Here is a 144,179-nt window from a genome sequence, read left to right as displayed (position 1 = left end):
CAAATTATTATATTGAATTATTTCTTTTCAGGTTAACTATAGTACAAAAAGGCTGGTTTTTAAGGAAACATTAATTTTGGTTGCTTATTCCACACTATAGTGATTTAAATTCTTTTTCTCTACGAAACCCACAGGTGCTGTAGTCCAAAATACTTTTTATATAAAATCTGCATAACAAATTGATTTATTGATAGGAAAAATATGCTAAAATTTGGGGTCTGGTTGAATTTCAAATTTCAATAAAATGTACTTGTAAATTGTGCCAGTAGGTGGCAATTGACAAAAGGTATTTATCTTTTAGTTTGGAAAATGATGAGTTCTAGTTGATTTAATATAAAAATATCAACATACAGTATGTTTTACATTGTAAAATTAATTTAGGATATAGATAACACTATTCCAATAAATATATGGATATTTGTTAAGAATTTTACATGACTTAAAAGACAAATCTAAAGAAAAGGAAAGAAAAGCATGAAAAAAGAAAAAGATGCAAGAAAATAAATAAATGACTTCTCTACAACACATAAGGACAGCATTTTAATCATGTTTTAATTGAAGAGGATTTAGAATTGATAGAAAATATATAGATCAAGAAGAATGGCATTCACCACAAAATGTTTTTGTATCCTTGCTAACGTTGAAAAATTCAGCTGACTGAGAAATCATCCAAGTAAAATCATACTCTTCAAAAGAGACAGAACAATGCAAATATAGTCATGACAAAAGTCTCCTTGATTCTGTTCCTTACAGAAAGTGAAAATGAATAGATAGTTTGCTCAAATCCTTACCCCAGCCCTATTTTCCTCCTATTGCACACACCATTTTGCAAAAAAAAACCTGAACTATTGATATGATGGAAACCCCACCAAGCTGCCAAAATATAAATATATCCTGCTTGTATATTTCCACTGAAAGCTGTGATTTCTAGTTGATGGCATAATAGTTTTGTAGCCAGGCAACTTTTGCAGCAGGAACCGTGATTGCAGGTTGCAGTACAGAGTCTGTTTGTGTAAGTACCGTATGATGGGTGGTGGGAAGGGAAGCTGCTTAGAATGCAGAGGCTGGGAAGTAGGATGAGACAGTAGGATGTTTCCACCAATAGGAAACTTCCTAAAATTCAGCCCCAGAGAAGACACTACAAAACTTTACAGGCCCAGAGGCAGGTGGTGACACAGGGGAACAGCTCTGATCTCAAACTGGCCCAGCAGCCCCATGTGGAGTGGGTCTGGCTAGTGCAGTGCTTCTTAATTATTTTCTGTCATGCCCCCCCTAGGAAGAAGAAAACATTTCGCGCCCCCGCGCGATTGTAAATAGTATCATTTGTCTATAAAATTGTTATAAGTACACCTCTGCATAACACTGTATACTTATTAACATATAAGAGAATAAAAAAAGAAAGAAATGTGGATCAATTTACAAAAAAGAATAGCTTTATTAACTAGCAGAAAAGATTTAAAGGAGCACAGGATTTAAAGGAACACAATATTAAAAAAAACTTTAACCTGCAAAACAAAAATATATAAAATAATTTGAGCTGAGCCCCCCTTTACGGAGCCTCGCGCCCCCCCTGGGCCCCCCGCCCCACTATTTGAGGAGCACTGGGCTAGTGGGATTAAGATCAGGTTTACCTACGAAATCTACTACTAAAGGGATTTCAACAGCAGGAAAAAACAGAGTTCCTACAATAGGGAAAATGGCCAATCCCAAGTCCAGTGGAATTCCAGAAAAAATGACTTGGCACCTTAAGGACAGTGACCTTAAGAGACCATAACAGATGCCACGTGAAGACTAGCCATAATGGAAACAACAAAGAGAAAATAGAAGTATGATATCTTCACTCTCAACGTCTTTTACAGGTACTGAAGGATACCATAGCTAATGTTTTCAAAAGCTGCTGAGACATCCAGAACAGCTAGGATGAATATATCACCCCAAGGTAAGTCCTTACTAAGGCTCTAACCTGTGTTTGATTAGCTTCGCTCCTGGCTTTCCTCCAGCTACACCCTTGGGACTAGGCATTTCTTGCATTGTTTCATTTCCCAAAGCTGCTCTGTAAATCAGGGAGCTCTACAGGAACTGCAGTCACAGAGACCACATAGGCACAATCTGGTCCAAGGCCCTCATCACATGCTTATCCCCAGCTGCAGCCAAGATCTCAGCGAGACCATGCACCAAAGCCTTTTTTATAAAAAAGTTTATTTATTTATTGCTTTTAAAATAATGACAAAAAGGAAACATAAAATATGAAGATAATTGTGAGAAAAATACATACATTGTCAAAGAAAAGAAAAGAAAATACATAGAAAGTGTTTTTAATGGAAAAATGCAATAAAGGAAAAGTATCCTTTTAACAGTTTTACAATTCTATAAAATCTAATGCAATTATTACTTAATTATATATACATTTCCAAAACATACAACTTTCATGTTTTTACTTTACTATATTTTGATTAATTGTGTCAAGTATTTAATTATATTTGTCCGTACAAAGTCTATGTCTACAGGAAATCCACTCATAGATGGCAAGTGCAATCAGGTTTTCAATCCACTGAATAAATGGAACCATACATTTCTCTTTCCAGTGCTGCAATATCAGTCTTCTACATAGTAAGGACCTGGAGAATCAATTTAGATTGTCCTGTTGTCAAATTCCAAGTACTAGGGATAAACTATGCGCCAGAATCTTGGGAGTAACCCCAAACCCTATTGATTCTATTAGTTGCTTGGATAGGCTGAGTGAACAGAGGCCCCTCCCTCCAGTGGGAGTCATTTCAGTAAACTTGTGCCAAGTGGGATATTAATATGCCCCAACTCTAGATAACAATGCTACTGCCTCAAGACTAAAGCCAGACCTAATGTGTGACACACACATACTCTGCTCTTTTATTGTTGTCTTTATCCAACTTATAAAGTTTATGGTTGCTATGGTGTTCATGAACTCCTAGCTCTGACTCTGGCCACAAAGAAGGCAGATGGAAGTCTCCCAAGACCATGAACCAGGGAAATTCCATACCAATTCAGTTACACAATGTCCAGGAGTTCAGGCAGGGCTTCTACATCACGGGAAGGAAAGTAATTGAGCAGCAAACTAATTGATCCTTATGACTCAATTTCACAAACTGGGTGGGAAGTGCCCTTAAAGACCCACCCATCCCCAACAAAAAAGGCCATATCCAAGCTGCCATATCCCTCCATTCTCAGTGTGAAATGCTACCCCATTTCAAGTACCCAACATTTCAGCTTTACATTCAGTATTGGTTGGTAGTAATTGATAATTGATTGGTTCATTAAATTCACTGGAAGGTTTTGGGTTTTGGGGTTTTTTTGCTAGTAAAGGAAGGAACAGCCATTTTCTCAGAGATTAATTAATAATACTATAATTCTAAACAGGTAAGACCATTTTCTGAAATAATATTGGCTCCTCTATTTTGATGAGGCTTATTCCTAATTATTGACACTCTTCAGTAGCAATATAATTATTAAATCCTTTCAGCCAAGCTTCTCTGTCACCCAATTAAATCATTTTCAAATGCCAATCTGCTACCTCATTTACAGTATATCCAAATTGAATTTGAAGATTTCAGTTTACTCTTGTTCTCATGACCACATCCACTATTTCACCCATGGGCTGACCAAAGAAGACCAAGTTGTCTAATTTCAGGTATGCTATGAAGTTAGAGTTGCTAGCAGCATCCAAAACTTTGTTAAACCAAACAGTGCCATACGAAAGTTTAAAATAAAATTTATATATATTACACACACACACACACACACACACACACAGAATGAGACAACAAAGGTAATCTTAGGTACCTTATTACTTTCAATATGAAAATAATCTGCTGCTTAAATTCTGTTTAAATCAATTTTTAAAATATTTAAAACATTTTAATAATTGATCAAGGTTGAAGCTTACTAAATATCAAAAGCAGAATGATTAAGGCTATAATTCTGTCCAATACATGGTTAGAGTGGAAAAGTCTGACTGAGATTTACTTTTAGGTAGAAGAGAATGTGAGCATATTTCAGAAGCCTAGATGCAGTATGGAAATTATCTGAATACATCACATCGTGGATGGAAATTCATCATTCATTGTTTTCCTCAGTCTTTCATTCTTTTTAATTTCAGGTTCCTTGAATTTTCCCTCTGGGTCCCATGGATAAGTTAGATTTCAAGGTGGTACCTGAGTGATTTGCATCTAACCTGATGGTTACATGGAAGGTGGTTGGACTCATGCTATCTAAATGATTCAGCAAGGAGGTAAGTAAGAGAAGACAAGACAGGGACAAAGTCATCTGATCATTTGGAGAACTACAGCCTTGCTTTGGAATACTATATTTCTTGTTGGAACTGAGCTTTCTCCTTGAGTGCGAGCAGTTACAGAATCAGAGTGGTTCATTTTTCTGTGGAGGGGATTGAATCCAAATGCAGCGTCATAGATCACGGGTCTCCAATTCTGAATTCTGGGAGTTGAAGTCCACAAGTCTTAAAGTTGCCAAGGTTAGATGCAGGTTTTGTCCCACAAGGCAAGTTAAGGTTTTGAAAGAAATATATATTTAAAAAAATCTACAGTATAAAAAAATATATTCCTGTTTTTGTTCAAGTCCTCCAACCTGACTAGATACCTATAGAGGAGTAGCCTCCCACTTTTCAGGCACCAGGGACCAGTTCCAGGGTGAGAGGTTTTCCCACGGAGCAGAGGGGATGTGGTTTGTCATGCTGCCTTCATCCCTTGGATGGGGCTTCGCTTGTTTGCGCAGCCCAGTTACTGTCATGCCACTGGTGCCGTTCCATGGAACGGATGTTGGGGACCCCTGCTATAGAGAACTTATATTTAAAAAAAAATAAAAAGCCCATAGATGCTTTTTGCAATCAGATGCTGTCATGTGTGTTGTCTGCAGGTCCCATAATTATAAATCAGAATGGGAAGATAGAAGACAATAATGAGAATTTTAGTTTAGCTGCCATAAAATACTATACTGATATCCTGACACATGTATACTTCATTCCTGAGTCACCAAGCCAGTGAAGATCAAAGAAAACCTTACAATCCTTGATGGAAGATGGTATTCATAAATATTGGATCTGCATATAAATATCAGATTCTCTTCTGTGGGAGAGACAATAATTCATAATGTATTTCAGGTTTACTCTGAACTATCTTTTAGGAACTTTGAAAAAAGAACTTGTTTTATTGTTTTCCTAAACCAACCGATCATCTAGTGCAGTGGTTCTCAACCTTCCCAATGCCGCGACTCTTTAATACAGTTCCTCATGTTGTGGTGACCCCCAACCATAAAATTGGTGTCTTGGTTCCTAAGACCATCGAAAATACGTGTTTTCCGATGGTCTTAGGCGATCCCTGTGAAAGGGTTGTTTGACCCCCAAAGGGGTCCCGACCCACAGGTTGAGAACCACTGATCTAGTGCTTGATTTTCATTTGTTTTCAGGGCACCGAGAGATATGAACCATCACCTCACTAGCACTTCTGTCTCGTGTGTTCTGCTAGCTTCACCAGTTTTCCAATGTTTTTCACAGCCCGCTTCAACTCTCAAAGTTGATTAATATTTTCCCAGGAAACTAAGTCAGTTGTATTCCTTATCTTAAGCTCTCATTTGTTCGTGTTGTTTTTCCTGGAAATCATTGTCCATCAAATGCCATAAGGACCTGAGTAAATTACTTACACTGTGCCCTGGAAAACATGAATTGCAATTAGAAATGTCTATGTTTTGAAAAAAGGTGAAGACACTCACCCTTTTGGCACATATTTTAGTACAAATCTAAAAGGATTTTGTTTGCACGTTAACTACTCTACTGTACTGTAAAGATAAATTGCAGAAGTGGAGACAGAAAAATCCTAGCAGGCATAAATATGTATCAGAGAAGTAACTGCATTGTAAGAAGAAGCCAATTCTTACTTCCCTCCAGATGGACCATTTTTCCTGCTCCCTTAATTGTTTGCCCTTTGAACTCTCCATCTCAATATTTCAGATGCCTTCTGTTCTGTGTTCTTCAGGATGAGTTAGGCATACTTGGAAATATCACTGCCAAATTCTCTTTCCACTACATCAAAGTGCAGGCTCTCTACTTATAATATAATATAATGGATAGGATAGGATAGAATATGGAAGCAAAGATAGGCAAAAGGTTATAGATACTTTACCTCATAACGAATTAAAACACTTTTTAATGCATAGATGCCATGGATATACTGGATTTTCCAGATATGATTATGGCTGTGGAATCTTACATGGTCATCCACATCTTCCCCAGAATTTCATACAGTCTCCAAAGTTTTGCAAAAGCCACTGTATCTCTCAATTATATCACCTTCTCTTTGATTTCTACAATGAGCAACTCATTAGTAAAATAAATGAGTCCAGGTGAGAATGAGTCCTGCAGCAAGATCCTTTGTGGGATTGGTGGATCATTGCCAATGGAAGGTTAACCTGATGCATATCAATCTCTCTCAAAGTGGTTTGCTAGCTGCTTTCTGCAGTTTTGAGGAACTTGCTGGAAATTAAGGAATGCAGTCAAGTGGAGATGCAATGGATAGAGCAATACAGCAGAAAGAACTTTCCTCCTCCCACTGCAGAAGGAAAAGAACCTAACTTCCAGCAGTCAGCAGCTGGTAGATGTGGGTGTTTGCAGTAAATTGACAAACTGACAAATGAATATGTTTATGTCATGGAGATGCTGGCATGGAGTTATATCTCAACCATGACAATAGGAATGATATGTGCTGTACACTGGCCTTGTTTCAAAAGGGATTGACATTTTGTTGAGGAAATATTTGGAGAGTGTAACCACATGAATAAATCAGAAGAGGGCCTTCTTTGTCAGGTGCTCTACCTGAGGCAGAATGTGTGTGTGTGTGTGTGTGTATGTGTGTGCGCGCTGCCTTTCTCAGTGGTGGCACACCAGCCAGTAAGGGGATTCTCTTCTGGAAAAAATCCACAGGACCAAGTTTTATTTTAAATATCCAAGATTAAGATTTAATGTTACAGATAGTTTTTATCTTTTAGATCTTGGTATCTGTTAATCTTTGTGTTTTATGAAAATTCTCTTTTTATACTATTTCTTTGTGTATCTTTTGTTGCCTTTAGAAAGGCAGCATGTGCGTTATGACTGACTTCATTTACATTCCTTCTTCAGTAACATAAAGATTAATGTCTTCATTTCTTGCCATTTCCCATTTTTCTTGCCGTCTTCGGGCCTTAGCTCTCCTGCTAACAGAGTTAATCCTCTTGCAGAAGAAAGACTTGGAGATCATCTGAATCTGCAATATTTGGCAAGGTTTTGCTCATGGGGGCTCATCTGAATTCTCATACTGTTCTGGAAGAAAATCATTCAAGATGTTCTGTTCTTGGAAACTGGTTCAAGTATATTAGGGTGCACAAAACGCCTCTTGTACTTTTTAATAGTGGAGAAACAGTGTGAAAGGAAGTAATTAAACAAAGTGGCTGTGTATGTTGAAAATATATCCTATTAACAAAATTGTAAAAAAAAGTAGAGATGGTCTCTTCTGCTGTACATCTAATGCAACAGAATGGCTGGACATTTCTCTGCCTGGGCAAAAGCCACAGTTTGACTTGCCCTTACCTCTTTTCTATACCACCTTTGAGAACATAGAATCATAGGGCTGGTAGGGACCTTGGAGGTCTTCTAGTCTAACCTACTGCTGAAGGTAGGAGATCCTATGCTATCCTGGTCAAATGGTGGTCCAGTCTATTTTTGAAAACTTCCAGTGATGGAGCACCCACAACTCTGGGAGGCAAGCTATTCCAATGAGTAATAGTTCTGACTATCAGAAAAACATATCCTTGTTTCTAGGTTGGACATCTCTCTAACAAGCTTTCACTCATCACTTATTTTTTTGTATCTTTTTTGTATTGTGCTGACCAGGACTGTACGCAGTATTTCAAGTGTGCTGCTCCTGCTCCTGCTTTGCTTTGCTTTAAGAGCTGGTCTGAATTATGGCCTAACGTATCTGGTTTGAGACCCATCTTGAGATTTTGCTGTACCCCAACTAACCCAATCTACCTGCTGGTCCTTCCCTTTTCTTGGATCTGTTTAGCAATTTACAAGAGCAGAATATAAAAGAGTGCTCAAGATAGAGAACCCCTCCATCATACTTGTTACATAAATACTATGAAAATATTCCAGTTCCATAGCTACAAATGCTGTCTTGTGATTCTGGAGAAAATAAGGGATACAAGTATAATGAACAAATGAATGAATACATAAACAGCTTAGAAAAGTGGAGTGGCTTTTTTTGTGGGAGGCGGGGGGATATGGGAAGAGATTTCATGTCTCTCCGTTGTCAGTGCAGCATTGCACTGTGTCCAAATGTGTAAGTTGTGAACTGGAAAGCCCTTGGTTCAGATATTACCATGATCGTGGAGGAATATGAACTTTATATGCTGCTCTTTCCTAGCCACAGACTTCCAATTTTAGTGAAGGTTACCGGAATAATAATGCAGGTACTAAGCAGTATTATTTTACTGTTATATTTCTTTTGTACGCCTTGAGAATAACACAGGTTAAAAGCAGAAAAATGTTAGAGGTGTATGTATTGCAATCAATATTAAGGCTGCTACCCTAAATGAACCTACTCAGAAATAAGGTCTCTACAGTAGTAATAGAGCTTATTTGCAACCAAAATATATTGGAGCAATACTTTAATTGGCCAATAGCTACTTCTTTTCAGATGAATGTAGCTTTATGTTTTGCTAACTTGATGTTTCTTAGATTCTCTTTCTTTCTCTCTCTTTCTCCTTCCTCTTCTGTTTTTAAGCCTGAATAGTCCTTTGCAGAAGGAGCCATGTTCGCTCAGTGGAATCGTTACTGAACTGTCAGCAGAATCCTAGGCTGGGACACAGGGTCACTTCTGAGAAGGGATAGGAAGAGCTAAATATAGCAGAAGAGTACGGAAGAGCTTAGGCTCAGGTCTCCAGGAGAACCTTTAAATCTCTCCAAGGGACCAATTGTCCCCACCTTAGGACACGAAGCCACAGTGAGGGATAAGAATAACTTTCCATTTCCCTACAAGCTTTGTCTTTTTTTCTAACCCACAGCTGCACAAAGTGAACGCTGGCCTTTAAATGTAGAGATGCCTTTTGAGAATAGCTGGGTGGACAGACAAGAAGAAAATTGCTCATCAAACAGATTTTAGGGCACATGAGACAGTAATTGGCCAAGTATCTGTAATAGTACACAGACTGATATTGGATCATAAGGACCATTTGTAGTAACGGTAAAAAACAATGCCTTAAACTTATCCAAGTTTAGTGGACATCCATATTTGATTAAACCTGAACATAACAGTATTATAATGCCTATGCATTACAAATACTAATTACAAATCCTAAAGCAGCTAATGTTTTATGGTGTGTATCACATAATTCTCATTCAAAGAGGCAACACTTGAAAAGAGAAAGGGAGGGAGAATAAAACAGAACCCCAACGCAATCTGCAATACCTAGAAACCATTTTATGATAACACTTTCTGAATTTACTTTATTGTAGCGTCTTCTAATATTTCCCCTTTTTTGTTGCTTAAATCTGAATGGTAACTTTAAGCAAGTCAAAACTTACTCATCACATTAAAGCATTAATAGATTTAGATGTCTTCTTCCAGAGCAACAAAGTTGCCTGCACTTTTTGGACTATTACATTGGACAAGATACAATAGTTAGACTTTAATAAGGGAAATAGTTCAGGGTTTCACGTGCCACTCTCTTTAATTAAAAAAAAAGAGCTTATTCTTTTTGCATTGAATCCTTCCTCTACACCGCTAGGTACAACATACAAGCCCCTTGCATCGGTTTGGCTGAAAGATATCTTGTTGAAATTCTCTTAGAGCACTTCCTGGCTGAACAGTGATGGGAATACCGGTGTCCACAGAATAATTACCCATTTATCTAGGGGAAACACATTGAAAGCAAAGCAATAAGACCCTTGACTGGTCTCTATTGCATCTTCTGTCTGAAAAAGCAATCGCCTACCAGCTACTGCAATGTATTTCACTGTTTATCTGTGAACTTGAATAGCTTTTTCTAAATACAAATACTCCTCAGGCTTTCATTGAAGAGTGGTAAGAAAAACAGGGTCAGATCCTTCTTATTCTACTTGTATGTTTCCTTATTCCTAAACTGGGAATTTATTTGATATCACATTATCCTCCTTTACGCTTCCTTTTATTGGATCTGATAACAGATAAAGACAAGTAAGGGTAGAGACATTAAGAAATTATTTTGGGTGTGTGATTCTTAACCTCATGTATGGTAGAAGGGCTTTTGGACATATGCAAAGGATACTCACTAATTGAAATGACTGTCTTCTGGACTGAAACAAAATGAACAATATCAGGAGGATATATATATATATATATAATACCTAACCTAAACTCCTCCACTATTAATTCATTCAACAACTGATTTTTCCCCCTCTTGAGGGAGGCCTTTTTGTGAGCTCCATGCTAAACAACTGAAAACAGAAAAGGAAAAATATGGAAAAATGGAAGATTAATAGAGGACTTGGAATTCCATATAATCTTTGGGCAGGTAGTAATTGATCACCGTGGTGACTTCCTATAAAACTGGATTAACCATCTCTTTCCATAAAGGATGAAAAAAAATATCCATATCTATTTTCCGCCCTGTAACTCTTCTTTCAAAAACCCCTCTCTCCAAAAGAATGAGAACACAAAATATACTGTGCAGGTGTGTCTACAATTTCTTATTTGATGGATACGCTCAAGGCACATGTACTAAAGATTTTGTGATGGGAACCAAGTTCCTATATATCCGAGTTGTGATCATTTCTGCCTTGAAGAGCATTGATCTATCGGCCTCTGAGATCCTGCTTTATGCTGGAAGTGTATTTCCTGCACACCAGTACATACGGATGGAAAAACATCTATAACATCACTTTACTAGAGTCTTTAATTTACAGCCTTAATGGCTCAGGAAATTGGTTCATGATTGAAAATTGAAGCATCAGCTTTAAAAAGGCATATTTCCCCATCCACAATCTCTATAGTTTTGAAGTTAGCATGTGAAGGGGCCCTGAGAAAGACCACGATTCTAATGAAATGGCCTATCGTTAATCTTCTCAAGTTAAGTTTTTCTTTTCAGGCAGATATCCAGTAGCCTTTTTTTTACACATTCCAAGGCAGATACTCAGGAACCTTATTTGCACTCCAAGTCAGAAAGAGAAGCCAAAGAATACAACAAAAGCACCAATTCTCAAGAACATAGAGAAAAGAGAGCATCACAGCAGTCTTACCGTAATCTAAGGGGTGGCTTCTTGGAAGAGGGGGAAAGCAGATCCCTCTGGGCAGGAGACCCAGGCTACACCGCTAGTTCCCTTCAGCTGTTCCTGCACTAGCCGTCAGTCTACACACTTGATGTCTCTCGCTCACTCTCAGTGTCTCATCCTCATCCTGGACAGATCTCCCTGGGGGAGCTGGGACGCTGTAGGGCAAGGGGTGGGAACAACTCCATGAGCAGCATCAGGCAAATTAAATCAGACACCAGTGAGTTGGGTAAATCGGATTGAGACTTAATGCAAAGCAGGTGGATAGGGAGAGGATAGATGATAATGTGCTTTGTTTAAAAGGAAAAAGAAAACAAGAGAGGCTGATATAATTGATTTCTGTTGCATTAATATTGCACTGATACAGCTAAGATAATCCAGAGAGGAGAACATATATACAGTTTTGAACGGGTCTAGAAAAGGATTGAGAAAGCAAATGCAGGCAGCCAGGAGGCTTCCTCTCATGCACCTGGTAGGGGTTAAAGTGGGATCTCACTTTCTTGGGTAACGATTCTGACAATTTTTTTTTGTCTGTTACCAGAAGAAGAAGGTGGGCTGGCAAAAGCATTTTGGCAGTGGTATGCTCTGGGATGCTGCTGTAGGATTATCTTGGCCTCAATCTCTTTTAATCTCACCCACAGCTTTGGCCCAAGCCTGAGATAAATACCTTTTAACGGATTGCATCTGACGTCAGGAAGCCATCAATCTAATCAGCTGGGCCACTTTTGGGCCAGAGGTAGCCACCACAATGCTACAAGGCCAGATTCTCTCACATGTACCTATATCCTGACAAAGAAACTGACCATTTGCCTTCCTGTTAGAAGGAGTATCCACATCGGGTTCTATAAGTGGCCCAGAAAGGACAAGAATTACAGTAGACAATGCTGCAAATGGAATGGGAATCTCATTTTGTTGTCCTTCCTTCTCTGTCCTTCTCCCAAGTTAGGATCACAATAACATCAAGGATTTATAGAGCTCATTTCAAGTGTTCCAGAATCTCATCGCCTTCATTTCAGCAATATCAAGTCCTTTAGAAAAAGTCAGACAAATAAATCTTCTTCTTGACTCACTCTCAACATGAGGGGGCCTTGGTGTTCTCTGAGGTTGGTTGCTTTCTTGCAGATGTTTCATTACCCAAACTAGGTAACATCATTGCTATCACTCCCAGCAACAACTGTATGTAAGAAAAGTCATACATTCCCAGTAAGTCCACCTGGGGAAAAGAGCTAAAGCCTATTACATAAAAAGCATCTGTTTAACATTCCCACTCAAGAAATATGTTGCTGCCTAGCACCTGGTGGACCAGTCATGAAGCACTTGGAAAAGATATTCAAATGTCGTGATATGTGTATATCTACACAGATCAAAATTGTGTAAGCCACGGAATTCCCAGTGATACTTTATGGAAGTGGAAGTTCGGCTTTGAATAAAAAAGATAGGAAGAATATTGATGATTTTGAACTTGGGAGGGGGGGTTGGAAATATCATAGACAGCTAAGAAAGCAAACTAAAGGATCACTGAACCAATCAACCCGAACTCTCACTCAAGCCACAAATGACCAGGCTCTATTTATGTGTTGATTTATCTGGTTTATCAAATTATCCTCTTTCAGAGACTGTGATGACAGCAAAAATAATAGCACTCCTCCGATGAAACAAACAGAATTGCATGATGGGAAAACCAGCCTTATTCCCTCTGTTTAAATAATTTTATTAAACAACGTCTTCTTTCTAGTGTTATTCCTGCACTATGATAGGGTCTGCTTGTCGACAAAGCCATCTCCACTTGGCTCAGTTCGGGGCATCTTCAGGGGTGATGCCCATGCATTTCATGTGCTACTTGATGCGATCCATCCACCATTTCTTGGGTCTGCCATGGGATCTCCGGCAGTGGTGGGATTCAAACTTTTTTACTACCGCTTCTGCAGGTGTACTTTGATGGGTGTGGCGTGGCTTGGTGGGTGTGGCAGGGGAAGGATACTGTAAAATCTCCATTCCCTTCCGAACAGCTGGGACTCAGGAGGCAGAGAATAGATGGAGGCGAGACCAGCCAGAGATGGTATTTAACGGTTCTTCGAACTACTCAAAATTTCCGCTACCGTTTCTCCAGAACGGGTCAGAACCTGCTGAATATCACCTTTGATCACCGGCCATCAGGGTCCAGACGCATGGCTGTCTTCACAACCGAGCCTTCCTGTCTACGAGGTGTCCATACCATCTAAGTCTTCCTTCCCATGGCTTTGCTATGGTTGGTGTGACCCCCAGACAACATTAGATGTTGTCGTTCATGGTATGGTCGAATTGCATTAGTCCAAGACACCATCCGAGCGTTCACATTTTCATCATGTGTAGGGACTGTTCATGCTTTGCCATCATGTTTAATTTTAATTAAATTAAATTAAGCTTATTAAAATATAAAAGAAAATGAAAATAGTAGAAGAATGGAGGAGGGGAAAAAAGGAAAGGAAGACGTGTAAGGTAAAGGGGGAAAAAGAAAGAAAAAAACTTGACTTCCAACTCTTTTTAACACAGTAGAATAATAACACTAAAGCCTCGACCTTTTACTTTTACATAATATGCACCAGCCATTTCTATAACAGAAAAAATTATCTAATTAGCAAAACCCAATGTCAATATTTCATTTTTTCACCATCTCAAGCACAACATCCAGAAGCAGTTCCTCAACAGAAAAAAGTTAGATGAATTATTTTCTTGATAAGAGCAATTCATTTATCTCTGCTAGTTCCATCAATTTTTCCAGCCATTCATCCATCATGGGAATTAAAGTATCTTTCCATTTTTTTTGTACACAAAGCATTCTTGCTTCTGTCAATATATATAAAAGCAAGGTTCCAGACTAAACCCCCCCCCCCCAAAGATCTTTCTCCATTAAGCCTAGAGAAAAGTCTCTGGTTTAATTTTTATATTCACTGTAAGAATATTCTATATTAAAATATGAATCCTATCTCAGTGTTTCTTTTGGTGGCGCAATGGTTACAATGCAGTACTGCAGGCTACTTCTGCTGACTGCTGATTGCCTGCAGTTTGGCAGTTCAAATCTCACCAGGTTCAAGGCTGACTCAACCTTCCATCCGTCTAAGGTCAATAAAATGAGGGCCCAGATTGTTGGGGACAATATGCTGACTCTGCAAACTGCTGAGTGGGCTGTAAAGTACTGTAAAGCGGTATATAAGTCTAAATGCTATGCTATCACGTTCATCAAAGATGGCAAAATTTCCTTCTTTATATTTACTTTTCCAACATAGATTTGAAATACCTTTGTATATGTCTGACAATTTATCAGGTGTTAAATACCAATGGTACGTCATTTTATATAACATTATTTTAGATTATAATTTAATATAAATTTTAAATCCTTCATCTATGGGCTTATTCTCATGCACCCTACTCTATCATGCTCTCTCTGGCTTGGTTCCACCACCAGCTTAAGTGTTCAAAGGGAAATCTGAAGTGAGCAATCTGCTTGGTTTCCTTAAGCTTTACATGCCATTTAGAATTGCACTTCTTTAGACTAAAATAAGAATATTTCCTTCTAAGAATTAAAGGATATATAACCACCAGGAATATATTATTTATGATCCTCCTTCAGACTTCTAATTTCCTATAGAACATGGCGTTCTAAAGTTACTTTAAAAGTTACACAACTGGGCATATATAATCAAATGGTTTCATACACATTTCCAAAAATTGTTTCCTTCTTTTTTTAAAAATAGGATATTAAGATTATCATCTCCTCATTGCTCTCCCCCCCCCACCTGCCCAATCACTGTTACTAATTTTTCAGGGTAAATAAGAAGACACATATTTACAAACTAGCATATTTTCCTAAGAGTGGAAAGTCTTTTATGGAGTAAGCAGAATCACCTTCCCTTCACCTAGATCTAAGTCTTCCAAGGACCGGGTCAAATGCTATCTTTGATACAGTTTCCTCTGTCCCTCTTGGCTTCTATTGGGTTACAATATAATCCCATCATTAGATGCTAATCCTGACCCCGCCCGCGGGAACAGTAGATTCTGTTTATCCCACTCTGGAATCAGTCCACAAGTTCTTGTCTTTCCTGTTTAAGTAGCTGATCCAATGTAGGTACAGACTATGAAAGCCTGAATAATTAGTGGCAAGAGTTTTTGTTTGTTTTACTAAAAAGCAAATGTGCTTATCTGCAACTCTCTTTCTATTCTCACTTAGTTTGTACTAATTTTACAGGGAAGGGAAAGGCTATTTGTTGGTTTATCCTTCTTCAGGCTGATGATAATGATGATGATGTTGATGATGATATACTTTATTCATTAAACATGAAACCCAGTCAACTGAACATTCAAAAACGCATCGCAAATACCATTGACTGGTGCTAATGGTTGATTCTGGTTGCTGCCAGCATCCTAGATATCAATCTAGTACCTTCTTAAGATGTACGATGTTCCAAGTAGCAGAGTTTTTTGCAGTTCCACTGGTATTATTGCAGGAAGCTGCAATTTCTTGATGTGTTTTATAAAATTCTTGGACATGGAGTAGGAGGAGGAGCTTCCGGCGATGGCGGTCGCCTCTTGAGCTCCGGAAAAAACGCCATGGAGCTCCCGACGGGATAAGGACTGCTACCGGGCCTCATGTCATCGGAGGCCCGAGAGTTTGATGGCTCGTCCACCCTGGCTTGTTTTGAGCTCGTTTCGGGCTGCCAGGGTGGTCGGGGGAGTTTGAAGTCCGGTGGAAAGGAAGGAAGGCTGTAAGCGAGGAGAAGGCTGGGCAGCAATGGCGGCAATAACGGCGCGTAGCGGCGCGCAGCGCAGCGCATTGTGGATTGCGCTGGCGCTAGCGCTAACGGCGAAAAGACACTGGCATGAAGAATAAGGCACCGGGGAAGAGAACAGCAGAACAGGACAGGACTGATGGGTGTGAGGCGCGAGGCGCGAGGCGCGAGGCGCGAGGCGCGAGGATTGTATTGATGCTGACGGCGAAAGACTCTGTTAGTAAGAACAAAAGACCGGGGAGGAGAACAAGACATGGCTAGGAGGCGGTGAGTCAGCCGGGAGAGACTAACTGGAGACGGTTATGGCGGCGGGTGAGGGGAAAGAAAGGTCGCCACTGCCAGGGACTCCTGTCGTTTTCCCATCGTATCCTGGCTGCTCCCATGCCCCTATGCCCCCCCCCGGGCCTTGTCAACACCAGCAGGGGGGCGCCAAATGCCTACTATGAGTCTCTGTGGACCTTTGTGAAGTCTGGTGAATTTCTGGAGAGCTCCACCCCAAACTTTACTTTACCCTGAACTTTGGTGAACCCTGGAGTGCCGGGTGGGAGCCTCTGGAACCATCTTGAACTATCTTAAATAGTCTCCCACCTTTTGGTCATCTTTGCCATGGAACCATCTTGAATAATCTTCCATCTTTTGGCCATCTTTGCCATTCCATACAACCAAGGGATATTCGATCATTCCCCCCCCCCCTTTTTCATCCAAGTACATTAACATCTCCTTCCTCCCACTGAGACCCCAACTCATCGTCTATCAACTTTTTATTAGCACCCTGATCCCACTGGGCTTTTAACTAATTATCTATTCAAGGTCAGACCTGCTCCGCCTGCGGGAGGCCCCTCTCTCGCAGGTATGGCCCTTGGCTCTCTCAAGGGCCTGCCTTGATGACGGGTTTGCGAACCCCGAGAGGTGGAAGAAACGGAGGCTGAGGGGCTTTTTATCTAAATGTTTTTTATTGTTATTAAGGGGTTCCAGGGAGGGGGGGGGTTACCCAGGCCGGGAGAGGAGCCAGTGCCAGACGAACAGGTGAGTCCGAGAAGGAAGTGAGCGGGGTGGGGGGGGAGAAGGAACAAGTTATTCCAACAGAGGGTTGTTTGATTACAACGGTCGCGGGGAGGGGGGGATGCGAGGACAAGAGAAGATCACAAGGTCGGTTGGGAGACCGTGGCTGCTGGCTACGCCCGGTCGTTTGTACCAACCCCCGCAACCTAGGTGGCCAGGAACTACAGAGCCGGGGCCTGCGGCTGATGCTTTGCAATGCAAGGTCCGTGACCAACAAGGCCCCCCTCATTAATGAGTTGATCTCTGAGGGGGAGCTGGACCTTGCAGGGATAACGGAGACCTGGTTGGGCCACGAGGGTGGTTTACCCCTCGTGGAAATGTGCCCACCAGGTTTCCGTGCATTCCATCAGCCTCGGGCCCTGGGTAAGGGTGGTGGGGTGGCGGTAGTCATACGGGAAGGTCTAGAGCCGAGAGAGTTCACTGTTCCTCAGATACCCGGGTGTGAGTCCCTTGGTGTGAAATGGGGCCCAGGGAGGCAGTGGGGTTTGCTGATTGTATACTTGGCTCCTCGCTATACATCAGCAGCCCTGCCCGAGCTCCTCGAGCTGATCTCGGAGACGGCGGTTGAGATCCCCAAGCTTGTGGTTATGGGGGATTTCAACCTGCCGTCAACGGGAGCAGCATCTGAGGTGGCTCGGGAGTTCATGGCTTCCATGACAGCCATGGACCTGACCCAATTAATTCAGGGCCCCACACACGAAGGTGGCCACACACTGGACCTTGTTTTTGTATCTGAGCAGTGGACGAGTGATCTGGGAATAGGGGACATAGCTGTTACACCCCTGTCATGGTCAGATCACTCATGTCTCCGGCTGGACTTCCCTGGCGCTACCCCCCACCGCGAGGAGGCGGGACCAGACGGTCCAAGCTGGTACCGCCCCAAGCACCTGATGGAGCCGGATAGGTTCCAGACGGAGCTTGGGCCATTACCTGTAGCCCTGACCCGCGCTCGGTCGGAGGACCTAGCGGCCGCCTGGAATAGGGCGGCGGCTGGGGCCCTAGACCAGGTTGCGCCTTTGCGACCTCTCCTGCGGCAGCGACCCACCCGAGCTCCTTGGTATACCGAGGAGTTGAGGGTGATGAAGCGCCATAGGAGACGTCTAGAGAGCAGGTGGAGGTCCTCACGCGCCGAATCTGATCGAACACAGGTAAGAGCCTATTTACGGACCTACCTTGTGGCATTGAGAGCGGCCAAACGTAGATATTGTGCCGCTCTTATTGCATCCGCAGATAACCGCCCTGCCGCCCTGTTTAGGGTGACCCGCTCCCTCTTATCACAGAGGACGCAGGGGGCGCCCTTGCAGGGCAGAGCAGAGGAGTTTGGGGAATATCTGCAGGACAAAGTCGCTCAGATCCGGAGCGGATGGGCCCCCTTCAGTTGTCCGGACGGGCCGCCAACAGTGAGTCTTGTGAGACCATTCTGGGAGGAGTTTGATTCTGTTGCCCCCGAGGATTTGGACAGGTTGCGTGGACGGCTGCGACCCACCACATGTTTAATGGACCCGTGTCCCTCCTGGTTGGTACTGGCATCTTGGGAGGTGACCCGAGGCTGGCTTCTGGGCCTGGTGAATGCCTCATTGGGTGAGGGATCCTTACCAACCGCCTTGAAGGAGGCGGTGGTGAGGCCCTTACTTAAGAGGCCTTCACTCGACCCATCGGAGCTAGCTAATTATCGTCCAGTCTCCAACCTTCCCTTTCTAGCGAAGGTTGTTGAGAATGTGGTGGCGCAGCAGTTTCCACGACACCTTGACGAATCCGATTATCTAGACTCATGCCAGTCCGGCTTCCGACCCGGGCACAGCACGGAGACAGCCTTGGTCGCGTTGGTCGATGATCTCTGGAGGGCCAGAGATAGAGGTTGTTCCTCTATCCTGGTCCTATTAGACCTCTCGGCGGCTTTTGATACCATCGACCATGGTATCCTATTGCACCGGTTGGAGGGGATAGGAGTCGGAGGTACCGTTTTGCGGTGGTTCGGCTCCTACCTCTCCGACCGGAAGCAATGTGTGTTGACAGGGGGGCAGAGGTCGATCCTGAGGCCACTCACTTGTGGGGTGCCACAGGGGTCGGTCCTCTCGCCTCTCCTGTTCAACACATATGTGAAGCCGCTGGGCGAGATCATCCGTAGTTTGGGGTTGAGTACCACCTGTACGCTGATGATACTCAGCTGTACATTTCAACCCCAAACCACCCCAACGAGGCTGTCGAAGTGATGTCCCGGTGTTTGGAAGCCGTCGGAGTCTGGATGGGGGACAACAGACTCAAACTCAACCCCTCCAAGACTGAGTGGCTGTGGCTTCCGGCACCTCGATTCAGCCAGCTTATTCCATCGCTGGCCATAGGGGGCAAACAATTGCCCCCTGTGGATCGGGCACGCAATTTGGGCGTCCTCCTTGATGCCCGGCTGTCAATGGATAACCATGTGGCAGCCGTGGCAAGGGGGGCGTTCCACCAGGTTCGCCTGGTGCGCCAATTGCGCCCCCTACTGGACCGGGATGCCCTACGCACGGTCACTCATGCGCTGGTGACGTCCCGCCTGGACTACTGCAACGCTCTCTACATGGGGCTGCCCTTGGGACGCGCCCAGAGACTGCAGTTAGTTCAGAATGCAGCCGCGCGGGCTGTGATGGGGAGTACTAGGTACTCCCACATAACACCTCTCCTGTGTGAGCTGCACTGGCTACCTGTGGTTTTTCGGGTGCGTTTCAAGGTCTTGATTGAAACCCCCCGACATTAGAACCACCACCGACTTCCGCTCCTTCCGGCAGAAACTAAAGACTCACCTGTTTCGACTGGCTGGCCTGGCATAATTTCAACACCTATCTCCTGGCATTTATATTTTACTGGTTTTTAAAGGTATTATTCTACAGTCTTAATTTTATTGGGTATTGGGATCTTAATGTCTGTTTATTTTAATTATTTATTAGCAATACAGTCCTGCACATCTTTTATCCTCCTCTTATCCATCCATGCATTTTATATTTGTATATATATATTCCCCATGTAGTAATTTTAACTGTTTTAATTGTGTTCTTTGACATGGACTGTACACCGCCCCGAGTCCCTTTTGGGAGAGGGGGCGGTCTATAAGCGCTAATAAATTGAAATTGAAATTGAAATTGAATTGATTACCATCTTTAAAGCGCTCCATGGCACAGGACCTAGTTACTTGCGGGATCGCATTCTCCCATATACATCCCTGCGGCCAATTCGCTCACACAGGGAGGGGCTTCTCCTGGTGCCGTCCACTAGGCAATGCCAGCGGGCGACACCAAGGAGTAGGGCCTTCTCTGTGATGGGCCCAACCCTCTGGAATGACCTCCCCCCCGACATCAGAACCACCACTGACCTCCGCTCCTTCCGGCAAAAAGTGAAGACTCACCTGTTCCGATTAGCGGGCCTGGCATAATTACAACTGTTCCTCCTGGTAAACGTACTATTAACTGGTTATTTTAGGGGTATTGTTTTTAATTTAATTTGTTGTGTGTCTTAGGGGTTTTAAAATTATATTTATATATACTGGCTAACTGTACAGTTCTTTTAATTCTATTTTAACTCCTCCCTATTTAACTGTACATATTTAATTCTTCTATTTATTGTATTTTGATATATTCTTTGCATGGACTGTACACCGCCCCGAGTCCCTTTTGGGAGAGGGGGCGGTCTAGAAGCACAGTAAATAAATAAATAAATAAATAAATGGTACCAAGTGCCCCGACGACAATGGGTATCACTGTATTTATTTATTTATTTATTTATTTATTTATTTATTTATTTATTTATTTATTTATTTATTTATTTATGCAACAGCAATGCATCTGTCTCACCCTCTTTTTTACAGTATTCTGTTGTTCAGAATGGCAAGACAATCATCAGTTTGGATTTGCTGGCTTCACCCTGGCCCAAAAATACCATATGCATAAAGTAGTTGCAATATATGAAGGTGTAATGTATGTAATTCCGTGAGTTTATTTGGGAAGGAAATTGTCAGTAAAAATGCTAATTTCATTAGTAATAATAATGTGTGAGGTTGGGAGAAAGGAGCTGATGTTGCGATGGTACGACGTGCGATCTCGGAGCTCCGAGATCACAGTCGACACTTTTGCCGCTGGACGGTCCATTTGGACCTAAACCATCCCGAAGAGACAGTGACAGGGAAGAGTACGTCTTGCTGATCTCAGGAACACCGCAAAGTCCCTGATTGATCCAAGAGAATCTCTTCTTGCCAGCGACAATAAGCACAGCCTCAAGTTGCTGAAGTTGGGACAGCTCCGCAACGGGAGGAAAGCGGAAAGAGAAAGTGTGTCCATCTGGTGAGGAAATCTTATTTTTATAAAAGACTGTCCAAAAAAGATTGGAGTTAAATTAAACTAGTAAAGAAAAGAAAATAAGTGGCGAAATTAAGCATTATTGGACAGTGTGTTATCTTTTTTATTTTATTTTTTCTATGGATGGAAGTTTTGTAAACATTTTTTACTTTTTAAAGTGAAAGTATTGGATTTTCTTCTTCTATTACTTTTTTTTAACCTATGGATTAAATCTTTTCCTTTACTTCTACAATACTGGTTGGAATGGATTTTTTCTTTTTCTTTTGTTTCATTTAAGAATTTTGTTTCTTCTAAGCCTGAAACATAAAGAAGATATAAAAGGAATATAAAGAGGGTAGTAATCTTAGAGGGAAAAGAAGTTACACTGCCACTTGGAGGTTGGAGGTTGAGACCTGGAAACATTGCTTTTTCTTTTTTCCCTTTGATCATTTTGACCTTGCACTTCAAAGGCTTCAGCTTATTTATAGAAGAAATAAGGAGAAGAGCATGGGTTGTTTACACAGGTGCTCTTTGGATGCTTATTGGTAGCTGGAAAGAAGTGAAAACAAAGTTTTTTTTTTTAAACCAGAGTGACAGTGTTTACTAATTGGAAGGATGGCACGACATCAAAAAGAAACCATAACATTACAACAGATTATGTTTGGAATTCAAAAATTATTAGAAACAACAGAGAGAATTGAGAAGAGATGGGAAAATATTGAAAATATAAATTGTAATATGGTAAAACCTGATGGAAAAATGGAAGATATCCAGCAAATGGAAAAAGTGGAGGCTAGAGTCCTGAAAACCCAAGGGAAAAATGAACAGGGGCAAGATAATCGTGGATATTGACAGTGAACTGAGTGTGTTAGAGATGGAAAGAGTGGAACAAGGAAAGGGAAGATAGATGGGAAGGTGCTTTACTCCAGATTTCAAGGTATAGAAGAAGAAAAAAGAGAAGAATTGATGGACCTAAGGAGAGAAACTTTGACAAAAACACTATTGATAACCAAAGATAAGCTGATTAAAGAAGCTGATGGAGGGTTTCGAGATTTTACAAGATATGTAACAAGCAACAAGTTACAAAGAGAAGTCCAAACAAATTTGATTAAGGAAATAACCAGAAGACTAATTCCACAAATGGCAAAAGAAATAGGACTATACTATTACTGGAAAGACACAGGTTGAAATATGAAAATTAATAATAAAACACTAGTTAAATTTAGTTAAAATTACAGCATTATGTTAAAAATGTAGTGATAATGGATAAAGTTAGATAAATAATTGATAATAACAATGTATACATATGTATTGGTTTGATAAGAGAAAATTTGTTATAAATTTTAAATGGTGAAAAAAGAGGAAAAAGTAAGTTAAACTTAGTCAAACTATTGTTAAATAAATGACTGATAATGATAATGTAATAATATGTATTTTGTTATTAAACATAATAAATTTTTATTTTGAATGTGTTATATTTAATGTGGCTGGATGATATTGAAAATAGATAAAGGAATGCCATTATGTGGTTTTGTTTTAAATTTTGGAATGTTTGTTATAAAGGGACGTTAAAGCAACTAGTCATATGAAGTATGAGGTATGATGATAGCAATAAATATAAATATGTTTGATGTGAAATATATAACTTGATATGAATCATAGGTGATGACTGTGGAAGGGATTCATGAAAGTTCTTTGTAACCAATTGACACACTTTCTACAATTTGTAATGGAAGATGATTTTAAGGTGTTTATTTGTGTTTATTCAAAAAATTAAAAAAATATATAAAAAATAATGTGTGGGATCAACTACATTACCAGTCATTTTCATTTATTTGAGAAATAATTTGAATAACTACATCTGCAGCTCATATTCAGTCTAATCTCCCTATCCCGAGTGGTGGTGGGGGATTATTCTAGAAAAGCATTTTATTTAATCTGTTATTATACATTCAATGCAGGACATTGTTATGTGCTGTATGAAAACTTGCCATAAAGAGGAAGATAAGGATTTGATTGCCACAGCAGGAGCCTAAATTCTTTTAAGTAAAAATGCTCTTTTCTTTTGATTGTGTTAATGTTGCCTTTGCAGTGAAATTTCCTCAAGCACCAGAAACTCCTGCATAAGCCTCTACGGCAGTAATGGCTAACCTTTTTGTTGTTGCGTTCTGAAGGTGCGCATGCCTGCACCCATAATGCAATATGCACATGACACCTCACATACACATTCCACCGTGCATGCCCCCGCACATGCGCATGCAACCCTCCCACACTCCTGCACTCCCCTGCGCATGTAAACCACCACTCTATGCCCATTTTTGCCTTCCAGGTTCATGCAGGAGGCTTTTCAGGCCCAAAATGGGGTGCGGGGAAGGCTGCGTTCCCCCCCGTTTTGGGCCTGGAAGGACTGCACCAATTTGGAAGCCAAAACAGGGTGTGTGGTGCGTGCGAGGCTCCAAAATGCAATGCGAGTACCCCTCCATGCATGCCCCCTTCCCCCCATGCATGTGCAAGCACGTCCCCCGAATACATCCCGCCCCCTACGCATGAGTGGCAGAGACCTGAAGACCAGCTGGCCAGTGGGAGGCGCATGCGTACGTGTGATGGAGCTGGGCTGGGGCAACAGTTGGCATGCCCGCAGAGGGCTCCACCTGTGGCACACATGCCATAGATTCACTATCACAGCTCTATGATGCCCACCAGTTTATTCACCTGACATCTGTATTCCTACTTTGGAGCCTGATAGTTTACCCTTGTAGGGTTTTCGTATGACTTAGGGTCTTTCTCCATTTGTATCTAAAAATGGCATAAACCAGCCCTGGCAACATCCTTTGATGTTGCCTTCTTCTTGTCCCAACCCTTTGAGTGAGTCTTAAGTCACCTTTACCTCTTCTGGGTTTGCCACACTATTTTCCACCTTATTTTGACACATTCCAAGGATAGCTTTGAAAGTGGATTAAATCTTTGAGGCTTGGGTATGTTTAAGTCAAGAGAGATGGCCACATGTGGAACAGAAGCAATAGAAGCAAAATAGGCTACAGAGATAGCCAATCCAGTATGGTCCAGTTTTGCTGCCATTCAAGCATGGGTGGAGATAACTTCAAATAAACAATGGGGAAAATTCCTTTGTATATTATGTGTTCAGTATATTTTCTGAACTTAGAAAACATGTCAGTTCAATAACTAAGCACATTACAGAAACATACCCATTATCTCTACTGTCAGAGACCTATACAGGTAGTCCTTGACTTATGATCAATTGCTTAGCAACTGTTCCAGGTTATAATGGACCTCTCTGGGGAGTACTGTTACAACCCATATTCAAAGTTCCCTCCTTTCACACCCATGGTCATGTGACCACACTTCAAGAGCTAGGCAACAGGCCTACATTAACCTTGTTTTATGATGGTTTTGCTGAAAATCGGCATTTACTTCTGGTTTTTGGCAAAAAAACCAGTCTGTAACGAACTATTGATTCACTTAACAACCACCGCAAAAAAAGGTCACAAAATTGGGTTGGCGATGCGGGTGACCTGATTTATGACCGTCATGATCTACAACTGCAATGGGCAGACTCTATTATGGTCATAACTCAAAGACTACCTATAGTAGTTTTTCAGTGTAAAAATAGTTTGCAGGAGATCTGTATATTTATATTGTTTTTGCAATCTTTAAATGCTTTTGTGGTGTTTCAAAAAACATACATTGTAGCAAGGAAAAAAATTCAAACCACTTCAGTTCAATACAAATGACAGAACTATTCATTGTTCTATATCTACTAGATGTTTTATACTACATTTTAATTAATTTTATATTTGATTATTATTACTCTGATGTCCCTACCTTACAGGTATTGTTGTTTAGGGATTCTGTTCCGGGGTTATTAATACCCCACAGTAAGATTGGTGGCAAATAAATTAACAAATAAAGAGTGGGTTTGCTTCCCCAACCCTTTCTGCCCCTCACTCTTATTACTACAGATCTTTTCCTTTTAAAACTTAGTGAGATCAGCTGTTGAGAAGCAAGCCTGGATCCGGGAACTGGTTCACCAGTCACCTGAAATGGCAGGCTAGAGAATATTATCATAGAAAAATGGCAGGAATGGTGTGAGGTCCTTAACTCCCTTCTTCCCAACCTTCCTCTCACCTCCACCACCAATCTTCACAATTCCTCACTCTCTGCTGTGTTGCCAGCCACATGTTTTTCATCACATAAGTCAATTAGTTTCAATGGAAAATGCAAAGAAAAAATAGCTGGAAAAGATAAAGTATCATCTCCAACCTGCCGTACCTCTCATCCAGACCACTACTTCCCAGAGTTACACTGCTGTTCTTTTCAAAATATTTACTTTGACCTCGGTTTCACTTGCATCCTACTTACTTTTTGACTTAAAAAAACATTATTTCAAAAAAAAAAATCCCCCCTCTACTTCCAACATCAAAATTGAACAATGCAAATACATCCAAATTTCTGGAGTCTCTGTTTCTGTTACTTTCTACTAACCCAAGCAATTGCAGGAAAAAAAGAATATAGTACTGGGTCCTGAATACTACCTTCTGAGAAAAAAGATTTTTAAAAGCACATTATTAGACTATCTAGAAGTGGGGTTTCAAACTCAAAGCCCAGGGGCCAGATCCAACCTGCAGGATGCTTAGATCTGGCCCAAGGGGCCACTCTAGAAACAGCAAAAGACCGGCCCATGGTGCCTCTTTTTGTGTTCCAAGGCAAGGAGTAAAAGACGGCTGCTAGACGTTAATCTTTATTTAAAAACAACTGTAACTGACTAAGCCAAGATACACAATCCCCGGCTGACAGCAATTTATGCAAACGCCGTCAGTCGGGGAACCAATAGGGGACTTAGTCCCGTAAATACCCGGGACGCTGGCGCACGCGCAGAGATCTTCGCAGGGGAGGAGTGGCTGTGGTTGACGTTGAAGGATGGCTCGGTCCGGAAGGCAGGTGGAGCTGTTCCAGAGGCCCCACCCCGGGAGGTGCACCAAAGTTACGAGATAAGTCTGCAGATCTAAATGTGGTGGGGGACCCGGGTTCGGAACTAGCTGCGTTGTTGTCATTAGGCCGGCAGGCGGCTTCACTAGGGCCTAGTCTACTCGAAGTTGATGGTCTATCCGGAGACCCATCGTCAGTTCGCCGCCGCAGCTGATCTATGTGGCGCCGCCACATTCGTCCGTCGCCGAGTAGGACCCTGTAAGAGCAGGGCCCCGTTATGTCCGCAATACTTCTGGGTATCCACTTCGGATCACCCGCGAAGTTCCGTGCAAAAACCCTCTCACCCACCCGAAAAGCCCTAGGAGGGGGAGAGGTAGGAAGAGGGGAAGAGGAATACAGAGGGTGTAGACGGTCCAGGGTGGTCCGGATTTTTCTGCCCAAGAGGAGTTCAGCAGGACTTTTGCCTGTGAGGGGGCACGGGGTGGAATGCTGGGAACGCAGATAGGTAGTAATCCGGGAGGATAAAGGAAGATTAACCATGCGGGCAAGTGATTCCTTGGCGGAACGCACAGCACGTTCAGCCAGGCCATTCCCCGCAGGGTGAAAGGGAGTGACTGGGGCATGGCGAATACCCAAAACTGCAAGGAATTGTTGGAATTCCTGGGAAGTGAACTGGGGGCCATTGTCCGAGACAATGTCGTCCGGCAACCCATGGGTGTTGAACAGTGAATTAAGGATGCGGATAGTGGCCACGGAGGTGGTAGAGGGCATAGGAAAAAGTTCCACCCACTTAGACCAGGCATCTATAACAAGAAAGAAGGAAGTGCCTGCGAGGGGGCCCATGAAATCTATATGGAGGCTGCTCCACGGAGCCCTAGGATGTTCCCACTCGCGAGCAGGGGCGGAGGGAGGGGTGGGACAGACCTGTTGGCATGGGGTGCAGCGCTGCACCCAAGCCGTAATGTCTGCATTCATGGAGGGCCACCAGACATACCCCCTGCCCAGGGATTTCATCCAGACTATGCCTGGGTGCCCTTCATGGAGGCGTGCAAGCACAGACTGGCGCAAACGGTCAGGAATGACCACGCGATGGCCCCATAGGAGGCAACCCTGAAGCGCGGAGAGCTCTGTGCGGCGCCGGTAAAAGGGGAGAAAATGGGGTTCGACAGAGGAGGGAGGCCATCCCCTGCGAACATAGTTAAGGACAGCAGAAATAGTGGAATCAGAGAGAGAGGACAGGGCTATATCGGAGGCGGTAATGGGCAGATGGAGTTCGTCCAGGAGGTGGTTGGACTCGATGGGAGCTGGGTCGGAAAGAAGCAGGGGAAGCCGGCAGCGGCTAAGAGCGTCCGCGTGGCCCATGTGGCGGCCGGGCTTATGAATGAGGGAGTAATTGTAAGCAGAGAGGAATTCCGCCCAGTGCGACATGCGAGGGGAGAGGATGGGAGGAGTAGGGCGATCCCCTGCGACGATGCCCAAAAGAGGCTTGTGATCCATAAGGAGGGAGAAAGGACGGCCATAGAGATAGTGGTGAAAACGTTTAACTCCCGCAACGGCGGCCAGCGCCTCTTTGTCCAGCTGGCTGTAATTTCACTCAGGCTTGGACAAAGTGCGGGAGTAAAAAGCAATAGGGGCTTCCGAGCCATCAGGGTAAACGTGGCTCAGAACAGCCCCGACGCCGAAGGGGGAGGCGTCGCAAGCAAGGAGCAGAGGAAGGGACTGATCGTATTGTGCCAGGACAGGTGGGCGCGTGAGGGATTCCTTGACAGCTGCGAGCACCTGCGCTTCGCGGCTAGTCCATGTCCAGGCGGCGGAGCTATCTAAAAGCCTATGGAGAGGCTCTGTGAGGGAAGCTTTATGAGGAATGAAAGAGGAATAGAAGTTGAGGAGGCCAAGAAAGGCCTGCAGCTCAACCTTGTTAGAAGGAGTGGGGGCAGAGAGAATGGCGTCCATTTTGGAGGGGGAGGGATGGACGCCATGCTGGTCAATGAGGAAACCTAAGAATTCAACAGAGGGAACGCCAAGCTGGCATTTGGAGGGTTTAAGGCGGAGGCCAGCTTTACGGAAACGCTGTAGGACGGAGCGAAGAACTTTGGCGAGTCCTGATCGATCCTGAGCAGCGATCAGGACATCGTCGAAGTAGGGAGTAACGCCAGGGATCCCATGGAGCAAATTTAATTTAACAGAATTAAATCATTGTCCAAGGCAAAGTAGTCCTTAAAACTCCAATTTAATAAGACAGGCATGTTAGCATTAAGCTGGTGAATTTCAACTCTAATGTACATCCGGTGAATTCACCCAGTTAAAAGTTCATCATTTTTCCCCACACCCCATAATTCATCACATGGTCCAATCTTCATCTTCCACGCTGGCATGTACACCCCTCTTCTTCCGGCCAGGTGTCGAGGTGCGGAGACAAAAGACGACCTTGAGCTTCTAAGAAATTCATAACAATACATTCCACAATCCTACTCCTTTCTATTCCCCCCTCCCAACTACTATACCAATGAAACAGCATAATATATATATGTTTTAATTATGTGGCAGGCCAAAGATCCTAAAAGGAACAGAATTACAGGCCTGACATAATGCCAAACTGGAGCCTTTTGCATTTAAAAGCGCCGCGGTGGGTCACGATTGTTTGCGCAAGCGCTGTGGCGTCGTCAACAGGGAGCTGCTGATACGCTTGCGCAAGGTCCAATTTAGCAAAAATCTTGCCCTGGCCGAGTGTGTGTAGGACGTGTTGCACAACTGGAACAGGATAGGGATAGGCTTGAAGGGCCTTATTGACAGTTGACTTAAAGTCCGCGCAGATCCTTACGGATCCGTCGGACTTCAAGGGGACTACTATAGGAGTCTCCCACGAAGAAAAGTCCACAGGTTGAAGCACCCCCTGGGCAAGAAGCTTATCAATTTCAGCGTCTACCTTTGCCCTTAAGGCAAAAGGCAGACGTCGGGCTTTGAGACGGCTAGGAGCAACAGTAGGATCAAGGTTGAGGGAAATAGGAGAGCCCGTATAGCAGCCCAGAGAAGAAGAGAAAACATCAGAAAATTCAGAAAGAAGGGAAGAAAGGTCATCCCCAAGGGAAGAAGAACACCGGGTGGAGTGGATCCCCGAAACAAATAGACCGAGAGCACAGAACCAGTCCATCCCTAGTAGAGAAGCTAGGTTTTTTTTTACAATTAGTAATGGCAGACGCCCACTGAAAGAACCGTAGGTAACAGTAGGCGTCGCGCAACCCAGCAGCGAAATTGGGTTGTCCTGGTAGTCTCGAAGATGGCAGCAGGCAGGAGTTAGGTCACGTGTTCGGAAGTTAGGCAGAAGAGAAGAGAAGGTGCTCCAGGACATGATAGAATGGGCAGATCCGGTGTCCAGCTCCATGGAGCACGGGCTGCCTTCGATCTGAAGCGAGAGATGGATCTTACTACGATCTCCCTGGGAGGAGGAGGAAGCGTCGACGACCCATTCCGGACAAGAGTCGTCGATGTCACCTAGGGAGAGAAAATTTTGGCGCCTGGCAGGGAGAGGCGGCGGGGCTGGCCGGTAGATAGAAGGCACCGTAGCAGAACGGGAAACAGGAACGGTAGAGCGGCAAACATTTGCTAAATGGCCCCGTTTACCGCACTTTCGGCACACAGCAGTGCGGAAACGGCAGGCTGAGCGCAAATGGCGGCCGCCGCAGCTGAGGCAATTCCGTGTATCTTTATGGCTCAAGGATTGCAGGCGGTCGATCGCCAAATCTAAGTCAGTTTGAAAAGAGTTAGAGGCGACAAGCTGGTTGGTGGCTGAAGAAATAGCTGGAGGAAAACGCCTCTGGTCAGGAGTGGATTGACCTGCCATTTCGTAAGCGCGAGCCTCATCGACAGCATTCTTCAACGTGAGGTCCGAGCGGGAGAGAATGCGCCGATGGAGATTAACATCCTTTAAACCATAGATGAATTGCTCGAGGAGTGCTTCGTCTAGGTCGGCGAATTCACAAGTAATAGCGGCAGCTCTAAGCGCGGCTACGTACTGACTTATAGATTGTCCATCTCGTTGAACGCAGTGGCAGAAATCCTGGCGCCTGGCAAAACGTGAGGGCGCTGGCTCATAATGCGTTTTAAGTTTTGCCATGAGGAGCTCCCATGGCATGGTATGAACAGGGGTGGGGGCACATAGTGCCCTTGCCGTGGCAAACATTTCTGGGCCACAGTAATTCAAGAAAATACCCCTCTTGCGTTCAAGCGAGAGATTCAGCAGGTCATGGGCTTGAAGAAAACATTCAAACCGTTCCATGAACGCCTCCCAGGATTCGGCCTCAATGCGGAATGAAGCGAAGAAAGCTGTATTAGCCATAGTTCTTTTGGTGTGAGGTTCAGGTTCGCTCACCTTCGTCGCCAGTTTTGTGTTCCAAGGCAAGGAGTAAAAGACGGCTGCTAGATGTTAATCTTTATTTAAAAACAACTGTAACTGACTAAGCCAAGATACACAATCCCCGGCTGACAGCAATTTATGCAAACGCCGTCAGTCGGGGAACCAATAGGGTAATCAAGATTCTCCCGCCGGATGTATGGGCCAATGAAAGGAAGGTCTACGCGCGCCACCTACTGGTGGACCAGCTCAGTACACAACACCTCTCCCAATGCAAATGGAACTCGGGAGGGCCAGGCAGCCCTCCCTGGCTCTCTTTTTGGCTGTGATGTCCTCCTGCCATCCTCTGCCAGTGAAAACGGAACTCAGGGGGGTGCCCCCGAGCTCTGTGTTCACTGGCAGAGGGCGGCAGGAGGCCATTGCAGCTGAAAACGGCGCTCGGGAGCCCATTTTTGCTGGCAGAGCACTAGGGCCAGCACAGACGGCCCCGACACAAGTGATGTCAAGCTGGCCACACCCACCCTGGCCAAACACAACCCTGATGCGGCCCCCAATAAAATCGAGTTTGATACCCCTGATCTAGAACCTGACTATCAATCTGTTTTGGAATACATAGCTTGAACAAAGAACTCCTAGTAATTCTGCTTCTTAACATTTCACCTGTTTTTCTGTGCTTTTTTGGATAATAATTCTGATTACCCTGGGTTCTTTAACTGTACATTTCCCTTTCTGTAATCCAGCTGTCTAGCACGGATTGTCTGTTTTCATGCATTCCATCCCAAAGCTCACACAAATGAATTTTATTATTTTCCCACTTTCGATTCCTTCAAAAATGGAGGTGGAGGAAAGCTGGAAGGAAGACATTTAAAATTAATATAACACTTTAAAAGTAATACAAGTACATTTTATATTATCCCTGTTCCCCTCAGAAGAGCCCTGTAATGGTCGATCTGTATTAACGTGTTTATATTGCAGATGAAGGCTTCTGAATGAGAGGAACTGGTGCCCTCTGTCAATATGACTGATCCGAACAGAAGATTTGTGTCTCAGTCTGTTTTAGCTATAATGTTACATTAGTTTACAAGCTTGGCATCTTTGCTGGGACATCACGATATTTGGGTTTAAATAGTAGATGAAGTCCAGGAGTACCACTCTCTGATTCATACTTTGTGTGCCATAAAGAAGCAACTCTTTAACTCAGGAGTTGCAAAACTTCTCAGGCTGCCCACTTGTTACAAGTCACTCAAGAGCAGCTGCAAAAGACCCGGTTGCACTGAATGTGATCAGAACTCATCTTTGACTCTCAGCCTCCTGGACTTCACTCCAGACTTAGAGTCCAATTTAACATTTCGGCTTGTGGATCTAGCTCTTCCCTTCGGGGCAGGAGGCTCTGGTGAATCCCCACTTTTAGGTACAAAATGGTTGTCCTTTGTGTCTTCTTGATGTGACTGTTCCTGCCCTGCTTCTTTCTGTCTCATCAGCTTTTCTGCTTGACCCCGTTCCTACAACCAGAAAGAACATAGGAAGTGAAAAAAGAAAGGAGGAGCCTGTTAGAAAAGCCCTTTACCATTTGATGGTCTCCTTCTTACTATCCCCTATTCTCAATATTTGTATGGGGATTAATGTAATTTCAAATCAAGACAGTTGGAAATGTATCCAGTGATTCTGTTCTTACATTTCCTCACTGTAGCCTTATTGGCAGCTATTACTTTTCGTTTTGCCTATGGACCTGGGTCCATTTCCACCCCTTCACCCTCTTCTTTGCTTGGTTACCTGCTCCTCATGCTCCTGAGATAGGGTATACCAGAGGGCGATAGCGCAGCGCCTCCCACGGGTCACAGCCCACACGCCATGGGGATTCTCTTCACCAGAGCTGAAGGCCACCAGCCTCCCGCATTTAGGGCGCACTTGAGCCTGCCAAAAAGAGGGGGAGATGATAAATCAACAGTTCTCCCCTTCCTTGCCATAGAATTCTCCCAAGGTCATACAATGACTGTCAGTTATACTATAGATGAGAAAACATTTTCTTGTTTTGGTGACAAGAAGAGAATTGCTCAAGGCCAGCACAGAGGAAGGTAATGTATTTTCCAGCAAAAAAAAATTGGCTGAATTTGCCTGATTGCTCAGTTTGACTTCAAACGCTGTGAATTCAGTTCCCCTTGTCCTTCCTTCTCTCCTAATCTCATATCCAAGGCTTGAGGCAGACTCACTGTAAGGGTGACAGCATCCATCTCAGTGAAGAAGAGATTTCCCCCTTGGAAGTCTTCATTCAGGTAAAGGATTGCACTGTAGAGAAATGAGAAAATAAAGAAAGCTAAAGGGTACCTGAGCAGTTTCCCATGAAACTTCCTTCGCCTTAAATAATCAAGCTTTGTATTTAAATTGCCAGACATTCTTTTTAAGAGAGAGTTTCCACAAAGGATGTTGCTAGAGCAGATTCAAAGGCTCACCTGGGAAAACATTGTGTTTCTAATAAGGATCAAACAAATTATTCAGGGAAATGTACGGGATCTGATGCAGCCTTCTTCAAACAGTTCCCCTACAAATGTGTTGCACTACAACAACCAGCAATGTAGCCTGGATGCCAACACATTAGAAAACGTTCATCTATATTCAGAGCCAGTGGCAACTGTCAACTTTCTCTTTCTGTTCTATGGGCGCGTTCTTGTGTGCTCTTCATTTATTGTCAGCAGTTAGATGAAAGCAAAGCTGGTCTATCTGTGAGCTCTCTTTGACATTCCATGTTTACTATTCTGCTTGTTTGTTATTTGGAGAACTGCAGCATGGATATTTTCCATACCACCCACTCCTGTTACATGCTTTATTGCAAAAAAAAAAATCCATTATATCTTGGATATAATACCTGTACCAGCAGGCATTAATACGGGGGACTAATTTAAATTTGCATGCCTAAAAAGAAAGCATACGTAATGAAATACCTTGCATGGGAAGAAGAAAATATATACTGTTCTCCAGTGGTGGGTTTCAAAATTTTTTAGAACCTCTTCTGTAGCTGTGGCCTGCTTTGTGGGAGTGGCTTGCTGGCCATGTGACTGGGTGGGAGTGGCTTGCCAGCCATGTGATAGGGTGGGCGTGGCCAACTTGTAAAATGTGGTGAAACCCACTTAACAACACTCTTGCTTAGCAATCAAAATGTTGGCTCAGAAACTTTGGCATTAGAAGCACGCAACTTAAAGCTGTCAAGTTACAAGACCCTTGCACCCCTAACCCTTTAGAAAAAAAAACCCCAGGGGTGTTCAACCTTGACAGCTTTAAGACTTGTGGACTTCAACTCCCAGAATTCCTCCTCCAATCATGTTGGCTCAGGAACTCCGGCACTGAAGCACGCAAGTCTTAAAGCTGTGAAGTTACAGGACCCTTGCACCCCTAACCCTTTAGAAAAAAAAACCAGGGATGTTCAAACTTGACAGCTTTAAGACTTTAAGGTTTAGATAGGACTCTTAAAGGTGGGCGAGGCGATTGGTGAGCCAGCCAATCAGTGAGCGGCAGGCGGGGCAAGCGTGGTGCGGACGGGCGGGGGGAGGGAGCTGGAACCGGTTCTATAGAAGAGGTTAGAACTGGCAGGAACCCACCCCTGCTGTTCTCCCTATCTTCCTACCATGTCTCATTTCTCCAATGATTTTCCTTTTATTCTTCTAAGCTTTCACAAGGAGCTACCCAATCTGTCTCATTCTCTCCATCAAATCATAGTGAGCAAGTGAGCATAGGTTCATTTTGAACATGTCTGAAGTTCGTCATTAATTTGCAGTAACAGCTTTAAAAAAAATTAAAACCAGAATTCCAAAATTCAAAATATTCCAACCATATGAGCTTCTGGAAGAGAGCCAACAGCAATGTGGAACTGATCTACTCTGCAGGGATCATTTCCCTGCCATGTCTTACATTGTTCTCTTCCTCAGCAGCAGCAGCGCACATTAATTAAAGCATGGATCAGCTTGACATGAAAATCAGTTTCATTCCCAGACCCCCTCCACGCAGCCAATGGCTTCCGTTCCACCCACATATTTTCATGCCGCGGTGTGGCATGGAAATAAGAGAATTGCTCAAGCCCTCAAGGCTGTGTGGCATTTGGCAGTGATTCCCAACTTCTCCTTTAGCTATCCAATTAGATAGAGAGCACCAGAAACATGAGGCAGTCCCAGCTGTGTTCTTCACTTTGGTGTATTAGCTCCTTACATTGAGAAAAGAAGGGAGGGAAAAAAGAAATCAGCCATTATTATGGGAGGAACAGAGCTACGTTTGATGAGGAAGAAGAGGAAGAATGAACCCACAAGTCAATAAGAATCCCAGAACAGGGCTAGGCAGAAGTTACAACAGGGTGCATCTCTTGCCCAGCAGCTCTAGAGGAAGAACGCTAAAACAATAATCACAGCCGTTTCTTCTTACACAGAAGCCAAATTAACATGCAGAGTTAATCGGCTCAGTTTCCAATGAGCAGAGAGTTTGATTAAGAATACACAAGGGTGACACCAATCTTAAACTTGTTGCTCTCTTGAGCATGGAAAAAGCATCACTGTACACTTCTACTCTAACCATAAAACTGTGAATGGCAAGCAAGAGGTCTCTTTGTAGTTTCAGACTAAGAAGCAAAATACATGGCAGTGATTCAGTTCTTTTCTTTTGCTAGTTTAATGAATTCCATGATAAAAGAATTGTTTGCCAGGCAGACTGTCAACTGATACATGCACAAAGCAGTGTTTCTTTTAGCTTAGATGAGTAAGATAGAAACTATGAGGAGAACAATGCTACTATATGCAGTGGTGGGATCCTGCCGGTTTAGCCACCAATTCGGTGATTGTATGCTTCGCTCTGCGCGCATGCACGGTTTTAACAAAACGTACCTTCCGTATTACTTCTGGGGAGTAACACAGCTGAGGCATGGCAATCCACTCTGCCGCGCAAATCAGCTGAGAGGATATAGTAAGCAGGGGCAGGTGGGTGGGCCTGCCTGATTGTCAGAGCAAACCGGTTCGCTCCCCACCTATTGTCAGAGCTACCAGTTCGCCTGAACCAGTTCGAACCGGCTGAATCCCACCCCTGACTATATGCCTCCTCAGAATAACTAAATTTGGAGAAAGGGGTGAAGACTATCACTCCAGTCCCATATATGACTAAAGCCTGCAAGAGCAAACCAATAGGAAATACCCACACATTTGCCAATTAGAATCATTATGACTAACTATGTAAAATTCTCCTACCACTTCATTTACTGAAAATATTTCTATATACAAAACTGCAGGTAGTCCCCAAATTTCGACCACAATTGGGACCAAAATTCCCATTGCTGAGCAAGGTAGTTGTTAAGTGAGCAATATATACAGCTAGTAATTGGCTCAGAATTGAATTTAAAAATACTAAAATCGTCCTTAGATAGTGAAATAGTCACCTTTCCATCCCATGGCTCCAAATTAAGAATTGTCAATGAACCTCAGTTGAATTTATCCTTTCTATTCTGGTAGAAAGAAAGAGGACGAGAGCAGGTAGTGAATTCTTTCTATTAATAGCCAGAAATAATATGGAATAGAAAATACCTCTTCTTGGATAAATCATACTATTGGATAATTTTTTTTCACTATTGGATTATAATGTAGAGTTAAAACACATAATTTTTGTGACGCAAAGCTATTATAATATGAATTTATCCAACAAAAATTTGGTAAGCCTTTTAAACATCCACAAAATTATTTTTGTCAAAACACCTATTTTTTTTTTTTACTAAAAATGGTTATCGTTTTAAAAAATATGCACAGAGAGAGATACATTAAATACCATAAGCCAGAAAAAAATGCTCCAAATCTGTTGTTATCATGTTATATTATAACTTTATAAAATTGCCCACAATCTGTGAAATTGTGCACCCTTTGAAGGAAAAACTGTTTTTGGTTTTCAATTTTATTGTGGTCCGAGTGTTCGGTCTAACTGTTTCAGGACTATAAGTCCCAATATGCGCCACCATTCCTACAAGGTTAGAGGGCAAAGGTTTATGCAAGGCTAGTGTAGAGTAACATACAAGGCATACCTCTCAGTTCTGTAAAAGTTTGGCTTAATTTTGGTGTAAATCCTGCTCAAGGGGGCTCTTCTTTCTGCAAATTGCTTGATATGGAAAAATCTCTATGGAACAGTTTCTATATAAAAAAAAGTCAAACCTTTTCTTTTGCTGGATTTGCAATAAATTAATTTGCACTCATTATTTAATTAATTGATAAGAGCAGGAGCAATGTAAATAATCTACATATTAGCTTCATGTATAAAATAAACAGTAAGGTGTGAATAATATCAGAAGGCTTCCTCTTTTCAAAGCTGTGTGGGAATGGTCAGAGTAAGAATTCACGGATCAACTTTCTCTATAGCAGGGGTGTCCAAACTTGGGAACTTTAAGACTTGTGGACTTCAACTCCCAGAATTCCCCAGCCAGCTGGCTGGGGAATTCTGGGAGTTGAAGTCCACAAGTCTTAAAGTTCCCAAGTTTGGACACCCCTGCTCTATAGAGAAGCCGATTAGATAGATGATTTGTTATAGAAATGGCTAGTTACTACGTATTATTATGAAAAAGTAAAAAGTTGAGGGTAGCTATGCTTTATTTTACTGCACCAAAGGAGTTGGAAGTCAATACCTTTTTTCCTTTTTTCCTTGCTTTCCCCCACTATCCATTTCCCTTTTTCCTTTCCTAATTTCCCTAATATTTGCTTTTGTATTCTCTTTGCACGTCATATTATTAATTTTATGAAACTATTTAACGATAAAGAGAAGGCAAAAGAAGAGGACAAAGGTGCTCTATTGCCTTTGGACAATAGATGGCAGCACAAAGAATTGGCAATAGCAGTTGGAACCAAAGCACTAGCACTGCCCAGCACAAAGCAGAATGACAGAATAACAGAGTTGGAAGGGACCTTGGAGGTCTTCTAGCCCAACCCCTGCTCAAGCAGGAGACCCTGTACCATTCTGGACAAATGGCTGTCCAATCTCTTCTTAAAAACCTCCAGTGATGGAGCACCCACAACATTTTGAAATGTTTCTATCTTTCTTTAACAGTTTTATTATGGTAAATAAAAAGACAGAAACAGCAGTGAAGAACAAGGGTTATAAATAGACAGGCATGTCAGTAAAACCCTTTGTATGGTCAAGCCAGGTTTTCAACGCTGCAATGTCTCCTGCCCAGCTCTTCTAGATGCTAACAAGGAAAGGGAGAATCTTCTCATGGGAGAAGAAACTGTGTAGAACAGTAGCAAGTAGATTCTTGACTATAATGATAAGTGACATCATACCAATGTCTGCAATGGAAGAGGCAATTGTGATGGAAGGTGTACTTGGAGGAGGAGAAGTGGGGAGTCTCAGCAAGAGCATTGGTGTTTTCCAGGGAGAAGACAATACATTCCAGAGAGAGGCCCAAAATAAAATAAAAAACCTGTGTGGTCCTCAATTGGGTGCAGGATGGAGAAAGAGGTTCAGGGTAGCCACACTCTAGAACAGTGTTTCTCAACCTTGCCCATTTTAAGTTGTACAGACTTCTAGAATTCCCCTGTCTGGGGAATTCTGGGAGATGATGTTTACAGAGCTTGAAGTTGCCAAAATAGAGAAACACTGCCCTAGTATCTACCAGTATATATATTCAATAGGTTAGAAGGTTATAGCTTTAGTCAGGCAAGATTCTGTCTAATAGATGCAAGCAAATACTTTAAACTTGTAAGGGTTTGGCTGAAGAATTCTGAAAGTTTAAATTCAGAAGTTTAAAGTTGCCCAGGTTAGAGTTCCCTGCATTAAAGAATTGGATTTGGTTGGATTTCACTGTGTTATCTTTGGGTATACTTGTAAGGTCAAGATGTTTGTGTTACCTTATAAGCATACCTACAATATTTCCATCCCAAGACAAGTTCCTTTTAAAAGCAACAGCATATAATATTGATATTTGTTTATTAAACAAATTTATATGGCCACCTAACTCACACATGGTGAATTCAAAACAATAAAAAGCCACAATTTAAAAAAACCCAAACCCGCTGACAGAACCTTCCAGGCCTTTCGGAAATGTAACAAGGATGGGGACAATCCTATCTCCACAGAAGGGAGCCAGTATGGAGAAGGCCCTTTTTCTTGGTACCACCAGATGTATTTTCTTAATAGATGAGACATGCCCTGCCCATTTTTGTGGACCAGGTAGATGTAACTGAAGAAATAGGGTCTTTAAAATGAATTTCAAATAAAAGAAATTCAAAATTCTTACTTTAGTATCCAAGCAACCACCAATGACTACATTATTATAAACTGCCAGAAGCTTAAACAGGTTCAGTGGTATATTAGTCCCATCAACCAATCAGCATAAACTCCCTTCCTCCTTCCAAATGGTTGAATGCGGTTTGCAAGTCTATTTAAAATTTATCATCTTTAATTATAAATCAATGAATGAAATGTGTATCTAAATAATTTACCTACGACAGGCTCAGCATGAGATATAATGTATATCAGTTTTCACTCTGAAACTATTACCTAAAGTCTCTGTGTATGTAGGCAGGGGGTTCTCTCCAGCAAGTGTTTCCTTCTGGATCCAAGAGACAATTATCAGCATGGACTGGATGGCTGAGATCCATGCGGCCTTCCTGTTCGCCTAAGGAAGAACAACAAAAGTCATAACTGGTTTGTTCCCTTGACCAGCATTTTATTGCCTAATAGGCAAAAGAAACCCAAAGGCTGATTCCTTGTTTTCTTCTACAACTGCAGAATTTACAGTATATAGTACTGGTAATCCTTGACTTACAGCCATTCATTTAGTGACTGTTCAAAGTTACTAAAGCATTGAAAAAAGTGCCTAAGGACCGGCCTGCACACTTATAACCATTGCAGCATCCTCACAGTCAGGTGATCAAAATTCAAGCACTTGACAACCAGCATGTGTCTGAAGAAACACACCCGGGTATACCTGGTATACCATATTTTTTTGGAGTATAAGACACACCTTAGTTTTTGGGAAGGAAAATAATAAGAAGAAAAAATCTGCCTTTGCCTACCAGCATTTATGTTATTCAGCTGACACATGGTAACAAGGTCAGCCAATGAGGGCTATTTGGACTCTGAAATTTGCTGTGTTCCAGGCTCCTTCCTGTCTCCTCATTGCCAGAAGCTTAAACTGTTTAAGCTTCTGGCAATGAGGAGACAGGAAGGAGCCTGGCTTAGCCGAGAACTGAAAGTGAAACGGCTTCTGTTTTGCTTGTATTTACTGCTACCTTGGAAAACCTGCTTTTGGTAATGTATTGTATATTATTATTATTTTGAATCTTGCTGAATCAGTTACGGTGCTTTCTGAATGTGATTGCTGCTGCAAACTCTGACCAGCCAGGTCAGCTTCAGCACTTATTGCAGCCTGATTCAGTACAGCTGATTGGCGGGTGGATCAGACTGCCGAAATACCTCCCATCAGCTGTTCCAAGCTGCAGGGATTGCCACAGACCATCGCTGCTTCCATGCCTCGTGTTTTTGGCCTCTGGTGGGGGTAGGTGGGGCTACATTCGGTGTATGAGATGCACCCAAATTTCCACCCTCTTTTTGGGGGGGAAAAGGTGTGTCTTATACTCTGAAAAGTACGGTAATTCTAGTAGGATGGAAGTGGCTTGTGATTTTTTAAAAATGTATATTGCTGTCCATTTCTCCTCCAACAAAATTCCTCTCAATGTATCAGCTTAGGAGAGATAGCAAAAATCCCAGTTTCAAGCAGAGACCCAGCTTATCATACAACTGCTTTATCTGACTTACACATATAGCAGTCAAAACTTCTAGAGTGAGCAGTGCTTGCAGTACTTCATTCTAACCACCACACCACTGTGTCACCATGGCTCTTTATATGTTTTAAGATCAAATCTTAATATCATAAAACAGTGGATTTTTAATTTTCAGCTCTAAAACATAATTTATATTTGAAATTTTGCTCATAAACTAAAGAATAAGAAAGTGGCATATTTTAAATATCCCTAGAAGTGTTTTGAGTTCTGATATTTACTGCTTTATTAATAAACATGAGATGCATTTGCCAAAGTTATATAACCAAACCTATGTTCGCGACTCATTCCAACATAAATAGGCTGCATTATTTTCTTTTCCTATTTCTTCAATTGATTGATAATTTTGCAATACATTTACCAGAAATACCACGTTACATGTTAGAATGAGATGTATTACAAATTGTCATCATAAACATGAAACTCTTACATTGCAGGTCTCAAGAAAGTACTTAAGAGCTCCTTACCGTCTGTAGCTGTGCGACACACAAGATGTGTGAAAGAAAAATAGAGATTTTTCCCAGGGGTAAAATAGGATTCCACAATTTTCCGGGATTTCTCACTGGCTTGCAGGAGAAGTTTAATATCTTTCCAGTTCATACTACTCTCTTCAGCCAACTATAAGAGAAAAACAAATCAGTGCAATACTTAATTTCTATTAAATCTCAGGAAGATCCAGGGATATCTATGAAAAAGAAAACTGATAAAGACCCATTATGAATATTTTTAACAAAATAGGATGGAAGAGATGGCTTCTCTTATATCAAGTCAGAGAAGAAATTCAGATGGTGACAATTTTCTTATGGCCCTAGACAAGGGGTGTCAAACTGGCGGCCCATGGGCCAGATGCGTCATACACAGGCCATGCCCACCTGAGCTCTGCGAAGGGAAAAGGTGTCACAAAACATCATGTGATGACAACATGGCGCCACGTTTGACACCCATGCCCTAGACCAGTGATGACAAACCTTTTTTGGCTTGCGTGCCATAAGCGGGGGGAACGCAGGGGGGTCATGCATGGGCGTGCCGCACCCATAATGCAACGCACGACCTCCCACCCCAGTGCGCATGCGCAAAAGACAGGCACAACCCAGGCTCCCCAGGCTACAGAGGCTTTATAGGAGCCTGGGGAAGGCGAAAACAGCCTCCCCCCGCCCCCCGGAGGTCCTCTGTAGGCTTCAGGAACTTCCCTGAAGCCTCCAGAGCGCAAAAAACTGACCCTACGGGCAAACCAGAAGTTCGGGAATGGACTTCTGGTTTGCTCTTAGGGACGGTTTAAGCCCTCCGGAGCCTTCAGGGACCTTCAGGAGGCTTCCCTGAAGACTTTGGAGGACTAAAAACAGACCTACGAGCAAACTGGAAGTGACTTCCGGTTTGTCCGTTGGATCGTTTTTCATCCTCTGGAGTTTCAGGGAAGCCTCCTGAAGGTCCCTGAAGGTTCCGGAGGGCTTAAACCAGCCCTAAGAGCAAACCGGAAGTCCACTCCTGAACTTCCAGTTTGTCCGTAGGGCTGGTTTTTTGCGCTCTGGAGGCTTCAGGGAAGCTCCTGAAGCCTCCGGGGGGGGGGAGGTATTTTCACCCTCCCCAGGCTCCTATAAAGCCTCTGGAGCCTGGGGAAGGCAAAAAATGGCTTTAAAAAAGGCTGAACTCAGCTGGCCAGCGCGCACATGCTCCGCGTGCCACCTGTGGCACGCATGCCATAGGTTCATCATCCCAGCCCGAGACTGTCATTTAATTATGCATTTTTTAAAATAAGGTATCAATAAAGTGAGAAATCCAAAAAAATATAGCTCCTTTCCTGGCTCTACTTTCTGCTTTTTATTTACCTTGATAAGTGATATTAAGTACAAATGTTCAATTTTCCCCTCCCAAAAAATGAGAATTGAGCAAAGATTCCACCACTGGTCATAAAATGCCTTAAAATTCTTTCATCTCATCATCGCTAAGTTGTGTCTGCCTCTTTGTGACCAGCCCCCACCTTCCATTGTCACCCAAAGTTTGCTGAAATTCATATTCATTGCATCGATTACACCAGGGGTGTCCAAACTTGAGAACTTTAAGACTTGTGGACTTCAATTCCCAGAATTCCCCAGCCAGCATGGCTGGCTGGGGAATTCTGGGAGTTGAAGTCCACAAGTCTTAAAGTTCTCTTGGACACCCCTGGATTACACTATCTAACTATCACACCCTCTCCCGTTCCCCTTCTTCTTTTGCCTTCAACCTTTCCCAACATCAGGGTCTTTTCCAAATGCATTCAGACTTAGAGATACATAATAATTCACTCATGGGAGCAAAGGTAGTAATTGTTCTTCAGGTTTCTCTTGTAGGCAAACCAGGACCGCAAAATAGGCAGAAAACCCAGAGGCTAGATAGAAAAAGGTGGTTTCTTCAAAAAAAACCCTCCTCCTCCTCCTCCTTCCTGCACCTTGCATTGTCCAGATGGAAAATCTTGAGCTGGGATTAGAGAGAAAATACATCTTCTGGAGGGAAGGACCAGAAAGCCTGTTCAGGCTGCAGGCTGATCTTGAGATATTCTTAGGTTGGGTGTCAGCAACCCACGGCTCCAGAGCTGCATCTTTCATCCCCCTGCTGTGGTTCCCTGTCGGCTGAACCCACCATTGGCTGGCCCCACCCCTCGCACTCCCCTTCCAGTCACTCCTTGCCTGGCCTGAGAGAAATGAGAGAGAGAGAGACAGACAGACAAGAGAGGGGGGGGGAGAGAAAGAGAGAGAGAGACACACAGAGATACCCGTTTCCCATAGAAAACACCGGGAGCCACAAAACCTGGGTAGGTATGGCTGGGAGGGGGATGTCATGTGACTGGGTGGGAGTGAATGATGTCGAGTTGGCCACACCCACCACGGTTTTGTGGCTTCCGGACCGGTGTTTTCTTTTCTGTGGGAAATAGGTCCAAATGGTTCTTTGAATGTTTAAGTTTGCAGACCCCTGTCTTAGGTAAAGGATGAACGATATGGACTCTGGAAACAAGTGCTAAGGTGTGTTTGCTGTATGGGTATGGCCATACACAGAGCAGAACCATGACCCAAAGGTTTTAATTTAATTTACTTTTTATTTGCTTTTTTATTATTACGTTATTTCCCCTTTTAATTTTATATTTCTTAGTTTTTACCATATTTTGTTTGGTCAACAAAAGAAAAGCAAAAATAGAAAATGAAACATGTTTTGTATTGTTTTACACACTCCTTCCTGATCTCTTTTTCATCCTTATTCTAATCCTATCTCCCATTCTACTTTCTCTATGAAGTGCTCCAAATTTTTATATATCTTTATATAAAAAGATTCCAAATATAATTCATAGAGTCTTTTTGCTTTGTTTCAGAAAAAAAGAAAAGTTAAACATTTGTTTATTTCTCAGTTGAGACTTGCACTATCCTTTCCCCCCCAAAAACAGCAATTGGAAATCTTTTCACATTTATTTGCATAATACATACATTGTATGTAAATTTTAGGAAAAGGATGAGGAAGATGTGCATGTGTCCTACTCATCTTTAATATTAACTTTGTAATGTATATTTATGTCTAAAGCAGTGGTTCCCAACGTGGGGCCCACGCCCCACAGGGCGTCAATTTGATTTTTAATGTGGGCAATTTGAACCTTGTTTAAACCAAGATAATGGCCTTTTAGGCTTCCTCCACGTGAGTAGAGTTCACTTTTTGAGTAAAGTAAGAATTATATGTAACCGAAGTAAGAATTATATGTCACCGGGGGGAGGGGGGGGAATCAGGATTTTAGAGATGCTTTGGTGGGCCAAAAAAGGTTGGGAACCAATGGTCTATAGCCACGATGGTGAACCTATGGCCATTTGTCAAGGCACGTGACACGTTTTTAGTCCTCCGGAGCCTTCAGGGAAGCCTCTGGAAGGCTCCTGAAGGCTCCGGAGGGCTTAAACTGGCTCTACGAGCAAACCGGAAGTCCATTCCTGAACTTCCGGTTTGCCTGTAAGGCCGTTTTTTTGCGCTCTGGAGGTGGCGGGGGAGGCTGTTTTCGCCCTCCCCAGGCTCCTATAAAGAGCCTGGGGAGGGTGAAAAAAGCATGCAAAAAATGGAGGGTCATGCCTGTCATGGCACATGCATGCTGGGGGGCTGCGCATTGCATTATGGGTGCAACACGCCTGTGCACGACCCCCCTGCGCTCCCCCCACTTATGACACACGAGCCAAAAAAGGTTCGCCATCGCTGGTCTATAGAGTCTGTGAAACAGGAGAGGGGGGGAAATCCTGCAGGATCAGGAACGTAACTCATTCTAAAATCACTAAGGCTTTTACCTGCAAAGCTTTTGTCACTGTTAAGCCTTCAAATCGCTCATGTGGAGTATGAGGGGAACGTCTGCCACGATAGCCATCTCCTGTTCCTCCAGCTGCCTGAAACACGCACAAACTTATGAAAGATTTGGCATTGTCCTTCACCAGTGAAAAGCTTCTCTTTCTGTCAGACAGGTTTACGCAGGGCATTTGCCGGCTCCTATCCTCACCATGGACAGACGAAGGATGTCTTTGCATTCCGATTCAGTGATGACTCTATCAAAGACTACCCTCTGGGTACCATTGAGTTGGTGAGAATCCATGCTGATGGCGATGTCTTCAAAAGGTAGTGGTTCTGGGAAGAAATAAGCAGGGCAGAAGTGTATATAGAGATGCCATCAAATATTAATGTTCATCATAAGGACAAAAGAAGAAATAGGCCTCAACCTAAGACCACAATTGAGCCCAAAATTGTTATTGATAAGTGAAACATTTGTTAAGTGAATTTTTCCCTGTTTTACAACCTTTTGTGCCACAACTGTTAAGTGAATCACTGCAGTTGCTAAGTTAGTAACACAGTTGTTTAGCGAATCTAGCTCTCCCATTAACTTTGCTTGTCCGAGGGTCGCAAAAGGTGATCACATGACCTTGGGACACTAAAATCGTCATAAATATGAGTCAGTTGCCAAGCGGCTGAATTTTGATCACGTGACCATGGGGAGGCTACAACAGTCATAAAGTGTGAAAAATGGTCGTGTCACTTTTTCAGTGCTCTTGTCGCTAAACGAACTGTTGTAAGTCGAGGACTACCTGTATGCTCTAGTTTGCAATCTCGGAACATGCTGTATATGTGCCCTTCTTATAAGTTATAATTGGTATCTGCATAAAGGATTTTGAAAGATTCCATGCCACTAAACTATCCTCGCTTGCAGATTATTCTTTGGAAGTTGATGCCAGCTAGGCTGTCATTATCCTTCAATTTCAGAATTTGGATGCAAGATTACTGAAACAGTCGGATACAAAGCTTATAGCTGTGTTACTGACATAACTGTTATCACAGGTACCTTGATATGTGTGGACTTATTATTATACTGTATTATTCATTTAAAATGTTGTTTCTTCAACGCTCAATGCGATTTCCAGTGGAAAATAAAAAGTAATATCTGAATTAAATTAAAAACAGATATCCATTTAATAGAATTAGCAGCAGCTATTACCCAGGGCCACTTAGCAATTATTGAAATTTCAAAATAGTTAGATTTTACATTTTAAAAATCACTGTAAAAATACAGTCTCATTAGTAATACAATTCCAAAGTCTTGGAAAAACAGAGGTAAAGGTTCTTACAGCACTCATCGTCCTTGACTCATGCACCATTACAGTCATAAATCAAGGACTACCTATAGCCAAATAGAGAATCCATCTCTGTCTGTTTGTCTGTCCTTCCCCTTATCTTTTTGTCTATCAGCCTTTCTGCCTGTCACACACACACGCAAACACACACACACACACCGCACACCAAAACATAAAGAGTTGACCAATGAACCTTTTGAATAGATACAATTTAGGAATCACTGAACTTATTTAAACAGAAATATAATGCATCTTATCATAGTGGGGTAGATTGTGACCCAGTGATATCCGACTGTTGTCCAGCTTCAAAGTTATTCTCTTTGCCTACCCAAGCCAATACTTCCAAATATGGTGGATTAAAGCACCTACCATCTTTAAAAAAAAAATAGTTTTTTAAAAGAAAAAGAACAAACTTTGACAGTTTCCTTCTATACAACATTTCCATATCGATATACATCCATTATATGTGTATTTCACCCCCTCCAATATGTCATTGTCTATACATGCAATTCCAGTATTTTTATACATACAAATATATTCATTTCTTGAGTTACAGTCATTCATTGTTCGTTGTTTCCATTTATACGTATTTGTTATTAATTGCTAACTCCTATATCTTCTTCGTTTAATCTTTCCTTAAGTTTTACACTTTTCTTCTAACCATTTATACCAACCATTCCATACCATATAATAATCTGTATCTCCTTTAACTTTAATCTCTTTTGTGAATCTATCCATCTCTGCAAACTCCAAAACTTCCCTTATCACATCTTCCTCTAATGCAGCGGTTCTCAAATAGTGGGGTGCGCCCCCCTGGGGAGGCACGAGGCTCCGTAAAGGGGGGCGCAAAGGCTCCCTTTCCATCTGGGTGCAACGGCGGCGTCGGCGTGGGCGAGGCATAATATATCCCGCCTGGAAGTGGCAGCACTTCGGACTGTGGATTTTCATTGGAGCCGCGGGCTGGAGCTGTGCAAGAAGCCTGCTCGGGCGGGGGTGGGAGGGAGGGAAGCATGGCTGTCCCAGGCTTCCCTCCCTTCCCCCCCCGCCCCCCCAGCCCAAGCAGGCTTTTTGCACAGCTCCAGCCCGCGGCTCTGATGAGTCTCTGAGCAGTCCCCAGCGCTGCCACTTCAAGCCGGGATATATTCTGCCATGCCCTCGGCGGCGTCTTTATGCAGGTAGCTCGCCTCCCCGCCAGCAGCTCCACCGCCAGCATTCCGTCTGGAAGCGGAAGCGCAACAGCCGCTGTTGGGGAAGGGACAAAGGGGCGGCGGTCGCCCGATCTTGCCACCGCCACCCCTTCGCCCCTGGTAACGGCGACTGTTGTGCTGCTGCTTCCAGCTGGGATGCTGGAGGAGCTGCTGGCAGGGAGGGAGGGAAGAAAGGGAGGAGGGAGTAAGGATAGACAAGCAAGAGGGAAAGAGGAAAGAAGGCAAGCAGGCAGGAAGGAGGCAGAAGGAAGGAGGGAAGAATGGAACTGGAAGGGAGGCAGGGAAGGAGGGAGGGAAAAAGGAAGGATAGGAGGATAGGGAAAGAGGAAAGAAGGCAGGCAGGCAGGGGGAAAGAGGAAGGAGGGAACTGGAAGGGAGGCAGGAAGGAAGGGAAGGAGGAAGGGAGGGTGGAAGGAAGGATAGACAAGCAAGAGGGAAAGAGGAAAGAAAGCATGTGACTACGGTGGGAGACGAGGAAAGACCGGTGTGCTATGTTATGCAGAGGTGTACTTATAACAATTTTATAGACAAATTATACTATTTACAGTCGCGCGGGGGGGGGGGAAATGTTTTCTTCTTCCTAGGGGGGGCATGACAGAAAATAATTGAGAAGCACTGCTCTAATGGAAGAATATTATTCTTCCACTTTTGTGCATACATAATTCTTGCTGCTATTGTGATATGTAAAATTAGATACTGTGTTTTTTTAAATCATACTTCCCTGTGAATATTCCCACTATAAATAATTCCAGTTTCATATTTGCTGCTTAGTTATCTCTTTGAGTCATTTTCTTAATCTATTCCAATATTGTTTTGCTTTTGGGCACGTCCACCACATATGATAGAATGTTCCCCGATTTTGTCTGCATTTCCAGCAGTCTGGTGATATGTTTGGGTAGTAGGGTAGTAAGGGTAGTAAGATGGGTGTAAGACTACACTTTATTTGAACTAGGATTCATTGGCTGACATCCAAACTGAGGACTGTCCTCTGTGGAGAAGCAGCTGTGGCCATCCTGTTGTTGATATGCCTCTATACCCAATAGGCACTCTGAATACATCTTTGGTGCTGAGATAGGTTCTATAGCTCAGCAATATCCCTTTGGGGCCATGTGGCAGCTAGTAATCTGGAATTCCAAACAATGCCAGGCTTCAGTAGGTGAATTTCAGTACTGGTAAGGAGATTTACTCTCCATCTCCATCTCAAGACCCACCTATTCCAAGTAGCTGGCCTGGCTCAACTTTGATCTAACTATATCGCTCCTGACGGGTTTTTATTTGGGTATTTTAATTGTATTCAATTATTTAGGGGTTTCTAAACATTGTATTTTATTGTTTTTATTCACTAGCCGACCTCCTCCTTGTACATGTCTTGGTATATGTTTTTGTAATATGTATGTCTTGTCTATATATTTATTTCATATGTTTTATTGTATGCCGCCCCGAGTCCTTCGGGAGAGGGTGCGGCTAAGAAATAAATATTTATTATTATTATTATTATTTAGGAGAAACTGTGAAGTCATCCTGCTGGAGTCTCCCTCTGCTTTCGTTATGATAAGATGAAGAAACATGATAATCTTTCTTCCCATTTATCAATTCTTTTTCTGGTACTCACCACTTTGATCCCGTTGTTGCATATGTGAGGCCTTCAAACTTCGTTTCTCCTGATCTTCTCTTGGGATTAATAAACAAATATAGAAAAGGCCATAACTAAAGAGCATGAGACTGCCTCTTCAATTAAATAGCTGAGCAATAAATCAAATCTGTTATAATTTCTATTCCGTTACACTTGAGGACTCTTCAAAAAGTCTTTCCTAACGGAGCTGAATCATTGCCTTTCATTACGGTGTCCTAGAATTGCATCCATACCTTACGTTTCTGCTCTGAACACTTACTTGTGTTTCTCCTTCATGCTTTCAGGGATCAGTTCCTTGGGAGTCCATAAATCCTAAAGAAACACATCCAGGACTTAGCACTACAAAATTAAGTTTATTGGCCCATTTTCTTTTTTCACAGGACTGCATTAGAGCAGACACTTCCTCACCACAGCAGGCACATGTGTCCTACTTTCTGACTATTCCACACAACAGAAATATTTGTGAAAGTTCAGCAGACTGGTGGGGGAGGAGGAATCCTCTGTCCTGTTTCCTGTAGTTCTACAAGCAACGTGCTTCTTCCCACACAGTCAGTAACAGCTTTTTAGAAACACTTCCATCTATAATTAGCACCTTTACTGTGGTGGCACACAACCTTTGAATCATTTTTTCTATTGATACTTGACCAGCATTAAAATGCTGTTGTTTTAAAGGCCTCTATTTGACATATATTTTAAAAATGTATGCTGCTTTATGTTTACTTTGGTATATGATTAGCATTCTTTTGATTTATTTTACTCTGGTATTGTTTTAGAATTTTGTTGTGTTGTAAGATAGCAAATCTGGGATGTTATGCTTCTTACATATTGCCTTGATAGTCTTAGATGACATTGGCTGAAAAAGGCTTATAATAAATGAATATATATCCTTAAAGCATAACTTCTTTCAGTTCATTTCAGGCATCAGAAAAGGAGGACAGAAAGAGGATCCTATGTACTATTTTATCAAGCAGTATTTGATAAATGAGATCAATGAATAGCTTTGTTGCAAGGAGGCCATGAAGAATCTACCTTTGAAGAAAGACAACCACTTACTGGATCCTTAAAAGTTTCATCAAGGTGCTGTACTGCATAATAGATCAGTTTCTTTTCCATACGGGATCGTTGCACATAACGGCGGATATTCTGTAGATTGAAAGCCGACGTTACAATGTGGTAATATAAAATAATGTACAGAAATCATAAATGATTTGAGTGTTTCTTGTTCAAGAAAACAAGACATAAAATACACACAACCATCTCTGCTGCAGGCAAACAACCCTGCCTTCAGGTCAAATTAGATGCTATATTCAATATGAGCTTCACGTTTCTGTCTTGTGGTCCCAGTCATGGTAGAGACAGGAATTTATGCCACCCCATGCTGCAACCACTCTTGCAGTTGTTACTTTCCCCTGAAGGAAGCTGAGAGCCAACAGCAACTTAGGGCAAACAGCAGTGCTAGAACCTCTAAAGGACAAGAGAGAAAAATTATCCACAACTTTCATCTTAGACTTCTGAAAAATGCAATGTCCTAACACCAGGTTTTGCACCTCAGGGAATCAAAGAGGTGGGCTGCAATGGATTGAAACAACTAAGAGCTCACTTTCTTCCTAAGCAAAAGCAGCTGCTTGCCAGCTAAACAAATCTTAGTTCATTCATGGTCATCAAATTGTGTGAGCATCAGAAAAAGAAGAAAGAGACAGTAAGGGCACGCAGATTCCTTGCCAAAGGGATTATGGGTGATGGGCTAAGGATGAGCTGGAAACATTTTAATCTGATGCCTATCCTTCTCTTTGCTTTCCCAATTCATTCCTTGGGGAATGAATGATCTTAATTTCTTGCCATTCAGTCTGAGGAACCTATTGCAGTCCCAGACCAATATTTAAGAGAAGACAATATTATAACACATTAAACATTATATATTCTGTATAACAAGACTTACACAGAAAGTAATAATGTAGAGGATGATCTTTGCAAACTAGAACTGTTGTTAAAATTCAGCAACCTTACTGGAAATAACTAAACGTTATTTAGTTAACATTTGGGGTAGAATAATTAGCTCCTGCTCAGAAGAGCAATTAAGATTTTTAATGATTGGTGTCATGAGTTCTATTGTTCATTTATTTCAAAGTGTAGCAGTGCATATGGAACAGATTCAACTTCTATATCTACCGCTAAACATATACCAGTGTGATTTTCATAGTGGATATTGATATATCTACCCGTTTTTGCTCTTATAGGCAATTTGTCAATTTGTAAGCTAATGCTGGAAATGAAAGAAAATAAAAGAAAGGATCCTGGGGTATAGTTTTAAAAATTGGTATTGGATAGCTTCCAACCTAGAAGCATCCTTATAAATATATAACTGAATGCCATATATTGAGCCCAGTACTTTAGCCTTGAATGTAATTGTTACTATGCTGACATGCATATTTAATAATTACAAAGGATGCTTTGGGGGCTCATATGAAAAGGTCCTTTGCTTGATTGATCCGGCAAGTAGATGATTGAAAGTGGATGCCTAAGTATTTAAAAGTCATGATTTGTTCAATACAGTAGGTCTATCATTAATAATCCGCTTAATTGAGTGCTTGAAACACTGGAGAATATTAAAGCCTTTCTTTTAGAGTAATTGATCTCAAGGTATTCCCTATAGTAATAGGAAGATAATGCTTTAAGGCGTCTACATAAACCCACTTGGATAATGAAAGAATAGCTTTATTATTGGCACAGAGAGGAATGGATACAGAGCAATGAGTAAGAGTTGGTAGACAACATTCTAACCATATTATTGTTTAATTTATATATTAATAGATGTTTTATAGCAAAGACTACTTCTAGTACTAATACTAAATGGATTCATAGTTGAGTGACTGTGAGGACCTATTAGTGGCTTGCTTCAATTTATAGAAAGAAATATGGAGAGGAGTGCCACAGGGTCCAATCCTGCAGTGTTCAATATTTTTATCAGAGACTTGGATGAGTAACTGACGAGACACTAACGAAGTGCGGAGATGTGAAGTATGGTTAATATTTCAGATGAAAGTGTGAAGATGTTAATAGAACTAGACAGGCTTAAAGAGTGGGTTGAAATGAATAGGATTGAATTTAGTAGGGAGACATATCAGATTCTGTATCTTGGTAAGAAAAATGCAAAGCACTAGAGTGGAAGAAAGTTTGATTGGCACTAGTACATGTGGAAGTGACCTGGCTGTCCCTTTTGAACACATCTTAAATATGGTGCAGCTGCTAAAAGGCAAATGCTACTTTGGGATGTATTAACAGTAGCACAGAGTCCAGATGATGGGAAGCAATTGTTTCACTCTATTGGTAAGTCTCCCTTTGGAAAGCTCTATCCAGTTCTGGGTCCCACAATTCAAAAAGTAGTGACAAATCAAAGTAAATACGGAGTATATTTATCAAGATGGTGAATAGTCCAGAAACCAAACTCTATGAGGAACATTTAAAGGATTGGAGAACTTTTAAAGGATTGGATCTATAGAAAAATATAGATAAATTTAAGGGAAGATACAATAACATTCTTCAAACATCTGAAGGGTTATCACATAGATGAGAGTGTGGACCTATTCTCTATTGCCCAGAGGGCTGGACCAGAACCAGTGAATGAAAATTATAGATGCCAACTAGACATCAGGAGGAACTCATGATTGCATGGACTGTCAGCAATGAAACAGGTTACAGGCGAGTTCTCCTTTCTAAAAACAAAATTCTTCAAACAAAGGTGAGATAGTCATCTATCAGGGATCTTCTAGTGGAACCTCCAAGGCCCCTTCTAACTCTATGATGCTATCACTGAAACCTTATTAATTTGTCAAAACTGAGAACTGAGAAAGATTTCAGATAAGAGAATTGCTGCTGGCTACCTCTCTGGCTGGAATAGCTATTTCTTTTCCCAGATCTGCTTGGTACTCTTTCAACCTCTCCAGCATTTTTTCATCTGATGGATAGAACAGCAGGAAGGTAGCTGCACATTCAGCAGCAACAGTCCGATTTCCAACTAAAAGAAAGAAAATGATCTTCAACATCATGTTTTTTCGGTCTGCCATTCTGGCAAAGCTTGACCCCAGAGTCTTACATGAACTTCTCAGCTGTTCATTTCCTGCTTACCTCTGTCATAGGCAAATTGCAATAAATCAAAATGAGATGGGATGAAATCTTCTGTGGAAGACACCCTGCCTGGTTTGGTGGCAATATCAAGGACACACTGTTGCCTGCATTTCAAGATCTGGACATAATGAGCTGGAAAGCAGAGAGAAACACAAGGGGCTTTGGCATCTCAACTTTCAGAAACACTGAAACAAGTATTGCTAAGATTCCTACATTTTCTGTGTTTCTTATTTCACCATTCAAGTAATGCATGTTAAATTTAAAATACATTGTTTGAATGTCACATTTTATTTCAAAATCTAATTCTTGTTGGCCTATCTACATTGTTTTGGCTTTTGTCAGTAGGACAACTTGTGCAGTGCTGATTGTCTATAATTAAATCCAGAATGTTATTTATTATTATTTTTAAAAAAGACTTAGGTGAGCAAAGACTGGAGAAAAATGGTTTCAAATTTAGTGAATCAAGGGAGGTGTTAAAATTTCCATGTCATGCAAAATAGAAAAAGATAGAGAGTGTGGATCAGAGATTGGAAACTGAAAAGATCCCCAAGGAAATATACGCAGTGCTTGAATTAGTTAGCAGTTAGCTGGGCATCATTTTTCAGTGGTAGCATTTACAACCATGTTTTTCATCCAGTCAGACCAGATTTTTTGTATGAAAGGATTTTGTGCTGGGCTCTGATATTGACTAATAACCCTCTTCTAATTTTCCCTAGGAGAGTGGAGACCTTTTTGATTATTGTTATTGGTACAAATTAGAAAACGTTCCAAATTGACTGCATCTTATTCTGAGACCTATTATTTAATTTCCTCATCTCAAAACGCCTTTTAAAATCCTCAGGATTTTAAAAGGCATTTTGAGATGAGGAAATTAAATAATACATTCATTTGAGATGCATCCCTTCTCATTGGCCACTTTTAAAACTGAGATAATTTCTAATTTGTAAGATTGACCAGGAATGCATTTGTAAGATTGACCAGGAATGCTTGGAGGATGTAGGATACTAGTAATGAGATACTCTTGCAGTTTTACAAATTCAGTCAAGCAATCAATCCTTACTGACATTTCCTAATTTTGGGGGGTGGGAGAGACTGGCACATTGAATATTGAGAACATGGTCATAGACCTCCCCATAAATTTCAGCACAGATTTCCAATTTTTCAATGTTTTTTTTAAGTAACCAATAACTTAATTTTCTCCCATATCTGATTCCAAATTTCAGGATTCTCCCCCCCCCCCCCATTTTTTTTTGCAAAAGGTATAGCTATTGTGAGAACATGAAAAAATGGCAATTGCTTCTCTTTACAGGACACTTTTTCTAATCAGTGTTAATAGGTCCACAATAAGATCCATTGCTATCTTACCATGAATATTTAATCATACCAATTAATACTTAATCATACCGATTAAGAGCTATACCTCACCTAATTGTTCCTATTTGTTTTTTTAAAAAAACACCTTTTTCAATTGATCTCCCATATCATGCTCAAGTATGCTGTGCTATGCAGTAAATCATTTTCCTCACTGAGATAAACAGGCTATATAGGATTTCCTCAATGAAGCATTTTGCATCACCTCGAAGCTTTGCACAGTAGTTCCAATACTCAGTTCTCTTTGGCTATTCTTCCTGAAAAGGAAGCCTTAGAAGCAAAAGGCTATGCTGCTTTGCAAAAGGGCTTCAAAAGGATATTTTGCTCAATCTTTTGTCAAAGTAACATATTCCTTTGAAGATCTGAAAATCTCTTTTTTAAAAAGATGTTTCTTTCAGACAGTGCCTTATGGTTTTCACGTACTTGCTAGCTCACACAATTCATCATACTTTACTAAACCTTTGATGATACCTGCAATGCTTTCATAGAGGCCTAGTTGCATCTCTTCCTTGTTATCCTCATCTTCCCGGGGCCCGTCACAAAGAGCTCTGCAATTCTCCAGTGCCAGCAGCCCCTCTCTGAGCGATTCTTCCAGCTTTGCTGCTGCCTGCTGATAGTCATCCATTCCATAATGATACATCCCAGCTTCATAAGCTACCTGCAGAGTCAGAGAACCAAACCACCTTTGTTAAAGTCTAAGGATTGTGCACGTGCTGATCCAAAGAATAGTACAATTATGTACTCAAAAGTACAAGTAGTCCTCAACTTACAACCAATACTTTAGCGACCATTCAAAGTTACTGCAGCATTGAAAAATGACTTACGACTGATCCTCGCACTTATGGCCTTTGCAACATTCCCACACTCACGACAAGTGACCACACTGTGATGTTTTGTCTACTGCTGTGATGGTTCAGCAGAGCGTATTATCTCCAAAAAAATTCACATCATTTTTTTAAAAAAATATTTTTGGATTTGCCTTATAAAGCATTTGTATAATTTAAATCCTGCTCTACAACAATAATTTAAAAACACATTGTAAAACTTTTTTAAAAGAGAAAAATTGGATACAAAGAAAAACATCACTTCTAGAGATCAATGACCACTCAACCTAAAGAGGCAGTTTGTGTTTTTAAAACCAATTGTTAGATTTCTGCTAAATAATTGTTCCATTTGGGGCTATTGCATAATAATAAAAATAATAATTGAAGTGACATCGACAGGTTGAACCTGCCAAGAAAAATAGGGGGCAGGGGGCTATTTCAAATCCATCAAACTGCAGAAGAAGAAAAACGAAGTTTGAATGATTATGTGAACCAAAGTACAGAAAAATTGCTGCAGGCTGTGAAAATGGAGAACAGCATAAAAACAACAGAAACAAAGGCAGAATATAAGGAAAAACAGCTGGATGACCGATTAAATAGATGGAAAACCAAAGCTTTGCACGGACAGCATTTGAAAAACATTGAAGGAAAATGTGATGACAACTTGACATGGACATGGCTTAAGATGGGAACTATCAAGAAAGAAACGGAAGGTTTAATACTGGCTGCTCAAGAACAAGCACTACAAACTAATGCCATGAAAGTGAAGATACAAAAATCCACTGACAACCCAAATTGCCAACTTTGCAATAACAAAGTCGAAACTGTTTCACATTTAATATGTGAATGCAGCAAAATTGCACAAACTGATTACAAAGCTAGACATGACTGAGTTACTAAATTAATCCACTGGTCATTTTGTAAAAAATATGATTTACCCGTATCCAGAAGGTCATGGGAACATAAAATGGAAAAAGTTATAGAAAATGAGAAGGTGAAGATCTTTTGGGACTTTCAAATACAAATGGATCATCATTTGGAGCACAACATGCCAGATATCACGGTTGTAGAGGGCCGAAGTGTACAGTTTATTGATGTCGCTGTTCCTGGAGATGCCAGAGTCGAAGAAAAAGAACTAGAAATAATAATGAAATATCGCGACCTGGCCATTGAAACTGCGCGGCTATGGATGAAGCATGTAACAGTGATACCCATTCTCATCGGGGCACTTGGCACCATGTCCAAGAATTTTACAAGATACATCAACAAATTGCAGCTTCCTGCAATAACACCAGCGGAACTGCAAAAAACTGCGCTACTTGGAACATCTTATATTTTAAGAAGGTACTTGGTTGATACCTAGGACACTGGCAGCAAACCATATTAACCATTAGCACCAGTCACTGGTATTTGTAATGCATTTTTGAATGTTCAGTTGGCTGAGTTTCATGTTTAATGAATAAAGTAAATAATAATAATAATAATAATAATAATAATAATAATAATAATAATAATAATAACAACAACAACAACAACAACAACAACTGAGATGGTCAAAAATCGAGTAAAAAAAGTAAAGAATTGGACATCACCTGGAAATGACCAATTACATGGTTTCTGGCTCAAATATCTGACCAGTTTACATGCAATGTTGGCCAGGCAACTGAATGAAATTTTACAAAATGGTCAAATTGATGAATGGTTGACAACTGGAAAAACATACTTGATTCAGAAAGATGCAACTAAAGGAACAATACCTGAAAACTACAGACCAATAACATGCTTGCCAACAACCTTTAAATTACTCACAGGCATTACTGCAGATAACATTATGGATTATTTGGAAACAAACAACATCTTGCCAGTAGAGCAAAAAGGCAACAAAAGAAGGAGTAGGGGCACAAAAGATCAGCTCCTAATTGATAAAATGATATTAGAAAATTGTAAGAAAAGAAAAACGAACTTGAATATGGTCTGGATTGATTATAAAAAAGCATTCGACTCATTGCCACATAGTTGGATCATAAAATGCTTAGAAACAACTGGCATTAGTAAAAATATTACATCCTTCACTGAAAAGGCGATGAAACAATGGAGAACTGAGTTGGCAGTAGGGAATGAGAACTATGGAATGGTTAATATCAAGCGAGGAATTTTCCAGGGTGATTCACTTTCACCTCTTCTCTTCATCATCGCGATGATCCCACTATCAGTAATCTTAAAAAAAATGAAATTAGGCTACCAAATAGCCAAAGAAGCTGAAAAAAATTCACATTTATTATATATGGATGATTTGAAACTCTATGGAAAGTCAGAAATAGAAATCCAATCACTGACAAACACAGTCTGAGTATTCAGCAATGATATTTCAATGCAGTTTGGCATGGAAAAATGCGCCACTGTATCCATAAAAAGGGGCAAAATCACTACATGTGAGGGAATTGAAATGCCCAATGGCCAACTAATTAAATGCAACGAAAATGAAGCCTACAAATACTTAGGCATTTTGCAGTTGGATAACATCAAACATGGAGAAGTAAAAACTATTGTCAGGAGAGAGTACACCAACAGAGTTAGGAAAATTTTGAAATCTAAATTAAATGGTGGAAATACAATCAAGGCCATAAATACCTGGGCAATACCAGTTATAAGATACACAGCTGGTATAGTTAACTGGACACAAGCTGATTTGGACATTTTGGACCGAAAAACAAGGAAACTAATGACAATGCACTACAGTTTACATCCACGTGGTGACACTGATAGACTATATCTGCCCCGAAAATCAGGTGGCAGAGGATTATTACAAGTGAAGCAAATAGTTGAAGAAGAAAAACATGCACTGGCTGATTATTTAAAAGAAAGTCAAGAACATCTATTAATCGAAGTAAAGAACAAAAATCTACTGAAGGCCCAACAGACGAAACAAGAATACAGAAAAGATGTGATAAAATCAAGAATGGAGAGTTGGCAGAACAAAGCCTTACATGGTCAATTTCTGGAAAAAATAAAAGATAAAGTGGACAGTGAAAAAACTTGGTTATGGTTAACAACAGGTACATTAAAGAAAGAAACAGAGTCACTAATCCTGGCTGCGCAAGAACAAGCTATCCGAACAAATGCCATTAAGGCCAAAATCGAAAAATCCTCTGATGATGCCAAATGCAGACTCTGCAAAGAAGTTGATGAAACTGTTGACCACATACTCAGCTGCTGTAAAAAAATCGCGCAGACTGATTATAAATTGCGGCACAATTCAGTGGCACAAATGATCCACTGGAATTTGTGCAAAAATTATAATATTAAAACAACAACAAACTGGTGGGAACATAAGCCTGAAAAAGTCACCGAAAATCAGATGGTCAAGATCCTGTGGGATTTTCGTATACAAACAGACAAAGTACTAGCGCATAACACACCAGACATCACACTGATTGAGAAAAATAAGGTTACAATCATAGACATCGCAATACCAGGTGATAGCAGGGTTGAGGAGAAGGAACATGAAAAAGTCGCAAAATACCAGGACTTAAAAATTGAAATCCAACGATTATGGCACAAACCAGCAGTGGTAATTCCAATGGTAATCGGCACACTGGGTGCTATTCCAAAAGCACTGGAATTACATTTAAAACAGTTAAAACTTGACAAAATCACCATCAGTCAAATGCAAAAAGCTGCACTGCTTGGATCTGCACGTATATTACGAAAATACGTTACGACGTCCTAGGCCCCTGGGTGGGGCCCGACTAGTAATCAATGCCAAATCCGGCGAATCAACTGGCCGCTGTGATACAATCGTATAATAATAATAATAATAATAATAATAATAATAATAATAATAATAATAATAATAATAGTAATAGTAATAGTAGTAGTAGTAGTAGTAGTAGTAGTAGTTTCAGGAAGATTAAGGCAAATTTAAAATTAAAAAAGAGGAGACCACAATGAAGCAAACTGGAAAGAAACAGGTACTGATAGTAACGATATAACACATTTAAACACCAGCAAGTTTTTCTAATTTTGCAGGCTGGTTTCTATTATTCTTCTTGTTTAAATTTACAGGGGAAGTTTTATGCTGTAGTTCTGTTCTGAGAACTTGCAAGAAGAAATATGAGGAAAACACAGGAGGACAATGTTTTCTTATCCCTTAGAAAGCAAGGGCTAACAGCACAATTACCCATAAGAGTCGACATACTCTTAGGCCTTTAGAATCATGACTCCCAATCTCTACACAGCAGCCCTTCTGATCTGTTCTATAATAACCAGTTTTCCAAAAATATCTCACCCAATGTGGTTGAGCCTCCAGATCCCGAAAGCTTTCAGATTTTACCCCTGCCATGCGCTGGTATTTATCTATGTCCTCACGCATTTGTAGGTGTTGTGGATTGGCTATGAAGTATGTATGAGCTGAAGCGACAGCTTCCTCCAGTTTTTTTAACTGTTGAAAAGAGAAAATAAAATCCTTTTTGACTGAATGTAGAATACAAGAGAATCATCTCAGTCTGGGAGCAGGGAGGTTAAAAAGGAATACAGCAATCCCTCTGGTTGGATCCATTTGCTCCCAGATAGTACTATTAACTAAAGTATCTGTGAAATAATGTTTATTATATCATAATTATATCATAATTCACATGCTAATTGTAATTAGCTGACACATAGACATACAGGCACACACACACACCACACACATATGTAAATATACTATACCGCCTCATTTGATTTTTAAAATCTTTTTTCTGTGTAGTCAATCTTCAGGAAACCTCATTCCACTGACAGCTATGTGGCATCTGGGTTGAATTCACATGATTAACACTCACACGTACAGCAGCCAGTTTTATTTATTTTATTAGAATAAAAAACCTAATCATCATAGCCCTTCCCACTTAGGGTGGAAAAAAATTGCTCTTTTTTAAAAACTAGATGAAGAACTCTAAGGAAACAGAGGACCAAGAAGTCACCTCAAACTTGAGAAATGGAAAGAAGTCTTCTCAGCTACTGATTAAAAAAAATAAACTAGCTACAAAAACCTAGCTCATCAACAACAACCACAATCAAATAAACCAAGCTGAGGAGTATTATTCTGGAAATCAGGTTATTTCAATAGAAATAGGTAAAATCTAAACAGCGTTACACTTAGAATCATATTTTTACATTCTATGTGTTTAAGTCATTTTTCTTCTTTTTCGCCCTTCTTTTTAATTTGTCAAGAAAAACAACACTGACTGTTGAACGCCCTCTCAGTCTTAGATAGCGATGGATGCCAACTGATCCTCCCCAACCCCTCGAAGGAAGGAAGTGGTCTAACAAGCTTCAAGGGCAAGACAAAATGAATAAATAAATGCAGTTATGACGTATAAACCTAAGTGAAAAAAGTTCAAGATCTCCAACCTTTCACCCTGTAGGATCAGCTTTGCTAACACGATCCCCAATGAGAATGCCAACAGCAGGTCAGCCCGAGACATTTTGCTGATTGAGCAATATAGTGTTTTCTCACAAATTAACTTCATTACACCACCCAACTAAGTTGTCATCACAAACAGACGAAACAGAAAAGCAGTATAAATGTAACATCAGTAGCAACAGCAATGTTAAACCAACATTTTATTGCTCATTCATTGACTATCAAATTATTGTTCATTCCACATTGTGCATCTCAAGAACTCTGAATTAGGATCCTGTGAGATTAGTTCTTTCATTTTGAAGTAGCCTGCAAACAATGCTCTTTAAAAGGTGGCCCAAGCCCAACATTTGAAATCAATAGATTGATCAACATTTCATACAAGGCAGCAGTACAAAATACCGTGTTTCCCCGAAAATAAGACAGGGTCTTATTTTCTTTTGACCCCTGAAATAATCGCTTGGTCTTATTTTCGGTTAGGTCTTATTATTTTTGAGTTTCAGGAGATGGCGAGCGTGGTCACCTCATGGCTGCTGCTGTGTTGCAATATTTTCAGGGAGGGAGGGCTTATTTTCAGGGGAGGGCTTATTTTAGTGCATGCGCTCAAAAATCTGATTGAGCTTATTATTCGGGGAAGTCTTATTTTCAGGGAAACAGGGTAATTAATATCTGATGTCAGGAATTTGCTCAGATTTTATCAAAGAAACTCAATGACCTGACTACTGGTTTCAATGAAAACAAAAAAAAAGAAAAATACAGATGCAAGAAAAATAAAGTTGGGTGGTAGGACTGAGATTAAAGTCCTGCCCTCTATCTCTGAAGAGGCTGCAATAGAGAGTTTGCCCCCAACAGATGACTTCAGTACTTTAAACCTGCCCCCCAGAAGCCATCTCTAAGAATGTCTCAAAGAACAGAAATGCAATGTTAATGCAAAGAATGCATTGAAAACTGTATGGCTAAGGAACTAGTTTAGTGTTTCTCAACCTTGGCGACTTTAAGTCCTGTGGACTTCAACTCCCAGAATCTGGGACTTAAAGTCGCCAAGGTTGAGAAACACTGGACTAGTTGAAATTCAAAGCCACGAGAGTCTCTGCAGGAAAATTTAAGAGCTTCCCCGGACTTTAGGAAGGTATTCGATGTATGCTAATACTTTGATGAGGGTTGGACGTCTGGGGGAAACTGTTGCGCTGCGGGCGGGGAAGAGGATGGCCGAGGACGGGCAGCCACATCAGCAGCTGCAGCACACAGAGGGTCCCGCCCTCCCCGCCGCTCACCTTGAAGAAGGCAATTTGCAAGTAATTGTAGGGCTCCCTCTCGTCAAAGTCCTGTTGGATGGCGCGGCTGGCTCGGTAGCGGGACGGCTGCCCGCCCAGCCTCCGTCCCAGACATTCCTCCAGGCACTCGGCTCGCTGCAGCACCAGGTCGAAGAAACTGGTCTCCCACGGCTCGAAAGGCGGCTGACTCCCAAAACAAGCTTCCCTCTGGCACCCGCCTCGGCACTTTCGGCGCGCCTCCTGCAGCTGCGAATAGCTGTGGAGAGAGCGCTGGAGCAGCTCGGAGGCCCGGGGCCAGTCCTGGGCGAAGTACGCACGCACCCCGTCAGCGTACAGCAAGTCGAAAGGGGCTATCTGGCTCGAGCCTGAAGAGAAGCAGCCGCAGCTTCCAGCCAGGAGGAGGATGAGGAGGAGAGAGAAGGGGAGCATGGCCGAGGCGAAGAGGGGACGCCGGGAAGCGGGATTCGAGGGAATGAAAGCTAGAAGAAAAGCTGCAAACGTAGCTGGTAGGAAGGGGGTGGGCGGAGAGCGAGCAAGATGCCTCGGCTGCTTTCCGCTCTTCTGCTTGGCTGGGATGGAAAGGGGGCCTGCTGGAAGGAAAGAAGAAGGCGGAGACCCAAAGAGGAGGAAAGAAAGGTACGGTGCTCCAGAGCCGCCCGTGGCTGGAAAGTCCTCCTGAAGCGGAGGGCTTGGCGAAGGAGCGAGAGAGCCCTGGCTGGCACTCTGGGTTCGAGTCATTGGGCGCGAGAGGAGAATCTCTCCAAAGGGAGGGAGGACTGGATGGACGCTTAAGCAGCCGTCTTCCCAGCTCAGAACACAATAGAGGTCTTCAAACTTGGCAACTTTAAGACTTGTGGACTACAACTCCCAGAATTCTCCAGCCAGCTCTTCTGGCTGGAGAATTCTGGGAGTTGAGGTCCACAAGTCTTAAAGTTGCCAAGTTTGGGGGACCCCTGCAAATAGAAGCTCCAGCCTTTGAAGTACTGTATATCCATAAATGCTCTGTTTAAATGGAAGTTCATCTTTTTTTGCAGATAAAACGTATGTACGGTTTATTACTTGTATTTTGCCACAGATGCTTTGGCTGTTGCTCTGTGTGAGCTGAAAGGGCCTTTAATAAGCAGCTATAGATGTGAAAAAAGAGCTTGAACCTTAATACACACCCCAATTTTTGATATAACAGGTGATTCAACTGAGACTGCTGTGGAAGGTGCCCATCAGTTATTTGAGAGACGATGGTATCACAGCAGGTGGCAGCACCCGGTTGACCCTGGCTGGAAGCTGAACAGGGATGCATGGAGAAAACCTGCAGGAAATTCCACTACAGTACTGTGCATTTGGCCTCTCTTTTTTTTCGTTTTACTATCTGCACACTTCTTAAAAACTCAGTCCTGCTATTGCTCAACCTACTGTTACATTTCTCTTAACCCACTCACTTCCTACTATATAACAGAGCAGACATATGTATGTTGCTCACTCCCTGCCCAGCCTAACATCATCCTGCACTTCCTAAATTTTGCTCACTGATTCTTCTTGTATTCTTTCAGTCAGAAGCCTGACAAACACTATTTCAGGTATATGTAACAAATGAATCCACCTTTAGTTTTTGCACTCATCTGCTTTGTATAGAGAAACAACCTTGGTTTTCCTTCTGATATCATGCCACATTGCCACAAGTTCAATCAAAGCTGAGTTTTACTTCATGTTCGATGCGAGTTAGAATTTCTTATGCAGAAGCTATCTTAAAAGCCAATGCATTGTTGCCCTTATTCTGCCACCTAATAAGTACACATAGCTGTTGTCAGACACAGATACTATAGTTGAGAATGAGTGGCTATTGAATGAATGTGGATTGAGCACAGGGGTGAGTGACCTGTAGAAGAGAGGCTGGTTGATATGCTTTAGTTGTGCAGAGAAAATGAAGAGGATTAAATTGCAAAATAGTTATCTGAGTGAAGAGTGCACAGATCAAGAAAAAGGGGAATGACTAGAAAGTCATCACATTAAGGCATTACTCAGAAAAACAATAACACAGACCAGAACACATACACCCCAGCAAACAGATACCCCAGATAAGTGGGGATTAACACCAAATGATGAAGCAGAACACAATTGCATAATCAAAGACCTATTAAGGAGGGCAATTGAACTGTATATAAACAAGGAGCAAACACCACAATCACCTGCACTGATGATGTTACCTAGTCAGGTAATGAAACAATTGCAAGCTAACAGTCAAGCTTAGAGAGACCAAGGACACCACAGTTCAGTCCTGAGCTACATCCCGGTACATTCTATTTTGTGTGTTCTCTTTTGTTTTTTTCTCTGTCAAAAAGCATTAATCTTTTTCATAGGAAAGTTCTTTCAATTCTTTAATGATTTTGATTGCCCCTTTCCGCAGTTTGTCCATCCTTAAAATGTCCTTTTTGAGGTTGTCGGAGAAAAACCTGCTTTAGTAAACATTACCACCACTATTCAAAACAGCAAAATTTCCACTATGTTCACCATCTTTACGATGCCTTTCTTATAGGAATTTTCTGAAATGTATTTCCTTATCTGACCTTTTTTCTCCTTTTCCCTCACTGTTGTGCACCTTCCATTTATTTAATGTCCATTCTGAATAATGGATGTAGCTACTTTCCTTTTGGAATGACAGATAATGATGTAGAATGCCATATTGGCCAAAGTCCAAGGGATGTTGGTCCTCTCTCCAAAAAGGTGACTCACTGTATATAGCAGGTCATCAGTTTTCTCTGACAAATTCCTAACTTTTGGCTTGTTTCAACCAAACCAGAGGTGCTCCCAAATAAGTTGAACCCAGCTGGGAGTTTAAATAGAGCCAGACTCCGCTATTATTTCCCAAAATATACCTCTGATTGATTATTGTTTGATCTAATGCTTTAATCAGTGAGACTTAATCAACTGCTTTATCATTTACCTATAAGACTGTCGGGAAAGTGGGTTTAACTAATAGATAATTTTTTGTTTCACCAGCTGGAACACTGAAGTTAGGATAACTTGGCTGTAGGAGACAGTAACTGATCGCTTCCTAAGAAGGTGGCTTTAGCACAGGAAGACATGTGCTTTACAGCAGAGAATAATGTTAACAACTTGCCATCCAACAGGAATCCCAGGTGTGGCTCTCAATCTTCTCTGTAATGTGTGTGTGTGTGTGTGTGTGTGTGTGTGTGTGTGTGTGTGTGTATTGGAACCTTAATTATTCATGCAAGTCTAACACATTTAAACTAACTTTATGAATTTTATTTGCAATCCTATATGTGTACTTATTACATTCCAGTGTTCTTCCTTTTTTCCCCAAATAAATTTCTTCTGTATACTCCAAAATTGTCATTGAAATCTTCCTTGGCCAGCACGTTCTACAGCTACCCCTAAAGCTTTTAGGGTATTCATAAGGTTTTCTAAGTTTGGCATTTCTGGGTTTGTGCAGGAAAATCTCATGCATTTTTTTCAAGTTTTGCCCTTTAGTGATAGAGGGTGGGAGAGCTCCTAGCAGAAGGATCTTCCCCGAATATGTCAGAAGATTCCGTTTGACTGGTGTCTATTAGCTGTCATTTTTTTAAATGAGACTTTATCAGTAGGCACGGTTGCTTCCCTTCCAATATATTACAGTTGAATTAACATAGTTTTTTTCTTACTACCCATAAGTGTCTAGATTGTTAATATAGAATATAAGGTTAAAAATATGACTCAGTTCATTACCATGTGAAAAACAGGCACCCAGGTCAATAGATTTGAGTTTTTTACATGCTGTGGGTGGAGGAAAGGAGACGATTTGTTCCTGATCTACCAGGGAAAATACTAAGAATAGAAATTAAGTAGGAGGTATCTAAGTGACATGGTCAAAAAAAGTCAAGATGGTGACTACAACAATGTGGTTGAAGTTCCGTCTTTTTTTTTTAATACATATCGCACTAATTCCTAAGACCAGTTGCAGGTGTTTTAAATTAAATACTCTCCAGAACTATTAAGAATGTGATCAGAACTTAGATATCTCTGTACAGTACTTAGCACATTCTGAGTGGCCATTGGTAAACTAAGTATCTCTAAGTTGATGTCATGTGAGTAATTGTAAGAGTTTGCTGACTTGCAAGATAGTCTTTCGTTTAAAAATCCATGGTATAGGTTTTTGGAATAGTGTCAATTCGAGTAAAATTGGCCTTTGATTATACTAGTAGCATATTATCCTAAATGAGTCTAAACTGACTGAAATACATTATTTTATTGGTAACAAACCATTATGTGAAAGCCACAATAGTAGATATCAGTAATTATGGCTTTATCTAGTGACAACTGTGGCATATGAAATATTGTGCTTTGTAGTGTAAATGATACGGTCCGTGCATTGTTGAATGAAATTGATAAAAGAAAAAAGACACATGATGTGCCTGTGAAACTAAGAGAAAGGGGAAGGATATAATAAATTTGAATGAAGGTAGCTTGATTGTGGGGAATTAATGAAAACAATTACAGAATTCACTGTGAATTGCAAATAAAATGTACATAAGAGAAAATGAACCCGTATCATTTACTTTGTTGTCCATATGACATAAGAATAAGAATTCATAGGTTAGTGATAGTGTAATGGTGGAATCGGGGGTTAGTTTGGGGAAAATTTTTGCAACTTTCTAAATAAATGCAGTCCTGAGGAAAAGGTATTAATGCTAGGTGACATGAATGGATGGCTGAGATGAAATAATGTAAAAGAAGTGTTTAGGTCATTTGGAGTTCTAAGAAAACATGAGAGGTGATTGGCTTAAAAAGGCCTATTTGTGATTTCCGAGGAGGAAACGACAGTCTGAAAGTGGCTTTGAAAAAAGTGGAGCCAACATTCACAGCAGCACGAACAACTGGTGAGTACACTGGCTCTTTGATATTTCCTCTTCAAAGAAAGAACTCAAGATCACCTGCAAGTGCTCCAGACATCTGCTCCCCTCAAGGAGACCAAGACAACAATGTCTGGTGGGTTGAGAACTCTGAAAAACAAGAAAAGAGTCACCTTGCTCAAGCCATAGTTGGCAGCTTTGCAAGGACACTAAGATTACATATTACCTTTCTAATCATTTTCAGAAATTGTTTAATTGTTTTTTAGCTATTAGGGACCTTTGGATCAAACAGATTTTACACATCAGATCAGTTTTCCTAAGATCCTTAGCAAAATAAGTTTTAACTACAAGTTCAAGAATGATATAAAATGGGAAGGGTGCATAATCAGCAAAAAAAGAATTAAACTTTAATTTTAGAAAGTTACAAATGAACTAAGCGGACTAAGCACAAATGAAATACTATTTTGGAATTAATTATAAATAATTCTTCCCATAGGAAAATGCTTTTGTTTAAAAAATTTTCAAAAGTAAATTTTCAGGATAAGTAAAACTTTAAAAATTGGATACTAGAGGGAACTAAAATTACAATTAAAGAAGAAATCTCAAATTCAACTTTCAATTACAGAATGAAACAAAATTAACATTGGAGACATTGCCAGATATTTTTAAACCATGTATGAGAAGTTAATTTTAGGAGTGTCGTTATAGACTGTGTTTAATAAGATATTATGGAAGGTTTTGCTTGAAAAAATTGAGGCTGATTTGAAAGTGGATTTAAAGATGACAGGCTACAAGAATGAGATGGTAAAAGATCTTACACTGGACATACAAAAGAACAATTGATTGTCGTAATTTGTTATTTGTATATCCATTTTAATTAAGAGAAACCCTGGATATTTTTCCTATGGATTTACAAAAGAGGTTTTTTAAAGTTTTACAGAACTTTGTGAGAAGGGACAAAGAAAAAAAATGAAATCAAGTTCCACAACATTATTCGAAGGGACTAAAGATCAAGATCATTAGAAGTAAAATGAAGGAAGAAGAATCAAATGGTTTACAAAAGCTGTCTTCTGGGATGTTTGATGAGTTCCTGGTTCAGCCTACTAGCACTTCCTGGTAAATTCTATCTAATTACTAACTAGATCCAACTCTGTTTAGCTTTGGGGGAATATCAGTCAAAATCAGGTAGTTGCTACCATCTGCTACAACATAGGTGGATCACATATATATGTTCCCCCATTACCAACAAAATGTGAGTGAACAAGGCATGATATATCCATATTCAATGCCCCCAAATGGTTGTCTCTTAGATCGTATCAGTCAAAAGACACCATGCCACTATTCCATCTTTCTTTCCTTAATGCATTTTCTTTGGTAAAAAATAGTTGTAGGAAACATGGAAAACTGAGTGATGGAAAATAACATTTTCACCTTCATAAAATTCTAATTGCACACTAAAAGCATCATCTGGAAATACTTCAACTGTGAATACAACACTAGACAAATCCCTTCTTCTCTTTCCCCTGAATAAACTACCACCCTCTGGGGATAGATCTGGCATAAAAATAAACTTTGAATATATGAACCCAGACAAGTTCAGCTGTTTATAGTGTCTTTCTTTCAGTTTTTGGCACTAACTCTGCTCACGTTTGCATCTATGATGGAATAATGATAAAAGATAACTGTCAAAGATCTAATGAAATCCTGCTTTCATCAGTCTCTGTTGATGGTGATGTCCATTTCTTTCTTAAACATTTTTATGTCTCCCGTTAGCCCTCCTCATCTGTAATTTTGGATGACAATGCTTTCCAAGAGACCCACTGTAAGAACTGTTGTGGTATTATGTGTGAGCTACTGGTCTCTAGAAGTCAACAATGACTTGATAGCCCATAATCAATCAATCAACATTGGAATGCATGATAAATACTTTCATGATCACTGCAAGTGATTCCTCTTTTCACATTTAATGCACTTCATTGGTAGGTAAGGTTAGCTGAGGGTGATTCTTCCCAGTTTGTCCTGCTAAGACTTACTAAGCACTTGATGGCAGCACTCTCTTATATACCTTTGTGGTGTGTCCTGTAGTTTTTAGGGGCACTAATTCCCAGCTAAGTACATATTGGTTTGTAGCCTGAATCACTTTAATAGCACAAAAACATGATTAATTAACATTAAAACAAAAACCAGACACATGTGACAATTCATATATATTTATATATATATATATGGAATATACCTTCCATATATAAATATATATTCCTTCTCACCGCACCCGATTTTCTCTCTCTTACAATGAGTGGAGCTAAGAAAGGTGTGAAATGGATAGTGCTAACAACGCTGCCAAAGATAGAGAGCAGAGAAAGAGTGCCATCAGTTAACTAAGGTGGTCTGGACTAAAGTTGTCCACTGAGAGCAGGATGCCATTGTGCTCTCCAGCTGTGACGTTTTTCTACCCTCTCACTACTATTCTCCCCTCCATATCAGGTTCCCTTATGGCATAACTCCTGTCCTCTTGGAGTATCAAGAAAAAACACGGGAGCCTAAATTTTGAGTTCTGGGATTTCCTTAGAAATCCACAGCAGAGCTATTGCCTTTGGTGCCATTGTATAGGCTGACTTCCTGCAAAGATTGTGCCCCATGAGTTCCCATGGTCCATTTGCTAGGCCCCTGTTCTCCAGCACAGAGGTATAGACTTTCGCCATCAGTCAATGAACACTGTTGATTCCTATCAGGGCCTTCTAGTTCGGCGCCATTAAGGGAATGGTGCCTCTGACTCTGTACTGTGAATGGGAGGCGTGAGTGGCGTGGGGTGCTGCGAGGGGAGGGCACCGGTGTTTCATCAATAAAGGTCGTAATCTCATCACGGAAGAAGCAAGCACTGGAGCCAGGTCCCCGAACTATTCCGGCTTCTAGAAACTGCCGAAGTGTAGTGAACTCATCCTCAGGAGCACGTCGACGGGGATGGTAGCTACGGAACTCTGGAGGCAGAAAACTGGATGGTCCTCCATGTTTGTGTAGAGGAGCCACCCGAATGTCATCAGATGAGGACCACTTGTGAAGGAAGGAAGGAGTCGAACGATGGGAGGAAAATATATTGGTTTCATCGTGAGACATCCTCCGGGAGATAGGAACCTGAAAGGAAAGTCAGTGGACAAACAGCAGCTGAAGAATATAGATTGTTCCCCACTGATAGAAATGTCCAATAGCTTAAACATTTTAGGAGTCTAAATGAAAGAAAGACATCTGAACCACTTAGCATATTCCTCTCTTCTCTTTATATAACAAGTCCCAGATGGTTCACGGGCAGATTTCAAAAGGGATACATGGTAAACTGATTCAAGTAATTAAGTTTGAATTGTCTTTAATCAAATGTTAATAGTGTGAAACTGAAAAGATTCTCAAGAATTTGTTAATCATTCCAATGCCTTACCACTAATTGGCTAGAATGCCTGATGCAAAGATCAGGTTTACTTTTTCCTGTGCAGTTAGACTGCTAGGATATCTCTTTTCTCAGCATGCAAAAGCCATCTCAAGATGGAGAAGATCAGAGACGGCTGCTGTCAGATATATTTGCTTTGAAATGTATGGTTATCTGAATTTCCTAATTGTTCTTTGTTTATGTGACAATCTGCTCATAATGCCGCTTTACAAAAAAATGTAATTCCCTTTCTCTTTCTTTCTTTTTTCTTTCTTTCTTTCTTTCTTTCTTTCTTTCTTTTTCTTTCTTCTTTTTCTATATGTGCTTTCTTATACTATGTATTTGTGGAAATGGGGGAAATTCTCGAATGGTATTTTTATTCAAAGGCTTCATTTTTCCATTTGTAATTTCAAGGAATTTTAGAAAAATCCAGATGGGGGTCCTTCGGTGTTTTCTCAGATACCTCTTTTCTCGGTATAAAATTCAATTATAAAAGGAAAGTTGGAATAGCCAGTATATCCACATTACTCTGGAATGTTAATCTTCCAATATGTTCAATAATTAGAGGAGCAGCTCCCCAGTTCAACTCGGCTTTACATTTTAAAATAGAGCGAATAAAGCTTCTACTGTATCTCCCTGCAGTGCTACACCAACCTCCAAATTGTTTCTCTCCCATGATGTTTTCTAAACACACAAACACGAATTATTGCATATAGCTCAGCTGCTTGGAGGAAAATTGTGCCATATTCCTACAAGAGATGTAGAAACAGATGGGAGGGTGTATGGATTACACAGTATGAATTTTAAAAAGCATTTAAATGCCCCCCTCCAGATGATTGTGAAAATACAGCCTAATTAGCAGTTTGGCATCAAACTGGGAATTCTCTTTGTTTGGTTAGTTACTAATGCCCCCTTATGAAAACAACTAGCTTAGAAAACAGGTGAACTATGTATATACTATGTACATTCATCAAACTAATAAGTTTAAATGCCTCTGTATTCTCAGAAATAATAAAGACCCATTTAGCTATTACCATGTCTCTAATTATGAAGTCAATTACAGAATAAGAATTGGAAGGGACCTCGGAGGTCATCCAGTCCAACTTCCTGCTCAAGCAGGAGATCCTATACCAGCGATGGCAAACCTTTTTTTGCTCACGTGCCATAAGTGGGGGGAGCGCAGGGGGGTCGTGTGCGGGCGTGCCCCACCCATAATGCAATGCGCTCCATCCCAGTACGCATGCGCACACTACAGGCGCTCCCCCCGCCATTTTTGCATGCTTTTTTCGCCCTCCCCAGGCTCCAGAGGCTTTATAGGAGCCTGGGGAGGGCGAAAACAGCCTCCACCGCCCACCCGAATGCCCTCTGGAGGCTTCAGGGACCGTCCAGAGGCTTCCCTGATGCCTTCGGAGCGCTCAAAACGACCCTCCGAGCACTTCCGGTTTGCTCGGAGGGTCGTTTTAAGCGTTCCGAAGGCTTCACGGAAGCTCATAAAGCTTCCGGAGGGCTTCAGGGGGGTGGGGGGCTCTTTTTATCCTCCCCAGGCTCCTATAAAGCCTCTGGAGCCTGGGGAGGGCGAAAAATGGCTTTTAAAAAGGGTGAACTCAGCTGGCCAGGGTGCGCATGCGCGCTGGCCAGCTAACAGGGCAGTGCCTCGCGTGCCCTGACAAATGGCTCCGCGTGCCACCTGTGGCATGCGTGCCATAGGTTCGCCATCACTGTTCTATACATTTCCATACAAATGGCTATCCATTGTCTCCCTAAAAAGCCTCCAGTAAATTGTAGAATCAAAAGCAGAATCCAGTTTTAGAGTTCAAGATCGTGTAATTTGAAATTCTACTTAGAAAAGAAGATCTTCAGTTCAACTCTAACTAGCCATAACATCTATTAAGTGCCTTTGGGCCAGTCTCTCAATCCAATTTACCATATTAGCTTACCGTACAAAGGACAGTGAGTTGTTGCAATACAGTACTTTGAATCTAAGAGAACATGGTTAGGTGACACTGGCCTGTTATACATGGACTGACTCAGTCTAATAGAAAACCATATGCATATATTTAGAAGTGTAATTTGTGTATCAGGTTTCTGATACACAATAGAGCCATGGTGGCAAGTGGTAAGAATGCAGTACTGCAGGCTAATTCACTGCTCACAGTTCAGTTCTGAGCGGCTCAAAGTTGACTCAGACTTCCATCTTTCTGAGGTCAGTAAAATGGGAACCCAGTTTGTTGGGGGCAACATGCTGAATCTGTAAACCCCTTAGAGAGGTAAAACACTGTGAAGCGGTATACAAGTGCTTTTGCTATTGCTATTCTATCCTGTTCTTTGTTTATGCACTCATGGTAGCATACAAAGCAATCCCTTTTCCTACTTTGCTTCACAATAGCAATTGTCAAGGAGACTGGGCTGAGACCACCTGTTCCAAAATCACTCAGTGACCTCCACAGTTGCAGGTGGACTAGAATCTGCAGTTCAGTATTTTTACTAACAACGCTGGTTCTTTATTCATATGGTAGTTGCAACCAATTATCACTCAGAGCAGGCAGCTTACCTGCAAATAATGTAAGCTGTCATGGGGCAACAGCATATGGTGCACTGGCAGCAGCTTAACATCCCTAGGATCCTGCTTCATGGCTGTAGCACCATTGGCATTGAATCTCACCTTGCAGATCCTCCCATCTCCATAATCATCACCAGGGCCATCTATAGAGGAGAACAGAAGAGCTTAAAAACCCCTTTCAGGCTCCCCTTCACACCTCAGTCCTCACCAGAGAGAAAGCACATCTGCACATTGGCATGATGGCAGGGTATCATTTGGAAGTCATTGTGGCCCACTTCTCTTCCCCCTCCCTCCTCAATGCTATTTTATTTACTTTTGTATTTTATATTTTATAAGTTCATAAAAATGTTTTTTTAAAGTCACTGAGGCTATGATATCTTGTTGGTTTCTAAAAATATTTTACCCACCTAGAGTTCTAAGTCTATATTGTGCTGTACTAGTCCTGCACTTCACAGTACAAACCTGCTTTTGTTAATAGCTTGCAATAAATAGCCCGTGATATATTCCTATCTCATTTTTAGTGCAGTTAAAAGGTATGCTATGTATGCAAGAGAGGTTGCTGAGAAACCTAAGCAATAAACAAGCTGGATTATGTTCAATTCCTTTATTTCCTGTTTAAATGGCCCTTCTTGGGTAGAACAGTTGGAGGCAATTCTTGTCTCATTTGGTGCAAATGTGAATTTATTTTTCCACTAGGATTAATGCTGCAATCTATTCTATAATTTTACTGGATGTCCAAATCTAGCCTTAGAGCTGGTTATGGAAGATGCCTATAGGGTCAGCATCATTCCTAACCTTTAATCAGCACATGCCACTCAGCAGTTTGGGGAAGGATCATGGGATGAAACTTCATACAAAGACATAGGCCTACAATGTCCTAATCTGGTAAAGTAAAGGTAAAGGTTCCCCTCGCACATATGTGCTAGCCGTTCCCGACTCTAGGGGGCGGTGGTCATCTCCATTTCAAAGCTGAAGAGCCAGCGCTGCCTGAAGACGTTTCCATGGTCATGTGGCCGGCATGACTAAATGCCAAAGGCGCATGAAACGCTGTTACCTTCCCACCAAAATAGTCCCTATTTTTCTACTTGTATTTTTACATGCTTTCGAACTGCTAGGTTGGCAGAAGCTGGGACAAGTAACGGGAGCTCACTCTGTTACGCGGTACTAGGGATTCAAATCGCCGAACTGCCAATCTTTCTGACCGACAAGCTGAGTGTTTTAGCCACCATGTCCCATCCTAATCTGGTACTGATCTATTAAGAACAGCAGAAATGGAGAGACAGCATTTCTGCCTCCAGACTTGTAGTAATCTAGTATTTGTTTAAGTATTTGTAGTAATCTAGTATTTGTCTAATAAATGGAGTTAAGAGCAAGATAGTTGCTCTTAAGATAGTTGACTCGGTATACAACTAACTGCATGGTATGTGCTGGGGGGGAAATGAAATAAGGGTTATGTGATTAGAATCACAATCTCAGAGTTTGTAGGTCTGCATATATTCTCCCCTTATTAGAGAGATTGTCAGGGAGGGCAGACAATTTTCTCCTCCAGGACACAAACCCAGCTACCACGTATGCAGTGGCAAAATTCTGTGTTGCAATGTCCACAAGAAAAAAATTCGTTATAGAAGTATAGTTGTCATCGTGTACCAATTATTTGGACATATCTCTAACAATTGCTGGACCATTGTATTTACTCCCATACGTATCGGCTTTTCACCAATGTAAACCAGAGAGTGACCCGAACAATTTGAGAACATGTATGTTATTATCCACTTTTAACATCAATACTTTTAAATTATATTTTAATGTCAGCACTTTTAAATATATTGTAAAAAGTAATGTGTGTTGCTGGTCTTTGACTGTAATAAAGATTTATACTATACTAGAATCACATTCTAGATTAGAACTCTTAATGTTAGTTATTGAAAAAGCACGTGTGTAAATTTGATCTTTCAGATATTTTACCTGAATATTAGCTGATGTCATCTGATCAATTGATTTTCTACAATTTTATTTCAGTAACATGTTGTCATATATTTTAACATTGAGAATGCCACAAATGGCAATACTGTCTTTTAAATTCCATCTTGGTACTTGACTTTATAATTGCAGAAACGGACTGGCTTCTAGGAATAAGGATTTACTCTTTAGACCTACTGCCTTCATTTCCCTGTCTTGGATATGGAAATGGCAGGATTGGATAGGAAATTGATTGTGCATATCGTGCTGAAGGGATTGAGTATAAAGATTCCAATAACTCTTGCAAACTGTTAATAACATGTTAATGTAGCCCTCATCTTAAAACTAAGGGAAAGTAAGGAACTGTTTTATTTTCCTCTGTGGAACACATTGCAATTTTAGGAATTATTTAAGGTGCCACTCTGTGAGAATTAATACAGACACATAAACACCATCTAAAATATGCAAATTTGCAACAGATAAAAAGATAGCTGCTCCTCTGATGAATCTCCTGACAGGATACCTAATTCTGGTTGCTGATCTCACACTTCACACCTTTGAAGCTTGTAATTATCCCCCCCTCCCCTCTCCACAGTATGAGGCTTCCTCAATATATCATACAAAGACTGAAGTATGTAGGTTGCTCACCGTCTTCCCCATCATCTTCTGACATTATTGCTACACATTGTTCCCAGACAGTCCGGACATCTGCCCGGTAACGTTCACAAGACCAGATGAATGATGGGAGTAGCAGCGTCTGCACCATGGAGCACCAGAGCACTGCCAGCACCATCCAGGTAGGAGCAATGTCATAGCGTAGGCTGAAGAAGCTGACCACCTAAAACGAGAGATAAAGAGTTGGCATGGGTAAAATTCCACAGTTGGCTCCCTCTTCATGGCAGAACACTCCGGAGACTATCAGAAAATTTCTCAGACAGCTAAAACAGGAATGCTACTCATGTTCTTTTAACTTTCAGAGTACTGATAGACTTTGCAAATGGAATATTCTCAAAAAAACCAATCAGTCGAATCAGTGAAAACATAGCTAAACATAAACATGTATTGTGGCAAATGCAACCGCCCTCAGCACACTTTTTAAATTATTGCCTGTTTTCTACTCCAGCATTACAAGGGACGGGAAACGCTCGCAAATACTTTTTGGCGAACAGCTTCCTAATGGCTAGTTCACCATATGCAGAAGCTGAAATTGTATGTCTGGAAAATAATTTCAGTATGTGCTGGCTATTGTCTTACAACACATTACAGCATTTTAATTATTTTTGTAAAGAAAATAATGCTAATTATTGCTATCATCAAGTAAACAGCTAGAGCTGATCAAGTGACATCAGCAAAGGGCCAGCATACTGTAATTGCCTTATAGAAAAGCCTAATAGCTCAGTTACTCTGGTGACTTTTTCTGCATTCTTTCTTTATGAAAGAAGTCTGCAATTTTGATTTGTTCTTCTGGATTTAATCATTATCTCTATGGAGAAAATACTGTTTCCCCCAAAGCATTTAAATAGCAATGTGTTGGTTATTGTGAAAATTAAACAAGTATGTGTTATTATCTCAAATGATGTCCGGCACATGATTGCACAGATGTTACAAGCACCAGGTAATATTTGTGACCTCACTAGATCAATGCCTAAAAATAATCTCCATGCATATCAGGGGTGTCCAAACTTGGGAACTTTAAGACTTGTGGACTTCAACTCCCAGAATTCCCCAGCCAGCCATGCTGGCTGGGGAATTCTAGGAGTTGAAGTCCACAAGTCTTAAAGTTCCCAAGTTTGGACACCCCTGATGTATATCTATACCCTAAAAAATGCTATTGATATTTTTAAGAAATATTTTATATTATTCTAAAATTCCAATTAACAGTAGATCCATTTAGTAATGTTTCCTGTAAAGTTTACTGGCATTTTTCTTTAATTATTGGCAGCTCTGTTTTGCTGGATGAGAAAAACAAAATCAGTAACTGTGCATTGTGAATGAAAATTCAAGAGATACATTGAAATTGACAATTGCAATATGTTTTATTCTTACCACCCTCTTAAGAAGGAAGACCTTAACTTATTTCCATTCACTGAAACATTGAGTGGTAAATGAATTCTGTGTTGTGTTTTCTTAAAAGTGATCTGTAAAACCATGGCATAAAAAAAACCAAAACAATTCAGGTTTGTCTTGAAATTGTGAGGGGGGGGGAGCAAAAAACCCATAGCTGTAAAGGGTTATCTTTGCTCTATCCTTTGACTGTCTGGAATTTCTGAAAAAAATGACAACAAGGAGTATTTGGAGATAATTGCAATTCTACCATGACTGAGACATACATGTAAAAAACAACTCCTGCATTTAAAAAAAGTTCAAAAAATAAAATTATAAAGCACTTATTAAAACATTTAATTTAGAATTCAGCCACACCTTAAAGCACCTTAAAGCAAATGATACTACACCCATGCAGTCTCCTTAGCAATAGAGCAGAAGTGGATTTCTATAGTTTTCTTCTGGGTTTTCTTTTACTTCTCCATCTAACCAACAATCCTGGCATCGCCAGGCGCTACCTCTGGCCAAATATTTATCTTCTGCCATCTGTCAAGGTTGGCTGAGTGCTGCCACCTGCTCAGATTTGTTTCACATTAACATTAGGATTTAGAATAGAGGAATTTCATTATTCCTATTGTTAAATAATTGCTGATCTAGCACATGTCAATCAGGTGGTCTAGCAATAAATATGGGCTTTTATCAAGCCCTGGTTTCTTGGACATACGTATAGAAATAAGTAGCTCTCAAGATTCAAACATTTTTGTCCAGCATGAATGAAACCATCAAAGGTGCAATAATAAATCTCAAAAGGGATATACATATACATACAGTGGATTATCAGGGCTTCCCATTAATTAATTAAGATATACTCAGTACTGCTGAGAGGAGATCAGAATGGCGTTAAGGACATTAAGACAGATTAAGTACTTACTCCCACCCCCACCCCAAATGTCCTAGAATACCTGTATTTCCTTTGTATGCACCCATGACATCTATTTACTTTTATAATGAAAAATAAATTACTACACTCAGAACACAATTTTGATTAGAGCAGCCATCCTTGATGCCAGATGATGTGTCTTCCATGGACAAGACACCTGGGTACCGCATGTAGTCCCAGAGTCCCCAAAGCCTTGAGTGAAATCCCCAGTTCTCTCCAGAGAGGGCCAATTATAATTTTTAACAAGACAGAAAAATGTATCAAAAATGTAATAACTATTTTATTAATCTGCAGTGTTACTCCTGGCATACTCCTCAAAGCCATCCATGTATTACATAGTCATCCACCACCACCACACCCTACTTGTTGTATAGGTTCCTTTTGAAATACTATTAAGGCGTTTGGTATTTCCTTAATGTAGTGCATGGTTAGGAACTAGACCTAAGGACACTATGACTGATATGCACAGTCCCAGAAGACTATAAATCAATCAATCAATCAATCAATCAATCAATCAATCAATCTATCTATCTATCATCTATCTATCATCTATATCTATCATCTATCTATCTATCATCATCTATCTATCATCTATCTATCTATCTATCATCTATATCTATCTATCATCTATCTATCTATCATCTATCTATCATCTATCTATCTATCATCTATCATCTATCTATCTATCTATCATCTATCTATCATCTATCTATCTATCTATCTATCTATCTATCTATCTATCTATCTATCTATCTATCTATCTATCTATCTATCTATCTACCTACCTACCTACCTACCTACCTACCTACCTACCTACCTTTCTTTTTCTTTCTTTTCTTCCCCATCTATCTCCCTCATCTAGGGGCTCTAGGAGGTATACACTTTTTGCCAGGGATGGCTAATTTTAAAGAGATAATGAAAAATGACAGATCTGAAATATGCTCCAAAAGCTTCTTGTTACCATTCTATTTGAGGATGTCAAGTGTCTTTATTTCAGGAAATGTCTTTGTATATGCAAGGTGGGGGAAACTGCTTTGTTAAAGTGATTTTGGTTGTGTCAGTCCTAGCAGAAATTAAGGATTCATAGCTGGATTTATGCCTTCTAGAGATCCTCCAAAACAACAGGTCAAAAATAGGAAGGGATATTTCTTACCAAAATGGGTACACCAGTCAGCGTGTCATACAAAAAAACAATTGCGCTGATGAGATTGGTCATCTGCATGGAAGTCTTAGCAGATTCAGATCCATCCAGTGAAGATCTTCTTTTGCCTCTGACATCCTCTACTACAATGGCTGGCACATTGAAAGTGTTGTGAACTGAAGAAGGACAAGAAGAGGAATCTTCTGTTCTTTGGTGATGGCATCTATGATGCCTTTGGTGTGCCCACAAGGTCTGGTAGAAGGTAATACCCACACACACCAAGCCCATGACTATGCCTCCAAGAAGCAGCAAGCTGAAGCACACACCAAACCCTAGGCCGATCTTACTGACAATAAACTGGCAACCACTGGCATAATAACGCTCTCCATTGTTATGCCACCCAATGGATGGCAAGGTAGAAAGGATGAAGGAGACCATCCAGATGCCCATCACAGCATGCAGAGCCTGCTTCTTGGCATTGCTCAGCCGATAGTTGACTGGCCACCTTACCATCCACATACGGTGATAAGATAAAGAGGCCACGGTGAAGCATGTAGCCAAGGCCAACGTATAATATGTAGAGACAAAGACCTTACAAATGCTTTCATTCCAGTCGTAGTCAGAAGATTCACGTCGCAGCTGCACCACTGCATAAGTTGTAAGTGGCACTGCAGCCATGAGAATGTGTGTCCCTGCCAGGAAGCAGAGCAGGAGCTCCAAGGGCTTGTGCTTCTGTTGCTTCGCTGTGATGCTCAAGATTATCCAGGAGTTGGCTAACAGCGCAAGAAGCCCACAAGCCAGCCACCAAAGTGAGTTAGTGTGCAGAGTAGCTTTGGATAGTTCCTCCATGGAGCTGCTGTCGCCTCCACGATTCATTGTGCAGCCTCCTTCCACACAGAAGAGAGAACCCAATGATTACTTCCTCCTTCCTACTATCTCCTAAACAGGAGAGGGGTGCAGAAAAAGTCTAGCTATTGCCATGAGTGCATACAATGTCTTTCTTCACTCCTTGTTGTTCTTTTCACTTACATCCCTTGCACTTTTAAAATTACTGTACATTGTTCTGATCCATATGTTTCTCGGACATGGTTCTGATTCATCTCTTTTTTCTTTTGATTATTTTCTCCTTTTTTAAGAAAAATATTTTATTCCAGAAAAAATGATTTGTATAGAGCAAAAGCTAGGCCGTGACAACACAAAGCTGAATTGCTCTTATTTGCTGTGAAGACACTGCTTTGTTTTCAAGGAAAGTTAGCATCTTCAGTGAGTTGTAGGATTCCTATATTTTCTTAAAAGAAAAGACCACTATTAATGAACAGCTTCTATATAAGGATATTAACTTATGTCTGTCCCACATGTTTTTTTGGGGGAAAAAATATAAGGTCCCTTGATGTTACATGTATTAAATTACTGATCTGTATAATTGCTGATTTACTGTAGGCTTGGATAATAGTTTTTGGGCGTGTTATATATTTGTACTATTCATTTTATCATTCAGATTACTGCTGAAATTTCCTTTAAAAATTAAGCTGCCACCAAATGTGTCAATCAACAGTGCATCTTAAGAAAACTAAGTAAATAAAGGATAAATAATTTTTTCCCTGTTGCCATCTTTTCTTCTGTTGCTGCCTTGCTTTCTCTGTCTTCAAAAATTAACTTCTGTCAGTAATCTCATTTGACATTGCCTCTCCAAGATGAATTAATGTTGTTAATTGTTAAATAAAAATTAAAGGGTTCTTGGAGGACAGGGTTGGAAGAGGTCACTTGGGAGCAGGATGAAAGTCTTGGATTTTACAAGGCATGACTGAGCTGTTGAATGACCACACATGACCAACTTCCTTTGCTTTTCTGCCAGGCACTTGGGCTGGCTATCCACCAAACCTTGTCCTCTGGTCTGGAATCCATAGATACCCAATCAACAACTGCAGGAAAGGTTTTCATTTCCCCAAGTTCTTTAGCCATTTAGAGTTTATAGAACCAGTTGTACTGTAAAAAGAAGAAAAAAGGGAAAATGTAAAAAAAGCACAAGAAGATACCTTTTTCCTGTCTATTCTCCTGTCCTCACGGAAACCATTCCAAGTCATCCACCCACACAAATGAGTAGGTAATGGAGAAGAAAAACTATTGTGCCACAACACTGGATCAATACAACACTGAAGCCTACAGACTGAATTCAGTCACATGTCATGGCATAAGGATCTATTGTAATCTGCTTTTTGCACCCCAGGAAAATTCAAACAAAAACAGTTTTGTGAAAGCTTCTAGTGAAGAGGAAAAGCATCCTAACTTCTATTTCTTAAGTAATTCTCTCAATCTTCTCCTGGAGTCTGATAAAGCCCAACTATTCTTCTGCCTACTGTAAGGCAAGGCAAGCTAGTAATAGAATAACAGAGTTGGAAGGGACCTTGGAGGTCTTCTAGTCCAACCCCCTGCTCAGGCAGGAAACCCTATACCATTTCAGACAAATGGTTGTCCAATCTCTTTTTAAAAACACCCGGTGTTGGAGCATTCACAACTTCTGGAGGCAAGTTGTTGCAGTGATTAATTGTTCTAACTGCCAGGAAATTTTTCCTTAGTTCTACCTTGCTTCTCTCCTTGATTAGTAGATTTTATGTGTAATGAAGAGTGGCAATATGCAGTTTTGGTCCATCTATTGCAGTGTTCTGGAAAGTCCTTGTGCAAGCCTCTTTAAAATGCCCAGAGTATAATAGATTAACAGGATTCAGCTAGGAGAACATTTTGGTCACTTGTGTCCCATTTCAATGCACATAAATGCAGAGAGGAAACTAAGCAATGTAACAATCTTGGATGAGGACAGCAATGTCTCCCATGGATTAACCAGTTAAACCAGGAGGAAGCAATAGAACTGAAGGGAGAAACATTTTTCCAAGGATCTATCTATCTGGTGATCAATATTTTTTTAAAAAAACATGCTTTAAATGATCAGGAATCAGGGAGGAGCAGTTAACTCAGAGGTCTCCAATCTTGGCAACTTTTAAGATTTTTGGACTTCAACTCCCAGAATTTCCCTCAGCACAACTGCCTGAGGAATTCTGGGAATTGAAGTTCAAAAGCCTTAAAGTTGCCAAATTTGGAGAGCCTTGAATTAACTGTCCATCTCTGACTCCTGGTCATTTAAATGATTAAAGTTGCTAACCATATAAAATGAAAGAGAGGTTTGGGGTTGCAAAAAGATTCAAAGGCCTCTTTCTAAAATTGAATGGGTTTTTAAGATGCATTCTGTGTATTGTAAATGCAAAGTGATAAACACTGAAGCAAAATATCTAAGTTTCACTTAAATATTAACAGAATCTAATCTTGCAATAAGAATTTTGAAGTCATGGTGGGTAAGTCAAATGAAAAGATCAATGAAATGTTAAAAGTGATTTCATGCTAACTAGGAAAAGCCAAATTATGAAATTGCCAACAGATAATGTAAATAATGAAAGTCTGCTTAGTATAGTTTTATTACTACGTCTCAAGTACAGCAATGATTGAATATGGTACAAAAAGGCAAGCAAACGAATTAAAGGGCTAGGATATCTCTGCTACAGAGAGAGATTTTGTTGATTTTGGTTTTCTAAAGAAATGTGACAGAAGTATATGATATTATGTATGATATAAAAATGTGCATAGATAAATATCTGTATCTTTCCAAATATTATTAGCTGGAGACAGTTAGGCTCAATAGTAGGAAACTCTTTTAAAAACCAATATCTGAATGTGATGATAGCCTCTGATCTAAACATTTTTTTAAAAAGTAGCTAGACAAATTGAATGAATATTTAATATTGTTTCTGTTCTGTCCCAAAGGCAGAATGCTTTAAATATTAGCTGCTGGGGAGTGACTGTGAAAAGAGAGCTATCACCTTCCTGCTTTTTTTAATGAGCATCCTGGAAGCATCTAGTTGACCTTTATTTTTCATCTTAAAACCTACTTACTGCCAGTAAAATTGGCCTGCAGAGCAGTTGGCAATAAAAAAAAAATTACAATTACAACGTTTGCTAAACCACAAAACACAATTTAAAATCCACAAATAGCAGGTAATATAACACCTTCAGGTATAACCTCCTTGTGTATGTTTCAGTGTATGTCTTTGTTATATGTTTGTTTTGTTCACATATTTATTTCGTATGTTTCATTGTACGCCTCCCCGAGTCCTTCGGGAGAGGGTGCGGCTAAGAAATAAATATATTATTATTATTATTATTATTATTATTATTATTATTATTATAACTATCTGATTAATAATTTGAAAAGCGAAGTCCTAAGAGGGAAGTTTCTTATAACAAACCAGGAAGGGAGTTGTCAAAACTTAGAGAGGGAAGAAATTCTAGAAATATGGCGCCCACCATTGAGGAGGTCTTGACTGTGGTTATTTTCAATCTGATTTTAATCTGGAAATTAATGGACAATCAATGGATTTTGCCAGAGCAAACTTCATACAGTATGCTTATGCTGTGAAACTCCTGACTAAAGTCTCGCCATCATATTCTGGATCTGCTACAATTTCTGAATTTCCTACAGTACATTATAATAATCTAACTGAAGAGAAACAATTAATGGATAGGAACCAGATGAGATCAGGAAGGGATAAAGATATTTAAGCCTGACGGACTTCAACTCCCAGAATTCCCCAGTCAGCAAAGACGGCTGGGGAATTCTGGAGGTTTAAAGTTGCCAAGGTTGGAGACCCTGGAAATAGAGAATAAATCAAACTTAGCTGCTATAGGTGCTCTTCATCACCGCACTGATGAAGGCAAGGAAGAACAATAGAAGTTCAAACAGCACTCCCTCAAATTACATACCGTGTTTCCTCGACCCCCGAAATAAGTGCTTGGCCTTATTTTCAGGGATCTCTTATTATTTTTGAGGTGCAGGAGTCGGCAAGCGTGGTCACCTCATGTCTGCTGCTGTGTTGCAACATTTTCGGGGAGGGCTTATTTTTGGAGGAGGGCTTTTTTTTAGTGCATGCGCTCAAAAGTCTGACTGGGCTTATTATCTGGGAAGGTCTTATTTTCAGGGAAACAGGGTACATGAAATAGCACTATATGCACAGACAGGCTTCCAGAAAGATCCAGTGGTGGTCTTCTCTCCCAAGGTCATTTGAATGCTCTGTCTTAAGCACTTGAATATCATTGTCATAGATTATCCCCATGCATTTGCTGGTAGAGAAGAACTTTAAACTACTGCAAAGCAACTCTTTCTTTCAATAAAAGAGAATATATGTAGCCCAGGGTTGAAATGAGGGGCCCTTGGTGCTCTCTAAGCTTGGTTGTTTTCTTGAAGACATTTCACTATGTAGTCTGCAATAAAACAACCAAACTCAGGGAGCACAAAGGACCCTTCAATTCTTCCTTCCTCCTTACTTTTGGAGCTAATGCAACCTGCCTCCCAATTGATGTTTGTGACCCTCACACAACTAGCAGCTCGTGGTTCTGCCAAGTCATTTATTCCCCAAGTAGCAGAAGCTACTTCAATTAAAACTTTCATTTCATAAATTCTCAGTGCCCACATGCTGTTCCTATCCTAAGCTCCCACCATGATGGTGCTACTATTTCTCAAGCCTGCTGATCGCTCTCATTCCAGCTCAGCTTTTGCAAGCTGCATTTTGTCTTAGGTATTGTCCACAATTACGTATTTGTCCTATTTATTTATTGGATGGAAAACATCCTTCAACTAAATGCTTTCCCTGACCTTAATGTTTTTCATTCAGGACATGGACTGGAATAAGAAAGAAGGGAATAGAGACACTTTCCTAGGGCTACAGTTTTGTTGGATCTCTCTCCCTCCCCCTCCTCTCTCTCTCCCTCTCCCCTCTCCAAATTTGTTTTCCCCAAAATAGATAGCAATCCATTTACAATCTATCATGCAAATAGACATGAATTTGAGAATTACAACATGAACTGCTCATAATAAAAACATCTTAAAGGTTAATTTTAAATGCTACCTTCAATCTACTTGCTGGTCTTCATTACTATTGCTACCAGTAATATTTGGTCAGGAGCTCTGCTGGATCAGGCCTAGTTCCTCTAGGAAGCATTCAGTCTTGCACAACGCCCCACCAAATGGATCTCAGGAGCCTGCAAACGGAAGATGGAAACAACCTCTCTTTGCATTGCTACTTGTGTGTCCCTAGTTAGTATCAAATAGGCAATAACTTCTCTCCTCTTATATTACCTGGATCGATAACTTTTCCAATTATTATGGGTCTCTAGCATCACACCATTTTCAAGTGTCATTAAGATCTATATTTAGCATGGGTAGCCCATGTATCTGCTATTCACATGTAATGCCAATAAAGATATGGGTTATCTTTAGTTCTAGGGTTATTTTGCACAGTCTTCCAAAACGACAAAGCTTTCATTAAATACAGATTTACAAGAGGAGCTATTACTTCTTTCGTGCTGATGTTTCCTACAGCTTGGGCAACATGCCCTAGTTCTCCTGCCTTTTCCACCTTCATGTATGGGATATATGGTTGCCGCCTAGTTTCCAGCAAGCCTTCTGCCAGCGATTACCCGCCCCATGCTTCCTGTTAAATGCCACCTCCCACTATCCTAGCTGTATTTCCAGATGGGAACTTTTTGTGACTAGGGAAGCAAGTCGCTCACAGGCTTCTGACTGAAAGGGAAGATGCAGGAAGATGAGGGGGAACAAATCACAGAGATGGGGAGGGTGGAGATGAACAAGGGAGCTTAATAAGGTTAGACTTGAGGCCCTGCTGCTCCTCTTCCTCCCCTAGTCTTAGGAAAAGGAAGGCAGCAAAAATGAAAAGGTTCCTTCCTCCCTTCAATTTCCCATTCCCCAATGCCTTCGCCTTTGATCTTGCCCTTAAGCAAAGTGCAACTGCCTCTGGCCTCCAAGAAGTTGCTATGGCACTAGGCCTGGGCAGAGGAAGGTCTGGGCTGAGAGAAAATTGAAGGGGGTTGAGCCTGGGAGTCCCCCCCCCCTTTTTTTTTTTTGCCCTTTCCCGCAGACCAGGAGCTCTGAGGTGGAGCAAAGAAGGGAGCCAGCCAGGGCAACAAGGAGGAAGGTTAAGTTAGGGACAGGGGAGGTTCGACTCCTTATGGCAGACAGTCGGTTTGCTCGGTAGGGCTAGAGAGGATCAGGTCAAGAGCTGCCCCATCTCCAGCTTGGCGTGGGCAGGCAGGGCAGAAGAAAAGGATCCACCAGCAGCCAAGAACGCCAAGGCGAACGGGAGGAGACAGTCGCCATGCACAGACCGCCGCGCCGGTCAAGGCCATCGTACCGCCACCACCAGCCGCTGCCCCTTCCCGCGCTTAGCCTGGCTCGGCGAGGCTGGAAGAAGGCAGACAGCCGAGCGAAGGGACCCATCTTACCTCTTGCCGCTGCTGCTGCCATGGCGACCGGAGCATCCTTTGCTTCTTCTGCTACCGCCGCCGGCAGCAGCTCTCTCGTTTGCTCTCCGCGCCGCCTGCCGCTGTCCGCCTTCCACCCCGAAGCGACGGCAGCCACGTCAGGGCAGGGCGGGCGGGCGGGCGAGAGGTAGCCCGCGGCAGCCGGCGGGAGGAGAGCGGCGGGCGAGCAAAGGCAGCTGGGACTCTCCCCCAGCGACGGAGACGAGAAAGGGCGCTCAGGCACCGGCGGCGGCAGCGGCTGCGGCTTTAATGGCTGCGGCCCGGCCCCACCGCCTCTGCCAGTGCGTGCGCGCCTGTCCCCTTCCTCCGCGTCCCTCCTCCCCGCCGTCTCCCCCAGGAGGTGGCAGCTTTCCTGCCGTTTTGGGCTGCTCGGGGATTTGGTCCCTTCGGGACGAAAGAAAGGGAAAACGGGGAAGGGAGCGTTCCAGGCTGGGCCTGCCTCCCCGTGTCCGAAGGCGAGGGGCTGGGGCTGGGGCTGGGGCTGGGCCGGGCGGCCGGGCCAACAGGTGGTTTGCAACCTGAAGGTGGAAGAGGAAGACGGGGAGGCTCGTGGGCAGGCGAGAGAGCCTAGTTAAGACTCGGCCTGTCTGCACCTTGCTGGAGTCTGCAGTAAAGAGCCGGGATAAAGTTGTGAGGCTCCACGTGCTCTCAGCATCGGGACCTCGGCTCAGGCTTTACCCCAGCGATCCAGGGGTGACAAAAGTAGCTTGGGGGAAACGAACGCTTTTGATTGGAAGGGCTGCTCCAAGAGATACTGCTTTCCAGCCTTCTCGCCCACCCTCCTACTTCTGCCCCAGTTGTTTTTCGGCTCTCCTGAGACTGTTCATAGTTCTCCTAGTAAGCAGGCCAGGAAGTGGCAAGCAAGAGACCTCTAGGACATAGGTACAGGTCGGGCAATCAAGATTGGCTGCAGCTTGTCTGGATGTAGAACCGGAAACGGATAAAAACTGGGTTTCCTGTAGTGTAATGCACAGAATGGATCTTGTGTGTATTTGTGTGTAAATGACTTTTGGGAAGTTCTAACTTTGTGGCCATCTACAGATAGAAAGAGACTTCGCTTTGTTATGATGAGCAGAGATGGGGGCTGAAAGGCAAGATTTTAAAGGAGATATGTAGTGTGTTTCTACAAGAGGAAGTGAGCATCTTCGATAGGATGGTGTTTATAGGAGTCTAAAATGTCATGCATACTTCGTAGGCTGCAATGAAATGTAGTCAGTGAGAAAAGCTGTAGGTGAATTATGATTTTCAAATCATTCCAATATTTATTTGCATGTGGAGTAGGTGGACACTTGTGACATCCTATGGATAACCTGTCGCTTACCCTTCAAGCCCTTTTATTGTGACTCTGATTCAGTTTACTATGTGATGGTAGGGTTGTGTTTAGGGCAAAAATAAACAGTAAAATACATGAGTGAAGCATCCAAAATGCTTCATATAATATTTTATTTAAAGGGAGGAGGTGGAGACAATGATAAAATATGGCCTTCTTTCTTCAGCTAGCTCACTCTATCATCTTCATTTTTCCTGAGGTTCTTGGATGTGAAATCGCCCCTAACCCATTTGGATGGGGACATCTCTGAAAATGTGACAACTTTTAAAAAGGATTTGTTAGCCGGTTATTACAGCGTTTCTGAACATTCTGGCATGTTACAGCTAAGATTTGATAGAGCAATGCCACTCCTCCTTTTTTCAGGACTTGAACTCTGGCCAGGCAGATTTCAGTTTGAACTATATAACCCTAATTTAGCCCTTAGTAATAAGCACAGGCAATGAACAGATTCCAGTATTTTTATTTCCACTACAACGAAGTGGTACCCATGTCAAATATTTGTACACGTAATTCAGCAAATACAGTACAATAGCTATTTATGATCTAATTCAGAATTAAATTTTAACCTAAACCTGTATTGATAACATTCAATTATTTGGCCAATATGTCAGTTTATAACTAGAAAATGAGGTAGAAAAATAGACAAAAGTACATACACAGATATGCACCTGTGCATGTACATAAGCAGCATGTAAGCTGCTTCTGTAGACAAAAGGCACATCTGTCTGAGACCAGCACTGTGCTTTCATCCTCCCCACAACACCGAAAGTTCTGATGATCTTCATATTTCAGTTGGCTCAGTTTCTGGTCCACAAGAAATATGACCATATTTTAACAGCACTTCTTATCTAGTGGCAGGGCTGGCAGAGAATTTTTGCCTCATTGCTATTCTTTTGATCATCTATCTTCCACTGGCAGCCAAGGTGATTTGGTCTCCTCTCTCCTTTGCTATTCCTGGCAGCTCTGTGCTGCAGCTTCACTATTAAACTCTTTAGATTTGTTTACATGTTGTCCATTCTACTTCCAGACTACAAATCCACCAAAATAAAGACCGAGGATGAGAATGGATGAGATTGGGTTGAGATGGGGCATTATCTGTCTATCTATTTTTTGAGCTTCCCTGTTGGCCTGCTCAAAGGGAGACCATTTAGGTACTAACGGTGTCTCAAAATAGGCGACTTGGGAGGATGAATTAGAGATGCTCGCTCCCTAATTACATCTACTTGTCCTATCAGGTTCAGCAGGAGGGGCATTTTGCCAATCCTCTCAGCCAGGGTGTTTGTCTTTTGGTGGAACTCAAGAAAGGAACCCTTTCTGCCATGACATTACACCTCTGGAAATCTGATTATCCAATTCCTGCTAGCTTTTTGCAAGGCCCTGAAGATACAGTTTTGCCAGTGAGGCCTGGAGACATGGAACTGATAAGTAACTTTACAGGTTATTTTGATTAATGGTATTATGGCCTGTGAGTTTCATGTTTTTATAATGCTTTCATATAATTTTCTTATTGTTTTTAAATTGTTTCATTGTCCTCTTTTTTGCTTTTATTTATATTTTGTATTGCCAGGACTTTAGTTCAAGGTCGACTCAGCCTTCCATCCTTCCGAGGTGGGTAAAATGAGGACTCAGATTGCTGGGGACAATATGCTGACTCTGTAAATGGCTTAGAGGGGGCTATAAAAGCACTGTAAAGCAGTATATAAGGCTAAGTGCTATTGTTATATTTGTTTTAATTGTTTGTAAGCTTCCCAGAATCATACATGTGAGATAGGCGATTATATTGATTTGAACTAATAAATAAATAGAGAGAGAGAGAGAGAGAGAGAGAGAGAGAGAGAGAGAGAGAGAGGAGAGAAAATTTCAGTTTGGGATGTGCCTGCAAGAATGAGAAAAAGGAAAACATCTTCAGTATTTTAATGTTAATGTTCTTTCTGGATTGTGAACCCAGTCTCCTATATTAATGCACCTGTTTGCATGTAATGCCACATCTAAATGGCAATGTTCTGTAACAAGGAAACCGTTTTTGTCAGTGACTCCAAATTTGTTTAGGGAACCTGGCCATTAGAAGGAGAGATCTATTTGTGCAGCAAAATGCAGTTCTGGTTCCTTATTGCATCCTGGAGAACACTTGACCCACAAGAACGTAGAAGTTGTCCATGGCTACTATATGGATTTATATCAATACTGAGCTGGAGTTGCCATTGCTGTGAGAAGTAAAGTTCTGCATCTGAAATTATTTAAAGAAATATACTGGCTTGGATCCAAGTAACAATTGAGCAGAATTGGCTTTTTCCTTTCCTTTTAAAGAAAGGATGGTAATGTCTTATCCCAAACTAACTTTGAAACTTTCCTCACTATTAAATATATGCCAAATTAAAAAAAAAACCACCTAGTAAACAAAAGTAAAAGTAATGGAATCGGATTGGAAGGAGCCATTCATGCCAAGAAAACTAAACACAGTTCAGTGCAGGAATCCCTGTTGAAGCCTCCAGATTATGAAGGCAGCCTGCCTAATCTTCCCTTGATCATTGTCTGAGAAAGTGAGCCTGCTGTCTCTCTGTATAATTCACTATTCTTTGGATATTGATTTGCCTCTGCATAAAAATTTCACTTAAATAATTTTGGAGGGGAATCTAGCTAATTCTGATTTCTTGCTATTGATTGAATATAAACAAATACTGCAAGAAGCTATTCATTCTCCTTCCACCAGTACAGGAAAAGCATTTCATATGAGAATGAAATGAGTTAGATTGAAAAGGAAGTCGCATCTCATGTTCACAACTCATTACTGCAAACAAGAGAAGCAAATAGCCTTAAATGAAAGATGAGAAATATAAATAGCTGTACATATGAGTCATTGGGGAAACAAGTATAAAAGGAGGAGCAAGATGGGCAGATGTCTCTTTTGCTGACAATTAGACAATCTCGTGTATGTAAAACGTATTTGCACTGTCTGCTGGAACTCCAAATAGCTCCCGGAATAAATGTTGCAATAAATGTGGGTTTATATCCCCAACACATTGCACAGTGGATCTATTCATCTAGGGACATTTAAATTTATTTCCTTGTTGATCTTGCTGCTTGGCCTTAAGCAAATCTTTCTCAGTCTCAATTCACTCTGCACTGAATAAGTTCTTCATGACTCATTTTGCAAGATTATTCTTGCAAAAGAGAGGAGCACTGCAAAGTACTGTTCACAAAAAAGGTGCAATTAAAATGAATAATAATAATATTCTAATTATGCTTCAAGATTTCTTCCTGAGTTTAAATGTTAAATGCATGTCACGAGCGGTTTTCACATTACTTGATTTAAACTCAAGAAACCAAGGGTAATAAAATCAAATGAATGTAAATAAGCATTAACACCAATATTGAACCAAGGAGGTGGAAGGTTGCTTGAGGTCATATTGAATTGGCTTCTTAGGCTGAATTAAGGCTTGGGAATGGAGGTTTCTTTGTTCTTATGTGAACGAGTCTTAAGTTTACTATAGGATTAGGCGTTTACTAAATCATTCCCTTGGTACAGCATCCATGAACATTTCTATCAATATTGAGGAATATCCTGCTAATATCTGTGTTTACTTTACTGTCTAAAATTTGATTTAGGAAATATGTTTCCAAAGGGATTTTGAAATGAAATACTGCTCCTTCCGGCCACCCACTATCTTAATTTAACAGATTTATCAGAAACAGAATAACATAGTTAGATGAGACCTTGGAGCTCTTCTAGTCCAATCTCTTACTCAACCGGGAGACTCTCTACCATTCCAGACAAGTGGCTGCCTACTCTCTTCTTCAAAGTCTCTAGTATAGAGCATCCACAACTTGAAGGCAAGCTGTTCCACTGGTTAATTGTTCCCACTTAGTCCTAGGTTGATTCTCTCATTGATTAGTTTCCATCCATTGTTTATTGTCTTGCCTTCTGGTGCTTTGGAAAATAGATTGATACACCCACCCAACCCTTTGCATGTAAATCCCATGTTGACCTAGAGGTGTCCTCAAGTTGAGCTCAAATTGTGATGACTCCATGGATACAACCATGAAGTTTATTTGGTTGAAGTGATTTGCAACCACTTTCTTCCGGGGTCCTTTTTCTTTTAGCTTCAAGCACATTCTTTGATGATTTCTCATTGATATTTACCAGACCTGAACCTGCTTGGTTTGGCATGAGGACATCCAAAATCTGAAAGGTGCTGAGACATAATTTTAATTATATATATAACTGAACTTTGACAGTCATACTAAAGTAAGCTTGTATATAGCTTGAGCTAGCAATGACGTATTGGAATACAGTACACTTTTCCATAAACCAGAGAAGTCTTATTATTTCAAGCAAAAAGGACATTCAGCTGAGGCAATAATGAGCAAGGTTTCGAAGCTTTAAGGTGACTATACCAAGCTTGAATCTGTCCCTGCTGAATTTGAAGAATGTATCAGACCTGTCTGGTTCTAGTCTATTCCTTGCTTGACTTGTAATGGCAACTTCCATGATGAATCAAATGAATCAAATCTGCGATGGTTAAGTTTCACTATCTATCCTAATAATTAGCTATGCAGCTTCTTTTTTTTTAAAAAAAAAGCTGTGATTGATTCTACTGCAGGTTCCAACCCACCAAGATTCTGTTAGTATCCCTCCCTGAGATGTCTCACACCTCACAAGGATTACTTCAACATTCAATTTTGATATTTGTTTGGACTGGAGACTTGCCATCTGCTTCTTGTATTCTTCCCTAAAATGTTGCCCATCATGAAAAGATCATCCTTGTTCTATTGATTTGAACAGGTTTACTTTATATGTCCTTATATTGCTTTTCCTATTCTTTTCACCATATGTGAGAGTGAAATCAGGAATTACATTTCTAGGGATGACATTTGTAAATAAAAGCCTAGCTGAGCTCCAGTCTTAGAACACTAGAGAAGTACAAACGGTTGATGCGGTGAGTGGCACAAGGTAGAATTTAATTTAATAGGAAATCATGGAAACGTTTGCAGAAGCACACAAATACAATAAGACCAGATGAAAGTAGAAGTGTGAACTGTGCATAATAGGCATTTGGGTACCAGTGAATGATCACAGAGGATTGATTTTCTACTTGATGCTTCTATAATACTCTACAAAGTAATGAGAAAAAAATTTCTTCACATACTCCCCACCCTTGGTTTCTTTGAGTTGGTGATCATGTGCTGATTGTTAAGAATCTCCCCATCATTTAGCTAATATATTATTCTATGTGGTTACATGCACATGATATATGCATTGAATTCGAGAAATTTTTGTTTACACTGCCATGCTCCCCCTTAGAAAAGGGTATACAGAATTGTTTTAAAATTAGTAAATGATATTATTGATTCTAACTATAATAGTCCTTGACATACAATCATAATAGACCCTGCCCTTTATGAGTGTGTCATGAAAGTCATATAATGGATGACTAACATTCTTTTACGATGTGTTTTGCAGTGGTAGTTAAGCCAATTATTATGGTTAGTAAGTGAACCAATAGTTTGCAAAGGCATGGTTTTGCTGAAAACCAGAAGTAGGTGCTAGTTTTTGGCAAAACTGTCATAAAATATGGTCACATGGCTTTAGGATACTGCACACAACTGTAAATATAGCTATGTTGCTGAGCTCCTGAAGTTTCATTACGTGTCCTGTTGGATCTTTGAATCACAGTCATAATTCCCCCCTTTTGGCATCAATTATAACTTTGAATAGTTGCTAAGCAGCTAGTCATAAGTTGAGGACTACCTTGTGGCTAGTATTAGTATTGTATTGTGATTCTGTCAACAGTTGGATACCAAAAATACATTTTAGAATAGTTTCATCTTCAGTCACGAAAAGGAAGACATATTCTTACTTCTTTCTACTTCGAGATTTTCTCTTATCATTATTTCCTACTCCACAACCCACATGCTGGCACAGAATCTCTGATACAGAAGCAGATGGAACAGAGAAGTATGAAAAGATTTGGGAAATGAGATAGGCCTGTTTTCGGGAAGTTTTGAGAGAGTAGAAATTGGGCACAGGGGGATTCGGTATTTTTCCCTGAGAATCAGTAGCCCCAGAGAACAAAAATAGGTATACTGAAGCCTGAAATTGCTGCACTGGCTACCTGTGGTCTTTCCGGTGCATTTCAAGGTGCTAATTACCATCTTTAAAGCGCTCCATGGCTCAGGACCTAGGTATTTGCGGGATCGCATCCTACCACACACTTCCCTGCGACCGATTCGCTCTCACAGGGAAGGACTCCTCCGGGTGCCGTCCACTAAGCAATGCCAACGGGCGGCACCTAGGAGTAGAGCCTTCTCTGTGATGGGCCCAACCCTCTGGAATGACCTCCCCCCTGATATCAGAACCACCACCGACTTTCCCTCCTTTCGACAAAAACTGAAGACTCACCTGTTCCGTTTAGCCGGCCTGGACCATTCATAATTCTTATTCTACCTCCTGGCAGATATATTTTAACTGGGTAATTTTAATTGGGTATTTTAGGATTGTTTAAATATTGTTTTTTATTCACTTTACTTTGTACAGTGTTTCATTGCCTCCTCTTCTATGTTTGTATGTTTGTATTTTTCATTTTATGTGTTTTATTTGACTGCACCGCCCCGAGTCCCTTTGGGGAGAGGGGGCGGTATAAAAATTTAAATAAAGTTAAGTTAAAGTTAATAAAAGTTATTTATTATTAAATTTATTTACCTGGGGAAAGGGGCATGGTAAGAAGGAAGGCTACCTAGAAGGGATGAGAAATGGACATCCAAAGATTCAAGTTAGCAAACTCCAAAAGGGGTTATGAAGAGCTCCATCTAATCCTCAACATGACAGATGAAAATCTGTGTAGATATCTGCAGATTATTGCCCTTTGAGACAATAATCCCAAGTGCATAAATGTATGTTGATAATTCTGAATTGGCTCTAATGCTGTGTGTGTGCTCAGAATTATTCCGTTGGGACTAATGCCATTATATAAGTGAAGTGCATCCATAGCAAGAATACTCAATGTGATTTTAGTTATCCAGTTTAGCCAGACTGATGATACAGGAGGCATATTTTTCTTCCGAGAAGACAGGCTTAAGTAATTGGGGAATTAGAGCATAGGAAAAAAATACACTAAAAAGGCCATACTTCAAGAATACCATCACACAGAGACTACTGCATTAAGGATAACTAATGTGCAAGCTCCCTCTTGGAAAACATAAACCGCTGATTGATATCAAGCTAAATGCACTGGAGGGTTTATGTAGCCAGTCATAAAAGAGGATGACATTGCCATTATGTTTTTCCCTGTTGTGATTAGTTGATACGCAGCCAACAGATTGCTGAGCTGAACTACACTGATCTTTGGCGCAGAGCGGCTGCTAGGGGCGTGAAGGGCTTCTGTTGCAGATGCTGTTTTTGACTTGGCCGTGGCACAGCAGGGGAGCTCCCAATAGTGCCAGACATTGTCCGGGGTGTTGCCTGACCTCCTGCAGATGCTCCTCAGGGATCTTCCTCCAGAGGCCAAGATCTTGGGATCAACTGCAAAGGTGTCTGACCAATTAATTTCTTTTTCTGGGTGTTAACATTTTAACTAAGTTAGGTAAATTAGACAGATGCTGGGCTTACTGACCAGAAGATTGTCAGCAAGAGGGACTGCGTGACGGGGTGAGCTCTTGTCACTTGCCCCAGATCTTGCCCACCTAGCAGACCCAAAACATGCAAATCAGAAGTGATATTCTGCCAGTTCGCACCGGTTCAGGCAAACCGGTAGTGGCAGTGGCGCAAGGCTTTGCCCACCCACCCAGACGTCATCATGGACCTGCGCATGTGCAGAAGGTTCTGTGCATGCCCAGACATGCCGCACAGGAGCGAAGCGAGCGCTTCCACTACCAAACCAGTAGTGAAGATAAGAGGATACCATTACTGATGCAAATGTGAATAGATAAATAGGTACCATATTGGTGAGAAGATAGCAGTGTTCCATGGGCCTCGACGTATTGTCATGCTGGTCACATGACCACAGAAATGTCCACACTGGCTCCCTTGGCTAAGAAACAGAGATAACCATCCCCTTAGAGTCGGACCCAACAAGGTAAGGGAAGCCTTTACCTTTTTACTTCTCAATGTTTAGACTTTGAACGGTATTGTGCCAGCAAGAAAGAGTGTCATCCAATATAAATTGTGCTGGCCTTATTGGCAAGGCCTCTTTTGGTCCTTCTGCCTTAGTGGAGACAAATTCCTGCTAGCCTCGTACAGGACAAATTATGAGTAGCCTAAATTTTTGTATGGAGGATTTGACAGGAGCTTCTAAAAGCAGCAGCCAAGCAATTTGCAGGCATTTGTTCTATGGAAGTCAGCTGTCCAATTTCTCTTGCACCTAAGCCAAGATGGTTAAAGAGACCAATCCCAGAAGTCAGAGAAGAAGTAGGGTGCCCAGAAATGCCCAAGAGGAATCAGGAAGATGGCCATCCATGACTGGGTAACATATTTGAGCAAGCAGCCTATCATTTTGCTTTGTATTTTGAAAATGAAGGGATATACTTGGGAAATAGCTGCAAAGGACAGGAAATAACAGAATAACATAGCTGAAAGGGACCTTGGAGTTCTTCTAGTCCAAGCCCAGTTCAAGCAGGAAACCCCGTACCATTTCAGACAAATGGTTGTCCAATTTATTCTTAAAAACTTCCAGTGATGGAGCACCCACAATTCTGAAGGCAAACAATTTCACTGATAATTGTTCCGTCAGGAAATTTCTCCTTAGTTCTAGGTTGCTTCTCTCCTTAATTAGTTTCCATCCATTGCTTCTTGTCCTGCCTCCAGGTGCTTTGGAGAATAGGTTGATCCCCTCTTCTTTGTGGCAGCCCCTCAAATATGGAACTGCTATTGTGTCACCCCTAGTTTTTCTTTTCACTTAGACTAGACATATCCATTTCCTACAACTGTTATTCATTTCAGATGAAAGAAATAAGAAACAAACAAAAGACTTAGCACATCATGGTTAGCTTCAGGGTTGAGGCTGCTAGTTTAAGAAAAAAGAAAGAAAATAAAAGAATACAAAATGCCTACCCTTTGAGAGGAACTTAGTCAGGAAACAGAGACCATAAGCAATAGAACTCTACTGATATAGTCTATAACAGATGGAGAACGATGGCCCTTTTATGACTTGTAGACTTCAACTCCCAGAATTCTTGAGCTAGCTGTTAAGTAATTAAGCTCCCCGTTAGAAGAGCGAGTATGCAGAGAAGCGTAATGAGAGTGATATGGAATAACACGCACAAACCAGCATACAGAGACACTGAATAGTATACAAATATAGTAGTTTACTATGTAGAAATATAGAAGTATTCAGAGTCCGGTTAACAGTCCAAGTCATACACAGTTCAGTAATTCAGTTATCAAAATAGTTAGTCTAGCACACAAAATATAGCTAACAGTAGCAAACCACAATACCTCACAATACACTGACCAGCGTCTAACAAAACAGAGAGCTAACAGCCATTCTGGCTCCCTCTTATGGCTGCATGAGGTAATAAACCAATTACATCTCTTAAGCATTTAAAGTAATAGTAAAGTAATCATAGCTTATACACATTGCCAAGCCAAGCCTAGGGTTACATCCCTAACACTAGCCATGCTGGCTCAGGAATTCTGGGAGTTGAAGTCCACAAGTCATAAATGGGCTATCATTCCTCAGCTCTGGTCTATAATATCAAAATCTTGAAAGCCTGGCAGGGTTCTTTTTCCCTCCCTCTTAATCCCAAGAGAGTCAAGGCGGGCCAATCTTGAGTTTCTCCCTCATTCAACGAATGATTTTGTAATGGCTGCTGTATATTTCCTTCAAGGCCATCTTTATATTTCTCTAGACAATCTAAGGTTGTAGTTTAGCTAACTGAGCCTCAAGTACTTGTTAGTGAGACCTATTCTCCCCCCTCCCCATCTCAACATCTGTATAGTTAAAAGTGTTGGTGGCTGCATTCCACTAAGGAGACCTGTTCTGGTGGACTGAAATACAAATCAGTAATGGTGACTTTGGGCTTGTTATCCAGAATGGAGTAGCTTGAGAAGGTTACATCAGTACAAGGTACCAGATCTGGGTTATAACAAAATAATAATCACTTTTCTGTATCTCTTTGCTGCCCTCTTATGGTTGATACTGATGCAGTCTCACCTGTATCTGGTTTGATTTCCAATTCATAGAAAGTGATTATTTAAATAATCTGTTTAATAAAATGTAACAGCTGGGACTGCTGAAATATACACCCTTCAGAAAGGCAGAACAACCTATCTTGTTTCCCAGCTGGATATGGCAATTCTTGGCGATGACTCAGTTCCAAAGCCTGTGGAGGTACAAAAACACGGTTTCCATTTCTATGCAGGGATGGGACTTTGGCTATCCTTCAAATGAAAATGGAAATGCAAAGTGACTGCTGTTCTCTTGCTCTCCCTGTATCCTCTGTGGAGCATAAGCTGGTTTTATATTAAGTTTCTAAGATAAGGCGGTGATCAGAAGGGCTGCAGCAGCAGTGTCAGGGGAGTTGGGGCTGATAGCTGGCTTTCTCTGTGGGAGCTCCCCTCTTCTAGAATACTGTAGCTTCCCTCCCTTCAGGTCTTCAGGTGACCCTTCTCCCTTGGCATGGCTTTCCAGAAAGTTGTGGAGATGTTCTGGAAATCCTGGGGGCTTAAGCGGGGGCAGCGAGAGTTATCAAAACCCAAATATATTTATCATGATTTAATCTAATACGATAATTATAGATTATGGTCATGATAATTTGCTAGTTGCCATTGTCTTTTCTGCGTTATTTACGGTCTTTTAAAGATTGAAGCAGCTCGATAAGTTTCATAAATAAATAAAAAAATGAAACGGAGCCAGTTTGTCTAATAGTCACAGCATCAAAGCAAAACAATAAATTAAATTAAATACAGTGCAACAATAAAATAAAATAAAAAATAAACAAAATTCTGCCACTCTAGGCAGTTGCTTCTGGTATGTGCTTTATGGCTATATCAGAACACAACCAGGTTTGGGATCTTTTAAAGTCCCAAAGCAGGTTCCATTTCTGCCTTGACTATATTAAGGCTGTTGGGTTGCATTGATATAATAATCTTTCCCTCTCTCCTTCTCTCTCCCTCACTCTCTCCTTCTCTTTTCCTCCCTCTCTCCTCCCTCCCTTGCGGCCATCTCTCTCACACACAGGGAGGGAGGGAGGGGAGGCCAGAGTTTTATTTTATTTTTTTGCTTTATCAGAAGAGTGTTTTTCTTTTGTAAAAAAAGTACTTTAAACCTCTAGAGGAGTAACATGCTTGGCCCTTTCCAATATTGTCAAGGCATTCTTGTCTCACACATTTGCAAGCTCCTGGTCTTTCACCTCTTCCTTACAGAGGTGAAGCTGCTGTGGTATCATATTATCATTGTATCATTATTTTAATCTCAAGGGGAGGAATGGTGCCATGGTTGCAGAGTCCATTTGCGACATCTTAGCTGACACTGTTTGCAATGAGACCTGTCGAACAAAACAGGCCTTGCATTGGGGTTAGGATGGAGGCAGGTGTGTGTGCTGATGGATCAACAGGAAGGATAATATGGTATTTTCACTGTTTTAAGGGTGGCTATGGAGATGTCACTTGGGGGTGGTGGTGTCAGGGTATAAATACTCCTAAGGATTTGGGGGCTGAAAACACGGATCCATCATCCCCAGCCACCAAATTGTTTCCTTTCTGATGTGGAACAAGGGAAGGATTATCTAGTACCCAACTTTCCACCTCTATTCCAGTGTTGTTGTGTGCAAAAGAGATTTAAAACTTGTAAAAATCCAAAGTCTCTGTCTTTGGAATGGTTTGTGCTAATTAAAAATCACTAAGATGTGATTTTTTCTAGTGATTTTGGAAAGTTCTGTCTGTTTTGAAATATATCAATCATGTAGACTGTTGATACAAAGTCCTCTACCTTTTTTTAATCTCTTGCCTGTTGCTCTCCCTGCTTGTGATATTTCATAATATTTAATAAATAAACATAACTGTATTTTTGTACTAACTGAGTGGTAGGTGCTTATTTTGATCTCTGTATAGTAATGTTTCTAAACCTTGGCTACTTTAAGATATGTGGGACTTCAGCTTCCAGAATATCCCAGCAAAACTGGGATATGGACAAGAAAGGATGGATTAAAAAAAGATTCAGAAGTGCAGGAATGATGTGTTATTAGGAATAATTGAATTAAGCCATAATAGTAGGAGTTTTAGGAGTTTTCAACTATAGTATTATTAGTGACCAAAATTCTAACATCTCCTGCTTTTACAACGTGGATGCTTGTTTTAGAACTGAAAGTTTAGCTTCTGAAGTGTTTAAGTAGTATATTTGTATTTTTGCCTCAATGCGACAGCATTTGGATTATAATTAGATATGACTGGCAATGTTCCTGGGGTTCATCTAATCTCAAGCCGAAACCCTGCAATCATAGTTCAGCTACCTGATTTAGCTGCTCTGAAATAGCAGAGGGCCTCAGAAATGGCATCTCGTGCAGCCAAACGTTAAAGAAAAACGGGAACACTAAGGTCTTTGAGGAATGTTTATTAACATTAAGATATGTACATGGCTCTCTTCAGACCTTGAGATTTCAAATGTCATTATTCACAAGCATCAGTGGAATGGATACAGACACTTTTACTTCTTGTTTTTGTGCATAAGCATTGGAGATCTTTAAAATAAACAGCCAAACAACAGGAATTTTTCCCTATGTTTACATTCAGTACTTCTGTCTTAGAGCTGTGGTGGTGATGCATATCAAGAGATAAAAAGGGGTTATTCTCCCCTCTAAGGCAAGAGTCTCCAAACTTGACAACTTTAAGACTTGTGGACTTCAACTCCCAGAATTCCTTAGCCAGTGATGCTAAGTCTTAAAGCTTCACAAGTCTTAAAGTTGCCAAGTTTGGAGACCTTTGCCCTAAGGAATAAAACAAAACAGTGGAAAGAGACAAGATAGATTGGAAATAGTTTTCCAATAACTTTTGTCTCTTCAGTGAAATTCTCTACTTAGAAGCAACTTTCAGAATGCAGAAGCCCCTCTTTCTCCCCACCCATCACCAGCATTTCCCAAACAGTAAAAAGGAATGTGTCCTTTGAAATGCATTAAGCTATTAGCATCATAATTATATCATGGCTGTTAATATACATTTTAAAATATTGCTTTTTTAAATGATAGAATATTCTCTCAGAAGATATTGCAAACTACACAATAAATGCAAACAAACATCTGTAGACATGTACATGAATTAACCAGTGGAGCTGGATGGAGGGAAAGATATAAATATTTTATTTCTGGGTCAGGAATTTTAAAAACAAACAACACATCTTTGTCTATTTGCAGTTGCAGTGGACAGAACTGCAGATTGGTTCAAAGAGCAGTCGGCTATTAGACAACTTAGAAGCAATCACTAAGGTGAACCCTTTTTGGTCAATATTTTCTGCAAGCTCCACAACTTCAAAATGCAGACTTGCCCAAATGATTACAGCACTATTAATATCAGATAGAAAGTTAAGGCAACCCAGCAGTATGTGAATAACGTGTAACTGTGCATTGTCAATAATTGTAAATGGTCAGGCCAGTGATTTTTCAACATCTGCTTTTTCTCCTTCAGGTATGGTAGTAATCATTAGGTAGGTCCCTGTAAGATTGAAAAAGAGTTATCCAAAATTTAGGCTCAGTGGAAAGCATGGGAGTGTTTAAGATTCCCTGTAGATAAATGTAGTTGGTTTTGCAATATAAACTGCACAGTGGGATACTTGCTGTTTTAAAAAAGCATAAAAATGAGTTGTTGAAGAATGATAGCTCATGAGACCTTTGATGAAATTGCATGGCTGTCTAATTTAGACATGATTTATTTCTGAATTTCTGTAGGTCTGCAAGCTTTATTTGATTTAACTGGTAGCCAATTCAAGTGCAATTTTAGTTGAATAACAAGCAGATGACAAATTTTAATTGGCAGAGCTGAAAGCTAAAGGCACAATAGGGCTATTATTTTAAGGCATTTGATTCTGGTTTGTTACTGCAAGAGGAAAGGAAGCTATTAGATACGGTATTTCTTTCTAGTAAAAAATAATAACTGTGATGTCTTGGATCTGCTGGATTCAAGGTCCAGATGGACTGATTCATCTCAGGACAGCTTAACCAAGGGCTTTCAAAGGAATATCCATGATATGTTCCTCTTGGCTGGGCAACTGGACTCTTACCTCTGACATTGGCATGTCCTCTTGGCAAGCAAATGTTGCTTAATTTGTGCCATCCTCTTGGCTTGTTGCTGTCAAAAAATAAAAGAAAGACCCTTCTCTTTTCATGTTCTTTCAGATCTGCTTCCATTTGTGGTTGTTGTAGTAGAACCCAACCTCCCTTTCGGTTTATGGATAGGGAGAAACTCACCTGTTTCTGCTTAATACGTTTACAAGTAGGTACACAGATACCAACAAGAATTAACAGCAGAAGCATTGCGCCAATTCCTGAGGCTATTTTGATCAGCGAGAAACTATTCTCTAAAGGAGTCTCATTTGAGAGGTTTTCTGTGGGGGAAAAAAAGATTGGAAGTTGAGGAGAACAGAATGTGCACAGAATCAGAGCCAAGAACAAGATGGTAGTGTTATTTACCTTGGAACCTACCCAGAATATAGTCAATACTGATTTTCACATCGTTGTTCACTTTGAAATCACACCTCCAGAGTCCTTCAGTTGTAGTTACGTGACAGAATCTATGCTCTGAAGTGGGAGAGCCACATCTGGGTTCACTCGTAGAATCATTTACATAAACCCAGCACAATTCAGTCAGTAGAGGGGCAGAAGGAGTGATATGACCACACAAGGTCACTTTGTCTTCTTTGGATCTGAGCACGGGAGGGATAGCAGAGACTGCAGGGAAAGCAAGAAAAATATATTAGGGAGATCTTACGAGATCTAGGGGAGAATGCTCCTTCCCGTGAAGAATATTTTATCATATGATCTAAAGTGCCAGGCTATTCATTCATGGTGCTGGAAAGAGTCCCTTCTCAATGGAAAGAGGACAGAGGACAGATATCAAAGGATTCAAACCTAACTTAAATCAGCAGTATGCAAAGATGATTCAAGTTTCCCCATAGATTGGCACCAAAATATGTAGTTGTTCAATTACATAGTCAACTTTCAGAAGTCAGTTTCCCTAAAAATAAGTAGCTCAGAGTAATTAGTAAATCCTTCAGGTGTTGCAGCCATAATCCTGTGCAAACTATATTGATTGAACCATCAAATCAACTCTTCTTCTAATCTCATTGCCCCCATCCAAAGTTGGAGCCCTCTTATTTAATAAAGTTGAGGAATGATCTTTATTTCAGATCAGACTGCAAGCACAGCAACCAAGATCCCATCAAAATGTGTCCTTAGCCTTCATGCCAGAGATAGCAGAGTTGGGTTAATTACAATCTACAAAACATTACAGATGCAGGTAGTTCTCCACTTACAACTGGTCACTTAGTGACTATTTGAAGTTAAGACAGACCTCCCCCCAAGCTACTTACAACTATTTTCAAAGTTACAATGGCCACACATGATTACACAATTGCATTTTGGGTGCTTGGCAACCAGCTCACATTTACAGCTGTACGAAGCATCATGTGACCAAGATTTGTGATTGGTTCCTGCAAAAAATGCCCACTGAGGAAAATTGATTCGTTTCACAGCTGCAGCATTTACTTAGTCATCGTGGCATTCACTTAACAAACACTGCAAAAATGTCAAAAAAATTGGGTCCAGTCACATGACGCCTCAACATTTGACTGCAATGACTTATGACCATAATTTCTGAGTCAATTATGTTAATAAATCAAGGATCTATAAGACAGAATGGGAAATAGATTCTTTCACACTAACACCTTACTTTTCAAACTTCAAAGTTGGTCTGAATTTACTAAATGGTATAATAGCTCACTATGTTGCATGACTTACTAAAGTAGATAACCACCTTCCACGTTACTAAGAAAAGCATCTGTCAGTTCAATATAGGGAAATCTCTTGTATCATAAAGCATCACATGTCAAAATAAGCTCCCTGAAAGCTCTCACAGTAAATGTACCACATAAAAGAAAACTTTGTTTTACAAAATTATGCAAATGGAAAAGAAAATGTTTTCCCATCAACAATAATATCTTCATTAAACTATGAGTGGTAGGATTCAAATATTTTAACAACCGGTTCTCTGGCCTAATGATTTCTTCCAACAACCAGTTCACCAAGCTGCTCAGAAAGTTAACAACCTGTTCCCCGAAGTGGTGCGAACTGGCTGAATCCCACCACTGAGTATGCCACATTTCCTTCATTAAACTAAAAGGTCTCCTTTGGGATGGGGGAATGGGATATAATTGTATCAAAAGCATTGTATTTCCCCGCTGTTTATCTCTAAAAACCCTAAGCTGTTTGGGACAGCTGTAGTGAGGTGCCTTGTCTTAAAGTTCTTCAATGGAGTTTTTCTGCTATAGAGACCATCCTTACATCCCTGTGTCTTCATCCTCCCCTAAACCACCACCAACTCCTTGGATTGAAAACTGCTCAACTCCTGCTGGCCAGTTTAGACATGCATGCTTTCTGTCCTCTGGTCACGGGAACTGTCCTCCATGGCCACAGTGGCAGAAGTCAGAATAAATGAGACACTTGTCTGATGCAGGCCTTGTAGGTCCAAGTTCAAACTGGGTATTGAGAACATATATCCTATGTGCTTTACCTATGTCTGATAAGTTTCAAAAAGAATAAAACCATTCATTCATTCATCAAATTTATAAATTATCCATAACACCAAAGTGATTCCTAGTGATCAGTAGTGAATATAGCCATTGTTATGCAGAGTTACTTAGCCTCAGGAGAGAGGGGTCTTGAGGCATCTAACATGAGCTTCAGACTAATTAAGGTCTATAATTCTTTAGCCTGAAAGTGTGAATGAATAAGAAAAGAAAATGTTCCATTTGTGGTATCAATCTTCTAAGCTTCTTCTTAATCAGAGGACATAAGATTGTTTTGTTACTGGAAAGATACAGGTTGATAGATGGAAGAGTATAATTTAAAATTACTAGCTAAACCTAGTGAAATTTAGTGATAACAGGTATTGTTAAATAAAAAATTGATAATGATAATACTGTATACAATGTGTAGTGTTATGATAAGCAATAATTGGATATGAATATTGAATGATACCTGTGAAGGGAAGGCTAGAAATCCTTTTGGGTCATATATAAAGGTCAATAATAATAATAACAATAAAAAAAGAACTAAACTAGACACAGTTAAGTTTTGATTATTAGGGGGAAAAGATTATGATACAGGATATAGCCAAATAAAGAAAGGATAATAGTAATAATAATAATAATAATAATAATAATAATAATAATAATAATAATAATAATAATAATAATAATAATAACAATTAATAATAATAATTTATATATATATATATGTATGTATGTATGTATGTATGTATGTATGTATGTATGTATGTATAATATAAGGAAATTGGATGTAAATTGTAAACAGTGATTTGGAAAGGAGGATTAGAAAACTTTGTTATTAAATATTATGGATGTTTAGCTACAATAGGATATAAGGATTTAATGTTAATGGGGGATTTTATAAATAAGTAAATGAAATGCCAGTATGTGGTTATGTATTAAATTCTGCTATATTTTATGATAAAGGACGTTTAAACAATTATAGTCAAATAAAAGTGGAGGTATGATGATGGTAATATGTATAAACATTTGAGTTAAGATACTAGAGTTAATATGAATTATACTTGATGACGGTAGAAGAGATGCACAAAAACCTTTTGTAACCAACTGATACACTTTCTACAGGATGTAAAGAAGGGGGATTCTTATGTTTGTTTTGAAAATTAAAAATAAATAAAAAAGTTTTTTGGGGGGAAAAAAGAAAAGAAAATGTTCCATTTATAGCTCCTTATGTGCACCAATTTAGCATTTCCTACACCTGTGTTTAAAAACAGGATCTATGCTTTCTGGAGCAAATGCTAGACCTGTCTGCACAAAAGGTTAATTTAAACCTGGAAAGAGCCTGGTTTTACCAGGTGTGAGTTGTTGGTTCTGTCAGTCCCTGGGTTTATGAGAGATTTTCCACTGCTTTGTTTACAACTGGTAGTATCTTTGTGGTGAGAGTACCATTCAGTCTATTTTAACCAACTGCTACCAGCATTGCAACCCTTTGTGACATTAGGCTAGAGCTGGCTAGTTCTTCAATCTATCAGAATAGAATTGGAAGGGACCTTGGAAGTCTTCTATTCCAGCCCCCTGCTCAAGCAGGAGACCCTATCCCATTTCAGTCAAGTGACTGTCCAGGTTCTTCTAAAAAACCTCCAGTGATGAAGCACCCACAATGACTGAAGGCAAGCTGTTCCACTGGATAATTGTCCTCACTCTTAGGAAGTTTCTCCTTAATTCCAGGTTGCTTCTCTCCTTGATTAGCTTCCATCCATTGTTTCTTGTCCTTCTCTTTGGTGCTTTGGAAAATAAATTGACCCCCTCCTCTTTGTGGCAGCCTCTTAAATACTGGAATGCTGCTATCATGGTCTCCTTCTTTTCTCTAGACTAGCCAAACACAAATCCTGAAATCGTTCTTCATATGTTTTGGTCGCCAGGCCTTTAATCATCTTAGTTGCTTTTTTTTTGCACTTTTTTCAAAGTCTCAACATCTTTATGGTAATGTTGTGACCAAAACTGGGATGCAGTATTCCAGGTGTGGCCTTACTGGTACTATTACTTCACGTGGTTTTGACTCTATGCCTCTGTTTATACAACCAAGGATTGCATTAGCTTTTTTGGCTGCTTCCTCACACTGCTACCTCATGTTTAAGTGATCGTCCACTAAGACTCCAAGGTCCCTCTCACAGTTTCTGTTTTTGAGCCAGGTTTCGCCTAATCTGTACTTGTACCTTTGGTTTTTGCTGCACAGGTGTAAAACCTTGCTTTTCTCCATATTGAATTTCATTTTGTTGGATAGAGCCCATTGTTCAAGTCTGCCAAGATCTTTTGGGATCCTGAGCTTGTCTTCTGAGGTGTTGGCTATTCCTGCAAGTTTACTGTCATCTGCAAATTTGATGAGTTCGCCTTCTATACCGTCATCTAAGTCATTTATGAAGATATTGAAGAGTACTGGGCCTAAGACAGAACCTTGTGGTACGCCACTGCTTACTTCCCTCCATGTAGACGTAGTACCATTAAGGACTATTAGTTGAGTATGGTTTGTCAGCCAGTTACAAATCCATCTGATGGTGATGCTGTCGTTCCCACTTTTTTCTACCTTACCAAGAAGTAGGTTTAGTCTACTTTGTCAAATGCCTTGTTGAAGTCTAAATATACTATGTCCTCAGCATTTCACTGATATACTAATTTAGTCAATATGTCAAAGAATGAAATAAGATTGGTTTGGCATAATCTGTTTTTAACCAACCTGTGCTGGCTACTAGTTATAACTTTATTTGTTTCTAGATGTTCACAGATCTGTTTTTTAATTATAATTTTTCCAGTATCTTTCCATGTACTGATGTTAGGCTGATTGGTCTGTACTCCTGCTTCCTTCCAATCTCCTCCTGCATATCTGTCAACCACACTACTTCTCAACAGATCTACTACCAGTACTTTTTTGAAAGGTCTCTTTTGATAGACCTGTATTTAGAAATAGCTTGACAGCTGGGTCATAGGGTGCACCAAGCAGGAGCATCAGGAGAGCTCTCTCCAACTTCACCTCACATCCTTCCTCTGTACCTGTTGTGGCCCAGCAGCAGTCGGCTGAGCTCTTGGTGGACTCTGACAGCGATGAACATTATGGGACTGCTCTGGAGGATGAGGAAGACTCTGGAGGGTGTTTGGAGTCAGAGCAGGAACTAGAGAGGCCTGTTGGCCATCAGATGGCATCTGAGTCAGGGAGCAGTGAGGAGAAACAGAGGGAGGTTGTCCCTGATGTGCGTGTATGTACAGCTGAGAAGAGAAAGGAACAGCTGTGGAGATGACATCATAGAAGGAAATAAGGTCAGCTGGCTAGGGTGTGGCCCCTCCCAAAGAGTTTTTAGGTGGAGCAACGGGAGGGGAATCTTTGCAGGAAACAACAGTCCATTTTACTAGCCGTTGAGAAAGCATTCTGTAAGTTTAATCTTGGTTCTTGAAGATAGCTTTCTAGGCTCCTAGCCAAGGGGTGGCTATTTCTATGTAATTAGTCATGGCAGACAGCCAAGCCTGTGTCTGCATATTCATTGGAATCACGGGACAGAACAGTACCTATACTGCAATCTGTCAGACTGGCTATTTTGGGTCACAGTGCTTCTAAAATAGTCTGACTGATAGAACTCACATCCAGAACACATCCATGCCTATATCCTTTTAGTCAGGCAACTTGACTAAGCCAACTCTTCTGAAACCCCTGTCTAATGTGACCTACTTCATTCCACACCAATTGTTCCCTAATGGGAACAATTAATTTCAAGAAGGTTGAGTTTTGACAATGTTAAAAAAACGGCTGTGTTGATATTCAAAGGCAATAGCATCTACAATTAATATAGTCAGCTGAAATTGCATGTTACCATCAAACAGTTCAAGACTTGAGGACAGAAGCTGATGTCGCAACGACACGACGTGCGATCTCAGAGCTCCGAGATTGCAGTAGATACTTTTGCCACTGGGCGGTCCTTTTGGACCTAAACAGTCCCGAAGAGACAGTGACAGGGAAGAGTATGTCTTGCTGATCTCAGGGACATCGCAAAGTCCCTGATTGATCCAAGAGAATCTCTTCTTGCCGGCGACATAAACGCAGCCAAAAGCTGCTGAACTTGGGACAGTTCCGGAACGGGAGGAAAGCGGAAAGAGAAAGTGTGTCCATCTGGTGAGGAAGTCTTATTGTTACAAAAGAGACTGCCCCCCAAAAATTAAAGCTAAATTAAATTTGAAAACAGAAGAAAATAAACGGCGAAATTAAGCTACATTGGATAGTGTGTTATCTTTTTTTAAAAAAATTTATGGATGGAATTTTTGCAAATATTTCCTATTTTTTAAAGTGAATGGATTAGCTTTTTTTCTTCTATTTCTTTTTTTACCTATGGATTAAAATCTCTTTCTTTATTTTTATAATACTGGTTTGGATGGGTTTTTTTTTCCTATTTTGCTTCACTTAAAATTTTTGTTTCTTTTAAGCCTGGAATATAAAGAAGATATAAAAAGAATACAAAGAGGGTTGTAATATCAGAGGGAAAGGAAGTAACACTGCCACTTGGAGGCTGGAGGCTTGAGTCCTGGAAACATTGCCCTTTCTTTTTTCGCTTTGATCATTTTGAATTCATACTTCAAGGTTTTTCAGTTTGTTTATAGAGAGTGATAAGGAGAAGAGCATGGGTTGTTTATACAGGTGCTCTTTGGGAGCTTCATTGGCAGCTGGAGAGAAGTGAAAACAGCCTTGTTTTGAAAGATTATAAATCAACTTGCGTCAAAGCTAATAAAAAGTTTTGAAGGCTAGAGTGGCAGTGTTTACCAGTTGGAAAAATGGCACAACATCAAAAAGAAACCTTAACATTGCAAAACATTATGTTTGAAATTCAAAAATTACTAGAAGTAAAATTGAGAAGAGATTGGAAAACATAGATTGTAATACAGTAAAATTTGATGGAAAAATTGAAGATGTTCATCAAATGGAAAAAGTGGAAGTTAGAATCCTAAAAACTGAAGGGAAAAATGAACAAAGAGACAAGATAATTGTTGATACCAACAGTGAACTGAGCGTGGTTGGAAATGGAAAAAGTGGAATATGGAAAGGGGAGATAGATGGACAGAAGCGCTACCCCAGATTTCAAGGTATAGAAGAAGAAAAAAGAGAAGAATTGATGGATCTAAGGAGAGAAATTTTGTCAGAAGCACTATTGATAACCAAAGATAAGCTGATTAAAGAAGCAGATGGAAGATTTCGAGATTATATAAGATATGCAACAAGCAACAAGTTGTGAAGAGAAGTCCATACAAATCTTATTAAGGAAACAACCAGAAGACTAATCCCACAAATGGCAAAAGACATAAGATTGCACTATTACTGGAAAGACACAGGTTGATATATGAAAACTTATAATAAAAAGTTAGTCAAATTTAGTTAAATTTAGAACATTATGTAAAAAAAATGAAGTGATAATGGATATAGTTAGATAAATAATTGATAATGATAACAATCTATACATATGTATTGGTTTGATAAGAGGAAATTTGATATAAATTGCAAATGGTGACTACGAAAGGAAGTTTAGAAATTCTGTTATGTATGAAAGCTTATAATAAAAAATATGTCAAATTTAGTTAAAAATAATGTATATATATGTACTGGTTTGATAAAAGGAGATTGGATATAAATTGTAAACAGTGGTTAAGAAAGGAGGTTTAGAAACTTTGTTATTAAATATAATCAATTTTTTATTTAGACCATGTCACAAAGATGTAATGTTACCGGATGATAATGAAAACAGTTAACGGAATGCCATTTTGTGGTTTTTCTTTAAATTTTGGAATATTTTATATAAAAGGACGTAAAACAATTATAGTCAAATGAAGGTTGAGGTATGATGGTAGTAATAAATATAAATATATTTGATTTAAAATATATAACTTGATATCAATTGTAGGTGATGACTGTGGAAGGGATGCACGAAAGTTTTTTGTAACCAATTGACACACTTTCTACAATTTGTAATGGAAGATGGTTTTGTGGTGTTTTTTGTGTTTTGTTTGTCTGTGTTTATTTAAAAATAAAAAAATTCTTATATAAAAAAATATATCAAGACTTATTCCTACCTTTCACAACTATTAGTTTGATGGTTTTACTCAAACTTCCATGTTTAAATCCAAGATGGCATTGGTACTCTCCAGCATCTCCAGAATGGACATTGGATAAAGAAAAAGAGCGACTGTTGTTTATGTAATGCTCCGTCATGAGAATATTATTCTTAAGCCATTTCCAAGACTGGACTTTTGGAATCTCGTGGTCTCTTTTTTCTTGCAGGTCAATATTCAAAGGACAGGAAAGGAGGATGCTGCTGTTGATAGTGGCAAAATGGAACTCATCCAATGGATTGGAAAAACCTGATTTTATGTCCAACCAAAATAGAAAATAACATATGATCAGAATTGTGTGCATTGCTGCTTTTCCATTGTAGAAAAAGACTATGGCCCTTTCCCCTCTACAGTAGTGACTTAAAGTGCTAATCTTGAGATGGCAGAAAACATTTGCTTCCCTCCGAGCTAATCCCTACTCTGTGGCTGATTCAGGTTACTGCTGAAAGGGATTTTCTTGTTTTGTGAATGTGACACTCATTGATGGAAAAGACATCAAAATAAAGAACAGGGAAATTGTTTTTAAAAAAATCAACACATTCCCAGTTCAAGCTCCCTCATTGTTTTTGGGATACCACAAGGGTCACTGAGAAGCGTAACAATAATTTTGCTTGGGCATACTGGAAAAAGAGGTTCTGAAGTTTTTACTGCAACATCTTGACAAAAAATATATCTGATAAAATAACTATAGACAATGGGTGGTAGTGAACAGAGAACAATAGCATTCTATCCTATCTGTAATGTAAATGTGAGTTAACATAGGATGTAAATTCCAGAAAAAGTCAGTGATGAAGTAACTTTATCTTGGCACAATGCAGTGATATTGGAAGCAGTTAGCAGAGCAAATGATGCTTGATGCTGAACTTTTTATGAGGAAAGACTTTGAGAGTACCCAGGTTTCAGGCTCTTTGAACCAAATTTAGTGACTTCTCTTACCTAATACCTTGACATTGTAGGTGACGTTGATATTATAATAAAGATGAGAGATTTGACATTTCCATATCCCATTATCCTGAACTGTAAGGTTTAATATCTGTAAGCTATCCTTTTGCAGTTTCCATCGTGGCTCTTTCCCTGTTACTTTGGTCTTTTGGGGTTCAAACCATTCGATCCTGGCATCTTTGACAGGAGACAGACGCAGCTTTAAAGTATCACCTTGCAGGAGGTATCCACTTTTAGATCCGGTAACTGTGAAAGAAAGAAGGCCTACCGGTCAATTTTCCTTCCCATGTCTCTTCCCAAGGATAATTTATTTGTTTAATTACTCATTCAATAGCAGGGAGAAGAAGAGAAAGACAGAGACAAAGAGGCAGATTTCATGATCTCTGTTCCATCATTCACCTGTCCACACTTCGATATCATAAGTAGCCACCTGCTTTCCATCCACCTCACAGACATATTGTCCTGGTTCTGCTTTTGGCAGCTGTAGAGAAAAAGTCTCCTCATCCTTCAATATGTATGTTTCAGACCTTTCAACTTTGAAGAAAAAAGAACTGGATGAAATTAAACCACAAACACAAAGGCTCGTATCTCTTTTTATTGGTTATATGTGGAAGGGTTGGACCAGTTTTTACCTTTAAATACTTTATCTTTAATTTTATGTAGCAGACGTTTTCCATTATGTTTCCAGATCATACTGTATGGAGTGCTCTTGTCAGTTTTACTTCGACAGTGAAGGAAGACAGGATTGCCAGCAGCAACATTTATCTTTTCAGCCCTTGTGGAGAAAGTTTCCCCCAGAAGAGCTAGAAAGTCAAGATAATGGAAGAATAAAGAAAATCAACGAGAAACAAATGAGATTTAATCAACACTGAATTATGGATGTTTCTGAGCCTGAAGTGTATAATCTGAGTCACTGTACTCAGTCACTATATTGGCCTTTTATTTTATGTAACTCATTACATTTTAACGTGTCTGCTGATTTACTCTTGAGTTTTCGGAAAGTCTATAATTAGCAAAAAAAAAATGTCACTGTACAAGGCATTTGTTTTGAAGCAAAGTCAAGGAGAAATGAAGAATAAATTGATCAGCCACCTGGACAAAGAAGAGAAATGTGCACATTGTTATTTTTATAAGCTATCATGAAAGATAGGCTATATCTAGATTTTTAAATCAAAGGAGAGTAATTGGATTTAGTGGTGATATATCAAACCTGCTGGTAAACATTCTGTTCATCATTGTGAGCATAGATATCAGTGCAGCAAAAAAGAGTAGCCCTACTTCTCAGTGGGTTTTTTCACACCAAGGCCATAGAAAAAGATTAAAAATTAGGGATGTGCTGCATTTTGGATGCAAAGTTACAGAGGTGGTTCAGAGTGGACATGAGCCCACACACCATATCAGTCAGTGGCTGCTCTAAGACCTGGCTTAGTGATTAAGACATTGGGCTTGTCAGCTGGAAAGCCGTCAGCCCAGGTTTGAGACCTAAGCATTGTGTGGTGGGGTGAGCTCCTATCCTCGTCCCAGCTCCTGCCAACCTAGCAGTTAGAAAGCATGCAAATGTGAGTGGATAAATAGGTACCACTTTGTTAGGAAGATAACAACGGTCTGTGATGTCATGCTGGCCACATGATTGTGGAAACGTCTTTGGACAATGCTAGCTCAATGGCCATGAAATGAGCACCGCCACCCATAGTAGGCAGCGATTAGTGGACTAAAAATATCCACAGAGATTCCCATGCAATCCCAAGAAAATTGGAAGTTCAATTTAAGGGGACACCAACAAGTGAGTTTTAACTGATGGCTAGAGTCCATTGCGTTTGGTCAAAAACTCTTTGGGTTTTTACAACTGTTTTATGTTTCTGTATTCTACATTGTGCTACTTTTGAATATGAGTTTATTTCTGTTCCAGAATATCTGGGGAATACCAGCTGATATTAGGTTTCTTTTTAGACAAAAATTTCAGGGAGAAAGTTAAACCCACATTGGCCAAAACCAGTAATGGGTAGATTCACATTCCTCTCTGTGGTCACTTTTTTCTTTCTTTCTCTTTCTGCCTCCGAAGTAATTGTTTTAGTTATGCTTCTGTTGAGGGTTGTATGTTGGTCTCACGATAATTAAACGGGGGGGGGGGAGGGGGATAAACTTGGAAAAGAAGCAAACCTGAAAGAGATTTGTAAGGATAAAATAGTGTTTATAACTTTATAAAGGAAAATTGAAGAAGATAACCAATAAATAATTAAATTAAGTAAACATAAAGGACAGTCCTTTACATTAAAGGATGTATATGTCACTATCTTATGGCTACATGTCTCCCACCTTCGCTTTAGAACTTCTATACAGCTAATTCATACTGGCCATCATGAGTACTACTCAGTATGTATGCTGATGAACTGCTAAGAATCATCCATTGGGGCTTCCCCCCTGCCAGCAAAAGTTATGAAAAGAAATGAAAATTGTTAGACTGAAGACAGGAAAATAAGAGATCAAATGACAGTTCCATTGTGCCACAAATATATCTTGTAATAAACTCACCCATGTAAAGAACAAAGGCAACAAGAATGCTGTTTAAAACCATATTCACCAATGGACCTTTTCACCTGGACAACTGACAGCTGCAATAAGGTCCTGGCAGAAAAAAAATAAAAATCATCCAGAAAGGTCAGCATGGTTTATTCTAAAAATATCTTGTAGCATTCAATAGGTAGGGCAAAAGCAACTAGGAGAAGTTTATCTTCAACACTGAACAAAAGAAAAATTAATTACAAGCTTAAAAACTTAAAGAATTTGAAATAAACAGCAAAAATTAAAGAAGATTTTGATCTATGAAATTTAGAAGTGAATTAAGAGGTCAGTTAGGGTTATTTTGTCTGCCTTGGTTCATAACAAAAATAAACGACTTTATGATTTTAGAAACTGGATATCGGAAGGGACTAAAGATCCTAAGGAAAAAGGAAAAAATATAGCCCTGCTTTTGGTGTCGGTTAACTGGAACTTATAAAATGATACAAAACATTATAACATTGGAAGTATTAAAGGGGATGTTAGAGGAATGGAGCAGTGGTGGGTTTCTATTTTTTAAATTACGGGTTTGCGCATGCTTCTGCGCATGCTTCTGTGCATGCTTCTGCGCATGTGCAGAAGTGTCGAGCGGGTGAGTGGAGCCTCCCACCGCCGCCATGACTGGTTTGCCAAATCTGGGCTGAACCAGGAGCAACCCACCTCTGAAATGGAGCGAGAAATTAGTAGCTACAATATCAATAGCAGCAATAATGAGGTGTGATTCTGCCCTAGTTATGCATCCTTCTTAGGTGCTACTAAGCTGTCCCCAGTTATTGTTTATACTCCTTGTTTCTTAAGCGAAGTGGCAAAAAGCAGCAAAAGTGCCCTGCATAACTGCATTATATGGTCACCTGCTGCCATTCTTGAGGTTCCTGGCATATGGGAGGGGCCATGATTGTAATAACTGCTAACTTTCTTTTTTATTAATTCAATACATTCTTCTTTGATATTTCACACTGGCTTGAACTTACTGTCTTTGCATCCCAAAGCACCCATTGACCGCCAGGATGCCAAGATAGGCCTCCTTTCTGCTTGTGGATGACTGAGGGAGAGACAATAAGCATACTATAATAGAGCTGCAAAAATACAGGTGACCACTAGATGGTAGCCCAGAGATACGGAATATGTTTAACTCTCTTCCTTATCTGAAAGATTTGCCAGAGAACTGGGAGTGTCCTATGTATGACCCAGACACCATGCATTTTCTTAATGGATAGATAGATAGATATCTCAAGAGTTGCCACAAAGAAGAGGAGGTCAACCTATTCTCCAAAGCACCTGAGGCCAGGACAAGAAGCAATGGGTGGAAAGTAATCAAGGAGAGAAGCAACTTAGAACTAAGGAGAAATTTCCTGACAGTTAGAACAATTAATCAGTGGAACAACTTGCCTCCAGAAGTTGTGAATGCTCCAACACTGGAAGTTTCTAAGAAGAGATTGGATAACCATTTGTCTGAAGTGATGTAGTATTTCCTGCCTAAGCAGGGGATTGGACTAGAAGACCTCTAATGTCCCTTCTAACTCTGTTATTCTATTCTATTTCTTATTCTTATTCTATTCTATTCTTATTCTATTCTATTTATTCTATTCTTATTCTATTCTATTCTTATTCTATTCTATTCTTATTCTATCATAACAGGGCATATGCAAGCAGGCTAGTTTAATGTATATTTCATTCACTTAAATTATATGTCATACATATTCATGAACCACCCTTAAAACATGTGGCTCCCACCAAATTCTCCAAGCTACGCCAGCAAATCTGGAGAATGACATAATGGACAACGGATGGAGGAGGTCAGTTTACACTCTAATACAAAGAAAAAAGAAAAGAAAAGAGGAGATTTAACAGAGTGTGCAAACTATTATACAATATGCTTAATTTCACATGCTAGCAAAATAATGCTTAGCATCATCCAACACAGATTAGAGCCCTGCATGGAAAAAGAGATGCCAGATGTTCATCTGGCATCTGGCTTTAGAAAAGGCCAAGGAACACATTAATGCTAATGCATGCTGGATAATTGAGAAAGCCAGAGAGTATACAAAATAAGTCACTGTGTGTTTCATTGATTATAGAAAGGCCTCTGATTGTGTCAATCATGCCTAGTTCTAGAATATGCTCAGAAAAATTGAACACCAAAAACATCTAATTGTCCTCATGAAAAAACAGACCAACACCAGATTGGGAAAGGAGTGTCACAGAGCTATTAAAAGCACCCTGCTTTCAATTCAAACTATATGCTGAATATATTTTACAAGAAGCTGGATTGGAAGAAGATGAGCATGTTTCAAAATCAGAGGAAGAAACATCCACACCTTTCTGCTGTGCTGATGATATTATCAATAGCTGAAAATGCAAAGGATTTGCAAACCCTAGAACTAAAAGTCAAAGAGCAGAGTGAAATAATGGGACTAAAATTAAATATAATGAAGACAAAAATATGACTATGTGTAGAATTATTAATCTTAGAATTGATAATGAAAATATACAAGTGGTGGATATCTTCTGCCCTTTAGGGGTCAACCATCAACAGTAGTGGAGCAAGCAGTCAAGATATACATTGCACATAAACACCAGGTTACAGAAGCCATGAAGGCCCTGGAAAAGATATTCAAATGCCACAATGTATTTATGCCTGCAAAGAACAGAATTGGGCAAGCCATGGTGTTTCCTATGGCACTCTATAGAAGTGAATGTTGGACTTTAAATAAGCAGGATAGGAAGAATAAAGGTGCCTTTGAACTTTGCTGTTGGAGAAGACTCTTCAAGGTAATATGGACAGCTAAGAAAACAAACCAATGGCTCACCAATGGCAAGAGAGATGGACTCAGTTATAATTGCAATGGGCGCACTCTTTAAGGACACGAAAGGTCAAATTACGGATAGATTGTCATGGAGAAAAATCTGACTATGGGATAGGTGGGAGTCAAAATGAGTTGATTACAGATGGTCAGCCAATCAAAATGTTTAACAGTGAAATACATAAAATGAGAAAAAGAGGAGGGGGAGAGAGAAAGAGAACGATGGTTGTAAAGTAATAAAAGTCATCAATGTACAATGAGTGATAAAGAAATGGGCGGAAAGACTAATTAACTAAAAAAGAGTAAACGTCTAAACCAGGGGTGTCCAAACTTGGGAACTTTAAGACTTGTGGACTTCAACTCCCAGAATTCCCCAGCCAGCCATGCTGGCTGGGGAATTCTGGAAGTTGAAGTCCACAAGTCTTAAAATTCCCAAGTTTGGACACCCCTGGTCTAAACAATGTCTGTTGGTATCAATATAAAATAACCCTTCAATTTACAATCCCTATAGGGTATCCTTATGATCCCTATAGATCGTAGGGATAATGATTTATTTCATACTTTCTTGCTTTCAAAGGATAAGCCATTCAGAACACTTGGGAGTTTGATAGCTTCTAAATCAAATCAAAATAAAGAAATATTGCTATGCATCTTACCATTTCTAGAATATATGGAATTTTCAAAAGTAGATAAGAGTGTATATCAGTCAAAAATATCACTGACGCCTAATCAGAGGTAGGGCAAAATATTGTATCAGATAGGAGGACCCTGTCCTTTTTCATGTCAGCCTATGAACATATTCCTACTATTGCATCTTCATAGCATAAGCCAGCCATTGTCAAAGTTATTTAAAGCCTTTCATCATTGCTGTTGTTGTTTTCTTATTTTATAAGTACTCTACTATTGTATTATTGTATTATAGTCAAATGTAAATGGAGGTATGATGATGGTAATATGCATAAATTTTTGAGTTAAAATATTTGAGTTAATATGAATTATGTTTGATGACTGTGGAAGGGATGCACGAAAGCTTTTTGTAACCAACTGATACACTTTCTACAGTATGCAAAAAAAAATTATGTGTTGTGTTTGTTTTGAAAATAAAAAAATATTTATTAAAAAAAAAGCTTGAGTCCACAGTTAGCTTTATCAAGGAGCAAGGAGCAAGGAGTTAGCTTTATCAAGGAGCAGTTAGCTTTATCAAGGAGCAAGGAGCAAGGAGCAAGGAGCAAGGAGATGAAGGTTTTCTACTATCTCCAACAATGGAAGCTCATTGAGTTGTCTTATGATGGGGTGAGCTGAATTCTATACAGGTAGTCCTCAATTTACATTTCGCATCGCCATGATCACGTATTTGAAATTCAGACACTTGGCAATTGTCTCATATTTATAACAGTTGCACTGTCCTGGGGTCATGTGATCACCTTTTGGGATCTTCTGAAAAGCAAAGTCAATGGGGAAGCCATATTCACTTAACAACCATGTTACTATAACTTAACAGCTGTGGTGATTCACTTAACAACTGTAGCAAAAAAGAATGGTGATGGAGTAACTCTAGAAGTAAAACTACTAGCGAGGTAACTTCTGATTATATATCCATCAAGCCTGGTGCCATGTAGCCTAAATGTCAGCAGCCTTATCAGATCTCCAGCAGAGCACTTTCACATTGCATGTAACCTCTTTCTTTTACCTGGAGACGATAGAAATTAAACCTACAGGCCTCTTTGGTTCCTTTTGAAAGGAGTTACTGCAGTAGGGATTAAGAGCCGGGTTATTGGTTAGAATCAGTATTGGTTAGAATCAGAGGTGGGTTGCTTCCAGTAGTGGAAGTCAGGCCTGGGCTGCAGAACTGGTACCAATCCAAGCCTGACATCCCCCCGGACCAGTTTCCTCTCCTCTGCTGGGCCGCCGCGCAGCACGCAGAACAATTTATATGCGCGCAGAACAACTTACATTGAACAGCACACACGTGTCCGTGGGTTGCGAACCAATAGTAAAATTGGCAGCAACCCACCCCTGGTTAGAATGCAGTACTGCAGGCTAATTCTGCCCTTAACAGGAATTCAATCCAGACCGACTCAAGGTTAACACAGTCTTCCATCCTTCCAACGTTGGTAAAATGAGGGCCCATATCGTTAGGGGCAAAATGCTGACTCTGTTACCTGTTTAGAGATGGCTGTAAAGGCTGTGAAGCTATATGTCTAAGTGCTATTGCTATTTTATAATAAATAAAATATATTTTACAATAAAAGCTCTGGTTATAATATGGAGAGATGTACTGCTAGCAAATGTCCTGAATAGCTAAATATAGGAAGCAACAATGCAGTAGATCAGGGGTGTCCAAACTTGGGAACTTTAAGACTTGTGGACTTCAACTCCCAGAATTCCCCAGCCAGCTGGCTGGGGAATTCTGGGAGTTGAAGTCCACAAGTCTTAAAGTTCCCAAGTTTGGACACCCCTGCAGTAGATAAATAGTAATATATAGCCATCTCGAAAGTAAAAAAGATGAAATGTGCTGAACTGCTCAGTATCAAGATAACAGTGAGATTTTTTAAAAATGCAAACTTTATTTGTTAAATATATCTTTCAAATTCTGTAATATCAGAAATAGAGACTTTGTTCCTTAGAGACTTTTTGTGTGAAGTGAACTTATGACTTTTGGATTTGATGATTAGAAAACATAGATTATTTTTTTTTAAATTATATGTTGTAACAAAAGAGTAAGTGGTAAGTTTCCATTTACATATCCTTTGCTGATGTTGAGATAAGAGAGAAAAGTACGAATATGCCCTTGAGAAGAAAGGATGGGTGCTGGGAACTGAAACCAGAAGAGAAGAGGATTTCCAGGAATGCAGAGGCAAACTGAAGACGGCGCCACTAAAAAGGAACTAATGAGTGCAACAGAACAAGGAGCCAGCAAATGCGCCAGCTTCTCAGAACTCCTCCCCAGACAAGCAGATGTCTCAGGATCACTCGCAAAACTTCCAGACAGCAGGTCCTCGCAAGGAGACCACCAGGTTTAGAAGTCTCGGAAACAAGGGATCACAATCTTGCCCAACCCGCAGTCAGCACCTTCAAAAGGACACTGAATTCATATACTACCTTTCTTAATCGCTTCTGGAAATTGTTAACTTTTCTTGTTTTGCATATTAAGACCTTTCAGAAGATATTGAAATTAAGTATAAGAAATCTTCCTGTGGAGAAATGCTGTTGGTTGGGGGGGGGGGGGCGCGGAACCATGATAAGATGGAACTTTCAAGGTTGGATACTAGAGGAAACCAGAAGGAATTAAAGATTACAATTTTTTAAAAAAGAACCATTAATATCGCTTAGGAATCTAAGTGAAGAAACTAATGATAATTACATGATTGTTCAGCATTGTAGCTGAAACTGAGAAATGTTACCATTTTGAGCCTTATTTGAGTAAGTTTCGATGAAACTGGAACAAGTTTATAGCAACAATCAGAGACATAGAAGCAGAGGTGAAATTGAGAAAATTGGATATAGCCAGCCTTGGAAAAATAAGAAAAGTGGGGAGGGGGTAATAAGAGCACTGTTCAAATACTTAAAGATAATTTCCATTGAATAAGTCATTTCCTGTTCTATGTCATCCCAGAATGTTGGACACAGAATAATAGTCTTAAATTATAGCAGCAATTTTTATTGTACAATGGGAACAACGTTTATATTGAAGCAAGACCTATAAAGTCCCAAGGATGTAATTGCCTTTGTATTTGGTGAGGTGGAAAATATAATGTAGAGTTCCTAGAAAATCATTGTTTGTTTAGAAGGGTTGAATAAAATTGCCTTGTTATGGGGCGCCTCTCTGCATTTCTTGTTCCTCCTTTACTCTCCCCTCCTCCTTGGCCTTAGGGCTGCCTTACCCCTGCTCTTCCTCTTTTTGGTGCCTGAGGTTTTATTGTAAATAAATGATACATACATAATAAACATGATCAAGGACACTCGGCTAACAAGGCCTAGGTCCTTTTCTGTAGGTTTCTCCTTTTCCACATTGCTGTTTATGACAAGATGAGCCTGCATTCTCTCTGCCATTCCTACTACACTAATCTCAAATGATTAAATAATCAGAACAAATTTAGAACCAGTACAAATGAGATCGGATGTGCTCTCAAAAAACCATCTAATACTTTCAGTTTTACCTAAAGCCAATTATAGGGGGCTCACTTTTATGAGCCAAATAATAATGCAGGCATATAGCTAACCCTTTCTTTTATGTTCTTTTTTAATGTAAACCCTATCCCCATGCCTTGTGTTCTCCAGCAGAGTCTCCTAGGGAGTCAAGCACAATAATTCTTTCTCTAAGAACTCGTTTTGAATAGTTCTCAAGAAAAATCAGCAACTTGGCTTATGCTTTAATTGCAGTTATAGACTAACTACGAAGATCAGCTTTGTTTTTTAATGTCTACATTTCTAGGCCCTAAGACCAAAAGTTTGGAATCTGAGTTCTTTCTTCTACCCTTTTGCTGTGATGGACCACTAGCAACTCATTGACAACAACTGCACTGTCGAACAAAAAGATATTTTTTGATCCTAGGATATTTGTTTTCCTACTGTGCCAGTCCATCTCTTATACTACTCTATGCTTATAACTTTGTAATGTGGTTGGGAAACAAGAAATATACAATGATAGTCATAGCATTTAAAAAGAAATTGGAATGCAATTTTTCTTGTGGATGGTGCTTTATACAGGTAGATTTAGTACAATAAAAAATTATTGTTCTGCATAAATATTTGTTGAATTTAAAGCTAATACTTTATCTCTGCATTTTGGTTTGATTTTATAAACATCTACAGCAGGGGTGTCAAACTTGTGATGTCACGTTGTGATCACATGATGTATCACAATTTACCCCCTTCACTAAAATGGGGGTGGGGGTGGCGCATGATGCATCCAGCCCGCAGGCTGCGAGTTTGACACCCCTGCTCTTCAGAATTAAATGTGGCTGGCTTATGGGCATATAATTACAAATGTTTATATTTATTTTGAAGGATATTCCTCATTTTAACGAAACTTGAAAACTACACTATGATAGTAGTATATGAATATAATTGATTTCATAAGATCAATGTATGGTTGTTTCATAAAAGGCCATTGTATGGTCAGATCAGTTGGATGTCTTCCCAAAGAAAATACTGTACATACGAGGTGGTGAATGTTATTCTGTGTTCAATTAGCTGCATATCTAATCATCTAGTATTGAATTATAACATGCCTCAATAACTAAACTGTGCACAGGGCCGGTCATGCTACTGAATGAACTGTAATCTGCAAACTATGAAAGTGTCTCCCCACTTTTGGAAAAAAGTTGCTTTATGGTTTTCAAGAGCAACTTTAGATGCACCAAACTTTTCATGGCAAATGGAGGCTTTGTGCAATTTTCTAGACTTAAACTTAAATTCACTTTTTAATTATCTCTTAACGTTAGCATAAACTAATAATGGCTACAGAGTTGAGTCTTGTGTGGCAAAATGTCTTACGTGAAAATGTTTGAGGCATAATTTGCACACTATTGTTTTTTTCTTTCTCTTCCTTCCAAACTTAATTCATCGTCATTGTTTATCTTCTCATAAAACAATTACATTTTATGAATGCTGTGAGATGCAAAGTAATGCGACATTAATGACTGAATAAATACTTTTTAAAACACAGGAAATAGGAGTCTTAAGAAAACTCACTGTATGGGCAAAAAAACTGTGTGCGAAGGAAGCTGCGCCTGTTCAGATTTTATGAAGATTAGGTGCAATTTAATGAATAAGTAGGAAAATATAGTGAGAAATTTGCAGTAATAATGAAACTTATTTTTGATGTATTATGTATTTCCATACGTGATAAACATCATCTAGAATTCTTAAATGTAGAACTGAAATATGTTTTGATATCTAAATAAAAAAGGTTTAATTTTCTGCTAAGCTGACCCTGTTGCTCCACACGAACAAAATAAATTCTATCTGAAACATGCTAAGCTAGCACAACTGAAATGATGGGTCAGCATAGCCTTTTGTCCGCTATGCTGGTTTACCATATAACCTCATTTTCAAAGAGACAGCATTAAAACATATCTGTACATTTGCAGCACCTGAAGGCAGAATTCTATTATCTTTTGACATGAACACAAAACACAAAGTAAATCAGATAATAGCATTTATAATGCACACAGCCTGCACATTTCCCATCTGGTTCTTCCTATTACTGTAGAGTTAAGGGCTAAACAATCCAGAAATTGCACACTGCTCCCAAGATTCTGGATTGCTTCTCCTCTTACAAGCCAAAATTGTAAATAAAATCTTGTTTTAATATACAGGGAGTCCGCAACTTACAACCTTTCATTGGGTGACCATTCAATGATGAGACAGCACTGAAAAAAGGGACTTATGACCATTTTGCACATGACGAGTGCAACATCCCCAGGGTGACATGATCAAAATTCTGATGCTTGGCAACTTATGTTTATGTTTATGATAATCGCAGGGTCCCAGGGTCAGGTGATCACCTTTTGAGAACTTCTGACAAGTAAAGTCAATGGCTAAGCCAGATTCTCTTTACAACTGTATTACTAATTTAACTGCAGTCTTTTATTTAACAAAATTCATAAAGTGGGGCAAAACTGTCTCAGCAATAGAAATTTTGGGCTCAATTGTGATCGTATGTTGAGTGGCTTACCTAAATACCCCTATGTATTTAGTATTTTTAAAAACAAGCCACCCTTTTAGGTTTAGAGGAAATGGTAAATAAATTATTTCTGATTTCTTCAATTACTCATGCTAAGAGAGGAGCCAAGAAGAAGAAGAAGTGAGTGGGTAGTCTGCAGCTTTTCAAAATACATTTCACCAAAATCCTAGTTTATTTTTCCACACAGAGACATTGAATTTTGGTTGTATCAGAATTCAGATAGATGCAGGTACACTAAATGTTACAGCAGGAGTAATCTTACATGTTGCACATGAGGCAAGAAAAACAACATGGGTGGTTCAAAGAGAAACATAAAAGAAGCTTTGTTAGATCAAATCCATACTACTGAATAACCAAGAAAAAATAGTTGATCAATAGATAAAGACAATCTACTGGTACTTTTAGTGCATTTTAAGAAACCCATAGAGGCACAAATCTTTGTGAGTTACAGAATAGAGGAAATCAGGAAAACTGAATGTGTCCATTCAATCTCTTCCCATCTTTGAGAAGAGTTAGAGAGAATGCCTGCTCCTTTTCGCTACTATGTGCAAGGGTCATAGAACAAGGAATACAGAATGCATAAATTTGCAGTCTCCGTGGAAGTAAATCAAATGTGTATTTGCAAATCTCACTGCCTAGCCCTAGAAGCTTAAAAACCATGAGGATAAGGTGAGCTAGAGGAAGACAACTGGAGATTCTCTGGGCCAGGTTGTCTGATTAGGTCACCCCAACACCTCCAATGGGTCCTGTGGAAGAACCTCTGACTTGGACCCTGCTGGAAGACAAAAAAGACCTGCTAAACCTCATAAGCTAAAATTGGCATTCAAGATTATTGTGGGGAGGGGAATAAGGACAACCATGATAGCACCTTTTCTGACAGCCTACAAGTTTTATTCAAACATATACGTTTTTGTGAACTTTAAAGTGGCTAGGCTAATATAGGATTTAAATTAGGTTGAAGCGGGAAGGGAGGGGAGAAGACAGGTTGATTATTCAGGTTACATATGAGACTGTTTAGAAACACCTTATCAGTTAACTATTGTAATGTATTAAAAAACCACTTTCTTTGTTGAATCCTTTTGAAATTGCCTGAAATCTTTTGATATGTATGAATTCAACCATTTCCTGCTCAGCGGTGCTGTTAAAGTTCTGTTTCCCTTAACCTGTTATTTTGAAGTCTGCCACAGAGTGTTCTGGGAGGTTAAAATGTCCTGATACTACTTTGTTCTTTTTTTTTTTTTGAGTCCTCATGTCAACCTTGTGTCCATCCGTTCTTGTGCAAAATGTGTTCCATTTGTTGATTTTGGAATCCAAAAGGACATTAATACCTCACATTAGAGAAACAGCATGTGAAGAGAGCTCTAATTTTACCTGTACATCTTTTGGGAACTGTGATGGGTCCGTTGATGTAGATGTGGGGACAGAGTAAACATTTGGGTTTCTTGAAGGTCTGGCTCTCGTGTTAGCATCTTTGTCCTGGGGTTGTTGTTTTTTTGTTTTGCTTCTTATGACAATTTGCTTCAGGTTGGATGGCTGTCAGTAGGCAACTATGGACCAGCCACTCAGAAAGTGCGGTGTCGTATGGGCTTGTGGCTTGCCGATAAAGCATTTGAGTGGGTTGTGCTCGGAGCTGTAGGTGACTACTGTTATGTTGTTCTCTTTCTGTGGTATGTCTTTTAATAGGTCTTCCCTGGGAATTGATCTGGAACTATTGATTTACCCATTGCTCTCATTGGATGGGTAATTCAGTTTTCCCGATTGCCTGGTTTAATTCCATCAATTGAGCATCTCTGTCAAGTGGACCAGAACAAATGCAGCATAAAGCCTGGGATACAAAAAGGACTTAATTCCTTGCTGGCTTGGTTTACCTCCTTAGTGGAATCATAGTTTGACCTCTAGTTTGACCGTCTGAAGCTTTGGAACATCTTGCCTCAGTGTGAACGCAGGCCACTAACTATTTCTTGAAGTCAGAAACGCATGACATTGTATTCTACTCATCCACAGCCCACTGGGAATGCAATCTGTGACTTGACTTTTTCTGCTATGAGCCAGAAGTACTGTTTTCTGACTCAAGTAGTACTGTCCAGTTTGCCTGCTGCCCTTCCTTTCATCATAGGCAATCCCTTGACTTGGTTACTGGGGAAGGAGCACTGCATACATCCCATCACTGGTTGCTACCCTACAATTTTGTTTTACAAGTTAATTAGTGAAATGTTCCTTCCTTCCTTCCTACCTACCTTTTTTCATTCATCAAGAAGTTAAACTATGGGTCTTTTTTTCCCCTTTATTTAAAAAAAAAACGCAATATGCACAAGAGTTTTGCTACATCCTCCTCTAGTCAAGTGATAGGGAAAAAAATGATAAAACTGATTTTTTACTTTTACCAGCCCAGGCGGTGTGTGAAAGCAGAGGAATGCATCTATTGGGGGATGTGGTTAATGTGATCCAGACAGAACCTTATCACCTTGCCGAAAAAAGAAGAGGGGTTTGAAATCCAGAAAGAGGCATCTTAAGTTCACTTCTAGCCAGTTTACACACAGGAATCAAGCAGCTGATGACTATAACAAGGAAAAGTTCACAGCTTCGTGGTAGAAAATGAAGGGAAAATATTTACATTTTTCAAGAGTGATTGTCCTGTCAAAATCACTCCAAGAACATAGCCCAGAATCATATAAGAAGTCATTAAAAAGAAAAAGAAAAATATCGAGGGATCAGGAGTTTTGATATAGTAAAATCAGTGTCCATAATCCTACTGTCAGAAAAGTGCTGATTGAACTGTTCTTCTTCCTACAAATACATTGGGGCAACTTGCAAGTTAAAAATTAGGTTAAAAGTCCTTCATTTATATGTCAGAAAAAAAAGAACAAGAGCCTTTCTATTGAGACAGATGTACATTGGGAGGAATGAATTTCCTCTTATAGAGGACTTTTTTCAAGGTTTCCTCTTTGGCTGATATTTTTTCCCAGAAAAAAAGATCACACACACACACACACACACAAAAGCTTGTATTAAATCTTGGTATATTTTATGATGAAGGACGTTTAAATAATTATAGCTTGCCTCCAGGAGTTGTGAATGCCCCAACACTGGAAGTCTTTAAGAAGATGTTGGATAGCTATTTGTCTGAAATGGTATAGGGTTTCCTGCCTAGGCAGGGGGTTGGACTAGAAGACCTCTAAGGTACCTTCCAACTCTACTATTGTATTATTGTATTATAGTCAAATGTAAATGGAGGTATGATGATGGTAATATGCATAAATTTTTGAGTTAAAATATTTGAGTTAATATGAATTATGTTTGATGACTGTGGAAGGGATGCACGAAAGCTTTTTGTAACCAACTGATACACTTTCTACAGTATGCAAAAAAAAAATTATGTGTTGTGTTTGTTTTGAAAATAAAAAAATATTTATAAAAAAAAAAGCTTGAGTCCACAGTTAGCTTTATCAAGGAGCAAGGAGCAAGGAGTTAGCTTTATCAAGGAGCAGTTAGCTTTATCAAGGAGCAAGGAGCAAGGAGCAAGGAGCAAGGAGATGAAGGTTTTCTACTATCTCCAACAATGGAAGCTCATTGAGTTGTCTTATGATGGGGTGAGCTGAATTCTATACAGGTAGTCCTCAATTTACATTTCGCATCGCCATGATCACGTATTTGAAATTCAGACACTTGGCAATTGTCTCATATTTATAACAGTTGCACTGTCCTGGGGTCATGTGATCACCTTTTGGGATCTTCTGAAAAGCAAAGTCAATGGGGAAGCCATATTCACTTAACAACCATGTTACTATAACTTAACAGCTGTGGTGATTCACTTAACAACTGTAGCAAAAAAGAATTTAAAATGGTGCAAAATTCACTTAACAACTGCCTTGCTTCTCCTGGTGGTTGTTTATGCATGCGATAAAAACAATAAAAGTGAGGAGAATCATTTTTGTTGAGAAAATAGAATAGAATAGAATAACAGAGTTGGAAGGGACCTTGGAGGTCTTCTAGTCCAACCCCCTGCTTAGGCAGGAAACCCTATACCGTTTCAGATAAATGGCTATCCAACATCTTTTTAAAGACTTCCAGTGTTGGGGCATTCACAACTTCTGGAGGCAAGCTGTTCCACTGATTAATCGTTCTAACTGTTGGGAAATTTCCCCTCAGTTCTAAGTTGCTTCTCTCCTTGATTAGTTTCCACCCATTGCTTCTTGTTCTAACCTCAGGTGCCTTGGAAAATAGTTTGACTCCCTCTTCTTTGTGGCAGCCCCTAAGATATTGGAACACTGCTATCATGTCTCCCCTAGTCCTTCTTTTCATTAAACTAGACATACCCAGTTCCTGCAACCGTTCTTCATATGTTTTAGTCTCCAGTCCTCTAATCATCTTTGTTGGTCTTCTCTGCACTCTTTCTAGAGTCTCCACATCTTTTCTACATCATGGCAACCAAAACTGAATGCAGTATTCCAAGTGTGGCCTTACCAAAGCATTATAAAGTATACTTATTAACACTTCACGTGATCTTATAGGCCTTCATTTCAGTTCAGCAAAAACATTTAGAATATCTTAAGGGTCTTCTTTAGTTTTTGCCACTGAAACTTTTGTGATGTTCATGTTTTAATTTTGGGTTTAATACGTGAAATTTATTTTAAGCAGTTAACAGAGGTGGGCAAAAGAAGATCAAGATTTTTTTTCTATTTAAAAAGTGGAGATAGGGAGGAATGTATTTCCAGTTATTGTGAATTTATCCCAAAGTTTCTTCTTTTAGTTGAACTTTTTTTTTTCAACCAAAGTTTTTTTCGAGACAAAATACTCTGAACAACCAGGCAAGGTCAAGTTGTGTAAAGAGTGAGTTCAATAGGCAACAGGTCACAATCGAATCAAGCTGCGCAGCTGAAAGTGAAAGAAGAAGAGTTGCTTCTGTGTGAAGGTGCAGAGCAAAACAACCTACCGTGACATTTAGAATTTGCTTCCACAGGTCCTCATGGCCAGAAGCAACACACACAGTGTCCTTGTAGAACATTTAGCTTGGATGCTGCTGGCAACTGAATAGCTGGAGGCTTTGTGTGACTTGACAGAGGAATCGTAACATTTATGAACTGCACTTTCATTCTAATTTGTAAGAACATGATTTTTGGACTGTAGACACAGATTACTTATGAATGATTATAATAAAATATGGTTATCCTCTATTTCAGGGGTCACCAACCTTTCGGACCTCACTTAATCACTAAATTCATAATTTTCAATCCTGCGAACCAGTAATATGATTTTTTAAAAAAAGATAAATAGTATTTAGTGCTCGTGGACCACCAGTTGGTGACCACTGCTCTATTTGAAACCACTGTGTAAAACTTTATATACATATATAAAAAGCTAACACGCTCTCTCTCTCATACACACAATATTATTTTGCTTTTTAAATATTTCCCTTTTTCTATATTTTGGGGGTTCTGTTTATTTAAATAAATGAAGGCAGAAAAACAAATTATAAACTAAAGGCAAGGAGAGGGCAACACTTTCTCCATCAGGTCTTCTCTCTCTCTCTTCCCATTCTTAAAAGTCTTGCTTACATAAGGGCTCCTATTAATCTTTCTAAATCCTGCTCTCCTCTTGCCTTTAGGAGTATCTGTTCCTCATGTTCTTTCTTTAAAAGCAGAGCTGTGATTTTAACTCACAGGTTAGAAGGCAGCATTGAAACAAGTACTTAAGTTTCATGGTCCTTTGGAGCAGTATTTCTCAACTTTTGCAACTTTAAGAAGTGTGGACTTCAACTCCCAGAATTCCCCAGCCAGCATGGACTGGGGCATCTTGGGAATTGAAATCTATACATCTTAAAGTTGCCAAGGTTGAAAAACACTGCTTTACACCACTAGAATTAGATCTTTTCATTTCCTACTTTGAAAGAACCAGAATCTGTGTTGCACCAAGGAGCTGTGTTAGGATCCGCTATTTTTCTGAGGAATGTGGAGTGGTTACAGACATGAGAAAGATCTTCCATTCAGTTCCATAGAACAGTTCTTCACTCATGGTTTTAACATGCCCATTCAGCAACAAAATTAAACAGTTGTTCCATTTCTTCTTACTTTTGAAAGAGAAACATCTCTTGATAAACAAGAAAACATAATATTGGTCAAAGCTACTGGCAACTTCTCGTATATAGATAATTGTAATTACTGTAAGACCTTTCAACAGAAAAAGTCTGTGTCATTGGTGATCTCAGTTGAATTACATCATTATGTTACCTTCAAATCATGACTCCATCTGTTTCTAACAAGTCCATTTACAATGATAGTGTTGCAGAATTAGAACAAGAGGATGAGCTTCAGTATAGACCAGACATGGGGATTTTATGGCCACTTTGGCTGTCCCTCTTTTTTCAATTTACATATGTATTTGTGTGCGTGCATTCATAGCTGCGCACCTTCACAGCCCTATTGGTTCATCCCTCCAAAACAATCCCAGTTTCTCATGTGCACCCTTGGCAAACATAATCGCTCACCCCGGCATAGACAAAAGTCAAAATATTTTTGAATAGAGATGCCACGTTTTGACATAATCAGAATTTCTGTGATATTTTTCTGATTGACATATCATTTTTAAAAATCCTTCTAATTGTCCAAGGTGTGTTTGGAATTGTTAGGGGGTTCTTGCACATTTCCTCTTTGATAATTCAAGTTATGAAATACATTTTACTGCATTAACTTATTCAAAACAGGAAACACTGTTTCTGTTTGTGGTATACTATCCTTTCATATGGAATATTGCAAATGTCTTATTTATTCAAGCACTATCATTGGTTTTTCCGAGCTGCTGAGTTGAAAGGGTCTCTGCTCCATCTTTGAGTCAGCAGAAAGGTAAATGTTGCCTCCATTGCTAACCTTTGACCTGCCCTTGTAGCCTCTATTCCCAGGCACTGTCAGGCTCCTGGTTTCCTTCCAAGAGAGCAAAGGTGACAATGTTTCCCTGAAAATAAGACCTCCCTGAATAATAAGCCCAAGCAGGCCTTTGAGCTCATGTGCTAAAATAAGCCCTCCCCAAAAAATAAGCCCTCCCCTAAAATATTTAAGCGCATATACAGCCGGTCCCCGCCATTTCCTGGGGGAAAAGGGAGGGAACATGCCCCACATGTCCCACCTTCACCCTCTATCCACGTGGAACGGCCTTGCGGAGGCTGCTACTGCAAACCCTAGCTACCACGCCCCTTCTCTTAGTGGCGGCCGCAAAAAGAGCAGCCGGCCTAGCGACGGTAGGGCTGGCAAGAGTGTGCCAGAAAAAGAGACAGAGGTTCCGGCCCTCTCTGGATCAGCTGATCCGCAGGCCATGGGCAGAGGTTAAGAGGCCTCCTGCACCTCAAAAATAATAAGGCCTTCCTGAAAATAAGGCCAAGCACATATTTCGGGGGGGGGGGGGGTGTCAAAAGAAAATAAGACCTTGTCTTATTTTCGGGGAAACATGGCAATGGATTTTATATACCTTAAAGGTCATTTTGGAATAGTGTCAGAAAAAGGAGGAGGAGGGGGAAACAATGGAAGAACTAAGGTGATTTTGCCCTGTCTCACAGCAACCGGGGATCAGATGAAGACAACATCATGAGGAACTTGTAAGAACAAAAGGTATCACCAGGACTGTAGTTAAGTGCGAGTGGGCATATGGTTTCTATCTAGGCTGGACTCTAGATGGCAAATCAGGTCAAACTGGTGAAACAGTAATTACGCCACAAAGGATATCTACGTCTCTAAAACTGAGATGGATTTAAAAGCTTCCTGAAGCTACAAATGTAATCCCTTAACAAACTCTCAATCCCCACAAGATTGGTTCAACGGTTTACTCAGACTATCCACTCACCCTCTGTCTTGTTTGGCCTAAGCTCACTGAACCTTTAACTGTAGCAAGATACCCACTAAGCATTTCTGCTCTTTCCCCTGGATCTGTTGAGGGGAAAAAGGGTGGCCTCAAGGAATGATCTAATATTCACATTAAATAGCCTGGGGCTTAAGGCAGAATCCCGTAGAATGTCATAATATCTTCTTATTGAACAAAGTCATTCGTGTAAGCATGAGGTCATGGCAAAGAGGGATCACTGATATATGACTCATAGTACTTCCACACTGTTATTTTTATTCCTCACACTCTGAGAAGCAGGTTGAGGTTAACGATCCATTATTGTTTGAATTCTGCTGATTTGAATGGCTGAGAACAAGGAAAAAAATCATTGCCTCAAAACAAAAACATTTTTTTTAAAAAAATCCATCAATCTTACTCCATCTACAGTAATAGGAAAAGGAAAAGAAAGAAGCACAGTTCAAGGGATGGTTGATCTATAGCTGAAATAGAAGCGACAGACAAAATTCTTGTCAGTTTCAAACCTCCCACCTCCCCCTCCCAATTCCTTTCATTTAGCCTGCTGCAAAGCAATTGAAGTAACTGTTCTCCTTTAGAAGCCAAAGCTCAGAAGCCAGAAAGAACAGTAAGGCAAGAGTTTCTTCCTCCAATAGGAAGCCACAGGATTATAAACAACACAGAATGTTCTGCACCAATTTCAACTACATTAAAGATGAATTGGAAATAAATCTCAGTTCTTCAACACTACTGACATCATGGAAGTAAGAAGCCTAGAGTCACTTTGAAATTGGCATAGGATCTTTGAGTGGAACTGCCTTCTTACAAATTCTTCGGAAGGATGCCATGATCGACAGGGCTGAACCAGTTGAATTTCCGGAGAATCAAAATAGCTTTACTGTACTGCCATCGCTCCCCTGGCAAGGTCATCCTGCACTGAGGTTGCAAAGCAACTTCAGTGACAAAGCCATGTCTACATGCTACTTGAAATGAATTTTTCAACTTTCATTTCATCCAAGAAGTTCTAGATCTGATAATTTATCAAACTGGCCATCCCTTTCCTGCTAATCCACCATTGGTAAAAGTCAAATAATTATTAGCTCAAATTTAGTTGTCCATCTTTTGAGATTTATGAGTGCTGGAGATTATTCAAAGAATCTGGTTTGATATATCTGCCACCTCCACAGACTAATTGCCAGATCTGAGAAACATGCAGTTAATTTTATCCTTGCATTTTGTAAATACGTTGGCTAAGCTCTATCAGACCTTAGAAGATTGAAGAACCCATTAGTTGATAATGAAACTAATTTCAAAAAATAATATTCTGATGAAACCAGATTTTTTTTAGTTAGGATTTATGGAGACACAATTAGAAAGGACTTGTGGATGATTAGTTTTATACATGGTAATTGCAGCCAAGTTCCCATATGCACCAAGATGGGAAAACACTCCCAGATCCACAATGGAAGAGTTACATGTGAGGATGACAGATCTTGCAGAAATGGTCAGATTGTTTGATTAGGAAAAAAGCAATAAAAGGTTGGAAACTTTTTATGGACTTTTTGCTGAGAGACAAAAGTGAGCTAGTAATTTCTAGATTTGCAGGTGAAAAAGGATAGAAAGGAACTATATAAGGCAATTCTAAAGAGCCAGAAATGATAAAATTTTGTTTGTAACTGCTGTACAAATACTTATGATGACATGCGTGAGTTGGGGGAAACTGGGAGTGGGGCTGGGAAAGCCAGCACAGGCCATTTGTCAGTCAGTGGGTATTGTTGCAGGAGGAGAAAAAGTGGCAGGTGTGAGGGCCACAACTTTGCAGACCAGTTGTAAGTCCCGCTTATTCAGCACCGCCATAATTTTGAATGGTTGCTGAATGAATAGATATAACCATTAGGCTACCTATAAGAAACCACCTGCTTAACTTTCTCTTTTCTTTTTCTTTCTTTATCTGCACTGCTTCTAGCTCATTCTTTGTGCTTTTATCATTCTCTACTTTCCTTTTATATTTGTTTGTTTGCTTTTTATTGTATAAAAGCTTTAAATAATACAGACAAACGCATATAAGAAAGGTCAAAGAGTATTGAAAGGAAGCAACAATCGTGAATAAAATACAGGTAGTCTTTGACTTGCAGCCACAATTGAGCCCAAAATTTCTGTTACTAAGTGAGATAGTATTTAAATGAATGTTGCCCCACTTTACCATCTTTCTTGCATAATTGTTAAGTGAATCACAGCAGTTACTTTTTAAATGAATCTAGTTACTCTATTGACTTTGCATATCAGAAGGTCATCACACTGCAACCATTACAACTATGAGTCAGTTGCCAAGCATCTGAATTTTGATCAGATGACCATAGGGAGGCTGCAATAGTCGTAAGTATGAAAAACAGTCGTAAGTTACTTTTTTCTTTATAACTTTGAACTGTCACTAAACCAACTGTGGTAAGTTAAAGATTCCTTGTACCAGGGACGTGCGGTCAGGGGAGGCAGGGGAGGCAGAGCCTCACCTCTCTTCATGAAATAATAGTATATAATATTATATACTATATATGTATGTATGTATGTATGTATGTATGTATGTATGTATGTATGTATTTGTGTTACAACCCCTGGTATGCCTAAATAGATCTATACTAGTCTCCCTTTGTTTATTTATCAGTACAAATACAACATACATACATACATACATACATACATACATACATACATACATACATACATATATATATATATATATATATAATATTATAATATTACATACATCCGTCCGGTCGCGCCCGGGAGCTGCGGAGGCAGAAATGTTGTCGGAGCAGCTTCGTCATCCGGGAGCACCGACAACATTTCTGCCTCCGCAGCTTGCGGGCGCGGAAGGACAGAGGTAGCCAGAGCGACGCTGAGGCGGTCCGGGCGGACGAAAGAGCGAGCAAGCAAGCGATGGAGGATCAGGCAGCCTAATCCTCGGTCGCTCGCCCGCTGGACTGCCTCGGCGCCACTTTGGCTACCTCCGTCCATCCGCGCCCGCGAGCTGCGGAGGCAGAAATGTTGTTGGTGCTCCCGGATGACGAGGAATGGGATCACGTGTGCTGGAGGCTGAGGCAGCCTCAGCCTCCAGCACACGTGGTCCCATTCCCCGCCTTCCTGATGACGTCACCAGCCTCACCAGCCATAAACCTTACCACACGTCACTGCCTTGTACAAAGTTTATAGGTCTCTTGTAGTGCCACGGAATAATTTTGATAGCCAGAAGTTACATTTTTCTCTACATGTATTCCAGTAATCTCCTAACTTGTGCCTGAATGGGCTGAATGTAAGATCTACCCCCACCCCTCCACACCTAATTTTATCAGGAAGAGGTCTGATGGAAAATCTATCAACAAAGCTCTTGATTGACACTTTGATGGTCTGCAACTGCTATTGGACAAGGACCCATTGAAAAAAATCAAAGATGCTAAATTAAGAGGAGGGTTGGGCCTACCTGACTGGGAGCTATATTATCAGGCAACTAGTCTGATGTGGATCAAGGAATGGATAATGTTAGGAAATGTTAGGCTTTTGAACCTAGAGGGTGATGATTTGTTGTTGGGATGGCATGCATTTTTATGGTATATGGGAACTAAAGCACAAGGTTATTTTAGAAGGCACTATATAAGAGAGGCTTTGTTATTAAACTGAGAGAAGGTTAAGAGGTTACATTACTTTAAAATTCCAGTCTGGATATCAACCATTGAAGCTTTTTCATATTCAATAATATATAAAAAGGAACAAACAGTTAGATATGTTGAATTATTAAATACAGAGGGTGAACTCAAATCTATACAAGAATTGAAGCAGGAAGGTATTGAAGTTAATTGGTATTCATATGTGGAAATACATTCTAGATACAATGAAGATCGAAAAAAGGAAGGTTTTTTTGATAAAATGACTGAACTAGATAAAATCTTAACAGGTGATGAAAAAGTAATTTAAAAACTCTACCTGCCTACCTATTAGAGATGAAATCACAGGAAGAACAAGTCAAAGAAACTATATTAGCTTGGGGGAAAAACTTTGGGCATGGGATTGATTTAGAAAAATGGCATAAACTGTGGACTCAAAACTATAAAATGACAATGTCAACTGCATATAAAGAGAATTGTATAAGATGTTTTACAGGTGGCACTTATCCCCAATGAGAATAGCAAGAATGTCTAAGAATAAATCCGAAAAATGCTGGAAATGTCATCAGATGCCAGGCACATATTACCACATGTGGTGGACTTGTACTGAAGCTAAAAGATACTGGACAAAAATCCACATGTGGCTGGAGAAAATGATACATAAACACATAGACTTAAAACCAGAACTCTTCTTATTGGGAATAATACCAGAAACATACAGCAAGGACTTGAAATATCTGATTATAAATATTTTAACAGCTGCTAGAATTGTATTTGCCAAAAATTGGAAAAATGAGAAATTACCAAAGCAGGAGGAAATTATTCGGAAAATAATGGAATGTGCTGAAATGAGTAAGCTTACATTTGAAATTAGAGAACTAGAGGATGAGCAATTTTATAGAGTATGGGATTTGTTTTACCAATGGTTAGATTAAAAAACCTGGAAATGAAATTGTTTTCTTATGCAATAATAGAAAGTTATATTTACTGTTATGAAAATTTTATTTATTTATTTTTATTTTATTTTTTATTATGCAATAGAGTTCTTATCTACACGATATATGAAGTACAATAATGAATCTGATGTATAAGAGTGGGATGATTTGAACCTCTAGGTATAACTGTAGGTAGTGATCATTCTATACTATAAAGATTTTTGCTATACTAAATGGACTAATGATGATGTAATGAACAATGGATATGAACTGAAATACCTAATGATTATATGGATTAATAATTAACAATGGAAAATTATACTTGGAGTTGTGGATGATTGATGACATTATGGTTAATTGAAAGTATAAATGTGCAGTATGAATTAATGGGAATCTTTTGTTTTAATGTTTGTTTTTACTCTCTAGAGATAGGCGATATTATAATCCTATAAAGACTTATTGTTATTTAATAGATAATTATGGATTCAAGGAAATAAGGGCTGTCACAAATGAAAGAATATTAATGGTAATTTGAACACATGATGCTCAATGAAATTTTTAGTTATGTTTAATGGATAACCAGTGACTTTATTTTTAATTGTAAAAACTGTTGCACAAAAACTTGTAACCAAATGACATGCTTGATGAAATTGAGGAAAGTTGTTTTTTCTCCTTGCTTTTGTTCTGTATGTGTTGTCTTGTTTTTTAAAGGAAAAAAATAAAAAAATTTTTTAAAAAATCAAAATATAATTTTGAATTACTTTCAGATTTAATATGCTTTTTGTATTATTTATTTATAAAATTGCCTGCCTCTGGCAACTGAGGGTAGTGGACTATTGTAATTTATATAAACAAGTCATCAATACATACTTCTGCTGAAATCTCTTCAAATTACGAGCTAAATGAAAAGCTATATGCTCTTGCCCAGTTCCTTCTCATTTCAGTAGATGCTACATGGAAAATCTTTCTATTTATTAAAGGATTCTCTAATAAGAGAATCTCTCTGGTTTTCCAAAGGTAGATTCTACATAAAAGGATAATCCAGAGTTTGAAATATACCATTGCAGAAATCTTCTCTCCTAAATGAAGGAAGGGTGCATGAGGTGGGGGAGAACAAGGGCTCTGTTTGATCAATAAATGAATGTAAACTTGGATAAATATTAGTCTCATTTTTCAGAGATGGAGTAAAGGACAAGACAGACCAAAATGACTTATATCTATATTATTATTTTTATATATTATTATATTAGATCTATCTATATTAAATACCATGGAGTTTGGGGGAAAGGGGTAAGAGAAGCATATTTCACCCTAAACTCTATGTTCCTAGCCTCCATTTGTCTACCAGAAGGATTATTCTTGGGTTTTTTTTAAGTATCCAAATTATTTAGCTTTCCAGATGAGTGCTTGAAGACAGGGCAGGGAGATGGCAAGTCCAATCATCTTGAACGGAAGATAGAAGAAGCAAAAAATGGTTCTGTGAGCTGCCATTACCAACTCCACATGGTAATCTCTATTCCGAAAGCCATTTTGGAAAAGCTACTGTGCCCTTGAGTGGAATGGTAAAGAAGTGGACAAGGCTTAAGAGATGAAAAGGAAAACAAAAGAGAAGCCAAATAATTTTTGTGGGATAGAGAGAGAATGAGATCAGTCATTTAAAAAAGAAAATAAATGAATAGGTAAAGAAGTAACTCTGAGAGGTAATACGGACATTTCTATTGATCTCGACAACTCCATAAGCAACTTTTATCATATCTTTTTCTGTTTCCAAATCTTCTGTCTCTGACTTTTGCCTCTTGGAAAGTAAATATTAGGAAAGGGACGTTTTATGCTTGACTCTGGGATGCTTTTGTAAAGGAAAAGATGAAGAAGAAAAAAATACTTCCAATACATAAATAAGAGAATTCGAATTTCTCTCTCCCTCTGTTTCCGAGCAGTATAGGAAATTGGGTCACAGAAATAAGAATTAGTATACAGTAAAAAATAGGCCCCCAAATTCTAGTAAAAAGAGAGAAAACAACATAAAAAATAATACTAACATAGTCCAGCAATGTCTGTTACAAAGTGTAGCCTACTTTTAAAAGAGAAAAAAAATTATTGATCTTTTATAAGCAAATAGGAGGTTAAGGATGGATTCACACTAGTCTGAGGATAAAATGGAGCTGCACAAAATGTCAGAGAGCACATCATATTTTTAGGGCATTTTAAAGATATGGGTTTAAAATACTTGTTAGCAGGCCTGAGAGAAAACAGTTTGGGTTGGCAACATAAATATGTATTTAAAAAAAAGTAAATGAATTAGTGTATATTGCTAAAGGGTAAAACTTTGCCCTTACCTCTCTGTTTCTTCTCTGTTCTTTCCTTTTGCATGAATCTTTTGCAGATGTCATCTAACCTACAGACAACAAGAACTGAGGGAAGAAGCAGAGAAAAGAAACCAAAAAAAAAAAAAACCACCTTCCTCTTACAAGCAAAATAATGTATTCAAGGAGATAACTTGACATTTCTTGTCGTCCCCCCCCCCTCCTTATCTCACATAGATACATATCAGGCACACTATTCCCTTTTCAGTATAAGCAACTTAGTGGAAATTGCAAAGAAAGGGGGGAGGGAGGGAGGGGAGAGGGAAAAGAAAGAAAGAAAGAAAGAAAGAAAGAAAGAAAGAAAGAAAGAAAGAAAGAAAGAAAGAAAGAAAGAAAAGGCAGACAGCCCCAAAGGTGCTTTTTCAAGAGGCAATTGGACTTTCTGGGGGTTTTTTTTGAAGATGTTTCTCTTCTCATCCAAGAAGCTTCTTCAGCTCTTCTTCAGCTGAAGAAGCTTCTTGGATGAGAAGCAAAATGTCTTCAAAGAAAAACGAAAAAGTCCAGTTGCCTCTTGAAAAAGCACCTTTGGGACAACCATGACCTGGATGCCTAAGAATCTCCATAGACAGGCAGTATGAAGAAAAAGAGGGATATCAAATTAGGGTTAGATTACACCATCTTTTTTGTACTTTCTGAACCTTTCCATGCTTGTAAATCATCTTTGCTTCTGCCATATCTGTACACCAATTCATTATCCTTTATTCTTGAAAGTTTTCACTGCTCTTTTTTGAGGATCTGATCTGATCAGTTTCATCCAACCATGATTTTCTCAGTCTTCTTCCACTCCCAGCCCATTCGTTCTTCCTTCATGTATTTATTTCGCAATTCGGCCCTCGTTCCTACATTCTATATGATTAAATAACTCAATGTATTTCTTTCATACTAATTGTCACTTTCGCATTCAACCCATATTCATTCAGCACTCATTCATTCTTGACCTTGTTTTCTTTTATCGCACACATTTTTTCAATCCTGTCCCACTCCATTCCCCTTAGAGTAAAACTTTCTGTCTGGATAGCCTTCACCACTGATCAAATTCTCACTGCAATTTATGTCACTTCATGATATAATCATAGAAATGATCTCTAACGGTGCAAATGATGCCAAATTACATAATTTGTGTAATGATATCACAGAAATCTACATTACGCTAGCTCTTATTCAACAACAATGACCAGTGGTTAATACCTTCTCTCTAGGGAAGGTGGTAACTAACAGATGTTGTTAGTCTGGAGAAAGTTTCAGGTTTAAGAAGCAAACTCTATGAAAAGGAATTAATTTAAAAAATACTTTTGCAGGTTTTTGCAAGTTCCCGTGTGTTTTGTATTTATTTGAATAATAAAGCCTTTAAAAAAATAAATTCTCATCTCTGCAGAGCTGCCATTATCCCCTTTTAAAAAGGAACTAATGACATCTCCCTCAAAAGCACTGCCTTCTCCAGTCAATTTCTCATTTTGCTTCTCTTAGAACTTATTATAATTTGATTGTCTGTTCCGTAATCCTATCAATTTCAAGGTATGCATTCTATGTTACGATTTGAATTTAGTGTCACTGATGCTTCAAAAATTCATGACCTATTGAATGAGCACAAGGGGGGATAGGGTGTGGATAGAGAATTAAGAATTCCATTATTTTGGTTACTCTTTGTTATAGAGATTGGAAGAAGATTACTTACTTACTTACTTACTTATTTCATCAAGCATGTATTAGATAGCATATATAAGTAAAAACATAATTTTGAATACATGAAATGGATATGAATAAAAAGGAATATTAGGACAGGGATGGTAGGCACATTCGTGTGCTTATGCATCCCCTTACTCACCTCTTAGGAATGGAGTGAGGTCAACAGTAGACAGTCTAAGATTAAAGTTTTGGGGGTTTAGGGAAGAAATTCCCAGGTGTACAAATAAAGCACATATGTATTCTTTATCTTGACATTTTCTGGGCAGGATGTGGCTAGCTAGGTGCTGGGCTTTGCCCATCTCTGTAATGCACTTCATATAAATAAAACTCATTTCTGTTACAGTGACATCAGCTTCACTAATCATTGCTCAGGTCAGATTCTCACTTCCAGGAATGTTTACAAGTCTACATAGACGACATGAACTGTAAAAAGAAAACTTGTTGACTTGATTTTTCTCCTTGTTAGTTTGAAAATTAGTAATTTACAAAATCCTTCTCCCAGTTGTAATGCATAAAGCTGCCTCTTTTGTCTTATTTTCTCCTAATTGTGTAATTAGGAATAAAAAGGAAGACTGACAAAAATGAAATTGCTCTGTTAAATAACTAATGGACATGGGCGTGGTAAAGGTCATTGATTCATCCTAGGGAAGAAGGACAACAAAACCCACTTGGACTGCTTGAGAATTTACAGAAAGAAGCAGAAACATGAATTGATTTCACTAGCTATTTTCATTACAAAAGATTTGGCAGGCAGAAAAAGCAAAAAACAAAACAAAACCCAAAATGCAGAAAAAGCTATGCATGTAAATTCCTCGATGACATAGAATGAAAATGCAAGCTAAGGAATAGACATCCTCAAAATGTCTTTCATTTTGCCAGTGATGACCCTTCCCACTGTACTTGCGGGGCATGTTTTTTATCTGAAGCTAATTGAGATCTGATTTGAATTAGCTGCAGATAAACAAAAAGTGTCATCAATTCATATCAAGTGCCCGAATTTTGATCACATGACCATAGGGATAGGGCAACGGTCATAAGCATGAAAAGCAGTTATTGTAACTTCAAATAGTCACTAAATAAATGCTTGTAAGTCAAGGACTACCTGTAGTGGATGAAAAAGGAGGTCTGGGATTGCCCTAGAGTTTCAATCTGGAGTTCACTTCTTAATTTGCCTTTGAATCAAAATATCTTCATTCACAAACTGACAGTCTGGGCCCCAGATTTGAACTGGGAAGTTTATGAATACTCAAGTGTTTGTGAAATGATTTCTTAATTATTTGTGTTTCAGAGGGTTCAGGATCTCTGGATATTGTATGCATGAAAGACAAGAGAATTTCAAAAGATAGAGTTAATATATGAGGGCTACAAAACTCCAGACAACTAGTGGAGAATGATAAAGTGATGCAGAAAATCCTTAACGCTTTGCTGGCATCCAGTACAATTCTGATTTTGCCCCCAGCCCTGTTAAGGTAACTATTGGAGATATTCATCCTCTTATGGCTTGCATTAAGTAGCACTGCTCATAGCCCAATCAAATAGTTCAATATGCCCCTGTAAATGAAGATATCTCATAATGATGTTGAATTTCAATGATTTTTCTTCTTCTTTAGAAGAATAAGGAGGGGCTTTGTGGTTTCTCACCCACATTTTGTTGGTTGCTTTCTATGAGATCCAGCCATAGGTTAACACAGAGGAAACCCACCAAGTCCTATACACTGCTGAGATTTCATCTCTCTCTGCCACCCACTCTTTCCTTGCTGCTTCTAACCCTCTCTGGAGTTGGGGGCATAGCTTTGATTTATGGGTGAAGTGTCAAATAGACATGTGCTGTGGGCAAGACAGTGAATACCGCAAATCTGAACTGATAGTCAACATGCAGTATATATCTTATTTCTTACTCTAGATCCTAGGTTTAAGGTGAGACAGGGTAAAGTAGGCTAAAGCAATAGATTTTTTGAGAGTCAATAAATTTGAAAGAAAATTAATCTTGGAAATTAACAGGAATTACATGAGTATATGGCAGGCACATAAGTACTATATATATATTTAAAGAATTTATAAATTTATAAAATTAAAATATAATAAATTTATTTATTATAAATTATAAGTTAAATCTTAGGTAATCTGTCATTATGATTACTAATTTATTTTTATATCTCTTCCTAATAAGCAAGCCCAGAGTGGTTATTTTAAAAAAAAAATTTCAGAAAAAGTATTTATTTTCCCCATTTCTATCTGCCAGAATCCAATGATTCCCGATAGTTATAATAATAAAAACATAAAAGAAACACAATTTAAAAATATTATACAATATTATAAAATATATCATCAATTATAGACATCAATTTAATCAACAAATAAAGCCATAATACAGTAATTTTAGCTATAGAATTTCATAAAAATAATGATCAGGGGAGGGAAAATAGAGTCTATGAACTCAAACAATAAAATACAGGTAGTCTTCAACTTACGACTACAATTGAGCCAAAAATTAATGTTGTTAAGTGAGAAATTTGTTACGTAAGTTTTGCCCCATTTTATGCAACATTTGTTAAGTGAATCTGGTTTCCCCATTGACTTTGCTTGTCAGAAGGTCACATGACCCCAGGACTACACAATTGTCATAAATGTGAATCAGTCGTCAAGCATCCAAATGTAAATCACATGACCACAGGATGCTGCAATAGTCATAAGTGTGAAAAATAGGTCATAAGTCACTTTTTTCAGGGCTGTTGTAACTTCGAATGATAAGTGAACTGTTGGAAGTTAAGGATTATCTGCAATTGGAGTTCATTTAAAAGGAATTTTGCAAGACAGCAGTATCTTGGAGCGAAAGTGACCTACAAATGCCTGGGTGAGCAGGAAAACCTTCAATTAATGTTAAAACAAGCTAGAGTGAAGCAGCAGCCATCTTTCTCCAGGATATGGCATCATTAAACTGAGATGATCTCTCCCCCCCCCCCAATCAAATAAACTCTATAGAACTTGATTAAATAGAGTGTGCATTCAACAATATAGCACAATTCAGAGAACTCAACTGTAAATACAGTAATCAGAAATGCTTGGGAAACATAACAAGCTTTGAGTTGTTACTTGAAAACAGTATGGGCTAGCATCATAGATGCTTCACTTTGGCAGATTTCCAAAGCAGAAGTATCATCCTAGAGCAGGGCTATCAAACTCCCGGCCCATGAGCCGGATGCATCATGCACTGGCCACGCCCATGCCCGGTTTAGCGAAGGGGGAAAAAAGTTCCGATATGTCATGTGACATCACCGTGACAAGTTGAGTTTGACACCCCTGTCCTAGAGAGTCCCTTGCTGGTACATGCATAGCAGAGGTGAGTTCCTAGCGGTTTGGACCGGTTTGGTCAAGTAGGTAGTAACTCGGCCACCCACACCCCTGAACCCTGAATTGGGTCTATCTTGGTTTTTTTGCTTCTGCAATTTTTTCACTACTGTGCATGGGCGCCTAGCACACGCGCACCTGAAGCACGTCCCTGAGCAAAGAGGCAGTAAAAGAATCTGGAACCCACCTCTGATGCATCGGCACTTTAATATATGAAATTCCTCATGTTTTTATTAATTTAGAGATCTTAAGGGACATGGTGAGGTACACTGTTGGCGTAAATCCAGAATGCCACTGTTGGGAGAAACAGATTGACCAACAGACAAATTAGCCAGTTATAACTGTTAATAATCAAATATTGACTACAGCATGAAATCTCTGATCCTTTTCAAGGCCAATCTCTTATTCTATATGTACCCATACTTCATCACCCTTTATCCTGACACCTTTCAGGTTTTCTAAAATCTGTTAAGCTTTGTCATCATTATTTTGGTGTCTGGGAGTGCAGCCAATAGAAAGATACGGATCAGCAATGCGGACAGCAAATCTCACGTGATCTAGTTTTCTACCAAGTCAAAACAATGTATAAGCTCTTTAACTTGACAGGTGGGGAACAATCTCCAACCCAACCAAATGTCATTGATTAATCTTTGCCTCAAAACTGATGAAAAATCAAGAAAAATAAAAAGAATCAGAATCTCCTTTCTCTTCTCACAAGATCACTCATCCAGGCAGCTACCTACCTACTCTCTCTCTCTCTCTCTCTCTCTCTCTCTCTACCTACCTACCTACCTACCTACCTACCTACCTACCTACCTACCTACCAGTGATGTGCAGTCAGGTGAGGCAAGTGAGGCACAGCCTCACCGCTCTCATCATGAAAAGAAAAAAATGTAAAAGGAAAA

The 144,179-nt window shown here is 40.0% G+C and overlaps 3 protein-coding genes across 4 annotated transcripts; all 3 read right to left on the bottom strand.

The window, feature by feature from the left end:
* Positions 1-31,638: 31,638 nt before the first annotated feature.
* Positions 31,639-62,828, bottom strand: P3H3 (prolyl 3-hydroxylase 3). The gene is made up of 15 exons (XM_081942982.1): positions 61,996-62,828; positions 59,609-59,761; positions 54,968-55,154; positions 53,126-53,257; positions 52,882-53,015; positions 50,054-50,143; positions 49,260-49,312; positions 48,980-49,038; positions 45,037-45,161; positions 44,831-44,926; positions 41,012-41,162; positions 39,262-39,379; positions 32,967-33,042; positions 32,530-32,670; positions 31,639-32,258 (listed from the first exon to the last, which is right to left on the bottom strand). The coding sequence occupies exons 1-15, from the start codon at positions 62,731-62,733 to the stop codon at positions 32,040-32,042; spliced, it is 2,472 nt and encodes an 823-aa protein (XP_081799108.1). The 5' UTR covers positions 62,734-62,828; the 3' UTR covers positions 31,639-32,039.
* A 3,980-nt stretch (positions 62,829-66,808) lies between these two features.
* GPR162 (G protein-coupled receptor 162) lies at positions 66,809-86,290 on the bottom strand. The gene is made up of 6 exons (XM_081942983.1): positions 86,245-86,290; positions 84,852-84,984; positions 78,913-80,886; positions 75,425-75,614; positions 72,809-72,960; positions 66,809-69,971 (listed from the first exon to the last, which is right to left on the bottom strand). Exons 3-6 carry the CDS (start codon positions 79,774-79,776, stop codon positions 69,405-69,407), a joined length of 1,773 nt encoding a protein of 590 aa, XP_081799109.1. The 5' UTR covers positions 79,777-80,886; positions 84,852-84,984; positions 86,245-86,290; the 3' UTR covers positions 66,809-69,404.
* A 13,896-nt stretch (positions 86,291-100,186) lies between these two features.
* On the bottom strand, positions 100,187-138,289 carry CD4 (CD4 molecule). Of its 2 annotated transcripts, none has more exons than XM_081940816.1 (10): positions 138,214-138,289; positions 113,938-114,030; positions 112,038-112,208; positions 111,805-111,939; positions 111,400-111,651; positions 110,425-110,712; positions 102,227-102,484; positions 102,005-102,141; positions 101,818-101,885; positions 100,187-101,252 (listed from the first exon to the last, which is right to left on the bottom strand). In XM_081940816.1, the coding sequence occupies exons 2-10, from the start codon at positions 113,978-113,980 to the stop codon at positions 101,222-101,224; spliced, it is 1,383 nt and encodes a 460-aa protein (XP_081796942.1). In that variant the 5' UTR covers positions 113,981-114,030; positions 138,214-138,289; the 3' UTR covers positions 100,187-101,221. The 2 variants fall into 2 exon arrangements, with proteins under 2 accessions (XP_081796942.1, XP_081796943.1); XM_081940817.1 differs by having other exon boundaries at positions 102,239-102,484.
* Positions 138,290-144,179: the final 5,890 nt, after the last annotated feature.

This window comes from Natrix helvetica (assembly GCF_964273705.1).
Source record: "Natrix helvetica genome assembly, chromosome: 2".
Taxonomy (NCBI): Eukaryota; Metazoa; Chordata; class Lepidosauria; order Squamata; family Natricidae; genus Natrix; species Natrix helvetica.
Note: the sequence above shows the minus strand (reverse complement) of the source record. Positions and strands in the feature narration are given on the sequence as shown.

Bases quoted from the DNA above. Each gene is read 5' to 3' on its own strand.
- P3H3 (XM_081942982.1), bottom strand. From the start codon at position 62,733: ATGACTCGAACCCAGAGTGCCAGCCAGGGCTCTCTCGCTCCTTCGCCA. The intron at 53,258-54,967 runs GTATCATCAAAG...TCTGCTTTCCAG, and splicing joins CCTCTATGAAAGCATTGCAG to CTCATTATGTCCAGATCTTG. The intron at 44,927-45,036 runs GTGAGGATAGGA...TGCGTGTTTCAG, and splicing joins ACATCCTTCGTCTGTCCATG to GCAGCTGGAGGAACAGGAGA.
- GPR162 (XM_081942983.1), bottom strand. From the start codon at position 79,776: ATGAATCGTGGAGGCGACAGCAGCTCCATGGAGGAACTATCCAAAGCT. The intron at 75,615-78,912 runs GTAAGAAATATC...CTCTCGTTTTAG, and splicing joins TGACTGGTGTACCCATTTTG to GTGGTCAGCTTCTTCAGCCT. The intron at 69,972-72,808 runs GTAAGCTGCCTG...CTTTCCTTTCAG, and splicing joins ACAGCTTACATTATTTGCAG to GTTCCTATCTCCCGGAGGAT.
- CD4 (XM_081940816.1), bottom strand. From the start codon at position 113,980: ATGGTTTTAAACAGCATTCTTGTTGCCTTTGTTCTTTACATGG. The intron at 112,209-113,937 runs GTGAGTTTATTA...TTGACTTTCTAG, and splicing joins TGCCTTTGTTCTTTACATGG to CTCTTCTGGGGGAAACTTTC. The intron at 101,253-101,817 runs GTAAGAGTCCAG...TCAATCTTACAG, and splicing joins AGGACATGCCAATGTCAGAG to GGACCTACCTAATGATTACT.